We start from the raw sequence: 118,587 nt of genomic DNA, 5'->3' as shown, positions 1-118,587 counted from the left end.
TTTTTAAAGTATTTTACTATGAAGAGGGTGATTCCTGCAACATTGAAAGAGGCTGTAGTAGTCCTTCTCAACTCACCCCACCATGGATACAGCTGTATTGGACAATTATCATTCTCTGTCCAGGCCTTGTTGAGATTGTGTTAGGAAGGCAATAACAGTATTTCAGAGGAAGTGGATTATAAGTTTTTTAAAGTCCCGTGATGCCTGTTAGTGTCAATTCTTATAATGACCTGGAAAATAGATTCAGTATAGCAGATTCCTGATGTATACAAATTAGGAATCTGCTATATTGAAACTGAATTCTAGCTGCTGAGCCTTCGTACTTGGCAAAGTTAACTCTTCGCTTACACACTTGGCATTGTATGTGAACCAATGGATAGCAACCCATGTCTTCCAGGTCATTATAAAAAATGACACTAACAGGCATGGGGCACTTTAAAAAAGTGATTTTGTTCCTGATTATATTTCATTGAACACTTTCCCCAATAAATTATACGGTTCCTGCTTGCCCTTGTAGCTGTTTGAACAAATAACATAATAAACTACTAATACAGTTCTGAGGTCTTGTTTATTCACAGTTTATTGAGTTTGTTTTAGACATAAATACATATTTTGTATGGCTCAGGTTATAACAAATGTACTGTTAGATATTAGAAAACATTTGATGAAACGTAGTGGCTGTCTTCCTCCCAGATATCATTATTCTCACATGGGATCAGACGCAAACATCTTCCTAACAACACACATATTTTTTGTGTGGACTATAAATGTGGCTTTTATCCAATATTAAAGGAGTACTTCGGTTACTGGTTAGCATTTTAATTTATACATATATACAATTTTATTGGAGTTTTAAAAAGTTCTGTAATATAGCACGCATATTTTATAATAGCCTTGTTAGGAAATTTCCTCAGCAGCCCCTCAACGACCAGGATCCAAAGAGCTTAATGGAATTTTCCGCAGGAAGCTCTATCACAAACTGTCCCCAAAGCCCTTTCAGTTTCCAAAGCAAGTTGAATTAGAGTGTAGGAAATATCATCCGAGACAGGCGATAGGATGAAAGAAATCCTGAAATCGGGGAACTAGTTTCACGTTTTATCAACCAATGGCAAATCAGTATTTAACCAAAACCTAAACCACAAGTTTTTGAAGGGTGTAAATTGGAATGGTTAAGTGCTATAAAAGTTAAAAATATGTTTCCAACTTCTGTAGATATTATCAGTTCTTTTTCTTGACCTCTTCCCATTTCTGCAATGGTCTCATTTGGAAGTTGTTGCTTGATAATGCGCTTGCAATTCTGAACACCTTTTCTGTAAAATTATGACTTACAGAACTTACAGTTGTATCTTCACTATGGGAAATTCTCATCCAGAAATGAATTCTGGGAATACCCAAGTCTACACTAAGGAGCCACAAATTCAAATGCTTCATTACTGCTGACCTAAAGATATATGAGAAGGTTTCACATCCAGCCAAGGACACTCACTTATGAGAACTACTGAGTGTATCACTACCATCAGTTGGAACTATATATAAAAGAGCAACTCAAGAGAGAGAAGTGATTACCTTTTATACCCGTTAAGCTATAAATTTGTGACTCCACAAATATGAATCTACATTTGATTAACTAGATAGCAAGGCTGTCTATGGTCTAATTGAAGGAAAAATCTATTGCTCATATTAAAAGTGCTTTCTAATTTATTGCAAACCAATAACATGCTGGTGGATGTTGGTTTTCTGCCTACTCTTTTTTCTGTCTTCAGGAAAAGAGAGGAAGCTTCCCTCCTCTCTAGCTTTCTCAGTCACATATTTATGTCTTCATTATTGTATAACTATATCAAATTTAGTCACAGGTAACAAACATTTAATATCTATTGGTCTGATTGGATCGTCCCTAGGTTCAGTGAATTCAATCTATTACAGTTGAAAGAAATGGCCATAACAGGGCTTGTAATGCAGGTTTCCTACTAGAATTTCCCCCTTCTTCAAGAAGAAAAAAGATGAAATTGGGACTCTCTGTGAACCAACATACTGCTCAGCTATTACTCCCAATAAGCAGACTGTTAATTGGTACAGCAAACCTCTTTTGAAGTTTAAATTCTCATGTTCCAACCCATCCTATCAGAATATAGCACTGTTACATATACAAACTTAAAGAAATCCAAATGGATAAGCTTCCAAGCTTGAGGTAAATGATCTCCTCCTGCAGCTAAGCTCCGGCAAGGCTCAGGTACATCCAGGTTTTAAGACATCGCATAGTTCTACAAACTGTAAAACGATGCTCAATTATCATTATCTAGAGTCATTACAATGGCTCCTGAAGTTGCAGATGTTGGTCACGAGTAATTAAGTTTTTCACAGCAGTGATAACAGCTGTGTTTGTATCCCCGGTAGAAATGTAGTTTTCCATTTTATTAAAAGGAAATATGTTGACTTGCTTTGATTATACAAATTCCCTTCTTTATCGTCTTTCTATAGATGTAGGGCTGGGGTTTTGTTTGCCAATATTCACATGACAAATGCACTTCAGATCAAAGTCTGTGTTAATAATATGCATTGCTAACAATCAGTGATGTATCTGGAGAGCAATGAAGTCACAATAAGTCACTATCTTGCCAGGGCTGTGGGATTTGCATGCTCTGAGGAGGAGAACTATGTCAGAGGTTCAATCATCCTGGGCAAACAGACCAATTAATTTACAGCATGGGTGCAGTTATAATTGCAAATGATGGATGCTGGAATAGATGAAAGACAAGAAGACCAAAGAACACCTGATCATGAAATATCAGCAAACAACAGTTACAGCCAAGAAAATCAGCAGACACGAAGCTCAAATTGCACACTATAGGCAGAATCTTCAATTTCAGTCAAATCAGAAATGTTTCCACCAATCCATCAATGGAGAGACTGCAGTGAGCCAGCCACATCTGGCAAAGAAAAAACAGTGCAGTACTGGGTGGAGCCATGGGACAATCCAAAGAAATACAAGAACACACCTTGGCTAAAAGAGGTGGATAAGAATAAAACAGAACTTGCGATGACAGCAGAAATAGTGGACAAAGGGGCAAGGAAGTTCAAGAACTGGTCAGCACCAAGTGAAGATGAACTGCATGGGTTTGGGTTGAAACATCTGACTGGTCTACACCCACTTGCTGCCAAGCAGTTTACCAACATACTGCAAGGAGGTGAAATTGCATCTAGCAAAAGCTACCTAATAATGAAAGTTCCAGAAAAAGGGACAACACCAGGCAACTACAGGCCAATACCTTCTTACCAACAACTTGCCAGCTGATGTAGTCCAATAGCATCTGACTGAACATAAGCTCTTTCCACCAGAGCAGAAAGAAATCCACTGAAACAGGAGAGGAACGACAATTAACTCCTAATTGATAAGATGATTCTGGAAAACTACAAGGGAAGGAAGACCAAGCTGAACATAGCTTGGATTTATTACAATAAGGCATTTGACTCTCTGCTACATTATTGGATAATCAAGTGTCTAAAAATAACAGGAAGCAGTAGAAACATCAGAAGCTTTGAGCAAAGGTCATGACACAATGAAAGACACAGTTGCTGGTCAACGGTGAAATACAAGGAGAGGTTAATACCAAGAGAGGAATTTTTCAAGAAGATTATCACCACTACAGTTTGTCGCTACATTGATTCCTCTGTCAACAATACTGAATAAGTCATGGCATGGCTACCAAACTTCAAAGAAATCTTCCAAGCTACCCCATCTCTTTTGCATGGACAATAGGAAACTATATGGAAAAGCACCATCTGAAATAGAATTGCTGCTCAACGCTGTCCCAAGATATTACTTTGGAGTTTGGACTAGACAAAGGTGCCACCCTTACCATCAACAAGGCAAAAATAGTGAAATATGACTGGAAATGCCATCAAGAGTTTAAATAAATAAGTTCATTACAAATTCCTGGCATCCTTCAAGCAGGCATCAAGAACAGTGAAGTTACAAAGAAAGTTAGAAGTGAATTTATCATGGCAGTGAAGATCTTAAAGTCCAGAGCCAGTAATGGAAATACCAACAAGGCAATTAAAAAATTGTACAAGTCATTAGATACAGAGCTGGATGAGTAGACTAGACTGAAGCAGAACTAAAAACTCTGGGTAGGATGATCAGAAAAAATAATAACAATGAATTATTCCCTTCATTAATGCAGCGACAGGCTTTATTTACCAAGGAGAAGAGGTGGATGTGGAATGTTGCAAGTATACCAGACAGTTGAAGAAAAAAGAGTATTGGAAGAATATCTGAAGAACGATGAAGAAGATGCAATGAAGCTAGTACACCATAAAGGCTTACTGGATATCAGACAGAGCTAACTGGCCTATGAGAAAGACAAAATGAAACGTAGAATAGAGATATAACAAGGCAAAGTATTGCACAGCCAGAACATTTTAAAACATAACAGGTCAAGCAGATAATAACAAGACCTGCCAATGGCTAAGAGCAGGAAAGTTGAAGAAAGAGACTGGGAAGCTAATTCTGCCTGCACAAGGCCATGCTTGAAGAATAAATGCATATAAAGCCACAATTGAGAAGACAGCAACCCAAAGCAAATATGGTCCCAGCAAAGGAGCTGAAGAAACTGTGGACCATCTAGTTACAATACAATACAATACAATAGTAGAGTTGGAAGGGACCTTGGAGGTCTTCTAGTCCAACTCCCTGCATAGTTAGCTGATGCAAGACTGCATCACAGTCATGCACAGAAATTGAACAGACTGACAACAAAATAGGTGTTCCAATAGTGTATTACCAAGTAAAAACTGGTGGGACCTCAACATAGACAAGGTAATGGGAAAATGAAGAAACTAAAGTACTCTGGGACTTTAGAATTCAAACAAATAGGCACCTGCTACATAATACAGAGGTATCAAATGTTGATAAGAAAAACAAAAAAGTCTGGATAAGAGACTTTGCAGTACTGGAGACAGCAGAATAGAAGAGGAACTGTAGAAAATCACAACATACAAAGGCCTACAAATAGAAACAGAACAACCACAGCAAAAGAAAGCAAAGGTTAATACCAAACAATAGTAGGTGTCCTGGGTGCAATCCTAAAACATCTGGAGCACTTGAACACCATTGGCATTGACGAAATTACTACCATCAATTGCAAAAGGCAACTTTACTTGGAACAGCTTCCTCCTGTGGATGATACCTCTAACACTATCAAACAACATCATCAGTCTATCCTGGGTCCTTGGGAAGGACTCAATAAGTGGATCAAAATGCCAAATCCAGACTGTCCATCTGGCTGACCAACCATAATAATCATATGAAAACAGTATACTTTAATGTTAGGGTCTCTTTATCTTTATATTTGATTTCCTCACTATTATCTAATGCTAACCGAAATATATAAGCAGCCATATAGATAAATGGGGCACATTCCACCGCCAGCGACAGAATGTGCTATAATTAAATGGAGCACCAAAACACAAGCAACTGCCTGAATCTACTAAATTTCACAGTGGTTTCATTTTCCCCTCTACGTACTGGGAGTAACCAAAAGATTTTTTAAAAAAATACGTCACTTAAGTAAGTCAAACATATTTCATTCTGAATGTTTAACATTTCTTTTTATAATATTCATTTTTAAGTATCAATAATTAAAGAAGTCTAGAAGCATGAATAATAATAAAGGTTAGCCCTACCTTTTTTCCTACCAAGTATAAATCTGTAGTATATAACCAAAAAACTTTTTATTGTGTCTGACACTTACTTGAGAAAGTATATTACAGGTTTATTTATAGTCTCTGGAATTAAGCTAGTAGACTATCTTGGAATAATGATTGCTTTAAAAATGTTTGTGGAAATGAAACACATGTGCATGATATTCTTGCCTTCCAGGAAATAATTATTTAAGCAAGGCTGATCAGAGAAATACTATTCGACCCTTTCCCTTCACTGAATATTTTTAGGGCACAATATTTGAATATAAATAGTAGCAAAATGAGGAAAAAAAATGCTTGAAATGGATCGTACTTTTTTTTTTCAACTAAAGAACTTTTGAAGACTCAAATATACGTTTAGATGTAGTTCTGAAATGGGCTTCTTAGAATATATCTAAGATACTTGTTCTAACAAGGTAACCCACGTGAATTCAGGACAAAGAAACCTTATGAAGAGGCCTTTGCAAACATTGATATTTAATTTGCTTTGAGATAAAAACGTAAATTCATCATGATGGTGTTAACACCAAAGCAAACTTTGCCATTGAACAAATCGCATTGTATCCCATTGTCAGATTTTTAACAGTGGAATCTGCCAAACCATTATCGAAGACACCAGTTCATCTGGCCGCTGCTGCTTGCATTTCTTATTCACCCTTCTGTGTCCTTGTCCTCCAGAGATGACTAAGATGGATATTGCTTTCCCCTCTCTGGATCTATGTCTTTTACTCTGGTCAGGGGAGACTTCTTTCAAAAGCTCATAGACAGCACTCTCTTCCGGCCGAGGTTCAGTTGTGTTGGATCCATGTGACAACGTGAGTGACCCGGATGATGAAGACAAGTCACTTTTCTGAGCAATGGATCCGACCGAGCCCCCCAACCAAATGGCATTGTCATTGGGGTTGCTCAGAGAAGAATTGGGCCTCTCAGGTCCAACACCCTTCTGGTCATCCTCTTTCAGCCCTGAATGAGGACAATTCAGCCTGGATTTTGACTTGCTTTTGTTCTGCTTGCTTGTCACAGAGGCCGTAACCAGGAACTTGATAGGGCCATTATGGGCATGATAAGATACCATGCCTCTTCCTGCAGTCAAAAGAAAAATCACACCCTCAGACACACTCATTTTCATGCAGTTTAATTCTGTTCATCAGATGCTGGAGCTATATAGCATTGAATAAAAAGTGTGCAACTTGTAATGTGCCTTTCGTATGTTGTTAGGTCAACATTCACTTCAGACTTCAGTTGTGAAACAAAATTTTCCATGGGGAAAAATTCTCAACAAACAGAAAAACTAGCTCATGATAATAGCCAAAGCTCTAGCCTCCTATGCTCGTTTCTATCTGCAAAGCAAGCAGTATTAGAGCTGCAGAAACAACTTTGCAATTGGAAAATAGTACCTAATTCTACAATGATTTATTTCTATGACCTCACCCTATTACATAAATAGACCAATGACTCTCAAATCACATTCTGACCCTTCCTTCCTGATTCTTGCTCAGGATTTATGCTTGTAAACAGATTTAACATGTACGTGTTCACTTGGCAATGAACATTATGTCTTAGTTCAGTATTATGAGTTAAACAAGAAGATGCCCATCACCTACCCCACACTTATCCTCCCCACCAGGAAGAAGAAAATCAGAACTGTCATTGAACAAATCCCTGGTGTTTTTTTTTTCTTAATGCCTAAATAAGGAACTGTGTTATAAAATAAACACTAATCAGTTATGGGTGAGTTAGGTTCAAGTCTTCATTTGTTTTTGTGGTTTGCTTAGCAATATATTACTGAATTTTATTCTTCCTACAACAGAAGAACAGAGCCAGGAGTGCTTATATCTAGTATTTTGCAAGACAGATGTATGCCAGAACTTACATCATTATGTACTGGCTCATCAGCTTAATATATTGTCTTACAAATTTTAAGGGTGTTATAAATCATATTTTGATATGTTGAATTATTAATTTTGTAACTCTCTTTAATTGGGCATGTTTAACTTTGGGTAAGATTTTTAAAATTGTAATCAGATTCTTTTTTTCTATTTTCCCACAACAATGAAAATGCAGAATGTAAACCTTATAAACATGGCTTATAATATTTAATTATAAAACCCACAGCTTAGTGCTATGTATCATATAATCCAATGGAACATACATCCTCTGGAAGTTACCGTTTGTTTTTCAAAGAGGCAAAGCTGAAATTGGTAATCAGTTCATGCTTTGTTCTCTTGTTTTTATAGCAGCAGGAGTCAAGGAATCAGCTGACTGCTTTTATCTCAATTTTGCTTTTTCCGCCATCCATTGCCGAAGACCTTGTTTTCAATAAAACTTTCTCTACACTTACAACACGTTATCATGTTAGTGCTGGCAACAGTGAAAGAGTGTAGATCTTGCTTTTTTAACTAAGCATATCAGATTAAAGCATGGAAAATTTGGGATCCCAACTGGGGGAAACATTTCTGTCATGATTCACAGTATTAATTGCTATGATATCTGAAATGTGTTCAGTAAGACATTTGGCAAACAATCTCTTTACCTGTTGACCTATGGATTGTTTGTTGAAAATAACTGATCAGTATAATGACATATTTAGCAAATACACACTGGCTTTGTGGAAGCAATATAAAACCATAGCAATACATTTGTTTTATAAAGCATACTGTATGTAAATTTGTAAAAATCCTCAGGAGACTGAGTATTCCTGGTTACCAAATGCCCTCTATGTATCATAGCTAATATATTGACAATGTGTTTTAATTTTATGCCAGACATTTAAACACTCCTTGGCCTTTTTATAAAAGCATCTAGAGCATTAAAGTAGTTTGCATATTTCATATACCTCCCATACACTAAAGAGAATTTTCCCTTTGGTGAAATAGCTATGGGAGGGCCGAAAAGTGTCAATGCAGAGCTGCCCATCAGTAGACCATGTTTGCTACATAGGTAGGTGAACTTTCAGTGGTTTGGTCTTTTAAAAAGAGAATCAAAAAAAGGAAGGTAAGAGTTAAAGTTTGCAAATGTCACTTAAATAAAACAAAAAATAGGAAACAAGATGCTAAGATTACAGCACAGACTCTTTTGCCAACATATTTGATATGAACCTTCCTTTATGTGACCGCAGCACTTTTGATGGTTAAAAGGCTTTTTTTTTTACTTACACTGTGAATATTATACTCACCAGTTACTTTGGGGATTCCCTGCAAGCGAGGAACTGGGAGGGCTACTATAATCCCAACATTCGTTCCAACCAGTAACAGGCCATGGCATACTAAGAGGCTAGTCACTGAAACACGTTGCTGTCCTGCAAGATGCAGAGAATATTACATTACTCCCAAACCAGGTTGTTTTTTGTTTTATGTTGCTGTTTATGGTTGCACTTGTAAAGACATTATTTAATGAAATCATATTCTCCTCCGTATCTAAAAATGTTGCTGTGGTTTTATTAGTTTTCCAAGCATACCATAAATCACTATAATACAAGGGTCACTTAGCCAAGCAATAACCTATCCTATTTTTTCAGTTTCTGAAAACAAACAAACATTGAATTCACTGGGAATTCTTGACACTGTTGACTGGAGACATTAGGGTGGCTTGGGGCTGGAGAAAACTAACACATAACATGAAATATGGACTAGACATTTCATTCTATGCTTAAATGAAATTGCTGATGGCCCTAAGGGCTGATGCTAAAATTAACTATCAAATATTCATAAAAAGGAAAGTCACATGTTTGGGAAGTGGAATTCCAGAGCTTTCCATCAGAACCGGGCAGAGGGGCAGCCTTGAATGAAACATGAATGATGCCAGAAGGTGAATAAATAGCACCAAATGACCACAGCTCCAGAAAATATATCAAAAGATCCAGCCCTATTTTTAGTCATAGAAAAAATGCCTTATGCAGAAAACACCTGAACAGACCTATTGCTTTATTAGCATGTAAATATAAACTAAGGAGGTATGTAAATATAAATTCAAGACCCTCAAAACTGTACTTTGAAATCAAGTGTGTTCCCAACTTATGTATAAACCGGGTGTTGTGCAACTTCCACTGACATCCACTGACGATAATCAAACGCGGCCTACAAAAATGTCTTCATAATGGTCAGCTGCAGCTGTTTCCCCCCCTGCTTTTTCCAATATTTGAAGTGGAGGGCATGAATATCTGCATACAGATAATCCTAAATGGCTAACACACAGCTAGAATGATAACACTGCTGACAGACTGAGGAAATTACCGGTATATGATTCTAGACCAGTGATGGCTAACCAGTGAAAGCACACGCATATGTGCGCCCGCACCCATAATGAAATGCATGTGCAACACACACATCGCACCCCTGTGCATGTGCGTGTGACTCCCCTCAAACTCCCCCCCCATGCACGCCTGACTCCCTACACTCCCCATGCCCCCACACAACCTTCCCATTTTGCGCCTAGTAGATCTCCCTGCTGTCTCCTGGGACCAAAAATGGATCACAGGGGAGGGGGGAACATCATCCCCTGCCCCCCTCCTGTGCATGACACTCCCTCCCAACTCCCATGCATGCGCGCACATCTCCTGCATGTGCCTCGCCCCACGCATGCATGGGAGAGACCCAAAAGTCAGCTGGCTGGTGGGAGGGGCACACACACGTGCGGTGGAGATGACAGCTCACGTGCCTGCAGAGGTTCGCCATCACGGTTCTAGATAGCTTGAATCTGAGGGAGTGGAAGTCTTTTCCTTCCTATCTTAATTTGAAAAATAGCTAAGCAGCTCCAAATGAATAGTCCTATTTGATAGGTAGGTAGGAAGGCAGATAGGGAGAGAGAAAGGCAGACATGGCTGCCAATCAACGCAACCATAGATAGCTAACTATAAATATATTTTAAATTTAAATTAAATTTTAATTTAATTTTAATTTAAAATAAAATTAATGATTAAAGGAAGTAAAAATAAACCCATACAGAGCAGATCCCACCCAAGTGACAGGACAAAACAGATTTACCCAATTCCTTGGCACAATGCTCGGGAACAGCCAGGTCTTAGGAAAGACCAATGAAGTCAGCCATCAAAATCTCATCAAAATCTCAGGAGAAAAATATTGTTCCATAGGATATGCACTGTGAAAGAAGAGATCCACCTCCTAGGTCCGTGATGGTAAAACTATGGCACGCGTGCTTGAAGTGGCATGCAGAGCCATCTCTTCGGGCATGTGAGCTGTCACCCGTTGCTCTTCCAGGTTCCCGGCGTGCTGGCCAGCTGATCCTTCATGCACGTAGGAGTGCCAGAAACTGGAAGAGCAACCACCTGGTGTGCATGCGTACCGTCCAACTGGTCTTCATGCACGCATGCATTCCCTGGCTGTGGTGCATGCACACGCTGGAAACCAGAAGAACAGCCACTAGGCACACACATGCACACTAGGCAGCTGCTCTTCTGCTTCCTGGCACATGTGCATGTGCACGCTTCCATTTCAGCACTCGGTACCGAAAAGGTTCGCCAATACTGTCCTAGGTCCTATTAATGGCACTGATGTATAGAGGGGACCTGGAGAATTTATACTCTGTCCAAATGTGTGAGTTCAGCAGTAACGGCAGACAGGCAGAGAACCACAACTAACTGTGCCCTATACCATGAAGGGCTTTATAGATGAGAGCTGGCACCGTGAAGATGCATCTGGAAGCTCAATCAGAGCCAGTGCAATTCACAAAGTAGAGGTGATCTGAGGCAAACCCATAAATCTCTATGTGGCTGCATCCTGGACTAGCTGCAATTTCTTATGGTCTTAAAGGGCAGCCCTATGTAGGGCACATTGCTAAAGTCCAGATATGAAAGCCTGAGGGACCAAAAGCAGGACCTTTTGATCTAGTAAAATGATTTCTTGAAGATTGCCTCAACAGCCTCAATCTCCTTCCCGATAATTAGGCATGACCCTGCATCGTACTTTATGTCTCCTACTCAAATCGCATTCCAAACCTATACCCAAAATTTGCTATAAGTCATATGGCGTGAATCATACTCTGGTCCTTAATCTCAATGTTTGGATGATTTAATCATCTTTATTTAATTTTAAAAACCATGTATAAAAAGCAAAAATAAAAACCCACAGAAGACAAAATTTTAGCACAATACTATGCCTAAATTGCATAGTATTATAAAAATACTATGTGTTTTACAGAACATTTTTACTTCAAAATGACTCAAAATACCTGTATATCCTGTTGTGTAATTCTGATCTGCAGTAGTTTGGTGACATTAACATCAAGGGGCTAGGAGGGAGAAAAGCTCAAGGCCTGTCCTCACCCCAGGATCTACAAAAATGTCTAACTGGTGGCTCATGCTAGTTAAACAGCATTGTTTCCACATGTGAGAACTGCTAACAATTATCCTCCATTCTCACTTTTGGAAGGCAGAAGACTGACTTTGGAACAAACAATTCAAAGTGCAGTCAAACGGAAATCCCCTGCTTTTAAAGTGATGGAACAGTTGGGAAGCACCTGTTTGAGAACATGAACTTCTGAAACACGTAATTAATATAAGATGGCAAATGCATTAAGTTTATTTGTGCGCACCGTTCCATATTAAGTACAGAAGGGTGGAATGACTGCCGCTTTGTGCTTTTCCAATTGTTTTACTTCTCAAGAATGACTGCAAACCAGTTCAGTTTATCAATACTTCCAATGAATGTTTTTGGAATAAATTAATCCTACTTTGATCTTAGATACTTGGACTAAAACATTTAAGGTATTAAATTGGGTTAAATCTAAATAGTACAACAACTTTGTTTAGTATGTATATACTTCCTGTAATGCAAAGTATCTTCATGGGGCAGTGCTTAGGTACGGTAGTCCTCGACTTATGACCACAATTGAGCCCAAAATGCAGGCTGCTAAGTGAGACATTCATTGAGTTTTGTCCCATTTTATGACTTTTCTTGCCACAGTTGGTAAGAAAATCATTGCAGTTGTTAAGTGAATCTGGTCTCCCCATTGACTTTGCTTGTCAGAAGGTTGCAAATATTGATCATATGACCATGGGAGACTACAACCATCATAAATATAAACCAGTTGCCAAGCATTTGAATTTTCATTGCATGCCCGTGAAAATGTTGCAGCGGTTTTAAGTATAAAAAATGGCCATAAGTCACTTTTTCCGGTGCCGTCGTAACTTTGAATGGTCACTAAACGAATTGTTGTAAGTTAAGTACTATTTATAAAATATTAAAATCTTTTTAATCTAATGTAAAATTCAACAAAAAGTAAAATAGAAACAATTTATAAAATATAATTATTGGCCATAAATAGTGAAATATTCATGACCTTTGATTATAGTTTGAAATCTGTACCATAATGAGATGGTTTTTGACTCCATATGGTAAAGGTTTCCCTTGCACATATGTGCTAGTCATTCTTAACTCTGGGTGTGTGTGTGTGCTCATCTCCGTTTCAAAGCTGAAGAGCCAGCCCTGTCCGAAGATGTCTCCGTGGTCATGTGGCTGGCATGACTAAACGCTGAAGGTGCACGGAATACTGTTATCTTCCCACCAAAGGTGGTCCCTATTTTTCTACTTGCATTTTTACATGCTTTCGAACTGCTAGGTTGGCAGAAGCTGGGACAAATAACGGGCGCTCGCTCTGTTGCATAGCGCTAGGGATTCGAAACGCCGAACTTCTGATCGACAAGCTCAGTGTCTTAGCCACTGAACCACCATGTTTCCATAGGTCTGTTAATATAAAGATGGCTTTAGTCCAAAAAAAAATCCAATTTAATTTTTCACATCTCTGAAAAAAATAAGTAATTATGATATTGAACAACTATTTAAAATGAATTGCAAGCTGACCTTGGCTGCCACACTTTAAACAATATAATTCGAGTACTTTATATATTACAAATACACTGTCTTCTCAATCATTATAACATAAAACAGAAACAAGATTTATGTAAGATGATCCAGTGAAACTGGCAGAACTGAAATTTGAGCAGAAACTTCCTGAATTCATAGTTCCCTAGGCCATATTTATTATAAATACACCAGTGTAGTTGCAGTGAGGAAGATCATTGCTATTTCAAGGGGTTTAATGACATATTTAGTGATATGTTTTAGTTATGTTTTTCCATTTGCCATCAAGAAATAGTGTCATACTACTAGATTAAAAAATGAAACCACACAGTGGAACAAATTAAAAACATCTTTAGATGTTTAGAGCTCCTCAGAGCAAACCTTGTTTTTCATTTCATATAAAAAGAAGAAATGGAATTTAGGATAAAACTCCAGACAGTTTAATTCAAGTTGTAACATCTGTATGTAACATGGACATTAATTGTTTTTTTACAGCTACATCTGAGGAGGGTTACGTCAAACTAATAAGTTTGTCATGGTCTGAGTATACATTGTAATGTACTGCTATGCAAATCTTCAAAGGGGTGTTTCACTTTGATGAAGGTTCAAGTAATGCAGACTCCTGAAGCTGCTCCTTCACATACCATGGCCTCTTTGAGTCCTGGTGACGCAGTGCAGTATTGCAGGCTAACTCTGCCCACTGCCAGGAGTTTGATCGGGACCGGCTCAAAGTTGACTCGGCCTTCCATCCTTCCGAGGTTGGTAAAATGAGAACTTAGATTGTGGGGGCAATATGCCGATATTTGTAAACCACTTAGAGCTGTAAAACACTATGAAGCAGTTTATAAGTCTAAGTGCTATTGAGTCTATGAGCAAAGCAAGGTGTGTTGGGTCTTCAACAAACATTGCAGGAAATGCTAAGTCTTCCATGCCAGATAGTTTCAATGCATTCTGCACCCCAGAGCGTGTATTGATAGCTACCAGCACAGAAACACTTCGGCCAGCCCTAAAGAACAAAGGCTGAGGAGAAGCCTTGCCTTGCAGCACTGGCCAGAAGCGGCACTGGCTTGAAGGCGCTGTGAATTGCTTCATCGCAGGGAATTACACAATCTCTTTGTCTGAAGAAGAGAACCCTCCACAACACGTATCTTTTTATTGAAACAAATCTAGGTTTACTGCAGAGTCACCTCTTTCTCATAGGACAGGACATAGGCTGTTTACAAAATTGAACAGCTCCCATTGTTCTAGTTATTTATTGGGCTTTTAAGGTTTTTTTCCCCAATGGCTATAAATATTTACAAGCTGAACAAGCTGGACCACTTCCTAGAATGTTTCCAGGTTATACTTAAAAAGGCTTAAAATATCCAGTCTACTTCTGGATTCAATTTAAGGTGGTGGTTTTGTCCTTTAAAGACTTTCATGGCATAGGGCTGGGTTACAGGTAGTCCTTGACATACAATCGGTCGGTTAGCCGCCTTTCAAAGTTATGGCAGACTTCTCCCCCCCCCCCTGCCCAAAACAAATTTGCACTCCCATTATGCAATCTAGGCAACTCAACTCCAAATTGAAAAGATATTTATCTAAACATACAGATTATCAAGATAAAAGCATCCTTGCATATGAATCCACATATCGTGAGATTATAGCCATATATTTTGGATGTCTGAAATCATTATTTGTGGAACATGGAGGTATACGGATATTACACTTTCTGTGTTGACAAACCCTTGAAGTACCATCTCAAAGCAATGCATAAGGATTAAAATATCAAACAAATCATTTTACCATTTGAAAAAATTTAAAAGTTAAAACCTCACATTCCAGATACATAAGCACATTTAAAAGATGCCACCGTTGGCACCTGTTGTGAAATTTTCTGGATGGGAAAGCATTTCAGATTTCCCAGTAAGTTGACATATAATTATTTTCAAGATGAGAACGTTGTGGGTGTGATATACAAACTGAATATGTGTTTTAGATGAATGCACAGTATGTTCCCTTCTTTCATGCTTTCCATAAAAAGTAACAGATAGATTGATTTCATCTTAGAAGCAGGAATGATCTGAAGGCATATTTTATTTAAAAGTGCTCAAACTGCATGTTATCATTTAAGGGCGACTTTTCTTAGCATGTCTTGAGACGATGTTTGGCAGATGTTTTACTCTATCCTGCTGTGCCTGGCTAAATTAACGAATCTGGGTTGTATTTATGTATTCCTAGTTTTTAAAACATAAAAGGATAATTAGTAGCAAGGTGGATGGATTCAGTTACAGTGGCAATAAAGGCACCATTGGAAGTCCTGAAAGACCAGTTAGAGGCAGATTGTCATAGATAAAATCTGTGGGGTCACTGAAGGTCAGCAATGACTTAATGGCATATAATCATTCATAATCAATCAATAACCAAAAGTGCCTTTATCAGAGCCTACCACAAAGTAATTTTTCTTTATGGAATAGGATGATGAAAACAAAGCTTAATGATATAGTATAATCATCCTCTTTTGACTATTTCATTTAGTGACCAGTCAGAATTATGATGGTGCTGAATGAAGAGTGGTTATGACCGACCTTTGGAGTTCTGGCCACTCCAGCACCCCAGCAGTCACGTGATCACAATCTGGAGGCTTGGCAACTGGCTTGTACTTACAATCGGTTGCAGCACTAATCACGTGGTTGCTGTTTGTGACCTTCCCTGTGTCAGGCCTGTAGTTATGTTTCTTTTAGGATCTTTGGCCTGCCACACACTCTATTATTTTCCTATGCTGTTTCATTAGTGTAGTAGTTGGGAGGGGGGAATAGAAAGGAGTAGATTTGTGGAATGTGTTGTTGTCATTCTTTCTAGAAGCCCAAGGTCAACTTTTGTCTCCGCACCTCGACACCTGACCGGAAGCAGAGCGGTGTAGATGCCAGCGTGGAAGAAGAAGATTGGACCATGTGATGGATTATGGGTGTGGGGATAAGATCATGAATTTTCAACTGGGTGGAATTCCAGGAAGCAAATCAGAGTTGGAATTCCACAGATGTGCTAAGATGTCTGACTTATTAAATTGGAACTTTAAGGAAAGTTTTGCCTTGGATTCTGATTTAATTCTGCATGATACTTGGAATGCTGACACCCTGCTGCCTTCCCCCAAAAGTCAATAAGGTAGCTGGCTTGGAAGCTCAAGTGTCAGTGGGCTAAGTCTCTCCTACCCATACATCCTCCCTCAGCTTCTCTGTGCTCATGCCATGCTGGCCATTCATGCACCCCATGCACCTGCCCCAAGCCTTGCTGCACCTCTCTCACACACCCATACTCTCACACAGTCTTCTGACTCTCACTGTGCTTCCCTTGCATCCTGTCAAGCTTTGCTGCACTTCCTTTGCACCCCTGCACATCCTCCCAAACCTTGTCATGCCTTCCCTGCACTTCAGCGCCCTCTCACACACCCTCCTCAAGCCTTAACACCTCCATTCCACCCTTGCTGTCCCTTGTAACATCTCTCTTGCATCTCTTACAATCTCAGTGAGCCTTGCTATGCCTCTCTTGCAACCTTGTGCATCCTCACACCCTCCAAAAAATCGTTGTGCTTTTCACACACACTCAAATATCCCCATGCATCCTCCTGCACTATCTCCCACCCTTGCCACATCTCCCTCCCACACTCATACTTGCAGTAGCCAGGTACTATCGGCTGGCCTGTTTGCACGCTACCAGAGGCTTCCTGCTGGCTTCCCCACTGACTTGATTGTGGGAAGCTGGAGGGAAGTCGCCTTGTCTTATGACTGTATGGTTTGGTTAATAATGGCAAGCAGGACTACAGGGATTGCCGTTGCTGTATTCACACTTTACAACTACTACATAAATTCCAGTCCAAATTACCATCGTAAGACAAGGACTACCTTAGTTGGTGAGAATTAGTAAAATTAAGATTTTACTAGAGATTACATCTCTAGTTCCAGATGTTCTGGAAGTGAAAAAGAATTTACCGTGGCTTTTGGAGCCAACTACAGTGATGAGGAATTCATGAAATCTAAACCTTCATGCCTGTCTGTTCATATATAAAAAGGGACTACAGAAGGGTGTCTTCAGACACAACACTTAAATACTAAGCAGTTATTTACAATAGCTTTTATGCCTTCTTCTAGCCCAGTGATTTTTAAATAATGGTCAAGGGAATGTATCTACTTCTAGCAATGCCCACCTAGCAACAGCTTGCCTTCTGCATGTTCAGTATAGTTACAGAATGCAGACTTGCTTTTTAATTTTGGAAACAGATACTTGTGAGTGTATGTTCCATTCTACTCTTTATGAAGGAAACATTTCCATATCAGAATAGTTTGAACCTGAAGAAATGGGCTAATAAAATATACAGCAACACAGCCACGAATGTTAATGCATTAAAAAGCACACTCCTTTTATTCTATTGCTTACTTTCTGCTTTTCAGAAGTCTATTACTCACGGATCAATGCATTTGCTGTTTTGTTTTCAACCTTTTCCAGATTTTACTATGACAAAGGCACATTTAAACAAATCCCCCTTTTTCTTGTTCCACATCAAACGAATTTTAGCTACAACATAATCTTTGCTACCCTGTACAAAAAAAACCTCCAATGTTATATGAATTGTGGGAGGGGCGGGACATTTCAGATAAAGTAGAAGCAGCTGAAGCGTAATTGTAATGGTGTGTGTATGTTTATCTCGAGTTCTTCAGCAGGAAAACAGAGTTTACATTTCTCTTCTTGTCTTTCCGTGGCAGTAATAGCTAAAATTAGATGTTTTCCAAATAGCCTTTTTAAAAAAAATACACACAGGAATACCTATTTGTAAACCACACACAGGCACACTTTACCTCTTACAAGCAAAATACTCAATCCTCTAGCACAGTGACTACAGACTGAAATAAACTCTCCTAAGAATATGGGGGGAAAAGTGGTTGATCTGTGTGTTTATTGGGTAGCCCCAAAGTTAAGGCCTTTTAAAAGTACAGGAAGAGGAGAGGAGAAAATGTACAGTTAATAAAATTACTATTAGAATTACAAAGAACTGACAATTGATAGGTTCTCAAAGAGAGAGCAGTTAACTTGCCCTGCAGTCACAAGTGTTCCTCCGCCTGACTGGGGGTGGGGGACGGGGAGAGACTTTGTAAACATGCAGATTGACTTTGGAGACTGTCTGGAGAAACCCCTGCAGTTTTTCTGGAAAGATTTTCAAAAATGATCTGCCCTTGCCTTTTTCCTAGTGCTGAGAAAGAATGACTGAGCTAAGATCACCCAACTGGCCTCCTGTCTAAATAGCAATAGCACTTAGACTTACCGTATTTTTCAGAGTGTAAGACGCACCTTTTTCCCTCAAAAAAGAGGCTGAAAATCTGGGTGCATCTTATACACTGAATACAGCATTTTTTGCCTCCTGAAAGCCCGCCCCCTTCACCAAAATAGCGTGCATAGCCTTTAGGAGGCTCTCAGAGAGCTCCTGGGGGCTGGGGAGGGCATAAATGAGCAAAAAAATGGACAATTTTTGCTCAAATTTGCCCCCCCGGCCCCCAGGAGCAATCTATAAGCTTCCTAATGCCGCTTTTTTGCCAAAAAAACAGGCCCATTTTTGCAAAAAGCGGCCTGTTTTTTGCTCGTTTTTGCCCTCCCCCAGGAACACTCTATAAGCCTCCTAAGGGCTATTCATGCCCCCCCCTTTTTTTTTAATAAAAAAATGGGCCCGTTTTCACAAAAACGGCCCGTTTTTGGGAGGTTTGCAGAGTGCAAAAACTTTTTTTAATTTAAATTTGCCTCTTCAAAACCTTGGTGCGTCTTATATTCTGATGCATCTTACACTCCAAAAAATAAGATATATGCCGCTTCACAGTGCTTTACAGCCCTCACAAAGTTGGGTTAGAACTCAAAGTCTCTCAGTTTCTAGCCTGATGCCTTAACCATTAAGCCAAACTGGCTCTGATTCTCTATCTTACTATTTTCTTCATCCAGCAGTTTTTGTTGTTGTTGTTAGTTGCGAAGTTGTGTCTGACCCATTGCGACCTCATGGACAACGTTCCTCCAGGACTTCCCATCCTCTACCATCCTCTGGAGTCCATTTAAGCTCACATCTACTGCTTCGGTGACTCCATCCAGCCACCTCATTCTCTGTCATCCCCTTCTTCTTTTGCCCTCAATCTTTCCCAGCATTAGGCTCTTCTCCTGTGAGTCCTTCCTTCTCATTAGGTGGCCAGGTTTTTAGAATTATGTTAACACTTGTCTTCCAGAAATCAGGTCCTTAAGGTTTTTGTTCAGACCAGTGTTATGAGTAAAAGACAGGTCACATTTAGCAAAACTGGGTTATTAGGTGATTTCCATAGGTTATGGATATTAAGTGCCAATGGCAGGGCAGCAGGTTGCACAACCTCAGATTTAAATCTTCAGATTTAACATCATGCACACAGGGCAAGAGTTGTTCAAACAAACAATCTGGTAATGAATAAATAATGGTACCTGATAACATATTGTGAGCAAGAGTGGCCACATTAACATCCTGGAGATGTTTAAGGGTTTCAGTGTGGAAAAGACGGAGAGTAGATCCCGATGTGAAGGCAATCCAGATCCCCACTCCTGCAACAGCCATATGAGAGATCACCATCCCTTCCTCTTGATGAGCTTCAAAATGGCACTGGATAGTGGACAGAGGCCATTAAAAAGCATTCAGTAGGAACAGTAATAACAATAACCCATATTTATTTGTTTTCACACCAATAACTGTGGACCTGTTGTGAAGGGCCAAACAGAACTAAACAGTATCTTGCCTTCTAAAAAGGTTGAATTGAAATAGAGGAAGGGCCACAAATGCATATCATACATTACTTAATACAAAAGAATAATAATGCAGGTATTCCTCAGAGCCAGAACCTCTCTGCAAAATAATGTAATATATAGTAGTAGTCCCCTGCTGAAGAAAGGAAGTGATAACAATTTTCACTAATGGCCTACAGAACATAACAGTATAATTGAGACCCAAGTTCACCCATTTAACACAATTGGAAGGGACCTTGGAATCTTCTAATCTAAGGCCCTGCTCAAGCAGGAGACTCTAAACTATTTCAGACAAATGGTTGTCCAATCTCTTCTTAAAGCCCCCCCCCCCCCCAGTGGTGAAGCCCCCACAACTTAGAAGAAAGCGGTTTCATTGATTAATTGTTCTAACTGTCAGGAAATTTCTCCTTAATTCTAATTGGCTCTTTCCTAGATTAGTTTTCATCCATTGCTTCTTTTCAGGTGCTTTGGAGAATAGGTTGACCTCCTTTCTTCTTTGTGGCAGATCCTTAGTTACTGGAATACTACTATAATATCATTCTTAATCCTTATTTTCATTAGACTAGACCAGTGTTGGTGAAGCTTTTTTGGCTCCTGTGCAAAAAGCGGGGGGAGAGCAGGGGGGTTGTGCACGGGCGTGCCATAACCATAATGCTATAAGCGTGACACACAGCCCCCGTGCGCATGTGCGCCCAACCAGCAACAATCCTCCCAGCTTTTGGCGTGGTTTTTTGCACTCCCCAGGCTCCAGAGGCTGTATAGGAGCCTGGGGAGGGCGAAAACAGCGCCTTGCGTGCCCTAACAAATGGCTCCGTGTGCCACCTGTGGCACGCATGCCATAGGTTTGCCATCACGGGACTAGACATACTAACATACCATGTGTACATATTAACATTGGGTCAAAGCATCTGCCATTTTTAAAATGATGATCCTTCTCCTCCCCCCCCTCCCCCACCATGGAGACTCATGGATCTTTGTATCGCTTTCCCATGGTATTCCAAAAAAAAATATCCCAAGTCTTCTGGAACAGGAAAATAAGAGGGCAGAAAGTGGCAAATGTTCCTTTCCCATTATCTTCTCTTGGCATACTTGAATATCATGTCAAAGCAGTGGAGTAGGATTAGGATGTGGGTTCCTTATAGTTCTCATAAACAATAACCAATGGCTATCAAAGAGGCGGTGGTGAGGCCCCTGCTCAAGAAGCCTTCACTGGACCCAACGGAACTAGCTAATTACCGTCCAGTCTCCAACCTTCCCTTTTTGGCGAAGGTTGTTGAGAATGTGGTGGCGCAGCAATTTCCGCGACACCTCGACGAATCCGCATATCTAGACTCACGCCAGGCCGGTTTCCGACCCGGGCATAGCACAGAGACAGCCTTGGTCGCGTTGGTTGATGATCTCTGGAGGGCCAGAGATAGAGGTTGTTCCTCTATCCTGGTCCTATTAGACCTCTCAGCGGCTTTTGATACCATCGACCATGGTATCCTATTGCGCCGGCTGGGGGGGATGGGAGTCGGAGGCACCGTTCTACGGTGGTTCGGCTCCTACCTCTCTGACCGGACGCAATGTGTGTTGACAGGGGGCAGAGGTCGACCCTGAGGCCACTCTCTTGTGGGGTGCCGCAGGGGTCGGTCCTCTCGCCCCTCCTGTTCAACGCATATGTGAAGCCGCTGGGGGACATCATCCGTGGTTTTGGGGTTGAATACCATCTGTACGCTGATGATACGCAGCTGTACATCTCAACCCCAAACCACCCCAACGAGGCTGTCGAAGTGATGTCCCGGTGTTTGGAAGCCGTCAGGGTCTGGATGGGGGACAACAGACTCAAACTCAACCCCTCCAAGACTGAGTGGCTGTGGCTACCGGCACCCCGGTTCAGCCAGCTAACTCCATTGCTGGCCATAGGGGATGAACAACTCCCCCCTGTGGAGCGGGCGTGCAATTTGGGCATCCTCCTAGATGCCCGGCTGTCTATGGATGACCATGTGGCAGCCGTGGCAAGGGGGGCGTTCCACCAGGTTCGCCTGGTGCGTCAATTGCGCCCCCTACTGGACCGGGATGCCCTACGCACGGTCACTCATGCGCTGGTGACGTCTCGCCTGGACTACTGCAATGCCCTCTACATGGGGCTTCCCTTGGGACGCATCCGAAGACTACAGCTAGTTCAGAACGCAGCCGCGCGGGTGATTATGGGGAGCTCAAGATACTCCCATGTGACACCTCTCCTGCGCGAGCTGCACTGGCTACCTGTGGTTTTTCAGGTGCGTTTCAAGGTATTGATTACCATCTTTAAAGCGCTCCATGGCACAGGACCCAGTTACCTGCGGGATCGTATCCTCCCGCACACATCCCTATGACCAATCCGCTCTCACAGGGAGGGACTACTACTGGTGCCGTCCACTAGGCAGTGCCAGCGGGCGACGCCTAGGGGTAGGACCTTCTCTGTGATGGGCCCAACCCTCTGGAATGACCTCCCCCCGACATTAGAACTACCACTGACTTCCGTTCCTTCCGTCAAAATTAAAGACTCACCTGTTTCGATTAGCTGGCCTGGCACATTCTTAGTTTTTACCTCCCGATGGATATATTTTAATGGGTAATTTTGGGTAATATTTTAACTCTTGGGTTATTAGAGTTTTTAATGTACTATATTTATTATTCTATATACAGTCTTGCAACCTCCTCCACCTACGTATTTAATTATTTAACTGTTTTATGTATGTATTTTATAACGCATTTTAGTGACTGTACACCGCCCCGAGTCCCTTTCGGGAGAGGGGGCGGTCTATAAATACGAATAATAAAATAAATAAATAAAATAATGAGCATCAATGGAAGGTATAATTAAAACATTTGGTGGGTAGCACGTGGCTACAAACATGGGAAGAGAGAGGTGGGGGTAGTTAGTAACTGTATATTATCCATGAAGCAATGTGGGTGGTATGCAAAATCAATTTAAGCTTAATTCCTCCACCATGGGAAAATAAAATAGATTGGGCAGAATAAAATTAGGGCAGAATGAAAGTAATTGGCAAAGAGACAAAATATAGTAAATTAAGTGGCTGACTTTTCCTGATGTATTTAGAATATGGCATTTTCTCAATTACTAACTTGTACTCGGAGTGATCTAACTGCATATGCATTATTAACAGTGGATCATGTAATGTTTTCAAGAGTCAGATCATAACAAAATATAATGTAGTAACTAAAAAGTCTAAAATGCATCCAAAAATGATACTTGTGGGACATTCACAACTCTCATCTTAACTGAACTGCAACCCAGATTTTCCTGTTCCATATTTCCAGCATGATATTCAGATTGCAAATTGGCAAGCAGCGTATATGTTGGCATGCAGATCTTACGAAATTTTTAACATTTTTTTCAGAGTCTTTACTATGAAGGTATGTATTTAAAGCAGTTAAAAGTTTCAGTAATGAGTTGGGATAACTATCCAGCTCCCAAAACTTTTCTGACCTTCAGAGACAGCTATTTGCCTCCAAAATGTTGCAAAAATTCAAGGCATTTTAAGCACCCCCGTTTGCAGTGGTGGTAGGAATACTGAGTAGAAGTCAAGCATAAATACTGTTATTCTAAAGGCAGAAATCTGGATTTTTCCAACTTTTCACAAAAAATGGAGCCAATAAAATCCTCGAGTAACCCCAGAATAAATCTCATAATTTATCTATGTGGCTTATGCTTATCTGAAAAGATAGTGAACTTATTATTAAAGGGAATAATAAAATAGTCCAATGAATGATAAAATACACACCAGTAATTTTCTGAGAAAAAATAAATAAAAACAAAACAGTTGTGATTCCTCTGCTTCAAATCTATGGAAACAGATGGTACCACCCAAGTAACAAGACAAGTTGGGCAACAGCCAAGAAAAGCTACATTAATCTTGTCAAACCATTAACATTAATTACTAAGCCATTTTAAAAACCTAAATGATAAAAGACAATTAATCAACCTGTTTCTTTATTGGAGTCCCTATGTTAAAACTATTTAAGGTAAGTAAAAATAAGGTGCATAGTGGGAAAAGGTTGCTGCTAAGGATACATCCTTAAAATTGAGTTATGTCTAGATTAGTGGTTACTGTGAGACAGACCATGGGATAGTTTGCAACATTACTGTGTTTTTCATGACTGCAATATGACAGGTTAGAGAACATTAAGACATTTCAAAGCTTTTCTTGGCGCCCTCAAAAGATAATGTTTATTCTAAGCTAGAAAAGGATGAAAGCATTAAAGAACTAACTCAAAAGCTTTAGTATTTGTTTTGTGAAAAATCCTCTTTCTGTCTTATAAACCAATTTATGAAGGCAATGATTTTTCACCTACCAATCCTATCGATATTAATAGGCAGCAAACCCCCTTCGGGAAAGCTTCCCAAATCTACCACTTAGGTAAGTAATGAAAATTTTTAAAGGTAATTTAAATATCATTGGAGATAATTTAAATTATCTGAGGATAATTTTATGAGTACCTGCTCATAAAAAGAAGCTCTGTGCCAACCAACGTGATTTCAGCTGGAGTGAAATCGATTTGCAGCAGTTCATTTAGTGACCATTCAAAGTTACAGCAGCACTAAAAAAAAGTGGTTTATGACCATTTTTCACACTTGTGACCATGGCAGCATCCCCATGATCAAAATTCAGATGCTTGGCAAGTGGTTCATATTTATGACGGTTGCAGTGTCCCAGAGTCATGTGACCCCCTTTTGCAACCTTCCGACAAGCAAAGTCAAATGGGGAATCCAGATTCATTTAATAACCAGGTTACCAACTTAACAAATGCAATTATTCACTTAACAACCGTTGGCGAGAAAAGTCATAAAATGGAATAAAACTCCCTTAACAAATGCTTCAATTAGGCTCAATTGTGGTCGTAACCTGTGGACTAAATATAAGTATGTAGTAAGGAAATTGACTCTTAGGTCATAATGTTTACTTAGAGATCAGCTCAGTTCATCGACCAGCTTCATTTTGGTCTTACATCCATTCCGTTGCTTTCCTTTTCCTTTGCTCATAAGCATGGCCTTTTAAAATCAACACTTTTGTCAGTTTCTGTTGCTGCAGGCATGGCCCGTCGGGTATTAGTTGCACAACTAGTGCCCTATCTTGTTCGCTGTCTTCTTATTGCAATTGTGACATTATTTTCGCAAGAAATAATATATGTGGAAGTGCTGAAAGTCTCACAAGGAAAGCTAACTTGAAGTGTCAGCAGTAGTCAAAAAGTGGTTGCAAGCCAAACACGGCAGGGAATAGGAGCCGCTTTACAATAAAAAATGTGGAAAGAAAAACAAGAGTTCCTATCTGCGCAAATAACACCAATAACAATAATGTTTAGTTTAAAAGGCTTGCGATTTACATGTCTGCTTTAAACATGAAGGAGCTTATAACTTTAAATTTAAGACAAATATCTTAAACTCTGTGTCATAAAGCAAAACATTCCCATATTAAGATGATTTTACATATTATGTTCCATGAATTCACTTGTGCACTGAAAAACTTCAACTTGAAAGAGGGCAGATGTGTTCACGCAAATATTCCCTAATCAGTTAGTAAAAAGGCCCCTGTAAATGTATGCCTGATTATCTGTACAAGGCATACATTTTTTCCAACTATAGTAATTGTGCAGACAGAAATTAAATAGAGCCAAGATTATCTTATAAACAGAGATACAGTAAAGTCATCGGAACTTGCCTACAAATTCATGCAATACACAATTTACCTGTTAGGAAAAACATTTACCAGAAAACAGAAATAAAAATACCATTCTAACATCAGTCTCTCCTTACGTGCGCAAAGGTGTGCTTTTTGCAAATTAGCATAGCAGAAGTACAAATGGAAAAAAAATGTTCATATTTCTCCATTATCTTGCCACAATTAGGTTTCTTTCTAATAATCCAATTCAAAAGCTGGACTATTTTTTTCTGTCTCCAGGGAACAACCAACAGTATAATATTCTTCTTAACCAGAGGCTCTGAAGTTATCTTTATCATCAGCTCTACCATGTTTATTGTAGGGTTGATTTTACAGTAGTATGTCATCCACACAAATGCAATTGTATTTTTATGGAGGCTAATACAGTGTTGGCATTACTTCTTCCAGAAATGAGATTATTAGCCAAACACTTTAAATTTTTTGAGATTTCTAAGAGGATAATTTCTCATCTAATATCTGCAAATGGAAGAGCTTGTTTAAAAGATTATGAATCGGTTACTCCAATTTTTCCTTGTTGCTGCAATCCCTAATGTCACTTTTCATGCTCTGCTGAAAGAAGGGTAAATTATTTACCCAAATAGTAAAATCACCATTTTATGTGCATCACTCTTCGGCTGAAAGATTCTTTAGCCTGGCTCTTAGTCGTTCCGGAATACATACATACACATTGGAATGAATGACCTCAGGCAACAGCACATACATCCACAAAAGGAACCTCTCCTAATTCAGAGCATGGGGATCTACTATAATCTAACATAGCTCTTTCTACAGCTCTCTCATACTGTGACTTACACTTACCTCCTGCAAGAATTAGCTCATTAATTGAATTGAAACTGGCAGAAATTACATCACCACATTGAAGAAGCCTAGAGCATTTTTTTAAAATGAGAAGCATTCTGCACAATAATAAATGAATCTCTTTCTCACAAATTAGTATATGACTGTGAAACCTTTTCATTCACCCTCCAATTTATCGTTTTTGTACCATGCAACCGTTCTCATTCTTTATCAGACACAGAACATCTAGAACTGGCGTGTTTCTCATGCATAATCATTTTGATTGCTGATGGTTGGGTGACGGCTTCCTTCTCCTCTTGCACACACAGACCATGATAAACCATTATAGTTGTTACTATGCTCCCAAGGCATTTCTCTGCGAAACGAAGCAGCCCTAACATTAAGCTAGCGTGGTCCATAATTCCATGCTAAAGTTTTCCCCTTCCTTCAGGCCAAAGAGCCTGGTATTTCTCTTTTCCCCAAGCACTATGGCAACCTTAAGAGTGCCAGCACACATTTTCATGGCTACAGCCAACTCTTTCATCCCAGTGGCGCCTGAAAGAGCAAACCACTTTTTTTTTTTATTCAACAAGACATCGCATAGTTTGCATCTTTCGCTTCCCCCCTATTTATACGCAGCACAAAATCCTTTGTGATTCTCAGCCTGAAGAGCTCTGCCAAGGATTGCAGAATGCTTTCTCAAGCATAGCACATTCTGTATAATGGGCCTCATTGTTCACAGAACGTGAAGGGATTTTACTATGGTTGAGAAATGGCCGTGTTTATATATGCTATTAAGGAAAAATGGGGATGTTTTCATTCATCTGGCATATTTCAAGCTTTGTTTTTGGAAATTTTAAATTACAAATTATAATCTTTCATTGTTATAATTATATGTAATTATTGAAGGGGGAATGTATAATTATTGTTAAGAGGGAAAGCTAGCAAGCCCACCATGTAAAGGCTAAAACATGAATGATAGGCAGGAAAGCACAGATAGCGAAACAGGTGCCTTGAATCCAGGACTGATATAAACTCTCATTTTGAACAATGTACTCTGGAAAGAAATATGATAATGACTTGTAAAGATAATGAATAACAACAACAACAACAATAATAAACTGGCAGTTTAAACTTTAAAAAGCATTTAGGAAACTTGTGCATTGACAAAATTTCCATTTGCCAGCCTAGGTTTTTGAGAAGAACTCAATGCAAATGAAAACCGATGGCAATTGTGATTTCACATTATGTATAATAATACATTTTTAATCCATACATCTATTGCCAAATCAAGGTAGCAAATAGACCTAACACTCTTGCCTATTTTCCAAACAACAATCCTGTGGGGTGGGATAGGTTCACAGAAAGAGGCAAGCCCAAAGTCGCCCTTTCATGCCTAAAGGAAAACTAGAATTCACAGACTCCTAGTTTCTAGCCCAGGACATTCACCGACTCCTATGTCCTGCTTTGCTTGCATAGATTCCGTTGGGAATAAGCATTGCAAAGCTGATGCTAATGCATTACCAAGCCTTTTGGATTTGCCCTGGGAGTTCTTATACTAGTTAGAGAGAAGGGAATTTCTTTTGCGAAATAAATAGTGATAGAATAACACAGGACACAGCTTTGACCCTTTCCTCTCTTGCAAGCATATATATTCCCTTGGCATTCTCATGCATGCTGCTTCAGCTCCAGTGGAACTAGAGATTGGCACATGTCTATGCTAGCTCTATTTTGGCAAAGGCTTCAAAAAAAAATTCCCTTCCAGCCAAGGATGGTGTTTATGAAAGCTGTGATATATTTCCATTTTTCCTAAAACGTAACATTATTTCTAGCTAAACACGTACCTAGTAACCACTGAAAGGAGGAGTATCACTATAGTTGGCATGAAGCTCAGAACAAAAATATTTTCAAGCGGAGCTGACCTCAGCTTGAATCTGGGATTCCAGGAAGAGTCCAAGCATCAAAAACATAAACAGCAAGGAAGGAACAGTGGGTAGGAATCAACAGCAATGCAATGCAATGTGCCAAATAATTTGTTCTTATGCCTTGAAAATATTGAATATGTGAAAAAGGCCCAGCTGTGCATAAAGACTTCATTTTGTGCTTGTTAGCAAAGTATCCCCAAATTTAAAGAGCAACATGACTGCAATTATGTTAGAAAGGTGGTGGGAGTGGACAATAATAGGGGGGAGGATGGTGTCAGCAGGGATCTAGAGACAGGACATATTGGTAGCTGCCCCACCAGTATGGAACAGTTTGATTTCAGAGGTCAGGATGGACCTCATATTTTCTTTCTTTTTTTAAACAAAATGGCGGACAGCTTCATTTTGCTGGTCCTATGGGACATAAGTAGGCATTTCCAATATAACCAATTTCATTGTATACATGATGTACAATGACAATAAAGGCTATATATTTGTTGGGCTGCTTTTTCCCTAATTCTTTTCATTTTATATTCAGTGTGTTTTACCTTTTATGAAGTTTACTAGAATGGAAGGGTTTTATGGGACTATTTGTTCTTACTGATTACAAATCACTAGAGTCTGATGATTGAGGGTAGTCTATGAATAAACGGGATCCCTGCTGGCTTCATCACAAATGACACTTTGAACAGGATTTAAGAAGCCGATTCTTTCTTTGCTCCACTTTAAGACTGCATAAATAATGAAACTTGACCAAATCAAAAGCCTAGCTACATGGACCCCATTCATCTATGTCAAATTCCTGATTCTCCTGCTTGCTGGCTAGCAGCATCACAGAACTAAGTCATAGCAAAATTGCTAATTCTCTTTCTTTCTCCCTCCCACTTCCTGGGGGGGGGGGGAGAAAGCACATCTTTGGATGAATATTGTTTTCCTCACTGATTTCCCAGGTTTTCCTCAGAGTTTTTTTCAGAGAAAAGAGAACTAGTTTTCTGGACAATTAACATTTCCTGCAATGAAGGCTTTTATCTAAGGTAAGGATCCCTGGGGATTCAAATTGATCGTGTAATAGGGAACAATGGGCAGCTCACAAGAAAACTATCAGCTGAGGGAACATTCGTCAGTCTGTGTTAGCTTGTGCCTTACCCCATTCTCACCCAAGAAGGCTGAAGTGGTCCTACACGTGCACTCCTATCTTATATATTTTATTTATTTACACACAAATGAAGTCACTGCAGTCATTGAAGGTTATGAACCATCATATGATTTGGTTGATTGATATTTTTTTCACTTCCCAGCCCAGAGATTATAGAGAGTAACTAGCCCAAATCCAAACAGTTTTCATGTCTAGGGGAGGATTGGAACCTGGAACTTCTTCCTCCGGACGATCCCTGAAGCCTTTGGAATGCTTAAAATGACCCTCCGAGCAACCCGGAAGTCACTTCCGGTTTGCTCGGAGGGTGGTTTTAAGCATTCCGAAGGCTTCAGGGAAGCCTCCGGATGGTCCCTGAAGCCTCCGGAGGGCCTCCGGGGGGGCAGGGGAGGCTCTTTTCGCCCTCCCCAGGCTCCTATAAAGCCTCTGGAGCCTGGGGAGGGCGAAAAAAGCATGTAAAAATGGGGGGGTCGCGCGTCGTGCGCGCATGCGCACTGGGGGGGGTCACGCGTTGCATTATGGGTGCGGCACACCTGCACACGACTCCCCTGCGCTCCGCCCACTTGTGGCACGCGAGCCAAAAAAGGTTCGCCATCGCTGATATAGGGAGACATCTCCATAAAGCAAAAGTCACAATGAGTCATAACAGCATATACAAGGAGGAATTTCTATTGAGTTTCTTTGAAAGAAAAGTCTCTCAGGTCCCTGGTACATCCAATTTTGACATCCTGTGACAATCTGATGCAAAAAAAAAAAAAATACAGCCCCCTTCAAAAAAAAAAAGATGGTCTACAGAGTTGGAAAGACAAGAGACATCAAAGACAAATATTCAACAATAAAAAAGTTGTTCATTAAAAGCAAAAGTTTGGGATTTCAAATGATTCATATACAAATATAACCAGTCTACTCCTTTCCACATCTCTAAGCTGATATTCCTGTTTTCTCCAAGTTGATATCATAGGAATTTGCCGTTTGAAAGCATGCAAAAGCAAGTAGGTAAATAGGTACTACATATAAGCATGCGGGAAGGTAACAGCATTTTGTGTTTCGGCATAGGGTCTGTGTTGCGGCACAATGACATACTGGCCTCACTCCAGGCAACATTGGCTCTTTGGCACTGCCCCCTAGAGTCGGTCACAACTAGCGGGGTAAAACCCAAAGAGACACCTTTACCTTAACTTTATTTTCATGTGCAAGTTTGATTCAAGAACACACTTACATCTTACATAGAAAATTACATTAAAAGCTACAAATTGAAGTACTTATGTTTGGAAAGGGAATCATGCTTACCTCTACAGCATGACTTTCTGTATTAATTATAAATATCTGTCCACCAGAAGCAGCCCAGATGGTTTCTTCCATCACAAGAAGACCTCTGACAGGAAGAACTCCCAATTTAACTATTTTCTGTGGTTCTGAGTTCCAGGTCCCATCTTTTGCAAAAAGAAATGAAAGATTTATTTTTTAAAAAAAAATCATTTTATTTATATAATAATTGCCTTGGTATACATTTTATATGATATATATTTTATTAATGATAAAATATTCTTGCCTCAAATTGATTTTTTTCTACCTTTTGTTCTCTTTTTCTTTTACCAAAGTCTATAGCCAGAGGGTAGGTATTTAAAAGTATCATGCTGTATGTTTATTTTGGATGTTTTTTACATTGGTTTTCTTGTTTTAAAATGTTTTACTGTTTTTATTGTGATATAGTTTTGAACTGTAAGCTGCCCAGAGTCATTGACTGAGATGGGCAGCTACAGAAATTGAATGAATGAATGAATGAATGAGTCTTTAAACCCTTAGAGACCCCTTGCATGTTAGGGGGAAAGCTATTCAAAGCTATTCTTCAAATATTACAAGAGGAAGTGAAACTGGATTGTTAAAAACAAAATCTGAGTTGTTATCACGCATTAGCATTTTAACCCAAAATTGGTTAGCAGGCAGGTGGCTGTATAAATGTTTTAAATAAATAAAATTTGTTTGTAATGTTCTTGTAAAACCTTCAATAAAATTTATTTTAAAATGCTACAAAGCGGGAGGCAGCAAACGCTTATCTGGGAAGAAGGGAACATGGAGACCACTGTATATGCTTTGTTTAGACATAAAAAGAGCTACAATCGCAGCAACCCAAAGCACATGCAAACTCTGTTGAACATAGAGCTGCATTAAAAGAGAGTCCATTGCTATGTAATGGATGTGCTTTGATCTCTCTTCTTACATACCCAGTTATTTGTGATATAAAAAAGACGTTTTAAATATATGTTGCTGATAACTGACTGCATTATTTGCAATAATATACCATCCTACTCAATAAGAATATTGAGAGGTTCAACATTCACAATAAAATTAACAGAACTGAAGCAAGTACTTGGGAAATCTATGTCCTAAGATGACAACCTATCAGACAGGGCTTTTAATATTTGTAATCCTGCTGCATAAAGAAACAAGATCTGAATGTGTTTGGTAGATGCAAGGCTGAGGGAGTCAAAATTTCTCCTCTAACCATTTCTCCATAAACAACCAAGATACTGTGTTTTATAATTTTAAACCTCACACTAAACTTAAGATCATTACTGCAGTAGAAGAAAATATATGTAGCTCATGATTGAATTGTGGAGTTCTTGGTGCTCTTTGACGTGGTCGTTTGGCTTTGCAGACATTTAATTAGCCAAACTGAATTCACATTGATGAAGTTAGCTAATTGGGTAATGAAATGCCTGAAAGCAATCAACCACGCTCGGAGGGCACCAAGGAACTCCATTGATCATTATTTCGATTTAAATGTATTAAAAGTTAACAAAGAGTTACTCCTCTTTGTTAAACTTTTAATACTTTTAATAAGGAGCCTCATTTTTAACAAGTACATACTAGGCCAGGAGTGTCAAATTCAATTTCATTGAGGGCCGCGTCAGGGTTGTGTTTGACCTCAGAGGGCTGGGTGGCTGTGGGCAGGGCGGGCATAGCCAGCTTGATATCACTCGGGTCGGGGGCGCCTATGGTAGCCCAAGCATTCTGCCAGCGAAAATGGAGTTCGGGACGGTCGCACACAGCCCTCCTGGGCTCAATTTTTGCTGGCAGAGGTACTGCGAGCCAGTCCTTTGCTGCTTCCAGGGCAGCCCCACAGGCCAGATCTAAGCATCCTCTGGGCTGGATCCGGCCCATAGGCCTTGAGTTTGATACCCCTGTTCTAGACCATTTTGAGGAAATCAACACACGGAATAGAACAAACCACTGGCATAAACATTTAAATGTACATTATTTTTCAATTAAAACTGCAATAGATACTTTAAAGATAAGTGTGCGCATGCAAGCACAAGAAATAATCTTAAAGCCATTTTATGTTACATCTTTATATTCATGCCACCTCTTAGAACAGGGGTGTCCAAACTTGGGAACTTTTAAGACTTGTGGACTTCAACTCCCAGAATTCCCCAGCCAGCCATGTTGGCTGGGGAATTCTGGGAGTTGAAGTCCACAAGTCTTAAAGTTCCCAAAGTCCACAAGTCTTAAAGTTCCCAAGTTTGGACACCCCTGTCTTAGAATGATTAAGAATTAATTATTTATGAAGTAGACATGCAGTATCTACATAGACCGCCCCATCCTATTGCTCTCCAGCTGTGAAAAGGCTTCAGTTCTCCTAATTTTCAGTCCAGATGAGCAAAAGACTTACAAGACAGCCCACCTGAATTCTCTTCAATTAGAAAAGGCAATGTGAACTGTTAAAACTCCTGTGAAAACTGCCATCAGGATTGTCAATAGACATAAGTTTGTGACCCAAGAACCTGTTTCTAATGTAAGAGTTCCTATTCTCAATCTGCATGGAAAAACCCGAGACACGTATTGCTTACAAAATTACAGACTAAGCAGGTTTTTGTAATATATATGCAATTTCTGATGACCGCTGGTGCCGACAGCAATCCATAGTGAAAATGTAAATATGAGTTTAGGGGGGAAAAAACACAGCAATGAAATCTGTGTCTATAAATATTGCAACTGGATATCCCTTTAACATTCCTGTACCTTCCAATTTGGTGTAGATTGCAATGTTTCCATTGACTAGGCCAGCAAATAAATGGTAAGTCTTGTATGCTAAGCTCATCACAGTAGACTTCTCGGGAGCAAAGAAGTGTTGAAGACGGATTTTCTTGGAGCCTTGACTACTTTTGTAAACAGAGATGCTATTTAAGAAGAACAGGAGATACTTTAAAAATCATGATAGAAAAAGGAAAACGGAAAACCAATTCATTACATTCAAAAGACTATAGAGATTCTCAGTCATCCAGGTTATGGTTGTTCCAAAGATGCTTCTGCAAGATGCAACTGAACTTTCTGTTTTTTCTTTGAAGGCATTTTGCTTCTCATCCAAGATCCAGCTTCTACAGCTCCAAAGCTGAAGCAGCTTCTTGGATGAGAAGCGAAATGTCTTCAAAGAAAATCCAGAGTCCATGTTGCCTCTTGAAAACGCACTTTTGGGATTACATTCAAAAAAAAAAAATTTCCTCTCAATGCTTTTATGTTCTTTATGCAGAAATATCAATACCTTATCTTTTGTAGCTCTAGATATCTTTTCAATATCTGGAGCTACAAATCATATATCTGAGGCTTTGGATTATTACTTCTTTTTTTGTTGGCCTATAGAACTACTGGAACCACAGTGCATGGAATTAGTGAAAGAACAAGAATGAAAGACTGAATGATTTACCATCAACATCTAAAACATTTCATTGTTTAAGGCCATATTACTATAAAATACCCAATATGTCTGCCTTAATTTACTTGTGGCAAATTACCAAAAATTACTATTTATTTTATTTCTGAACGCATCCCGCTGCTTGCAAGGAATGGGAAATCATCCTCATTTGTTTAAATGCAACATAGCATTTTTCTATAGGGATGTGCAAAGCTTTAAATAAATTAGATCTTTCAAAATAATAAGATTTAGCTGCTTGCTACAAATAATTGATTTAGTGCAACATTGTATCTCTCTCTCTCTCTCCCTCCCTCTCTCTCTCTCTCTCTCTCTCTCTCTCTCTTATATATAGAGCTAAATAATCTACAGAAATTAGACACAAACATGAAAAATACCTTCCTTCTTCCATGCCTAGACAAATAGTAGGCACATTGAGGGGTTTTGTAGCCATGTCTCCAGATTCAGGAAACATATTATTTGATTCTTTGGATTTCTCATCTTCTGGAATATAGACCATACAGAGAATTCTTGACTCCACATTGAAGCATTCGATAAGCTTTGGACTGGAGTTTTGAAATGATACAATGGCAATTTGGCCCATTTGATTAGTACAACTGCCAATCTGTATTATAGAGAAAGGTTTTAGTTTATTTCATAAGCAATAATTACAGTCTTTAACTAATAACATTCATGATAAAATTAATTACCAAAAATCATTAAGTTTTAAATAGTTAAATTAAGGAGTTTCTGGAAACTGGATATTAAAAGAAAACAATGATATTATGTGCCTATTTTACTGACTGAAAATATGGGAAAATATTTCACTTGCTAATCACAGAGTTTTGTTCTCTAAAAAAATGTTCTTTATTTCTTTAACAGCATTATGTACTACAAATACTAAATGTTTAATGTACAAGAAATAGTGACATTTTCAGCTTTTATTTGTTAATTGTACAATATAGACATAATTCTATATTGGATCATATTGCGAATGAGATTCAGTACAAGTGACTTTTTGCAAGCAATGATGATGGTTTTAGGAAATTATTAGCTTGCATGATTTCTGTTAAATATATTTCATACTTTTGCTAAGGTTAAAAACATCTCAGTCTACCTGTACAAGAGCGTACAAAAGTCACATGCCCACAACTATTTCTGATTTGTCAAATTATTTCCTGAATCCTCCCCAGTCATTCTCAGGACCAAAAGTCTCAACATTTTAAAGTGTTAAGAGGAAATTGAGACCAAGTAATGATTTGCAAAAATCCATATAGGTGAATATTGGGCACAGAAATCAACTTCAGGCCACAACATACACTGTTGCATAATGTCAAAGGATCCACCCATGACTCTACTTTCTAAGTACAGTAAATTTTCTGTACTGTACAATTTCTAAGAAAAGAAGTCTCAAGAAAGGCTTATAATGAGAACTGTCCTGTTGCTTTCATGCATTAAGCATCACCCGTTCTTTACTCTATTCAATAATCCCTTTTTATCAGGGTGGAGTCAGGGCAACTGAATAGACCTGAGCATTTACTAGCTGGATGCCCTTCCTGATACCTATGTGGAGTTCACAGTAGATATTTTCTCTCTTGCCCTGATAAATAAACATCTGTCTCTCTGCCTAGGATTGAACTCTCAATCTTCTAAGAGGGAGGTGAGCATATTCACATCTAGGCCACCGTGCCACATACCTATAGTATATCTCTATTATCTATATCCTATAATATCTATATCTATGATTGTGAAACAGAATTTGCAAAAGTGAATTAATTTCTAGACTATTATTCCATTCTCTACAAATGCTATTATGTGAACTTTGAAAAAAAATCAAATTCTTACCCACAGAAAACCATACTCCGTAGAAAGAGAATCAGGGTCACTTTCTTCACATAAACAAGGTTCAGGATTATAAGCAGCACATTCAACCTTAATACACAAAATAAAAATTGTTAGTAAAAATGTCATATATTTTGCTATGGCGATAAATAAAGAAATGAATAAATAAATAACGCTTTTCTGACCCACTGCCAGTAAAACTGAAGCCAATGAGTAGAAGAAAAATGATTTCTATCTTGCACAAATGTATATTATTAACCACTTTTTCTGTCTAACAGTTTTATGTTCTATGTCAATTTTGGATTTTGACATTAAGTTAGTAAAAGATGCTTCCAGTCCACATAACTGATAAAGAGGAAATAAAATTTAACTTTAGGTAAAGTAACTTAGCCCATGCATGTTTCAATCTGTTCACTAGCTAGTTAGCAAACAAAATCCATGATATTTACCTTAAATTCCTGTTGTTTGGCCATCATCACAGGCATGTGTTTCACAAGGAGTGGGTGTTTCTCTTTTTTAATCTGGTTCCCATCGTCATCTATACAGAACCAACCCAGCAGATTTTCATCAGCTATAATGGCAAAAGGGAAAAAAGAAATGTCTGTGTTTCCAATAAGTTATTGCTATGTTTTTATGTTACCAATTGAATATGAATAGACACATATTTTCTAGCAGCTGTTTCTGTAGAATAACCAAGTAATCAAATGTTTTCTTTTCAGGGTTCACAAAGATGTTTTATAAAGGCATTAAGGTTAATAATGGGAAGTTCTAGAGCAATGGTTCTCAACCTGTGGGTCGGGACCCCTTTGGGGGTCGAACGACCCTTTCACAGGGGTCGCCTAAGATCATCGGAAAACACATATTTTCGAAAAAATACGGAAAACATAAAATAATTTTATGGTTGGGGGTCATCACAACATGAGGAACTTTATTAAAGGGTCGCGGCATTAGGAAGGTTGAGACCCACTGTTCTAGAGAAACTCTGCAGCCTTGTGCTGCTTATTCTAGAAGGCAACGTTTATGCATTCAAAAGTTTCAAAAGATAACATTTTAAAAGATAACAAATATTTATATAATCTCTATAGAGAAAATCCCTCATGCAGATATCTATTTAAAAATGATCTTCCAAAAATATATTAACTTTGAATAGTAGTGTAAAAGAGTGTCCGCATGCATATGGAGAGATATGGTGGTTTTGTCCTTCTTCAGATCTTAACTGCAAAAAGTATTAGGCTATGTCCAAAGTAAAATAAATGCATCAGTATAATGAAAATATATAGTGTTTACTACATATTAGTATTTGGGGAACAGATTTTGCATTAAAAGAATAACAAGAGGGAGAGGGGACGGGGGGGGGGGGGAGTGAGAGATAATTTTGCCAGCAAAAAGAACCCCAGCATAGAATAAACTAGCAAAAGGATACACAAAGCAGCTCAAATCAGTGCATGATATAAATTAGCAAAAGATGCCTGACTACATCTAGCTTCGTATTTTCATTAGAGGACTGATTTCTTCAGTGTTTCTGACCCTTTTCCAGTACTGAAATGGTTGGTCCTTAGCTGCAGAAGCCAGTCATGGAGATTCCCTGCAAATAGAACTGAAATCTCTCTTCTTTCAATTGATTTCTTAGACTTTGAGTTTTCTAAGTTTTGCCAAACTCTGGTCACTATCTAGGATAAATCATTTATTAGCTCATTTTCTGTCAGTATTCCTCACCTTTGCCACAATTATTCAGAAGACACAGAGATTAACCCTCCTTCAGTTTAATTTATGTAACTTTTAAGCACAGCAAAAGAAAATCTTACCTAAAGCAAGCTTAGCCATTTGTAAACTTCTGATCCACGACTGTTTGATGGCAGGTGTAAACGTGTTGAACACAGCCATAAAGAAAGTAGGCCGTCCTGATCTATTAAAATTAAAGAAAATAAGTCATAGTGCCTATTCCTGTTGCACAATAAAAGTATGCCATATGCTCTTTTGGCAGGCAGAAAACAAAGATTCATTAGCACCAAATTAATTATTACACGTTCTATTGAACAGCATTAGTTTTTCTTTCAACACTGAGATGAACACTTTCATAATTTGCAAATAGGTTTTATTTAAGGCCTATCTTAGAAAAGACCTATCAATTCTCTCTGAGTTGGGAACGGTTCCTGTTTGGGAAAAAGAGGCTGACATTCATAGTCACTGTATCCCATTATTCTGACTCCATTCCTAGCATAAATGATCAATGTCCTATATTGATAACCTTGAATAGCCTTTCAGGCAATTGCGGTCTCCTTGCACTGAGAAATACAAGTTGTGTCAGAGTTGTGATACTATCTCTTTTACCCGTGGGTTGCTGCTGGTTTAAAATCAAAGCTGGGAAATTGGTAAAGTATTAGCATACTGAAACAGGACTACATAAATTCACTAGATTAGGATTTCTTATAACTTCTGAAATATGTTAGAGAATAAGAAAATAATAAGCAGTCAGGTTGAGGCCGGCACAACTGTTCATTCTCATGCAAGGAAAGGAAGTTTGGATTCCTTATGAAGTTCTGCTTTTTAAAAACTGTATCAAATATCTAGAGAAGAAGGATTGTTGGCTCAAACCACAGGTAGTCCTCGATTTAGGACCATAATTGAATTCAGAACCTTTGTTGCTGAGACATTTGTTAAGAAAGTTTTGCTCCATTTTAAAACCTTTCTTGCCATTTTTGTTAAGTGGATCACTGCAGCTGTTAAATTAGCAACATGGTTGTTAATGGCTTCCCCATTGACTTTGCTTGTCAGAAGGTCACAAAAGGTGATCACATGACCCAAGGACACTACAACTGTCATACATACAAGTCAGTTGCCAGGCATTTGAATTTTATCAGGGGATGCCGTAACAGTTTTAAGTGTGAAAAATAGTGATAAGTCACTTTTCTCAGTGCTGTTGCAACTTCAAATGGTCATTAAATGAGCTGTTGTAGGTCAAGAACTACCTGCATACACATATATAGAAACTGAACTAAATAAGCACAGCATCAGTTAGCTAGTAGGATTTTATTTCAGTTCCCTAGGACACACCTAAAACGCTTCCTACTTCTGTGGTTATGAGGTGCATACAGTCTACTCACATCTTGAACATGGTATAAATTATGAGGGTACCGTTTGCCTGGAGCTTGTTACACAGCAATGGAGAGCTGGAAAATTGCTGCCAGAAAAATGCCTCACACATAAAGACAGATCCTATCAAGATCTGCTCCCGAGCACATGGCTATCATCATTATTTTGCAACACTAAACATGATCCTGCTTCCTCCTACCCAGAAGCTACATTTTACTGTGTTGGCTTTCATGAAAACTTCCCCTCAAGGGCTTTCCAGAAAATGTATGTCCTCTGCAGTTCAAGGTTGCTACTAACTTGTCCTGTTTTCCTGGAAGCTGAAGTTGAATTCGACAGCGGTCTGCTGCTCTAATTTCATCTTCTTTTTTCAAAATGAGTTTCTGTAAACCTGAGGTCCAGTCATGAGCCACCGACTGATTTAAATTCTGGTGGAACAACAACGACAACAAGAACAAATGTTGAAGTTCACATAACGTTACATTAAGTTCATTTTTTCTGTGGTATCAAAAACCTGTGAAGCTGGACTACAAACCATTTTAAGATACACCGTCAGAATTTAAGCTAAAATTTCTTTTGCAGATGCAATGTGAAAAGGCCTGCCTTTCTATGTAATTTTTGCTTGAAAGGAACACAGGCACAGACATATTGTACAGCATGGATTAAAACAAGAGGGGGGGAAACCATGTCAGTAGGATTAAATAATGCTTAAACAGACCTGATGGCATAATGCTCTATGCTAAAGAAACACTGCTATTAACTCATGATACAAGCATACGACGTTTTCCTTAACATCACTGAATAAAAATACCTTACTGAATATCCTATGCTTAGATTGCACATACGCAAATAGATTTAAGTACAACAAACTCAGCAAGGCATCGCTAATCTACTTACAACTCCACAGTTTACCATTTAACAATAATCGCATTAGCATCGCATAAAATAATATAAGTGTTTGCTTAATCTGAAAACTTAATTCTAGATCCATTACTTGTTACCTGGTAGTTTCCCTTCAGGCTGCATATTAGTTGACTGATTTGGCCAACTACATTCAAGTCATGTAAGAGGTTCTGCAAATCATTATACAGTTGCCCTGGTCCCATATAAAGCTTATCTGAAACACAAAAATATGCCATTAAATGTCTGGATAAAGTTACACAGTCATTTGATATTGCAACCAAAGTTGCAAGAATAGTACGTAAAGTGGATATAAAAAGTCAATACACCCCTGTTAAAACGCCAGGTTTTTGAGATGCAAAACAACAAAAAAAGTCAGACCAAGATAAACCACTTCAAAAAAATTTCCACCTTTTAATACAATTTATAAGCTTTGCAATTCAATTGAAAAGCAAATTGAGATTTTGTAGGGGGGAAAATAACAATAAAATAATGTGGTTGCATAAGTATGCACATTCCTTATACGTAGGGATGTGGCTGTGCTCAGAAATAACCAATCACATTCAAATTGATATTAAATAGTAGTCTGTACACACCAATTACAGTGGCTCTGATCAAGCCCCTATAAAGGTCAGCTGTTGTAGATTTTTTGTGACGTTTACTCAGTTGCCTCTTACAGCAAAAGCCATGGTCTACAAAGATATTATTGGAAAGTATCAGAGAGGAGAAGGATACAAAAAAATTTCTAAGGCATTGGATATATCATAGAACAGGAATTGAAAACAACTTGATGGCATGTAATCAGTCTATGCACTTGCATGTTTAATTATAGACTGATTCAACACAAATGATTAAGCAGCCTATACTGTATATGTTTGTGTATATACATAAACTTAGGAACATTTTGCCATGTGATTTTGTGTACCTGTCTCCTGAAATGATACAAATTGAGAAATCTTATCCCATAAGGCTTTTCTTGGTAGGAAGCCCTATATACTAACAAAACTCTGTTCATGACTTTGTGCCAATTACAACTGTAGAAATAGGGCAAGTTGGGATTTTCTCATTTCCAGCCATATTTCAACCCAGCTGTTTCCACTCTGAAAATAGGCACCACTGGTGTGAGAACCATCTTGAATATATTCAGGTGCATACATGCTCACACAGACAGATCAACAACATGGGATTGACAAAGCAATGCAGCCTGTCCTAATATGAAACTATCTGTGATCTGAATAATGTGAAAATAATTGTGGTTGTTAGTGACCCAACCATTGTGTAGATGTGATCTACCTACAAGAGCAGAGTTACATAACAACGTAAGGTTTATTTTTTTTTCACCTTATCAAACATTCAGAAGCAAGGTTTTTATTACAAAAAAGAAGCCAAACCAAGAATCCTACAGAAACAGAGTTCAAGTAAAGGAAAGCTTTCACTAATGATTTAGATGTTGATCTCCAACAGACTGACATAAAATGTCCCTTATTAATATTAAAGATGGGGATCAAGGAACTATGTCCTTTTAGATTTTCTTGCTCTATAAACTTCCTGCATCTCGTGTGTGTGTGTGTGTGTGTGTGTGTGTGTGTGTGTGTGTGTTACATAAGCTCTTTACACACTTAACAATAGTTGCCATTAGCCCTGTGCTTTTCCTTGGTTACCTCTGAAATTGCCACCCACTCCTGGTTGTCATGCCCAGTAATTGAACAACCTGAATAACAGAGGAGATTCTGATGTTTGCTTGGCATGATAAATCCAATTAAATTTATAGAGCAGAATCACAAAAAACCGCATTCTCAGTTAGAATGAAACATGATTATGTCTTAAACAAGCTCACAAATGAGGATGATGGGAATTAAAGTGACCCTGACATTTGATCAAAGCATGTTTAATTTTATAGAGGTAAATACAGTGATTTGGGGAATTAAACAATGTTCTAATAGATATAAAAAACATAATCTTTAACTAATCTTCTCAATTAATCTATTACGTAAAACTCATGCAATCTCCAAAATTGGCAAAGTGAATCTAAATCAGTTTTCTCAAAAGTAAGTAGATCTAGTGCTGTTAAAACGGTACATAGAACCATGGAGTGGAAAGGCGCCTCAGAGGTCACCTAGCCTGACCCTTTGCTTAATGGAAAATCTATTTAAGCACATCCCATGACTATACAGCCTCTGTTTGAAGATCTACAATGAGGGGGAAGAACCATTTCATAAGGAAACTTGTTCCACTGCTTGAGAGCTTATCCTGTCAGTATTTTTTTTCCCGTAAAACCTAATCTAAATCTGTTTTCTGAAGAGTCAACCTAGGGCAGGGGTGTCCAAACTTGGGAACTTTAAGACTTGTGGACTTGTGGCATGGCTGGCTGGGGAATTCTGGGAGTTGAAGTCCACAAGTCTTAAAGTTCTCAAGTTTGGACACCCCTGACCTAGGGTTTCTAGTCCTACCCTACAGGACAACAGAGAAGAGTTCATTCCCTCCTCTAGATGACTTCCTTTTAGAAACCTGAAGATTATTGTACAAGTAGTCTTCGATTTACAACTATTCGTTCAGTGACCATTTGACGTTACAGTGAAAAAAGAGACTTATGACCTTTCCCACACACTTATGACCATTGCAGCCTCTCCATGGTCACATGATCAAATACAGACACTTGGCAACTGGCTCATATTTATGACGAGTGCAATGTCATGTGATCACCTTTTGCAACCTTCTGACAAGCAAAGTCAAAGGGGGAGCCAGATTCACTTAACAGCTGTCTTACTAACTTAACAAGTGACGTGATTCACTTAACAACTGTGGCAAAAAAAGGTCGCAAAATGGGACAAAATTCACTTAACAGCTGTCTCGCTTACATTTTTCAATTATGATCCTAAGTCAATGACTCCCTGTATACCTCTTCTCCCAAATGGGAACATCAATATGTCTCTTAATACAGTGGCTAGAAAATAAAAGCATAAGGATCTTATTGTATTAAAGTTGTGTTTTTGGTTTCTCATAAGTATCTGGACACTCGTTTAAAATAAAGATAAACGAGACAGGCCTTTGGTTTGAGCTAGATCAGTTCTTTCACATTCTTATGTACTGAAACCAACACGTGCGCAATGAAAAGCCAAGCCAAATTAAAACTTTACCACAACAATCTACAGCATCTCAAAACAAGTACCCTTGGAAGCAGTGAGCTTGAAGACGTGGCAAGCATAACGTTTATATTATTTCCTAAGAAAATCACAGACAGGCAGAAAAATAAATAAATAAGAGGAAATGAAAGCATTAAAATTAAAACCTGATTTTTCACATTAAGAGAAGGAGGATATAGGGATCTAAATCCTGTTCCTATTAGTTAGAGCAGCATGAATTGGGATTATGTCATGTTTCAAAAGAGGTGCTTTGCAACACATGAGAAACATTAAGGCAGCCACATCTTTTGCAAGTCTTCTGCAGCTTTCAACTATCTCCACATGTTTGTACATGCACAGCCATTTTGCTTCCTTGGCAAAGACAAGCGGACTACAAAGCCACCCCATGAGCCAGGATAAAGATGTAGCTGGTTTAATGATTCAAGCAAGCTTGCTTTGCCTGCATTCCTCCACATTGCAAAATACCTACTGTGAAGGGTTGGTACTGGCTTTCAATGTTCTTTTATGGAGATCAGATCAATATTGTCACAATACTATCTTTTGTTTATCAGTAGATTGACATTGTTAGATTTCAATTTAATTCAGCAGGACAGTTTTAAGGTATCCTGGATTTAGAGGGGATTTATTTGCATGTTTGATCCATTTTGAATTTACCTCATTTCTGAAAGGAACGGAAAATTAAAATGGGGTAAATGGGAAAGGTCAGAATTTGGATCAAAAGTGTGTGTGTGTGAGTGTGTGTGTGTGTGTGTGTGTGTGTGTGTGTGTTAAAGCTACTTTTATCTTTGTTATCCTTTAAAAATGCCTGCCTATATTTGCAAGGACCATTACTTTTTCTTAATACTCCCTACTGCTTCCAAAGAAGCAAGGGAACTTTTTTTAAAAGATAACTGGATACAAATGAGTTGTTCTTCTTCTCTCCCCTTCCTCCATATCCTTGCCAAAAGGCGGAAAAGAGTTATGTCTCTTTCAGTGGGCTAAGTGCCCCCAATAAAGGCCAGGTCTCCAGTTCTATTCAGCATTAACCAAGCTATAAACTGAGCCCTTAAGTGAGCTTCCTACAAAGTTACTAAGGAATTGCATAAAACCAATCATAGTTGCGGAAAGGATGATCCAAGCATGCATCTATATTTATTTATATTTATATTGAGTTCCTGATTACTGGATGTGTGAGCCTTTGAGTCAGTCTTGACCCTTGGTGACTACCTAGACGAATTGTGTATTTTTCAGAAGTGCTCGTTTTGCCTTCTTCCTAGGGCTAAGAGAGAGTGACTGGCTCAAAGTCACTCAAATGTGCTGAAGGCAAGATTAGAACTCACAGTCTCCTGGGTTTGAGCTCAATGTTTTAACCACCACAGTATACCAAACTTACTGAAGCTCATCTATTTAAAATCACTCAGTGTGCTAATTTATATCATTTACAAACAAGCTGTATTTGCATTTAACCTATATTTTTTTTAAAAAATGAGATAGCTGGACGCTTTATATATTTCAATCAGTGTAGGGCAGGGGTGACCCTGACTGCTCTTTACAAGGCCAGATCCTGAAGACGAAACTCAAATACTTTGGCCACCTAATGAGAAGGAAGGAGTCACTGGAGAAGAGCCTAATGTTGGGAAAGATCGAGGGCAAAAGAAGAAGAGGACAACAGAGAATGAGGTGGCTGGATGGAGTCACCGAAGCAATAGGCGTGAGCTTACATGGACTCCAGAGGATGGTAGAGGACAGGAAGGCCTGGAGGAATGTTGTCCATGGGGTCACAATGGGTTGGATACAACTTCGCAACTAACAACAAGGGCAGGGGTATCAAACCCATGTCATCATGGTGGCATCCCGTGACATATAGGGACTTTTCCCCCCTTCACTAAACTGGATGTGGTGAGCATGTGATACATCCAGCTTGTGGGGTGGGAGTTTGACAGCTCTGGTGTAGGGCATCTGATCTCAAGAGAAATCTGTCATGTTGAGACTTTTGGGGGGGGGAGGGGAGACCCATGTCAGTGTACTTACCACCACATTATAGATGGTGAGAATAATAATGTGGGACCTTCTGTTGCTCTTAAAGACTCTTTGTCTTTATTAAAGCTCATCCTCCTGCTTCTAAGTGTACACTTATCTATGGGCTCTTTAACAATAACAAAAGCTTGCTAAGTTTTCACAAGTTGCACAGCAACAGCACAAGTCTCAAGGGAGGAAGTAACGATATGAAATACAGGTGGGTGGAAGGATCAGTTAAAGGAAGCATAACCAGCCTTGGAGCTGTGAAGTCACCATGGAATTTAACATATGTTGTGAAATAAAGAGAAGGCACATACCATTGCACATACTTCTTTTTTTTACTTCACAACAATAAATTAAATGCCCAACCCTTCACATTTCTTAGAAAATCTAACCATCTCTTTAAAAGAAGAACAGAGCAGCTAGCTGTCTTTTCTCCAAGAAACTAAACAGTTTGCAAATGGCATCTAAAAAAGCTAAATAGTGGTTTGGTTCATACCTCACAGCAAGCTATTTGCTTAACAATGAGCATAGATCAAAATTGGCTTCAACTCAATGTAATAAGCTAGAACCAGTGGTGAAATTCTTTTTTTTTACTACCAGTTCTGTGGGCGTGGCTTGGTGGGCGTGGCAGGGGAAGGATACTGCAAAATCCCCATTCCCTCCCCACTCCGAGGCCAGTCAAAGGTGATATTTGCCAGTAGTCCAAACAACTCAAAATTTCCGCAACCGGTTCTCCAGAACCTGTCAGAATCTGCTGAATTTCATCCCTGGCTAGAACCCATCATTCACAAACAAGTCATATCTTAGGCTTAGTGCAATGTGTAAACCCAGCTACTGTGTGCACTTAACAACGAAAGCTCACTCAAGTATCAAAGTGCTGATGGGATTTCTTCTGACTGTTATTGTTGCAAGTCAGAATTTCTGAGTCATGTGAGTTCCGTGCCAATTGCTTTCTGTCTGGTTAACTTGCTGTTGTTTCCAGCACCTAGAACTTCCTCTTCTGATTTTTGAAATGAGCTTTTTTTTTTTCCTATACAAGATTTCATTGGTAAGACAGGTCAAGGGAAAGCAATGACCCTGGTTGGGTCATTCTGTGAGTTAAAGTCCACAGATGTTAAAGTTTAAGAAAAATTGCTCCGACCTTTTACCTTGGCAGGTTCTAAAGAAGAATTTAGCATTCCTTTTTTCAAATGGCTTTGCAGAGAAGCATACTTCTAAGGTAGTCCAAACAGCATCATAAAGTGATTAGCAAATTGTTATTGGTGGTAAGGCAGTTTTCGTATCTTTTCCTTCATTGTAATGTCACATAGTATGGTATAAAACTGCAACCCACACAGTTGCATAATTTCAACAATAGCTAAATTGTACAGTGTGCCCCGACCACCATGTTTCATTTAATTTGGATATTGATCAGACAAGATTTTTATTTTTTTTATCTTTAGCTTGTCTTTATTTAACCATTGTGTGCTTTTCTCTTTCTCTTCTCCATGATTCCATTTTGTGTCTGAAAAGCACCTATTCTTGTCACCACTATGAAATAAAACCAAAAAAAGCTACACAAAGAAGAGATAATGAACAAGAATGTGAACAATACGTTTATAGAAAACAGTGCCTTCTAGCTGAATTAGTAGTACAGTTTAACCATTCTTAGCCAATTTGGTTACGATAGCTTGGGAAATTTTCTAATCTTAGCATCCAAAGACCACCAGGATGGAAAATCTGGAATAAACAATGCAGACAGGAGCTGTGCTCAGTTCTAGACCGAATTGGAAAAGACAGACAGGACTATATTGTTTCGGGGGGGGGGGGTGTCTTAAAAAAACTTTGCATGTTTTTTATATTATTTACGCTACTTCAAGAGTACCACTGTATGCAATGCAAAAAGAAAATTCTCCTTCAACTTGAGATCCACTGTTGAAAGACTACAGGCATGTAGTTTTCTTGCCAGCACTACGGAAATGGTTAGCTACTGGCTTCTTCTGAGATGGTTTGTTTCTCAGTGTAATTTACAATCCTGGAAATTTCCCATCTAAATACTAACTGGCAGCAATCCTGATTAGCTTCTGAGTATAAGCTAGGTAAAAAACAAGTGCTGCCACCTGCTGAAACATTAATGTAATTACCAAATTAAGCTTAATAATTCAACGAATAACTTTTTCACTAACCCTTTACCAAAAATCAACCCAGACTAAACAGCTTCTTGCATTGTTGGTTTTTTTTTATTCTGGCAGCTTTCTAACAAGGATCAAGAAGGATCATCCTTCAGCTATACAGTAAAACCAATTTTGTAATAAAAGTAGAATTTTCTTTTTATTGTGGGAAACAGGGTACCAGAAGATCTTCCCCTACCTGTCCTTTATAGATTTAATGTTTTAAAAATAAAAAAATTGGGAAACTGTTACATAGGTTTAGAGCAGTGGTGGATTGCAGGCGGTACGCTCCAGTACGTACCGGAGCCTGCCCGGAGCACCGGATACCGTTCCGGTACGGTGTTCCAGAGGGCCCACCCGCCTGTCTGAGCTCCTTACCACTCTTTTAAATCTTTGGTGCTTCTGCGCATGTGCGCGGCGTGTACAGCGCCTGCGCGATGCTCCGCTGAGCAGCTGGAGCGTTGTGGAGGCTTGCGGAGGCCGTAAGACGCATGCGTGCACTGTGCGTGCACATCCATGTGGATGACGCTGGGCCTGTTCCAAATGTACTTTGTTGGAACGGGATCCAGAACCCACCACTGGTTTGGAGATACAAAGGATGCAGATTAAGTGGATCCATTTCAATATGGGGAATACTCCAAATTCCACTGGATAATCCTGATTAATATGCAACGGCTACTGAAAGCAGAAGCTTAAGGGACACGCTCTAGTTGTAAGCTTCTTGTGTGAACGATGAAACTCAAACACAAAAAGAAAAATCACTAAACCAGATGCCCAGCACAATATGTACTATAGGTAGTCCTCGATTTACAACCATTTGTTTAGTGACCGTTTGAAGTAACAACAGTGCTGAAAAAAACGACTTATGACTGTTTTTCACAACTATGACCATTGCAACATCCCCATGTTCATGTGATCAAAATTCAGATGCTTGGCAACTGGCATGTACTTATGATGGTTGCAGTGTCTCGGGGTAATATGATCACCATATTGCAAGATTTTGACAAGGAAAATGAATGGGGAAGCCAGATTCACTTATCAAACATACTAGCCTAACAACCGTAGTGACTCACTTAACAACTCTGGCAAGAAAGGTCATAAAATGGGACAAAACTCACTTAAGTGTCCCAGAAATTTTCGACTCAATTGTAGTCATAAGTTGAGGACTACCTGTACTGATATAAAATACATGCATGCCAGTCTCATAAATCCTTCAGATGCTTTCTGTATACAAGTAGTCCTCGATGTACGACCAGAATTGAGCCCAAAATTTTTGTTGCTAAGTGAGACATTTGGTAAGTGAATCTTGCCCCATTTTATCGCCTTTCCTGCCAAAGTGGTTAGCTGAATCACTGCAGTTAAGTTAGTAACACTGTTGTTAAGTGAATCTGGCTTCCCCATTGACTTCGCTTGTCAGAAGGTTGCAAAAGGTGGTCACATGACCCCGGGACATTACAAGCGTCATAAATGTGAGTCAGTTGCCTGAGTTTTGATCAGGTGACCATGGGGATGATGCAGTGGTCGTATAAAAAATGGCCATCGGTTACTTTTTTCAGTGCCACTGTTAACTTTGAATGGTCACTAAATGAACTGTTGTAAGTTGAGGACCACCTATATTAACATTTAAAAAAAACCTAATGTAAAAGTCTTTGTAAGCATTTCAAGCCCATGCACAGTAAAGAAGTACCCCGTTTCCCTGAAAATAACACCTCCCTGGATAATAAGCCCAATTGGGCCTTTGAGCGCATGTGTTAAAATAAGCCCTCCCCTGAAAATAAGCCCTCCCTGAAAATATCGCAACACAGCAGCAGCCATGAGGTGGCCACGCTCACCGCCTCCTGCACCTCAAAAATAATAAGACCTCCCCAAAAATAAGGCCAAGGGCTTATTTCAGGGGTCAAAAGAAAATAAGTCTCTGTCTTATTTTCGGGGAAACATGATGCATTCATAAATAATAACCAGCTGGGACTTACTTGGCTTGGCGTTGGTAACCATGATCTCAGAAGATGACTGCAAAGGGAATCTGCAGTTCTCACCTTGGCCATCATTACTTCCATATTCTATGACGTCGACATGCCCAAGTGGCACACTCCATTTCAATAAGTATCTCTGGCCACTTACAACACCACTATTTTCATGGGAAGAGCTGAAAAAGGCCACAAAAATGATGACAAGAGGTTATTTTTTTCCTTATATTTTCAGACTTTTTTTTTAATCTTTTCATATTCAAATCTCCCGGGGGGAATAACTTTTGGCTCTGTTTCTACAAGTACTTCCCAAAGAAAAAGCCCCACTGAGCAAAAATGGATTTAGAGATACTGCTATCTTATTTTGTTTCTTGGCAATAACAAAAACCACAAGGTAAATTGCAGATGTCATGAAGATTTTTCTCATTTTTAAAACCAAAGTAAACTTCCTGCAAATGTTCTACTACATTACTTTTTTTGTTAATGAGCACAAATTTCCAGGGGGAAAAAATTGGGGATTTCTTTCTAAAATGAAGTACAAAATGTTACCATCAAAAAGGAAAAGGCCACATTTAGTTCCCATTGTTCCACAGGACACTGCATTTTGAGGAAACACATTGGTCTTGAACACAGATGGGCTATGCAAAGCCTAAAAACATCAATATATGTGTGTGCAATTTTCCCAGATCACACAAAGCATGCAAGGAAGTGAGAGGAGAGTGTTAATTGAGTGGGTTAAAAACAGAAGCAGAAAAGTCTTCCAAAAATGCAACAGGGCAAACAGCAAAAGGAGAACTGGACTCCTGGTGATAATTAATAATATGACTAATAATGACTCATTATGTTTATTGTAATAGACTTTAAAAAAACATATTTATTTTCATTTAACAACAAGAATAAAATACAAAATAGAAAAACAAACACCCAACACCAACAATGGGGAAAAAAGAAAAATAGCAATAACAATAGCACTTAAGACTTATATACCACTTCACAGTGCTTTAGAGTCCTCTCTAAGCAGTTTACAGAATAGTTCTATTACCCCCAATGATCTGGGCCCTCATTTTACCCACCTCGAAAGGATGGAAGGCTGAGTCAACCTTGAGCCAGTCAGGGTTGAATTCCTGGCTGTGAGAATTCAAAGTTAGCCCGCAAAACTGCATTTTAACCACTGAGCAACATGGCTTTTGTACACAAAAAGTTGTGTGCACAAGAAAACCCCCAAATGTCTAATCTAACATGGGACATAAAGAATCCAATTCTGCAATGGATGCTGAAAAACAGATAAAGAAACTATTCCAGAGAAATTTTACCCTGGCAAGGCCTGTTTACTTGACGACAGTGGAGCCAAAGTACATATTCAGTTGCCATAGGAATGCTGCTGGATAAGAGCTTCCGTGTAGCAAAAGATCTACTCAGCCTGCATTTGCAGATATATCCCACCCACATAATTACATGAGGCTATGAAATGTAGAACAAGGCATTTCACAGGAGGGATGCAACATGCAGCAGATATGTAGGACTGTTATAAGATCCCGTCCGTAGGGAGAGCTCTTTCAAACCTACCACAGTGGATACTGAGGGTTGGTGGTATTAGAGCAGGTGATAATTTTATCAGAGAGATCTTTCACTCAGGCATTGGTTCCCAAAGCAAAATGAGAAACAGCAACCCTGTATTTGCATGCATTATATCTGACAGTTTCAACCAAAACTGTGGATTTTTAAATTTGTGCTTTTCTCATAATTGGCATAGATGAGGGGCCTCCACATTCTTCAGTTCATCCATCCCTTCATAAAGTTTCAGACTGTTCATCAACTCCCAAGCATGTATTATATGAAGTTTAATAAATGCTACTTTAACTAATTGTGTGATGAATAACAATAATAACAACAACAACCCTCTTCTCCTGGTTGCATCTACCCAACCTACCAGAGAGGGGAAGCAAGGAACGTGACGGGTCCTCTCTCCTAAGGAGGTACATCTACTGGGACCAAGAAGAAGGGCCTTCTCTGGGGTGGCTCCCTCCCTGTGGAACATAATCCCCGCAGAAATAAGGCTGCCCCCCCCCCCCAAACACACTTTGACACTCTTTCACAAGGTCCTAAAGACCTGGTTTTGTCCAGGGAACCCAGAGTAGGATGGAGCCCATCAAGTGACTTATTTAACTGTTGTTGACAGGGGAGTGGGGATTATTGCTTTTTATTCTTTTACATTAGGTTTTTATGTTTGTGAGCAACCTGGTGTCACTGACAATATGTTGGACAACCATATCAATTTTCTTCAATAAAATTAAAATAAACATTGACACCTTTTAATCCTTGTGGTTCAATATATGACCTCTTTAGGAGACTGTGGCCTAGACCTTATTTCTTGCTTCTATAAAAGCAATAGCAATAGCAGTTAAGCCTTACATACTGCTCCATAGTGCTTCTTCAGCACTCTCTGAGAGATTTACAGAGCCAGCCTATTGCCCCCAACAATCTGTGTCTTCATTTTACCAACCTCGGAAGGATGGAAGGCTGAGTCAACCTTGAGCTGCTCTGGATTGAACTCCTGGCTGTGGGCAGAGTGAGCCTGTAACACTGCACTCTAACCACTGTGCCACGACAGCTCATTTTTATATTTTAAATAAAGAGGTATTTATATCTGTGAGGATTTTGAGTGCAAAGCAAATAGTTGAAAAGTAAGGGATGTGATCTAACAGGTTTTTGTTTTCGCTCTTTTACTTCCTTCCTTACAAGCATATATTGTGCATTTCCCTTCTTGAAGAAAAATGAAGGGAATGATGTCTGCAAAGATGCACACATATTGCAGCAGTGCAAAAAGTAGCAATCTGACCTGCAAAATATTTGATCGACATTAATCTCACAATTCTAGAGTTGGAGGAGTTCATTGTTTAGAAAAAAAAATACTTTTAAATGAAAAAGGCTTAAAAGACTAGATACAAACACCTTTGCTTTTTGGAGATAAGTTTTTAAGAAGTATAGCGTTCTATCTCCTCAAAATCTGGATATTTCGGATTATTTTCTGAAATACAAAATTTTGCCAGCAATAAGTAGTGGAACACTGTCCTGTGAAATGTTGGATCTTATCTCATCAGGGCCTTCTAATCCTACATGGCTACTGAATTTCATTTGTGTGGACAACTGGGAATTTGGCATTTTTCCTTACTTTTCCTGAGGTTAAGAAATCAATAAAAAGCTTCTAGTTCTTAAATTACCTCTTAACACATCTCACTTCCTCTACACCAGTTTTATTTAATGAGCACCCATCCCATTCTGACCCTTATAGCATCTCCTTTAGCAATGTTATTCCATTTCCTAGTGTGCTGAGCATTTGTTCATTAGGAAATGTAATGATGGGGAGGACAAAAGTGGCTTGCAGTAACAATATAACTTGGGGGGAGAAAGGAAGTCTAATTCAACCTATATTACCTTAATACCACTAGGCAGGAGAAGCAGGGGATCTTAAGGATCCCCTCTCCTAAGGAAGTCTATCTACAAGAAGGGGCTTCTCCGAAGCGGCTCCCTCCATGTGGAACATCATCCCTGCAGAAATAAGGAGGCCCTCACTTTGACACTTTTTCAAAAGGCTTTGTAGACATGGGGTTGCCAGCAGGCCTGGTGACCTCAGGGTCATGTGGACCCCATCAAGTGGTTGGTTTGACTGTTGTCACCGGGAGGGGAGGAGGAGGAGGGTTTATTGGCTTTTCTACTGGGATTCTATTTCTGTAAGTTGCCTGAAGTCACAGTGGGTTGGGCAGCCATATACAATTTCTTAAGAAATAAAATATCTTCATTCCTTCCTTCCAATCCTTGTTTCCAAGAGGTCCATGCAGTGGTGAAATCCTCTGAAGTCTGCAGTGAGTCTGCTACCAAGCATACTGCTCATGCACGCCTGAGACGTGCCCGTGCAGTGCTAAAAAAGGAACATTTTGAAGCCTTCCGAGTCTGCAAAGTTAATTAGAACAGCGGGGGGGGGGGGAATCCACTGTGCCACATAATTTAGATTAGCTAGAAAGCAGGAAATTTGACGATTCTGATCATTGGAAACACCAGTTCGCCTGAACCAGTAGCATTTTTTTCCCCTACCGGTTCAGGCAAACCAATCCGAACGAGTAGCATTTCATCCCTGGGTCCACGTACCCCTTTATATAATATTTTTTGTTCCTTCAATTTAAAAACAACTGACCTCCGCTCCTTCCGTATTAAACTTAAGACCCACCTGTTTCAACTAGCCGGCCTGGCTTAAATTTAGAGCTTCTCCATCTCTTGGGCATTTTTAATTGTTAATTGTTAATTTTAATTTTTAAATTTTAACTGTCATTGGGGTTTTAATTGTCTTAAAGTACTGTAATTTATTTAAGTTCTTTTAATTGCATTTTAACCTCCTCCAATCTGTACATATTTAATTTTTTATTGTATTTTTGTGATATTCTCTATGGACTGTACACCGCCCCGAGTCCCTTCTGGGAGAGGGGGCGGTCTAGAAGCACAAATAAATTGTAAAAAAAAAATTTATTTTCCACCTCCTCCATATTATATTGTTGTGTCTGTTGCTATTGTACGTCGCCCCGAGTCCCTGGGGGGAGAGGGGGCGACTAAGAAGTCAAATTAAATAAATAAATAAATAAATAAATAAATAAATAAATAAATAAATAAATAAATAAATAAATAAATAAAAAATTCCTTATTTGGGGAAGGAGTGGAGAGAGTTAAGTTGCAACTTCTCAACCTTTGATCTCAATGTTTATTAGATTTGTGTGCCACCCATCTCATCTAGATAGCCTACATATATTGCGCATATATCCTATAACTTTGGGCATCTTTGCCCAAAGCCGCAGAGATGAACATGGGATTTTTTTTTTGTGTACAGTATAATGAAATGTGATCTGCCACTAAGTAAGAACCCTGAATTATAACCCATTGTATACATGCAACTGAAAACCACTTAAAATGGACTCTGAGCACACACACAAAAACACACTTTCCTAGTTCATGTATCTTATCTCTTACGCTTTAGCAATTGTTTTATAGCGTGTGACTAGAATCTTACCGAATATGCACAGTAGCACACATGAGAACATCGTTTAACATAAACAGACGCCGTTCTTTGGTTTTCATGATCTCCCCTTTGTCTGTATAAACAGTTTCTAGCATATCATCACTTCGGATCAGGTACCGGCTGCCACTGCTGAGTAACTGAATGATACGAAAAGATTTCATAACATAGTATTTTTACACCTGAACATATTCTGCTTTCAAAATATATGAACCAGCTTATATGAGTCCACATAATTTTGTTAATTTTGTTATGAAATAAAATTCTTCCTTTACAATTTTGTATCTATAGCATCATGATAATCAGGTATCAATCAATCAATCCTTCGTTTCAGTCAGGGGTTAACATAAAATACAATCAAGGGGGAAAAAAAAAATATCCACCCATTTCAATAATAACTCTGGCACTTATAAGAGATTAAAGTTAAGTAAAAGCCTGATTGTTATTATCACCCTATAATATTAAAACTCTGAAATCTGTCTAGATAAATTCTTAATGTTAAGAGTAGGACTACAGACTAAAAGTGGGGGAGGGGGCTCCCCTGAAGGCCCACAAAAAAGATGTAAAAACAGATGAATATTTTTAAAAAAGATGAATTCTCAGTAGGTTTACCTATACCCTGTACCATTAATTATTTGTATGTAAATTTTAATTGCCACCAGGCAAAATCGTATGTAATCAATGGTTCCTTACTTGAGAAGATAAAATCAAGAAGAAAACTTTCATTATGACCTATAGCAATAAAGAATGAATTAAAGTTTCTCAACTACATATATAACACGCATTATAAAAGCACTTTGGGCTACATGGGCAAGGTCATATAAATATGGGGGCGCTGATTAATAGCAATAGCACTTATACAATACACTGCAATAGTAGAGTTGGAAGGGACCTCGGAGGCCTTCTAGTCCAACCCCCTGCCTAGGCAGGAAACCCTATACCGTTCCAGACAAATGGCTATCCAACATCTTCTTAAAGACTTCCAGTGTTGGGGCTTTCACAACTTCTGGAGGCAAGCTGTTCCACTGATTAATTGTTCTAACTGTCAGGAAGTTTCTCCTCAGTTCTAAGTTGCTTCTCTCCTTGATTAGTTTCCACCCATTGCTTCTTGTTCTACCCTCAGGTGCCTTGGAGAATAGTTTGACTCCCTCTTCTTTGTGGCAACCCCTGAGATATTGGAACACTGCTATCATGTCTCCCCTAGTCCTTCTTTCTCTTAAGCTAAACATACCCAGTTCCTGCAACCGTTCTTTATATGTTTTAGTCTCCAGTCCCCTAATCCTCTTTGTTGCTCTTCTCTGCACTCTTTCTAGAGTCTCCGCATCTTTTCTACATCATGGTGACCAAAACTGAATGTAGCATTCCAAGTGTGGCCTTACCAAGGCATTATAAAGTGGCATTAACACTTCACGTGATCTTGATTCTATCCCTCTGTTTATGTAGCCTCATAATTCTTTACAGCACTCTAAGCAGTTTATAGAGCCAGCATTATTGACCTTGGAAGGATAGACAGATGAGTCAACCTTGAGCAGGTCAGGATCAAACTCCTGGCAGTAGGCAGAGTTTGCTGCAATACTGCACTTTAACCACTGATCCACCATGATTCTTAAACCTCCCATTAAGAAATGAGGAGGGTCAAACAACAAACAGACTAAAACTGCCTAGAATTGTTTGTTGCCCCCCCAAAATTGTAATTGGTCAATCAGGAATAATGGGATAACTTCTGATTGGAAAAAACTGGCATACAGATTACTCTCTTCATTCAATAAATTGGTTATGATTCAAGAAAACATGAGTTAATAAATGGTTAGTCTTCAGAATGTCAATGGAGAAGGTGTAAGGAGGATGCTCAGAGCCTTGCACACTTGTCAACTGAGTAAAGCCACTCTTGCACCTTCATCGCATGTTCCTATTTTGGCTCCCTCCTCCCAACTTGGGATAGAAAACCAAATTCAGTACTATCAACATGGCAGCAATTAATGCCCATGAAACAAATGTGACATATTTGTATAAAATACATATTGGGAATTTTTATTTAAGAAAGCCTAAACATTTTAGAAGGGATGTGGTGGCTCAGTGGCGAAGACGCTGAGCTTGTCGATCAGAAAGGTCGGCAGTTTGGCGATTCAAATCCCTAGTGCCGCGTAATGGAGTGAGCGCCCGTTACTTGTCCCAGCTTCTGCAACCCAGCAGTTCGAAAGCATGTAAAAATGCAAGTAGAAAAATAGGGACCACCTTGGTGGAAAGATAACAGCATTCTGTGCATCTTTGGCATTTAGCCATGCCGGCCACATGACCATGGAGACGTCTTTGGACATTGCTGGCTCTTCGGCAACGACTAGCACATATATGCGAGGGGAAACTTTACCTTTCCTTTAAACATTTTAGAATCCATCGGAACTGACAGAGTTGCCTTGCTCCAGGTGTTTCAATTATACACAGTCATTCAGTGGGACCTAGGAATAACACCTCCTCTGTCACCATATCTGCACCAGAGAAAAGGATTCCCTCAGAGAGCTGGTTGGCTTTGATCCTATTGGCCTTTCAGAAGACGTTAAAGACCAGGATGCTTACACAGACATTTGGGCCCAAAGGTGGGCTTGGCCCCTTTCTCTGATTGTTTCGTTTACTGACTGGAAGGGAATGGATTTTCAACCCCAGCATGTGTTACAAACCTTGTTCAGATAACGCTCATTCATGGCTTTGGCTATTTGTTTTATTTCACAGCGCTGATCTGCATCCCTTTTCCTTTCATTTAATTTCTCTGCCAGTGTTTCAAGTTCTGTGAGGGCCATCTGTAGAGGCAGCCTGTCTGGGTGGCCTTTAGTCGTATTCTTCAACATATCCTGGACAGAACAAAAGGAGGGGGGAAAGTTTTGCCATGCTCTGACCCAGCTAATTCAGATTATTTCTTCTTGACTAGTAAAATGAAGTCATTTAAACATATCTGTCCCACAGCTACCATTTCCAAAACTTCAGATGCAATCTTTTTTAGGGTTTGTCTGCTATGTCAAGTGAGAAACACTTACCTAATTTTAGAAAGCATCCTACTATCCAGTTACAAACTCTCTGGGCAATTGTTTCCAACATCAAACTGCTCAAAAGAAATTTAAAAAGGTTTTCCAATGCTGACATGAAATTTGCCCTCTTGTCATTATTTCAAAGCAATGAGAAAGAAGACGTCTTCATCTTCTTTTGCATAGTGACTATTCAAAGTTACAACAGCACTAGAATAGTGATTCATGACCATTTTTCACCCTTATGACTGTTGCAGCATCCCCAGAATCATATGATCAAAATTTGGAAGCTTGGCAGCTGGCATGTATTTCTGACAATTGCAGTATCACATCTGGAGTCATGTGATTTTCTTTATGACCTTCTGACACGCAAAGTCAATGGGGAAGCCAGATTCACTTAACAACTGTCTTGCTTAGCAACAGAAATTTGTGGTCATAGGTTGAGGACTACCTGTGTGACATTCTTTCAAGTCATTTGAAGAATATGATCTCTTTCCCCACAAGCTTAAAGACATCTGGCTAATAAAGGAGAATATTTGTGTTGTGACCAGTCGGCTGCCGGAGTCTGGGTCAGCATCAAGGCAACCTGAGAGCTCCGAGGGGAAAGAGAGAGTGGAACTGGCAGAAAGACACAGAGGGGGACGGGGAGCCTGGGCCACCAGACAGCCCTCGGATGGAGCGTCAACAGCCCCCATATCTGGTGGTGGCTGATGAGGAAGAGGGGGAACAGCTGGGTCCAGGGCCTGATGCACTGACGCTCAGAAGGCAGAGGAGTGGAAATCCGTGGGGCGATCCTTGGGAAGGAAGTGCCACCGGTGCTAGTGAAGCCCCATCTAGGGGGAGAGGGGTTATCATTGTGGGGATAAAAGGCAGGGGGCGCAGATGAATAGATGTGGCAGCAAACTATTCATCTTCCGGGCTTCTTAGCCTGCAGTGAGAGGGAAACTTTTTGCTGGAGCTGCTGGCACTCCTAATACAGGAATCTTTGCATTAACGTCAGAGGGTTTGTTGTGTTTGGGGAGCTGGGTCAGAACAATTTGTAGCTCAGAGTTGAAATGAGGGGTCTTTGGAGCTCTCTGGTTTGGTTGTTTTCTTGCAGATGCTTCATTACCCAAACTAGGTAACAACACAGCACTAATGATGTTACCTAGTTTGAGTAATGAAATATCTGCAAGAAAACAAACAACTAAGAACATCTGCAAGAAAACAACCAAGCTCAGGGAGCACTAAGGATCCCTCAGATATATCGTTCTTTCAATCATTCTTTGAAAGATTTAGTTTCCCAATGTTCCCCATTACTTTTTTCCGACCAAACAAGAATAAATGTTTCCTATAATTTGAAATTAACTAAGGCTGATGCAGCCTAATGCTTCGTTTGCCTTTTTTGCAGCCACATTACACTGCTGGCTTACATATATTCACTTAATTATCATGCCAACCATGCCTAATTAGCTTGATGATCAACATGTTAAGGAATACTTTGTAAAATGATTCACTGCAATCAAGGTACATTATGTTCACAACAGTCCATTAAGGAATTGCCCAGTCAAATCACAAGAAAAGAATAGTCTGACAAGCTTTAATCTTGGCAAATCCATTTCTTATTCCATATTCATTTCAAGGAGCTGAAAATACATCTGTTTATTATCTGTCTAAGGATTTTCCCAGGTACTAACATCAGAACCTTCCCCCTCCCCAAATTTTCGAATGGCATGAACAAAATTTGTCCTTGTCCCGTATTTATTTATTTATTTATTTATTTATTTATTTATTTATTTATTTATTTCTTAGCGCTTATAGACCGCCCCCTCTCCCAAAAGGGACTCGGGGCGGTGTACAGTCCATATCAAAAACATCATAACTATAAAATTTAAACAATTAAAATTATTAAGTGGATAAATACATAAATAAGAGGAGGATAAAAGATATACAGAACTGTATTGCTAAGTAAATAATTTAAAATATACAGAATTTAAAACCCCAATGTCCTATAAAATTAAGCCCCCTAAAAAACCAGTAAGAAATATATATGCCAGGAGGTAGACGTTAAAAATTATGCCAGGCCAGCCAGTCGGAACAGGTGTGTCTTCAGTTTCTGCCGGAAGGAGCGGAAGTCAGTGGTGGTTCTAATGTCGGGGGGGAGGTCATTCCAGAGGGTTGGGCCCATCACAGAGAAGGCCCTACTCCTTGGTGTCGCCCGTTGGCATTGCCTAGTGGACGGCACCAGGAGAAGCCCCTCCCTGTGAGAGCGAATTGGCCGCAGGGATGTGTGTGGGAGGATGCGATCCCGCAGGTAGCTAGGCCCTATGCCATGGAGCACTTTAAAGATGGTGGTCAAAACCTTGAAACGCACCCGAAAGACCACAGGTAGCCAGTGCAGCTCGCGCAGGAGCGGTGTTACATGGGAATACCTGGTACTCCCCATGACTGCCCGCGCGGCTGCGTTCTGGACTAGCTGCAGTCTTCGGGCGCGTCCCAAGGGAAGCCCCATGTAGAGAGCATTACAGTAGTCCAGGCGAGACGTCACCAGTGCATGAGTGACCTTGTGTAGGGCATCCCGGTCCAGAAGGGGGCGCAATTGGCGCACCAGGCGAACCTGGTGGAACGCCCCCCTTGCCACGGCTGCCACATGGTCGTCCATTGACAGCCGGGCATCTAGGAGGACGCCCAAATTGCACGCCCGTTCCACAGGGGGCAGTTGTTCGCCCCCTATGGCCAGCGTTGGAATCAGCTGACTGAACCGAGGTGCCGGTAGCCACAGCCACTCAGTCTTGGAGGGGTTGAGTTTGAGTCTGTTGTCCCCCATCCAGACCCCGACGGCTTCCAAACACCGGGACATCACTTCGACAGCCTCGCTGGGGTGATTTGGGGTTGAAACATACAGCTGAGTATCATCAGCGTACAGATGGTATTCAACCCCAAAACCACGGATGATCTCCCCCAGTGGCTTCACATATGCGTTGAACAGGAGGGGCGAGAGGACCGACCCCTGCGGCACCCCACAAGTGAGTGACCTCAGGGTCGACCTCTGCCCCCCTGTCAACACACATTGCGACCAGTCGGAGAGGTAGGAGCCGAACCACCGTAAAACGGTGCCTCCGACTCCCATCCCCTCCAGCCGGCGCAATAGGATACCATGGTCGATGGTATCAAAAGCCGCTGAGAGGTCTAATAGGACCAGGATAGAGGAACAACCTCTATCTCTGGCCCTCCAGAGATCATCAACCAGCACGACCAAGGCTGTCTCTGTGCTGTGCCCGAGTCGGAAGCCGGACTGGCGTGGGTCTAGATATTCGGATTCGTCAAGGTGTCGTGGAAATTGCTGTGCCACCACATTCTCAACAACCTTCGCTAAAAAGGGGAGGTTGGAGACTGGACGATAATTAGCCAGCTCCATTGGGTCCAGTGAAGGCCTCTTGAGTAAGGGCCTCACCACCGCCTCTTTCAAGGCAGTTGGTAAGGATCCCTCACCCAATGAGGCGTTCACCAGGCCCAGAAGCCAGCCTCGTGTCACCTCCCAGGATGCCAGTACCAGCCAGGAGGGACACGGGTCCATTGAACATGTGGTGGGTCGCAGCCGTCCACGCAACCTGTCCAAATCCTCGGGGGCAACAGAGTCAAACTCCTCCCAGAATGGTCTCACAAGACTCACTGTTGACGGCTCGTCTGGCTCGTAGTTTGCCATTTCATCAGTTATATATTTTCAAAGATAATATCTAGGGGTTTGGCCAGACCAATGGTGGGTTGCAGACGGTATGCCCCGGTACAGGCATACCGGAGCCTGCCCGGAGCATTGGATACTGTTCTGGTACGGTGCTCCCGAGGGCCCACCCGCCCGTCCGAGCTCCTTATCTGTCGTTTAAAGCCTTCGGTGCTTTCACACATGGCGTGTACAGCGCCTGCGCGATGCTCCGAGCAGCTGGAGCATCGCGGAGGCTTGCGGAGGCGTCACTGGCAGGTACGACGCATGCGCGCGCTGCACACATTCATGTGGAGGACCGGTTGCAAAGGGATCCAGAACCCACCACTGGACTAGACTAACCAACTAGTTCACTCACTCATTCAAGATCTTCATTACCAAAGAATGCACTCTAGCTAGTTCTGCAGTTTTAAACTCGTTTGTAACATATTCCTTGATCACGTTTCTATTATTCTAAGGATTCAACTCTGCATCTTCAATCTGCCCTTCGCAATTTCCTGATGAGACATATAGAAGAGACTGAAATAAAACAATTCAGCTTTTGTTTCTCTTTTGAACATGCTTAAGAAGCCTTATAATATATTTTGCATCCTTTGCTAACCTTAGCCCACTCTTCCCTCATACCAGCTCCAAACTATATGTCCATGTTCTCTTTCTGTGACCCAACCTTATTTCCATTCCTTGTGTTCGTTTGTTTTCAGGTCTTCATTAAGCTATTGCTGTTCTTGAGGATTTGTCCTTCTCATTAGAAATGACTGTAATTATGCTTCTAGTGGCTCATTTTTTTAAAAAAGAAATGCCCATCCTTATTGAGTTTAATTTTTTTGGACTTCTCTTTCCATAGCATCCTACTCTTCTCTTTTCTGACAACATAAAAATCTGCTTTCAGGCAACTTCCATTTCTACAACTGAATTTTTCATCAGCAGCGAAGCTGGCACTTTGGTGTAACTGCCAAGAAATGAAAGATTTTAGGGCTCCTTTAATAATAACACTAATCAAAAGTACTAGCAATCTTCATAGTTACACTAGATATATGCTTCATCAATAGGATGTCATTCCAAGGGCCAGAAAAAGTAGAAGACAAAAGGACTGAGATTTTATATTCTTTGTTCAACAGAGTCTGACATTGGTCTAATCTGGCAAGTACACATTACATTACTGCAATTTAATGTGACCGGTATAAATATGTAACTATCTGTATTACCACTGCTTTAATTGTAGCTACTGGACCAGGAGTGTTCTTGCATCCCACTCTTCTTTTCTTACAATTTACAAAAATAACCATAATTTTCATGCAGGTGGCAACAGGGCATAGCATCATTTCTTGACATAGGATTTGGCAGGATATTTTTTTTTTACATGCATAGCATTAAATTGGATCGATATCATCTAACTAGAATAATAAAACAGGTGAATATAATCATTATAGATTATTGGGGTCCCCGGGGAGACGACCACTACTGGAAGTAGCTGATGAGGTAAGAAGACCTCATCCCCGTCTCATTCCTCTCTTATTTCTGGTTTTAAAATCTTAACCTGTGTAGTTTTAATGTTTTAATTATTTTTATACTTGACTTGTAAGGTGCCAGAGTCACCTTAAAGGGGATATGGGCAGTATAAAAATTTAATAAATGAATGAATAAATAAATAGATGTATGAATGAATGAATATGCCTAACATTAAAAAGTAAAACAATTCTTTTTAAAGCTTTCCAACGCTGTTTAAAATAATTTACATTTAAAGCCGCCTACCTGCCAAGAAAATAATTCTACTGCTTAGGACTTAATATTAGAAAGCTCTAGTTCATGCCCATTCCAGCCAACCTCCAAAACAATTGGAGGTTGCCTTGAATCATAAAAACTTTTATATACAGTTAACAGAACTCTGAAGTTAATTTTTGAACAATTGTGCACAATGGGGCAATAGAAAAGAAACAGCAATCAACCTGTTGTATTCTTTACTGTCTGAAGTTACTAAAAACGAACTGGAAACTTAACATAAATTGAGGTAGTTTAATATAATGTCTGCCACATACATGACATAATGAGATTAGTGTGTGGAAAAGCAGAGTAGAACTAATAGATTTGCTTCAAATGAGTGAAGCAACTCTGGATCACAACTCTTATCTAGGTTGACATGGTAAGGGTCTAAGGTAAAACTCAAGCTCTCAAGCTTTAGACAGAATCCTAGTCCTGCTTCCTAAGAAATGGCAAATTACTTGTGTCCATTTTCTCAGATATTTCCCCCTATTTAACACCAGAGGTATCAGTGCTGAGCTTCAGGTAACCCATGATCTTCTAAGTGAAAATGTCAGTTGGTGGACTCTGGTGGAGTACCACAAAGGGGACCTAGGAGCTAAAAATATGATGCACATCACTATTTACAGATTCCGGTCTTCCAAAAAAGGGTTGGAAATGTATAAAAGCTTGGCCAACTAGCCAATCTAGAATCCAAACTAGCCTCCTCAGAAATAGCCCTTGAGGAACAGAATCAAAACTGGTCAATAGATCTGACAATAACAGAATGGTCCATCATTGACAACAGAGAGAACTGTCTCCACACTGTATCCCTATCCTACACTCAAAGTGATATTCATTTTAAAGGAATCCTAAAGTTCCTTTCAATGTTTTATAAGAACACTAGCAAATACATAATATCCAGGAAATTAATGGCTAAGAAGTTGTGACTGTCATATAGAAAGAACAACATGGGTGACTCTAAACAAGAATCCTATGAGCTAACGCAGGGCTGTCAAACTCATGGCCCGTGGGCCAGATGCATCACACACTGGTTATGCCCACAGCCGGTTTAGCGAAGGGAAAAAAGTCCCAATACGTGATGGCACTGTGATGACGTGAGTTTGACATCCCTAAACTAGAAGATACACTTTCAGGTACAACCTAGAAATTAGCCACAGAACTAATTTTCCATGACAAAACAACTAACAATCAGATCCTATTGCCATGCTAGTGATTTAGTCATTATTATTTAGCAAGCAACCAAGGAAGATGGCAAACTCAAGCAATTTTAAGAATTGATACATGACTTGCCTGTAATAGAAGGATGAACTGAGGAAAACGTTGTATGGGCTTCATCATTAAGCCATAAAGAGTGATTCTATCAGGACTAGATTCTTGACATTGCTGTAATAAAAAAGTGGTTTTTATATTAGCCACTGAAATGTTCTCAAGAGAAGCACAGATAAAATGTATGTCTCATATTTTGCCCACTTAATGAGGAGGACTCATTGGAAAAGACCTTGAAGCTAGGAAAGATTGAAGGCAAAAGGATAAGGGGACAGCAGAGGATGAGAAAGTTTGACAGTGTCAGTGACACATTAATTTGGGCAAACTCCAGCAGACAGTGGAGGACTGATGGTCTAGTGTGCAATGGACCATGGGATTGCGAAGAGTCTGATGCAACTTAGTGACTGAACAACAACAACTATATAAACATAAACACATATTCATGAATAGTCTTAAGGCCGAGTTAAACACTGGATGTTCAATATTTGTCAAACGATCAATCTCCCAGATAGTCATGTTTACTCTGATGGTCTACAAACAATCACAAAGCAACCAAAATCCAAAATGCTCACCTTTAAAAATTCAAGGAAGGCAGGTTTTGTAGCACATGTTTTCTTGAGAATCCCCACAGCTGTGCTAAAATTGATTACATACTCACTGTAGGCATCTAGTACCATGGATTTAGAAAACTAAATGACACAATAAAATAAATGCATGTTATCAGTTACTTGCAATATAGAACACATATTTCTAAAAGAGTATTCAAGGTACTCAGCATAAAGTCAAAACCTGTAACTTTTATTTAAAAACATTTGAATAAATGTTTTTGCCACTTTTTAAGGAGCTCTACAAAAGGCTGAGGTTTTACCAAGAAATCTCAGACATGCCAGTTCCATAAAATAATATTGTTTCGGCATTTGCTTTTAAGATTATACCTCATAATTTCAGTGTCAATGATACTATGCCGCTGTGTTGTTAAGAGGACAGCCTGGATAGCCTACAACAGCAATAAATCAAGAAATGTCTGATTAAATCCTGTATCATTTAAGCGAGCCCATCCATCTGATGAAGTGAGCTGCAGTTCATAAAGCCTATAATACAATATGTTAGCCTTAAAACATGATACAATAGGTCTGAGAAATCTAATTCTGATACTTGTTTTATACCTTTGTCACTTTTCACTACAATACTGTAGTGGAAATGAAAGGGAAGAAGAAATCAACTAGATTGGGAAGTTCAAAACAATGGTTCAGAATGCAGCAGAGGTGAATCACTTCCATATCCTTGCCAAGAAAACAAGATGGATGTGGAGGGTTTCGTTTTAAGATTCACAATTAAGTTTTTTCCAACTTGAAAGATATGCAGTGAAGATTAAAATAAAAACGAGAAGCCTAACTTTCTGAACCAATTAGCAATGGAAATATATTTTCAAAAGTATGCAAATATCTCTCATATTAAGAGTTGAGGTGGCTTCTGAGTTTATTTGCCTTTAATTTGAAATTGTTATCTACATTATCAAAGATTTAATAACCAGAAAGCTTTAAGAAATGGAACTTCTGTTAAGATCTTAAAATCGAATGCTTCTTGTTGCTAGGAAACTATTAGCACAAACTCCAAACCGAGTCCATTTAAAAATAGGTTCAGTAAATGCATTATTTCACTGTAGGGATTTTATGGCGTCCTAAATACTGCAAGTGCACACTTAAAACACTTCACTAAGTTTAAACTCTCCCAAACCAAGTGATAGTGATAGCAACTGGGGATGACATTGTTAACATATTTAAATTTAGTAGCCAGAGCAGTGGGCTTGGGCAGTGAGCCAGAACACACAGTTGTGATTGTTAGTTAAAAGACTGCTGATTCCTGCATGAGGCAATTTGAGCTGTGATTGGCTGCTATGGGTGTGGAGGGGGAGTCTTCCTTTTCCCCGCCTTTTTCTTCTTTCTTCGCTATGCGCTCTGTGATTTATCACATCAAGTTCCTGTTTGCCTGACTATCTTGTTTGGTGCATATACCGATATAAAATATATTTATTTATATAAAACTACAAGTTCATGTCAAGCGTCTCTGGCTCCATTTGGACCCCTGCTGCACAATTCCCCGACAAGCATTTTATTAACTTTGTTTTCTTCGCAGTATTTATCATTCATCCCAGTGCCAAAGGAAGATAAAATTAAAACCAAAATAGGAACACAATAAGCAACATGTTGCCACCGTTTGTCTTTAGGAGTGCAAAGGAATCCGACTTGACCTCGGGAAGAGGTTTTTGTTCTTCTTTGGAAATTCACTTGTATGAGTTAAACAGACTTAAGGGACCCCAAAGCTATGGTCATTCACGTACTGAGGCAACAAAGACATCCCCAATCATTTCGACAGAATCCCACTCCGAGACACGGCTTGCCAGGGCCATCTGAAACATTGAATGGCACTGAATAATTTCTTTAATTCGGTAGAAGACCATCTTCAATTTCCTCTCACTCAGTAATTTGGGCTCCATCTCTGAAAGAGGCTTTTCATATTGCTAAAATTTAAAAAAGAAAGAACAGCGAGTAATTTTCAAAAGCTACAATCGAACAAATTATCTTCACAACTATACACAAAAACATCAGCAATAATGAATTACACAAACGAGATTCAAACCTCCTCGTATTTATTCGGCTTCAAAATGACAATCACTTACCTCTAATATTCTTTTCAGAGCATCCACGTAGTTTTTCTCACTGTCAACCACAGCCCCCAAAATGTATCTTCTCACAACCTGTTAAAATATAATATTAAACATGGCACAACCATACACTTAATTTGCCATTTGAGGATATCTCCGCACAGACACTTATCCCCCTCAAATAGGATTTATCACTTCTGTCTAGTAAATCAGAGAATCTGGTCAGTTATAACTCAGTGAAACCAGAAAGACAATTTCGTGAATAAAAAGGCGTATCCACTATTTCGGAGACTTATTCCTTATCTTTCAACTTCTTGCATAGGTAGGCCTCGACTTACAATTACAATTTGAGCCAGAATTTCCATTGCTAAGGCAGGCAGTTACTCCCAATTTTATGATCTTTTTTGCCATAGTTGTTAAGCGAACCACTGCGGTTGTTAAGTGACTCATGCGGTCGTTAAGCAAACCTGGCTTTCCCCATTGGCTTTGCTTGTCCAAAGCTGGCTGGGAAATTCGTAAATGATGATGATCACATGACCCGCGATGCTACAAGCATTGTAAAGGTATGCTGGTTGCTAAGCACCTGAATTTTGATCAAGTAACCATGGGGATACTATGACGATTGTAAGTTCAAGGATCGATCATCAGTCACTTTTTTAATGCCACTATAACTATGAATGGTTGTAAATCAAGGACTACCTGTATACCATTCCTGCTATAAGTATCTATATAGGACATCTAATTTATGAAAAAATGCCCTATTTAAAAAGAAAACTTCCAGGGGGAAAAAAAAGAAAGAAACAAGAAGAAACAAAATGGTAAGCTCAATTAAGAGAAAACATCGGGTCAGAAGATAAAATCATACTTATCTAGCAAACAGACATCTTAAAAAGTATACCATGTAAAGCAACTCATGTTAAATGTAGTAGGGAGTAAGGTTTATCTCCCTTTAAATATAGAATTGCTTGCAATTTAACAATTTAAAGATGAACTGTCATTTAAAATGATTTAATGTATGCCTGTCTCACAGTGAAGTGCAAATTTTTTCAAACCTGTTTCCACTGTTAAATATACTTTAGTTATTCTAATATGATGCTGACATCCAGTCTTTTTTTAAAGTTGCAGTGGTAATAGCAAAAAGAGGTAAGCCATATTATTTAACTTCCCTCCAGTCACTCATACCCAGAATTACCTTTTCGTTTGCACTGCACTGAATAAAAATCTTCTTCCTGCAGTCTCACGTTCACAGACAGCTAAACCTGCTGCTTGGCTTAATTACACACCATTCTCTCCACAAAGATAAAAACAGATGGAGAAATTGCAACTCCAGAACAAGTGCCAGTACCTATTTTAATCCTATCTGCAAGAAGATGGAGGGCCCCCGTAGGTTTTAAAGTAATCTCAGTTAAAGCCGCAACATGGCAACATAACATGTTTGGAGTTTTTATACTTTTAAATAAAAGAAATATATATTGCATACCAGAAACAAAAATAATCATCAGGGAAAGTCTTTATTCATTGTTTCCACAACTGTAAATACCAGCAAGTCATGTTTGCTCACTATTTTGATCAAGCGACTGCATACAATTTAAGTAAGCAATATAATATGAGATCTATCAAGAAGAGTTAAAAATAGTTTTAATAGCGGTTAACAAAAAGAAAACTTTCTGAACTAAAAAAAAGAGTGCAGTAAAATCCAGTAATGTATATAGAAATGTGGCTGATTTTGCAACGCTGAAGGTACAGCAGATTCTGAGAACACAACTTGAACAAAATCAGGATTATAGGAGAGGAAGCATAGCTATATGCATCTGTCAGGATGTTTCTAAACAATAACTAGGTTTATATACCGGTAGTCCTCGATTTACAATTGACCCCAGAATTTATGTTGTTAAGTGAGAAATTTGTTAAGTGAGTTTTGCCTCATTTTGCAACTTTGTTAATTGAATCACTGCAGTTGTTAAGTGAATAACACAGCTATTAAGTGAATCTGGCTTCCCTATTGACTTAATCTGTCGGAAAGTCACGAAAGGTGATCATATGACCATGTCATAAGTATGAACCAGTTGTCAAGTATCCAAATATAAATCACATGATCACGGGGATGCTGTAATGGTTATAAGTGTGAAAAACAATGCACTGTAACTTTGGACGGTCCCTAAATGCACTGTTGTAAATTGAGAACTGTTTAATCTCTATCACAGGAAATTCAGAATGATCCACAATAATGGTCAGCATTATTTGTACAGCAGGTTTCTATGGCCTGTAATAACAGCTGCATATAGCTCAGTTCCATAGCAAAAAAAGGTAGGACGAGAAGTCTACAAAGAATGATAGACTGACATATCTACTTTCTAGTCTCTGGGATTATTTATCATAATTCTCCAATCACACATTGTTTTGGGGCAGTCCTTTGCAACACATACACTCTATTCTCTTTAAGTCAGTATTTCATGTTCTCTGTGAAACTGAATTAATTCCCTCTGTATGGAGGGCCTGCAGGTTTATTCCTATTCTGTTAAAAAACAGTGAGGTCTTCATGAATTCTCAAACCAGCTAAAGAAGGTAGAAATCTCATTTTGAAATTATCCCCCAATAAAAGTCAAGCTATTTTCTAACGTGCTAAATTGAGCCCAGACCTTCAATCAATTCATACTTGGACTAAATTGTTTAATCCAGCATTTCTTATCTAGGGAAGGAGCAAAAGACACACACAAGTGATTAACTATGCCACCTGGTGGCAAACAGCAGCATGTTCAGAATTAAATCTTTTTCATTCCCATAACATACTGACTTGTCTGTTACTAATTGCAAGATTTGAAGAAAGTCACCATCAGGAAAGAACATGTCAAAATATAAGTCATAGAGGTTCATGCAATTAAGTTGTATTTTAGTTTCTCTTCAAAGACTCTACTTAAGGGATTTATCACATGTCAGGATTTGCCTCAACCATCAAGACAATTAATTTCATTTGAATTGTAATTTTGTGAGAGACAAATGTACATAAATTAGACATAAGATGTAGCTAGGTGAAGTTACTGTTAGAAATTAAGGTAAGTACAAAAAGTCTGAGGATTAGATTTCAATAGTGTCCAACGAGCAAACCTGTTGTTGGGATAATCCATCTGGCATCGGAGTCATGATTGCTTCTGTGTGCATGCAATCTACATCAATAAATAGCTCCTCTTCCTCAAGACAGGTAGCTCTGTGTTCTAGAAATAAATCATATTAGAATTTCATATATAAAGATAATCAGTCCTAAAATTATTTATTGCTCAGATAAGATTAGCATCTGTTCCACCACTATTGAGTAAAAATGTTGAATTCATTGTTCTAAGAAAAACTCAATATACATTTACCAATAATTTTTATATAGCAATATTTCTTTTGAATAATTAATTCTCTAAAGTAGGAAACCTTTATACTCTGTCCATGAATCTACAATGCACAGAATGCCGTCATGCGTCAGGGGAGCTCTACGTAGGGTGGGGCTTTGTAAACCACGTATTTGTTTACAACTGTTACAACAGCAACTGTTTTAACATTAAGGATGAGTTAGATGGATCTAAGATGTATGTTCAATGTATTTGGAATTTCCATATGCGTTTTTTTTTTTTTATGTAGATACATTCAGATTGTTAACTGAGAAGCATGGCAATGAAGTAGTGGTTTGACAGGGAAATGGAGTGAAGAACTGCCAGTTATAAAATAAAGGGCAAAAACTTAAGAGGAAAGAATAGGATTTGTGTCTCTTAAAATGTTTACTAAAGATGCAGAAATGGAAACATACATTTTTAGACTTGCAAATTACTACTATAAATGTAACAGTTAGTAGCATGCAGTTCATTGTGAGGAATGTTTCACAAAAGAAGCAAAAAATAAGCTCATTTAAGATATCCTTCTGTTCACCATATAATATGGAAGGCAGCTTTGGATATATCAAGAAAAAGGTAAAAATAAGTTAAGTGCAGAGATAACAGGTTATTTAAATACCATGTATCAAGAATGTATTACTTTTCTTCTATCCAATCATATCTGATTCTCAGAGACAGCTTGGAGAAGTCTCTGCAGTTTTCTTGGCAAAGTTTTTCAAAAGTAACTTGTCTTCCATGTTCTAAACTGGTGCATTAACAATTATACCAAACTGGTTCTTTTCAAGAATATACAGATGCTAAATAAATGTAGACACAATAAAAAAAAATGAATGATCAGTATGGAAAAAGTACACCAAGCTAGTTTGGTTATAGATGGGGACCAAAGCAAATATGTGAAAAGATGAGGAAAGGGAAATCCAAAAGAAGTTGTACATGAGATCCTTAAAAGAGAAACTTTAAAAAGTTTTCTTTAAAAGAGAATTTTGTTTAAAAAAAGCAGTGAGGGAAGTGGCAGCAAACATGGTAAGAACAAGTAAGGAAGAACGGTTTGTAAGGACAGAACATTTTGTGGGGTGGAGTCAGTGGTGGGATTCAAATAATTTAACAACCGGTTCTCTGCCCTAATGGTTTCTTCCAACAATCAGTTCACCAAACTGCTCAGAAACTTAACAACTGGTTCTCCCAAAGTGGTGCGAACTGCCTAAATCCCACCACTGGGTGGAGTACATGGTGTTTCTATTATCTACAATATCACAGGTTTTTTCCCTCTGTGCCATGTCTTTCATTTCTCTGCCTTACAATCTCACTCCTTTTGATACTCTGTATAATATTGCTTGCCATGTGTGGCAAACTGGTGTGCATGGTGTTTGTGGGTTTCAAGCCCAAAGTGTTTTTCCTCCAAGACATCCATTAATGAAAATTAAGTAGTCAATTGTATCTTTAGACCATTTGATTTAATTTCAGAGACTGCCTCAACTGAATTGCAGAGTTGACCTATCATTGTGTTCACGTTTTCAGTCAAAAGCCATCGCATGTTCATCCAGAGCAATATTATTTTAACAGCAGAAGTGTAACAGAAGTAACATTATAATCCCAGTCAAGATCGTCAATGACTTTTCCGTTTCTGAGAGTGAAACTTCAATTTCAGTTAACTTCAATTATTCAGTTAACAAACTCAATTTAATTGCGCGCGCGCACACACACACACACACGCTTTAAATCTTAAGATCAATTCTATTCCCCCCCCAAAAAAATAAGTTCAGTTAATATTTCCTTCCCTGAAAATCTAACTATGAGCTAAGGCCATTTTCTGAAGCGATGATTTGAAAGATAAATAGTTAAACATTTCAATGCTATTTTGCTTTAAATAGTTAATTAATACATTGGTCTTAAAAAAAAAGTGGATGATCAGTGCATACCTTGACTAATGAAGGACTTCGTTCTGATGAACGACCGGCCTTTTTTCACAGCCGCTTTCGTTTTTTCAAGCCCGTCTTTGGTGCCCTCCCTTGCTGCTCTCATGAGCTTCTGCATCTGCAAGGCAGGGATAAACTGATCCTGCATGTTCAGTGAGTAATCAGAGTGGAATTCAAAGTGTTACAAATGTTATAGCAGACACTACATGACAAGCACTGCTTGTAAAAAGAACAATGTCAGGTTGTGGAGACCAAAGTCAGCAACCTATGCAAATGATTAATGCCTGCTCATTAATATGCCAACTTTTATTTATTTTATTAGGGCATATCTTCCATATTTATACATACAGGGAGACAATGAAAACACACACACAGTATTTTCCAGTATTTAACCTCCTTAAAAGAATTTAAATAAGCTATTCCTCCTTGCAATTTTTATACTAGCCTCTTCTACCTCTCTCTAAGGTAAAGGTAAAGGTTCTCCTTGCACATATGTGCTAGTCGTTCCTGACTCTAGGGGGCAGTGCTCACCTCCATTTCAAAGCCGAAGAGCCAGCGCTGTCCGAAAACATCTCCGTGTTCATGTGGCTGGCATGACTAAATGCTGAATGCGCACGGAACGCTGTTACCTTCCCACCAAAGGGGGTTCCTATTTTTCTACCTGCATTTTTTACATGCTTTCAAACTGCTAGCTTGGCAGAAGCTGGGACAAGTAACGGGAGCTCACTCCGTTACGCGGCGCTAAGGATTCGAACCACCGAACTGCCAACCTTTCTGATCAACAAGCTCAGCATCTTAGCCACTGAGCCTCTGCGTCCCTCTCTCTCTCTAGACGTATCTTAACATCAAGATACCATATCTCCAAGTTAAGTTTAATATGCATAAAGAGATCAGAAACGTTGGACTACAAGGTTCTTGAAACACTGCTGCAACTTTTAATGCTTATTTTTATGGGACATATATCTCACTTGAAGTAGGATGAGCAGAACAAATTAACATTTATAGAAACCATCCTACTCCTCCTTTGATCGTACGAATCTTCATATCCAGAAACTGGGGAAGGGGCCAACCAGTATGAGAATTTCCTTGCATAGCTCACCAGGCATGTCCAAATTTGGAGAGAAAGGACACTCTCAAATTTTCACTTGCATTTGCAGTTTCACTCTCTCTGCTCCTTCATGGAAAGTGTTTTCCCCTGATTCCATAACAAGATAAAGTAATGCTGGTATCTCCAATTAGACATTAACTATTTAATGCTAAAGGGTACTTATACTGAAAAAGAAAAACGACAACCACATTTATTTAAGCTCAAACTCCCCCAAAAGCTGAAATCTACATGATCTTCTAGAGAGATATCCACTGAAGCAGACTAACAATGACTTATCTAGGTGAATTAAACTGCAACAGCATAGCCAAAAAAATCCAGAAAGAAAATTAATTGTATGTTTCATTCCCTAAATGTTAAAACAGCAGTCCAAAAAGTTGGCATAAAACCCCTGATAAAGTTCTTTTAAAGTGAGAGCAATGCAAACAGCACAGGGTGAACACAAGCTAATTTTTTTTCATCAGCTTCCTTTACTAAAACACACATTCATTGTGTCTGCAGGACAATCATTTTAACATTTAGCTGGTTAGAAAATCAAGGATGTTACCTTCAATTCATGTTTTTGCTTTAGTTGCTGAATCTCTACTCCTCCCACTGTGTTGGTCATCAGATCTTTCATCTTTTTCTCATAGTGCTCCTTCAAACGGGTTAGGTCATGAGAGAACTGCAGCACACAAAAAAAGATACAATCTTAAAATGTAAAGTGACTGGGCTGTATGTGCACAAACTGCTGGGGGCCAGATGAGGGGGAAAAAAAGAACGGCAATGTAAAAAAAAAAAAGGATATATTTTGCTCCTTGGTAGTCCTTGACTTACGACCAAGAGTGAGCCCAAACTTTTTGTCGCTAAGTGAGTTTTTTCCCTAGTTCACAACATTTCTTGCCACAGTTGATAAGCGAATGACTGTAGTTGTTATGTGAGTAATATGGCTGTTAAGTGAATCTGGCTTCCTCAGTGACTGCTTGTCAAAAGGTCACAAAAGGTGATCACGTGACACCAGGACACTGCAGCCGTCATAAATATGAGTTGCCAAGTGTCCACATTTTGATCATGTGACCATGGGGATGCTGTAAGAAACAGCAGTTTGAAGTAATAGGAATGGGATATTTAAGAAATGTATACGGCATATGGTAGAGAGCCAATTTGATCTAGTGGTTAAAGCAACAGGCTAGAAACCGGGTGACCGGGAGTTCAAGTCCCACCCTCAGCCATGACAACCAGCTGGGTGACCTTAGATCAGTCACTCACTCTCTCAGACCAACCCATTTCACAGGGTTGTGGTGGGGAAAATAGGATGAGGAAGAAATTATTAATAGTCTGTGTTAGCTGCTTAGAGTCATTTATAAAAATAATAAAGTTGGGATGCCAATAAATAAATAAAAATAAACAGTCTTTACTTATAGCCTTAGACCAGTGATGGCGAACCTTTTTTGGCTCGCGTGCCATAAGTGGGGGAGCGCAGGGGGGTCGAGTGCGGGCGTGCCGCACCCATAATGCAACGCGTGACCCCCCCAGTGCGCATTCGTGCACAACGCGCAACCCCCCCATTTTTACATTTTTTTTTTGCCCTCCCCAGGCTCCAGGGGCTTTATAGGAGCCTGGGGAGGGCGAAAAGAGCCTCCCCCGCCCCCCCCCCGGAGGCCCTCCGGAGGCTTCAGGGACTGTCCGGAGGCTTCCCTGAAGCCTTTGGAGCGCTTAAAACGACCCTCCGAGCAAACCGGAAGTGACTTCCGGGTTGCTCGGAGGGTGGTTTTAAGCGCTCCGAAGGCATCAGGGAAGCATCGGACTGTCCCTGAAGCCTTCGGAACACTTAAAACGACCCTCCAAGCAACCCGGAGGCAGCGCCTCGCGTGCCCTGACAAATGGCTCCGCGTGCCACTTGTGGCACGCATGACATAGGTTCGCCATCACGGCCTTAGACCAATTATTAGAGGGACATTACAGCAATGTATATATTATCTCTGTTACTTCAATCTGCTCCAATCTGGGCTAATTTGTTCTATAATGGGTATATGGCTATGGTTCTCTTTTATAAAAAAGAAAACATTCAATTTAACTAAGAAGCAAGCTCTGTAACGTGATGTTGGCACAGCCAACATTAATTATACAGTTAGCAGGTATAGAAATCCCAGTTAACCTTTTATCGTGAAAGATAAGGGATGGGGCTATAGGAAAGGAAATTGTGAATAAGATCCACTTTAGACACGGCTTTCACTACAGAGTTAATGAATGAAAATCACTGAAACAAAAATACACCTAGCTTGACCCTTTTTTTCATAAAGCTCCGAGACAGGTGGATTTTCATCCTGGGATCATCCTAATGTATTTTATTTTGGGATTAATTATCACCAGTCCCTGGAATAATGTTTTAATCTCTACTGAATTCTTTCTTTATGATAAAGTTGAACACTTAAGAATGCAGAGGACAGCTGGTTACTTCTTTACCAGGCAGCATAACAGGAGACATTAATATCTCTTCTGTAAAACTCACTTGCTTCTCAAGCAGAATGCGGCATCATTCCAACGTGTGTGTGTGTGTGTGTGTGTGTGTGTGTGTGTGTGTGTGTAGAGCACATTGAGTCAGCCTTGACTCCTGGATACTGCTTAGAGAAGTCCCTGCAATTTTCTTAGCAAGCTTTTCCTTTTCCTGGGGCTGAAAGTGACTGGCCATAGTCACCAATGGGACTTCATGAGCACAATAGGATTAGAACTCCTAGTCGCCTGGTTTTGAGAAAAGTACCTTTTCTAAAATCATTCAAGGAACTTTTATAGTTTCTTTTCTATTGTTTTTAACTTCAATGAATTAATTTAGGATTTTCAAAGCCATAGAATTAGAGTACTGAAATAATTTTTGTGTGTGATATAATTATACTTTCTTCTTCTTCTTAGAGTTTTATTCAGTTTATTAGAGTTTCCAGAAGGTATCACAGGAAGAAGTCAAATACTGCCCTTACATGTCTTGAACACTGCAATCAATTTGCAGTCAATCTGGCTTTAGTCCTGAAATAATCCTAGTCAAATTGTGGTTAGAGTTTTACTATGGCACTGTTTTAAAATTATGGGGCACTAACTATTCTAACTATTTAAAATTAGTTCTTGATATAGCATTCAATTTAAAAACTATTTTTCATATCTACATTCATCATCTTAAATATGATTCTCGTTTACGTCACTGTTAAATTGTTAAACTATTTACACCCCAAGCCTCTGATCTCACATTTCCCCTAATATTATTTCTTTCTTCATTTTATTTTCAGTTCTTTCAAGCCAGACCTGAAATGTACTGAGTTTTGAAAACATAAAATGAAGTCCACTTTTGTTACAGGGTTGTAGAACATTACTTACAACTGAAGGTTCATCTGATTATTACAGCGTTATAAAGGAATGAATTAAACACTATATTAAATATTAGGATTCATAAGATAACAGCGTCAAGCTCAGCCCAAGAATGACATAGAACAATCCAGCCAAAGTTCAGCTCTTTATTTCCTCACACCAATGGACAGAATCTTACCAGATGTAATCTTTACTAACCTATGAACCCCGAGGGGTTCTAAGGCAGAGGTCAGCAATCTGCGGTTCTGGAGCCACATGTGTCTCTTTCATCCCTTTGCTGCAGCTCCGGCGCCTGTTGGCACCACAATTTTGAGGAGCTTCTGGTGGGGGCGGGGCGAGCGCTGAGCACCAGAAGGAGACTCTATGGCAAGGGATGTGTTTGCCAGTGGGCTCCACAATTGATAAGGCTTTTGGTTAGGACAGGTAGAGGAAAAAGTATGTCGCGCTAGGAGGAGACTCTATGGTGGGGGGGGGGGGGGACCAGACTTCTGGTTGGCTCCAGAATTGAATGTGGGAGGGGGGGCTTTCAGTTATGACCTTTGTGGCTATTTGAGTATTTAAGGTTGCCGCCCCGTTCTAGGGTGTGACTATCCTTAAGCTGTTCCTCTGTCTGCTATCCACCTATGGACTGTGTTGACTGTTGACATACACGCTCCCCTTTGATTGTGCTCCCTCCTTGCTGAGAAACAGCCACTTCAACTAATCCATCACACCATCTCTCCCTTTGTAGATACCATCCATCACACTGAATAACTTCTACTATACACTGTATATAACTACACTGTGGGATATCAGGAAATAAGAGCATCTGTATTAGGGTGGAATCTAATACTTCCTGAGTACAAATCCATTTATGCAGTGCCATGGGATATTCTACCTCTTGCTTCAAAACTGCTTAATGTTTTATGTACTTGTTTTGGCTTGGAATTATGCAATGCAACTGGATGATATAAACATTGACCTACTAAAACTTTGGGAAGTACAAATATGCTAGAAAAAGCCATCAGAATTACATACTTGTCTTCTGTGGTTGCCACGTAGAAAAGAACCGGGTATTCCATTTTTACTCTCTGAGTCGCTCTGTTCTTCATAGCTTTCAAACTCACTGGAACTCCACCCATATTCTAGAGAGCTGTTTCCACCTTCATCTCCATTCTCAACGTCATCATAAATCATCTCCTCTGAATCCATTAAAAATATAAATATAATTAAGTTCTACTCATGGAAAAATTCTACCTCAAATATCTATGACTGTAAATGGAAATCTTTCTTTGCTGTTTTCAGTCCAAGGAATGAAAAATAAAGGAAAGGTCTATTATCAATGCACCAATTTTAAAATTTGGACTTCAGGCTTAGAATTTCTTACAAAATATAATCTCTAGGAAATGCAACTTAAATTTAAAAAGTCATAATTTTAATTTTTAAAAAATCTGGGCATAAACAAAAATATATTTTAGAGTGTGTATGTTTAAGAATGACTATTTCCTTCCATTACTTCATGTCTTACAAATTCCATTTTCATTTATCTATCCATTTCCTTTCACAATTCAAAGGTTATTAACGATTTATATTATTGAAACAAAAATAAATATACATTCTCAATTTAAAAAAATAAATCTTTAATATTATACAATCATAAAACTCCAAAACATGACATCCTAGGCACTGGTCCACCAGGACAGTTTTTCTGGAAAAAAAATATATTGTAAAACACAATTTTCCAAAACAAGTAGAAGGCTATTCCGAAATACAGATGCTACCATAGAATAGCACAAACCTATGCACCTCCATGAAATGCCAATTTGGTATAATAGATAAGGCATCAGAAACTGAGACCAGCTGCGTGACTTTGGGGCCAGTCACTTTTTCTCAACCCTAGGAAGGAGGCAATGACAAACTACTTTTGAACAACCTTGCCAACTGCAGGGATGTATCCAGGCTGCTTCTGAGAATTGGATATGATTGAATGAAATAAAAAAAAAGGGGGGGGGGATATGCTTTCACACTATGTAACTCATGGAAAGTGAGATTATCAGATGTTTCTCCCTGAGAAAATAAGTGTCCTTGGTCAAGTTTAATTGGACAAGATGGCCCTAAGGACAGTCTGAAGCCAAATCATACTAGCATTCGGAACTGCACGTGGAAAGCTAACTGGCAATTAGTTCAGGTCTCCTGTGCCTGCCCTGAGATAGAACCCCCTGGGCTGCTGCACCTGCAGAAAGGCAGGCATGCTGCACTGGCGCCTGGGCCCGCCCAGTCCTCTATCTCCTGGGTCTGTCTTGAGATTGTGGGCCACTGCACCTGCAGGAAGGCAGGCACACCAGCAGGGGGAGCCCTGGTATAGAGGCCTCAGCAGTGTCTCTGATTCTCTCTGATGCCTCTGTCATCATCTGCTACTCCTCCCTCCTCAGCTCCCTCATCAACTGGCACTTTATTTACCTCACTGCACAATCCCCGCCCATGGTTGACAAACGCTCCAGTGGATCAACTCAATGTTGGAGTTTAGAGGGTTTTTGTGTGTTTTAAATAAACCATGATCTCCCAGGGAACCCTTAGTGACCTCTCATGGAAGCCCAGGCTTCTGCAGAATCTTGGTTAAGAACCATCCAGAGTCATCCTTGGGCCGTGATGGTGAACCTATGGCACACGTGCCAGAGGTGGCACGCAGGGGCCTCTCTGTGGGCATGTACGCCATCGCCAGCTGCTCTGTAGGACTGAGCTCGCCAGAATAATAATAATAATAATAATTTGAATTTATTAGCCGCTCCCTTTCCAGACAGGACTCGGGGCGGCGTACAATGGAGCATATAGAACATAAAACATGTGTACAAACACATAAACATACATATATACAAAGACACACATGCACGGAGGAGGTAACAAATTACAACATTTAGACAGTTAAAAATCACCATTAAAATACCCCAATTGTAAGAAACCCAATGTACAATTAAAATTTAAAATTTAAAAAGACAGTCAGGAGGAGTAAGAAAAATTACGGTTGAGCCAGGCCAGATAATTGAAAGAGGTGGGTCTTCAGCTGTACATGGAAGGAGCGGAGATCGGAAGTAATCCTGATGTCACGGGGGAGGTCATTCCACAGGGCTGGGCCCATCACAGAGAAGGCTCTGCTCCTGGGTGTCGCCCCCCGACACTGTTTGGCGGACGGCACCCGGAGAAGTCCCTCTCTGTGTGAGCGAATTGGTCGTAGGGATGTGTGGGGCAGGATGCGATCCTGCATGTAACTAGGTCCTGTGCCATGAAGCGCTTTAAAGATCATAATCAAAACCTTGAAACGCACTCGGTAGACCACAGGAAGCCAGTGCAGCTCGCGCAGGAGAGGTGTTACAGGGGAGTATCTAGTCCTCCCCATAATCACCCGCGCGGCCGCGTTCTGGACCAACTGTAGTCTCCGAGTGCATCTCAAGGGAAGCCCCATGTAGAGAGCATTGCAGTAGTCCAGGCGAGACGTCACTAGCGAATGGGTGACTGTGCGTAGGGCATCCCGGTCCAATAAGGGGCGCAATTGGCGCATCAGGCGAACCTGATGGAACGCCCCCCTTGCCACGGCTGTTACATGGTCATCCATGGACAGCCGGGCATCTAGGAGGACGCCCAAATTGCGCACCTGTTCCATGGGGGCTAGTTGCACGCCCCCGATGGCCAGAGATGGAAGCCACTGGTTGAACCGGGAGGCCGGAAGCCACAGCCACTCCCTCTTGGAAGGGTTGAGTTTTAGTCGGTTGCCATCCATCCAGACCCGTACGGCCTCCAAACACCGGGACATCATTTTGACGGCCTCATTGGGGTGGTTCGGGGTGGAAATGTATAGCTGAGTATCATCAGCATACAGATGATATCCCACCCCAAAACCACGGATGATCTCGCCCAGCGGTTTCATGTATGTGTTGAACAGGAGAGGCGAGAGCACCGATCCCTGTGGCACTCCACATGTGAGTGGCCTCCGGGTCGATCTCTGCTCCCCTGCCAACACACGTTGCGTCCGGTCAGAGAGGTAGGAGCCAAAACACCGTAAAACGTTGCCCCTGACTCCCAGCCCCTCTAGCCGGTGCAACAGGATACCATGGTCGATGGTATCGAACGCCGCCGAGAGATCTAATAGGACCAGGATAGAGGAACAACCCCTATCTCTGGCCCTCCAGAGATCATCAACCAATGCGACCAAGGCCGTCTCCGTGCTGTGCCCGGGTCGGAAGCCGGACTGGCACGGGTCTAGATAATCATTTTCCTCCAGGTGACGTGGGAACTGCTGTGCCACCACACTCTCTACAACCTTCGCTAAAAAAGGAAGGTTGGAGACTGGACGATAATTGACTAGGTCCGTTGGGTCCAGGGAAGGCTTCTTGAGCAGGGGCCTCACCACCGCCTCTTTCAAGGCGGCCGGTAGAAACCCCTCACCCAACGAGGCGTTCACTAGGCCCAGGAGCCAGTCGCGCGTAACCTCCCAGGATGCCAGTACAAGCCAGGAGGGACACGGGTCCAATAAACATGTGGTGGGTCGCAGACGTCCACGCAACCTGTCCAAATCCTCGATGGCAACCGAGTCAAACTCCTCCCAAAGCGGTCCCTCAAGACTCGCCACGGGCGTCTCTACTGGACCACTGAAAGGGGCCCATCCCATCCGGATTTGAGCGACTTTGTCCTGTAGATATTTCCCAAACTCCTCTGCTCTGCCCTGTAAAGGGGCTTCCCACGGTCTCTCAAACAAGAGGGAGCGAGTCACCCAAAACAGGGCAGCAGGGCGGTTATCTGCGGACGCAATAAGAGCGGCGCAATGTTGACGTTTGGCCGCTCTTAATGCCACTAGGTACGTCCTCAAATAGGCTCGTGCCTGTGCTCGGTCAAATTCGGAACGGGAGGATCTCCAACGACTCTCTAGGCGTCTCTTGTGGCGTTTCATCACCCTTAGCTCCTCGGTAAACCAAGGGGCCAGGGTGGTTCGTCACCGCAGGAGAGGCCGCAAAGGCGCCACCCGGTCTAGGGCCCCGGTAGTCGCACTATTCCATGCGTCTACCAGGTCCTCCACTCGGGGGCGGGTCAGGTCCACAGGAGGTGGCCCAAGCTCCGTCTGGAACCTATCTGGTTCCATCAGGCGCTTGGGGCGGAACCATCTAATACCTTCCAGTTCCAAAACCAGAAAAGCAGCTGGACGCCGCGCACATGCGCACCAGCCAGCCACCATCCTCTGGGTTCTGGTGCTCCAGTGAGTGCAAACTCCAGTTTCGGCACTCGGGGCCAAAAAGGTTAACCATGACTGCCCTAGGGTGAGGAGGCTTTATATAAAAGGGGTTGGGTGAATTAAGATAAGTAATGCTACAAAAAAACTACCTGGCAAAATAGAAACAGCTGATTTCAGTAAAACTGTGTATTTATATAATATTTATATTGTGTATTTTCCCTCAGTTAGTATGCACTAGTGGCATAAAATATCACCATATATAGAATTTCAGAAAAAAATACGTCTATGTTTAAATGTAAAATCAAGGAATCTTTTTCTTGGCAATGATTTTTATCATGGGTGGCACAAAGTATGAATAGGTTGAGAAGGATCTAAACATTCTAAAAGAACTATGGCAGGGAACAACGGTATGAAATATAACTGAGATCAAAACATTCTATATAGAGATGAAGGACCAGAAGAAAGATCTGGACAAACACATCACGTCAAAACATCAGATAAGTATTATTCCCTGAAAAAAAATTATGGGTCACAGCAGACATAAACTGTGTCTGTCAATATACAAAAGCACAAAACAACAGGTTTGAGATAACATTGACTTATGGCAAATCCGTCACTTGTTTAGAAAAACATTACCCCATATGTCCTAGGGCAAGAAGGGACGGGATATGTCATAAAATGAATAATAAAAAGAGAAGAACATTTTCTTATAACATTCTGTTATACTGGTACATATTCAATATATGATTTATGATAACGATAAAGAGAGGGGAAGAATCCTTTAGAGTGAAGAGTCTGCATGTAAGATTGTCTACTGTAGTGTCACAACAACATCACACATCACAGACATAAACATTCGGTGGTCTTCTAATTGTCGTGGTGGCTCAGCTTGGAAGCTGGAATTGTATTTGCATAACTTTGATAGAGTTTCCTCGACCTTGAAAAAATATGATACTTAATTTGACGGAAAATGTGCAGGATGGAACAACATCAAGTAAAAAGGAAAACCATGTGTCTAATAAATTACCAAATTGAACAAACCCAATCTGGGTGATGCAACATCAACATCAAAGACACCATGTCATAAAAATAATTAGATCCAGAATAGTATTGAAAAACAAAACCACACGCCCTAAATAAAGCCCAACATAGCTGTCTACACTCAATCAGCTGAGACCAAAAGGATGTTGAAATGAAACAGCTTTTATATGGAATTGAAGCAGAAGTTCAACAGACCCGCCCTCAGTAATCAGACAAGACTTGGCTAGGTTGGCGAGATTCTTGGTGCTGTGAGGTTTTCAGTGTTATGACCATCTCTTCCAATTGAGTAATGATTACTCCTTTTGAGATATCACTTCTAGGGAAATCCATAGTGTGTGTGTGTGTGTGTGTGTGTGTGTGTGTGTGTGTGTGTGTGTGTACATTTTAACATTCCATATTTCTTCTGGACCACAAACTATTGCCTGGAAACTACCAACTGTAGCAACTACTTCTGAAATGGATGAGTTTATGTGTAAGTTGGGAAGAAAAACACAACATTCCAGTGTTCTTCAGAACACAGCTGCTGCCCAAAATCAATGTTATGGGATGGGCAGCCATATTAATTATTTAAACCACCCAATCAATCAACCAATAAAAGCATTCCAACCTTAACACAGTAGGTTTTGTACATTCCTATTTATTTCCCTGATCTAAATCAACCTCAAACTAACTTTTTCACCTCGGTAAGGTTTGATTGTCATGCCTTTAAACCCAGAATTGAAAAAATAGATACACAATCCAGAATCATTGATGAGCCTTGAAAAATCTCCACAATTATTGAATTATTAAATGCCTGGAGAGTAACCATTTTTATTAATTTTAATTATATGAAAATGAAATATATTTTCATTTCCATATAAGTTTTATTAGGCCCACGTCATCATTTTGGGTGCATAGTCCCAGCATGCTATTTTAAAGCCAAAGACTTCGATCTGGATCCCCATTTTATATGACAATGGTCTAAAATATAGGAAATATTGTAGAAGGACAGCTAGGGAAAATTAAACATTTCTTCCACTTGGAACATCTATTGGTATTTCTCCCCCTTTAATACTGCTAATTAAAATTGAATTTAAACTTATACCTGGTTCAGAGTCTGAATTTTCTCTGGGTACATCATCATATATTACTTCGTCAGGATCTAAAATCAAAGAGGGAAAAAACCCTCAATGAATTGTTATTGGAAAGATTTCTTTTAAAAAATAGAGTAAAAATGTGCAACACAAACATCTATAGGGTACAATAAAATAATGATAAAATAAATGATAAATGACACATACATATCATATTCTGTTTTTGTCTAGTCAGAAGCATATTATTCATTTGATACTGCTTCACAACTTCAGGTGAGTTAACGAGATACAAATAAAAATGTTTAAAATCAGCCTCTTGATTTCCTCCTGCACTACCCAAATTTCTGCTTTGCATTACGAGAAATCTGCAGAAAGCCTGAAGTTTTGAAATGCTTATTTTTAGAAATAAATCTACAAAGACTTGTTTAATTCTTAAAAGTGTGCTTATTTAAATGCATTCATTGGAATAGATGTTGATGGTTATGTATCTAAATAAGCATTTTAGATACATAAGGTACCTAAGCTTCTAATGAACGCATTTGCATAATTGAAGTTTGTAAGTAGTAAACAACTGAATAGGTGTTTTAGATTTGAAAATGCATCCTCTATATTGTGATTCCTCACATTATACAATTGCTCATGTGACAATTTACATTCTCAGCACTGATTCTTTAATATCTAGCCTAAGTATAACTACTACAGGCAGCAGTTCCTTTTTATTTTACATCCAAGGAACATTGTTCAAACTGAAGCACATGTGCTCAGTTCGTGTCTGTTTCTAGTACACTTTCAGATGTATATGAATTCATATCTGTTCTTTCTCATTTCCGTCACAGTATCAAGTTTTTTTAAGTGAACAAATATTTACAAAAAGCTGGCAAGATTTTGAGCCAAGAAGTGAATGCAATTAAAACAAGAAGAGAAATTAATATCCAATGCATATATTATTTCAGAAAGGCAATTTAAATTAGTATTTCCAAAGTTTAATTTCCTAGGATTTCCTTACAATGAAGAGGTTTTCTTCCAGATTCACTGGAGAAAGGAAACACACATCAAATGCAACAATTTGTTTTTCAGGTTTTGTTTATATCTTTGAACTTGTACAACATAATCTTTCAAACTGTTACAAGCTTGAAATGATACGAAATTTCCCACCCAGGCAGCAAACAGACTATTCAAACAGTTTAGAAGCCTTTCAATCTTGGAACAGGATGGTTCTCAGATTAAAAGTGTGCCAAGTTGCTTGAAACAGTTCATTATATACTCAAACGGACATGTTTTGCAGACAATTTTGCACTGCGTACTTGGAATTTATAAATATCATCTGGATTAAAAAAACAGTTCAAGCAATCCAGAAGATGATGGTCCAGAGTGTAATTAATCTGATAAATGCAGCAATCTGAGTTATTGATCCAAGACTGTTAAATTCCTGCAGAGGAATTGTTGGTCATCCATACTCACTCTCCATCCACTCTGTATTTGCAGGATCAGCCACCCATTTGGCCAAGGCATTCTCATCTGTGCTCCCCTGATTATCTTCACTATAAATTAAGCACACACAGAGAAAATAAAGATGAGTTCCACGTATTCAAATGACTTGAGGCACAATCTTTGCATCTTGACTTGGAAACTCCATTAAGTTTAATGAGAGTAGGAGAATATGCAATTCCATTAATTACTACAATGTTAATTACTGAATTCAAAGAGGTCTTCCATGAAATGTTGTCCTCAAGAATATATTGTAACTTTAAAATGTGCTTTAAAAAATAAATCTAAAGTCGCAAAGAAGCCTGAGAATCCATAGGACTTAAAATTGTGCAGGGCAAAAGTGAGCACACAAAAGAATCTTCTTTGGCGGGACATAAGTAGTGCTCCGTGGGCTTCAATGCAATCTTTTCAGACAAGACCTCTGACCCAGATCTCCCACGTTACCTAAAGTAATGCTAAACACAGCTTCACTCCTCCTATTCAGAAAACAGTGGTACATTTGCATTAACACTCCCTCCCAGTCCCTCATTAGACTGCCCCTCTCTCTTTAAGGCATCTCTATAACCCTACAGAGTGAGAGAGTCTTTGTAACTCCTTCCCTTTGTCTAGGGGTCATCCAGATTTTTGCAGAACAAATAAGGTGTGCTTCTTTTCCCTTTCCTCATTCATCTGGGAGGAGGAGAAAGAGAATGAGAAAATGAAGAAAGCTGCTACTCTGTTTCCCTGAAAATAAGACCTCCCCTGAAAATAAGCCCTCCCCCCCCAAAATATTACAACACAGCAGCAGCCATGAGGTGACCATGCTCGCTGCCTCCTGCACCTCAAAATCATAAGACCTCCCCCAAAATAAGGCCAAGTGCTTATTTTTGGGGGGGGAGTCTTATTTTCGGGAAAACACGGTAGCAGCAATTCCTAAAGTCTTTTCCTTCCTCTCCGTTCTGCTGAGGCCCTGCATTTTGCAATAGGCAGGGCAACAAATTGCAGAAGAATTTGTTTGCCGCCATCTCAGGTTTTATATTTCAGATATCAGTTCTGCCTCACATGATCAGGTATGCTGAAGTACAGGGCAATGACTGGGTGAAAAGGGGAGTCCAGCAAGGCTTAAAGTGCCTTTCCTATATTTATACCACTATTCTTTCCAAAATGATTACCCTGTTTCCCCCAAAATAAGACCTCCCCGGATAATAAGTCCAATTGGGCTTTTGAGTGCATGCGCTAAAATAAGCCCCCCCCCCAAAAAAATAAGCCCTCCCTGAAAATATTGCAACACAGCAGCAGCCAGGAGGTAAACACGGTTGCCTCTTCCTGCACCTCAAAAATAATAAGACCTTCCCGAAAATAAGGCCAAGTGCTTATTTCGGGGGTCAAAAGAAAATAAGACCCTGACCTATTTTCAGGGAAACATGGTATTCATCTAAAATATAAAGAATGTTGTCAACTCATCTTAAGGCTTTGCCTGTACAAAATAGAATAGAATATTCTTTATTGGCCAAGTATGACTGGGCACACAAGGAATTTGTCTTCATTGCAAAAGCTCTCTTAATGATTTATAAATCATAAATCATGAGATATAGGTAGTCCTCAATTTACAACCACAACTGAGCCCCAAATTTCTGTTGCTAAGTGAAACATTTATGTGGGTTTTGCCCATTTTACAATCTTTCTTGCCACAGTTGTTAAGTAAATCACTGCAGTCGTTAAGTTGTTAAGTGAATCTGACACCCCCATTGACTTTGCTTGTCAGAAGGTCACAAAAGGTGATCACATGAACTCAGAACACTGCAACTATCACAAACATGAATCAGTTGCCAAGAATCTGAATTTTGATCATGTCACCACCAGGATACTGCAACAGTCATTAGTGCGAAAAACGGTCATAAGTCATTTTTTTCAATGCCGTTGTAACTCTGAGCGGTCACTAAATGAACTGCTGTAAGCTGAGGACTATCTGTACAGTCATAAATAGTATGATACAACCCACAGACAGGTGATGGTCATAGGATACCAAAATGAGTAGGCAATGAGCTTTGCATGCTTCCTATTTCATCTCCAAATTAGAAAAATATGCAGCTCCTGTAAAGGTTTGTACATCAGTTCCATGTTTGCAGACCTGGGCACTCAGAAACACTGCTTGGGAGACCAAATCCAAAACACCCTAGAGCCCTGGCAAAAAGCAGCCTGTTTAATAATGGTCAGGGCTACATTTCTGCTTTATCTTTACTATCCACTAGATTAACAGGTGTGAAAAATCACACTCCAGTTGCCTTGACTGCCCAAAAGCTATTGAACAAGCAATCGCCTTAACGGTTTCCACTCTCTGATACAGTCTGACAGAGTGGCTGCTTTTAACATGATCTCCTTCATATAAAAAACAAGTGCCAAAGATGAACTAATATGCCACTCTGCATCATAGCAATTTTATTTTCAGTGTCATCGGGAAGAGACAGGGTAGGAACAAACAAAATCTCTAGGTGTTACAGGATGACCCTCTCCCAGAAATGTTTGGGGGGGGGGGGGGGGAATGGCCTTGCTTTCATCGACTCAAGAGACTTGGTGGCTTTTGTTCAAATAAGGAGACGTGGATTATTGCCAATATGTTCCCACTGGCTCTAAATTTAGGAATCTGATTTGGTCCATGTTGCCTAGCAAATGTTTACCTTTCATTCCCCACTCGCCCGTCCAAAACCCCGATTTGAAAAACATTGCCTGAAGCTCTAAACGGGTAATGTCCCTCTGAACTGCTTACAAAAGACATTGAATGAGTCACAGTAATAATTAGGTTTTAGGCACAGGGGCAGGTAGTCAGACTAAAGTATGAAGAAACAAAACAGATATTGAAAAGAAAACGCATTTGCTATAGGAACTAGAAGGGGAAAAAAAGGTTTTAAAAATCTATATAAAGCAAGAAAGTTCATTTAGTGCAGCATCTTGCTTTGTTCAATAGAGGGGCAAATAGATGGTTTTGGAAACATGGCAGGTATGACATTGCTACAGCTTGACTACCCGCAAAGAAGTAATAAGGCATTTGTAGCACTAGATGTACCAGCCTACATCCAATAATAACATAATCAGAGACATATTCTGGAACAGATTTTGGGCAAGCTTGATGAGGACCATTTATTTCATTGGTTGGTCATTCCACCAACAGACAGGCATCATTAACCATGGTCTGTACTGTCCCAAAGGTGTTATTTTCAAGAGGCAACTGGACTTTCTTGTATTTCTTTGAAGATGTTTTGCTTCTCATCCAAGAAGCTTCTTCATCAGAGTTCTGAAGCAAAACGTCTTCAAAAATAAAGAAAGTTCCGTTGCCTCTTGAAAAAAACACGATGATCTGGATGATTGAGAATCTCCATAAACATGATCTGTATTGTTAAAGAAGTTGAATATGACTATGAAAAGATGGACTGGTGGAAGGATCTTATCACTTTTTCCTGAACATGTACTAATCCTATTGTCCTCAGTTTAAAACACTACTTTTCTACTCAACTCCAGATGTACTGACACTAGAGTTATGTTGTACTTTCACAATAAATGTCATTAAATATTTGACATACCTGTTTGGGGGCTCTTCTGAACTCTGGGAATTTGAATGACCATCTTCAGCTATTATATGAACACTTGCTAAAGAAATGATACAATCTTTCAGTCACAGTGACTTAAAGGGAAAGCATCTTAAATTAACATTTATTATAGTGATTTGTTAAGTAAAATTTCCTGCTCTTAAATATTGTTCGGTGGGCTTCTAAAGGCCTTCATTAATAATGCATTTCATGAGCTCCTCTGAATATGGGATTATAAATATTTAAGTAAGTAAAAAGGGCATGCTATATCCTTCCGTGCATATATGTAAAACCCCTTTCATTTTATAACCTATGGATAGAATATAATTCTTCATTGGCCAAGTGTGATTAGACACAGAAAGAATTTGTATTCAGTGGATAAGCTCTCAGTGTACATGCAAAGTGATAGATTATATTTTATTTTATTTTATTTTATTTATAGACCGCCCCCTCTCCCCAAAGGGACTCGGGGCGGTGTACAGACCACAATAAAACAATATACAAACTTAAATAATTATAAATACCCATTAAAACAAATGATATGATAGGCTGTACAATATAGTTAAAAATTAAAACAACCTATAAAATCTATCCCTAAACATTTAAAATTTAAAATACAGGCTAGAGGGACACATGATCTATCATAGATCATAGTTACAACCATTAATCATAACATACAACAAGTGATAAATAATAGATACCATTAGGAGAAGGCAGGAGAAAAGATGAAAAGGATAATATTAATAAAGGTAAAGGTTTCCCTCGCATATATGTCAAGTCGTTCCCGACTCTAGGGGGCACTGCTCATCTCCGTTTCAAAGCTGAAGAGCCAGTGCTGTCCGAATATGTCTCCGTGGTCATGTGGCCGGCATAACTAAATGCCGAAGTTGCATGGAACGCTGTTACCTTCCTTCCGAAGTGGTTCCTATTTTTCTACTTGCATTTTTTACGTGCTTTCGAACTGCTAGGTTGGCAGAACTGGGACAAGTAATGGGAGCTCACTCTGTTATGTGGCACTAGGGATTAAATCGCTGAACTGCCAACCTTCTGATCAACAAGCTCAGCATCTTAGCCACTGACCCACCGTGTTCCTTATAGTTATAAAAGGGGAGTTAACATTCTAATAAATAAAAATAAAGAGCACTGTCATCTTTTTGCCCACTGCATAAATAGGGTCCTTTAGCCACTGAGCCACTGCGTCCCATTGTATAATATCAATACATTGGGTAAATATCTTTTATAATTTAGAAATAGAGACATTTCAAAGAACTGAGAAATTCAGATAAGAGTTTCTATAATCAAATGTAGAATAATCAGATTTCTGCTTCTGCAAGAAGACTTTTTCTGCTTTCCAAATATCCCTTTGGGCTCTCTCCAAGTTTTACCAAAAGCCTAACAAACCAGGCAGAGAGAATTTGAGGGAAAGAGAAGAGGGGAGAAGAATTAATTTCATTCATTAAAAACACAATCCTAATAAAATTGACACTTTATAGCACAAAAAAATGTTAGCTCCACAAAACTATCATTAACAGTCTACATAAATGTTATTGATATGAACAAAGATATTTAAGCTATGAGGCAGGTTGCAAAACTCAATGCCCAACCCACTGAACAATGTGCATAGCTTTGGATTGCACAGAGGGTTCAAAATATCCAAGAAATTAAAGGACATTGACAATAAAATAATTCTATTTTTAAAAATATATAATTATGCATAGCTCTACACTACCTTCTTCATCCACAGAAGGATTACGGATTATAACAGGACTGGAATACGCCGGAAGTATCAATGGCAAATTGGATGGTACGGCATAGCCACAAGGCACTGGAACCGAATAGCCACTTGAGAGGGTGGGACTTATAGTTCCATCTTGTGTGCTTGGCTCTGATGACAGCAACAGCTCCTTTTCCTGCATTGGCGAAATGGTTATGACAGAGTATGGGTTTACTCGTGGTAGGACGCCCTCTGCATTGGCTTTGGAGCTCTGCATTTTCTCAGTTTCTTCTAGGTTTTCTAGATTTTCATTCCCTTGAATACAAAAAATACATATTGCTGTCAAAGCAACTCTTCTCATATGAGGAAAAAAATCAAACTTCCTCCCTCTGCAAAATGGCTTCCCCTCCCCTTCAAAACCAAGCTACTTTCTATGTACTGCATTTCAGATCTAAGGGCAAAAAGGTGCTTGGTGCACACATGAAATAGTTATATAGGACTGGTCTTCGACTCCTTAAAGCGGGGTATCACTCTCAAGGCCCATGGACCAGATCCGGCCCAAGGGGTGCTTAGATCTGGCTCGCCCTGGAAACAGCAAAGGACCGGTCTGCAGGGCCTCTGCCAGCGCATCTCCCCCCAAACTTTGCTGGCAGAGAGCCACAGGAGGCCATCACGCCCAAAAGTGGAGTTTGGGAGCCCATTTTCACTGACAAAGTGCTTGGGCCACCAGATGTCCCCAGTGGCAAGCTGGCCATGCCCACCGTGGCCATGCCCATCCCGGCCACTGATGTCAAACACAACTCTGATGTGGCCCTCAATGAAATCGAGTTTGACAGCCCTGCCTTAAAGCAACTGTCTTTCCCAGAATAATGCAGCTGACTTGGAGAAAGAAAGCCTTGCAATGGCCAACAAGAGCTCTTTTTTCCCTTTGTTCTCTCCCCCCCCCCCCAAGATTTTAAGGCAATCTGGAGAGCACTGGACCACACCTGGTTTCCAATTATAAAAGGAAAATGCTGACGGCAGGGGTATGCCTGAAGGAAAATTTGTTTCAGGCAGAAGAACAGAAAGGAAGAATTTGCAGTTGTCAACTCGACAGGTAGGTGATGGGGAAGGAAGAGTGGTTTGGACTTCAGCAAACCAACAAGGGGCAAACTGAAAGGGGAAGCAGAGCTCTGCAGGTTCACCACTCCGGCAGAAATGGTGAGAAATTACAGCCAGTCAACAGGTGGTAAACACCTTCTTTTTCCACCTCAGCACAGAGCATCTGCAAAGCAGCAGAAAGAAATTCTGTTTTCCTCCTGTACCATTACAACCCCAACCCCCTCGCCCCCCACCTCCCAAGAGGCCTTTGGGGACTGAAAAGAAAGGTGGAGACTGGCTACAAATATTTCTATAGGTGTTATGGGGGAGGCCCAATAATACTGAGAAGGAGTGCTGTGTTATTTTAAATTAGCTTGCATACAAATAGAATCCACAACTTGAGTGTTTAATCTGTTAGGCAAACTGTTCGGCCTTGAGATTTAGAACAGAGTGGAGGTGTTGAGTGCTTCAGATTAGAAGGGAGAAAGGCTGCACAAGGGCACTTATCTGCAAATCCTTAAACCTAATGGGCTTTTTCTCCCTGGGATTGATAACTGTTGAAGTAAAAGGGGTGGGGGTGTTTGTGTCTATTGAGAAATAGTACAAATCACCAACAAACAGACCTTTTTATCTTTCCTGTGTTTTAAAGAAAAGGCTTTTGTTATCAATTTAACACTTGCTTATTTTCCTAACTTGTACCTTAACGTATTATACTATATATGCTAACATAATACATTATACTAAGTATAGTACAATATAGCACAGGCGTATTAATAACACTATGTCTACACCTATGTATATATTTTAATGCAAAATAGTCGTATAACAATTCCATTCTCCTTTGTTGCCTGAGCTTATACCAAGGTATTAGGAGCTGCTGTTCTGTAGAGCCCAAGTCTTGCAAACCTCTCTCCACTGAGGACCAGGTTGGCATAGATAGAAAAGATTTAGCAACTCAAGCAGTGACTTCTCCTCAATTATACAACTCTCACTATTCAATATAGGAACATTAGAAAATACTGACAATTTTATACAGTAGTCATGTTGGCCTGCTCTTCAAATGCTTATGGCAGGCAGGACAGAGAATTCCAGAAAGCTGCATCTCTTGGCATTAGAGTAATCTCTGAATCTATACATTGAGTATCATCTCACAGTGGCTTAATTGTGTGGGTCCCTAAGAGTAATTTCCATACAGCTTGTTCTGGAACAAATCTCATTTAGGTTTTCATGCAATGAACAGTTGTAATTTTTGAGAGCCCGAATTAGTTCAATCCATGATTCCCAGGAGTGATGATCTGCAAGGACTATAGAGTTACTCTCAAAGGCAATTCATATTTGCAAAAAGTAACCTTCCCATTATTTATTTTGCCTGGAATCATGTACCTATACAATTTGCCTCTTCTTGAGTTGGCAAAATAGTTTGTCTGTCCGCTTCTGGTATCTCATCTCCGCTATCAAAGTCAAACTGTTCTCCTTCTTCGTCCTCTTCTTCATTAGCAGCAGTGATTGGTATGTCATTTCCTAAAACTAAAAAGCGGACATCTTGAAAAGACAAACCAAACCCTTGACAAACAATGGGTATGAAAGGAGTTACAATCACATTTTTAATACTTAGCATTAGGACTTAAGACATTAGGACTTCAGTATGCTTCATATATGAATATCCTATGAATATCTATTTTCAAAATTATAGTGTATATTGATTACTGCAAAACTAGAGTTGGAAATATATAGGAAGCATATGGTAAAATTCATATGGTAAAAATTCAAAGATACATGAGAAGAAATGACAGTACTTAGTTGGCAACTGTTATGTTGCTCAAAAGTAATGATTGCAATATATTATTTTGATATACATGCAATCAAATTATCCATCATTCTTAGAAGCAAATTAAAAATATGGCACCCCCAAATAATCAATGCTGATACAGAAGAATACAGCAATCTGCTATTAGTAATCAGCATCCTTACACATCCATCAAAAGGTGTATAAAGCCAGTAAGAATCTCCAATACACTTTTCAACATTTAAATCGTTTCATACCAAGTTTATTTTTTATATAGCCAATATCATGTATGAGTACTCCTAAAACCAAAATAAGCAAGTTCAACAAATTTATGTCAGGAAACATTCGCAAGCTTGCCCTTTTATAATCATATATAGATAATCCTCGACTTATGACAGGTTGCTTAGTAACCACTCAAAGTTACAGTAGACCCCACCCCGCAAAAAGCTACTTATGACCTAGTTTTAAGTTCATTGCTGCAGTGCCCATACTGTCATTTGTCCTTACAATCAACTGCAGGGAGAGAAAGGAGAATACAGGTTACCTCAGGGGAGAGGGGGGCTTGGAAGGACATGAGGCAATCATGTGAGCACTTAATAGCTGTCACGATTTCTGATCATAATGGACAATCTCCATTAGTCCGTCTTGAGTTGAGGACTATCTGTATTCCTATTATATAGAACAAGTCTCCAGTATGAACAGGGGTGTCAAACTCACATCATCACAGCGGTGTCACGTGACGTATTGGGACTTTTCCCCCCTTCACTAAGCCAGGCGTGGCCAGCGCGTGATGCATTTGGCCCACAGACCGGGAGTTTGACAGCCCTGAGTATGAACATGCAATGCTTTAATATTAAGTTACATGTTAGTTCAGAGTAAACTCTGTTAAAATATTTAGTACCTCACATTACAACACTAATTTGATAGCATGCTCACTTATATATTCACAGATATTAGGCAGCAGACATTAGATAAGCTCTTTTTTAATTAAAAAGGATATCAGGCATATTTCAAAGGACCAGTGATGTCAGACCTGGGAGTTGACTAGAAAAGATTGGTCTAATAATAATACCCAAATATTTTATATTGCTAGAGAAACTTTTATCCAAATGTGAACCTATGGGGAGTAGTATTGGAATGTATTAAATAAATTAAGATGGATTCCAAAACAGATGAGGTCTGTAGTCTGCCAAGGATGACTATGTTATTTAATAGTTTCCCTGAGGAAGGTCTCAAAGCTTTTGCCTGCTGGTGAATGAAGCAATATTAGAAGCTGTGTGAAACACTCAGTTTCTCTGATCCTTCTAGCTCAGGGGTGTCAAATTTATGGCCCGTGGGTCAGATACATCATGAACTGACCATGTCCACCCCCGATTTAGCAAAGGGGAAAAAATGACAATGTAATGCCATGACACCTTTGTTCTAGCTAAATATTTTGTCTATTTTGACTCACTTTACAAGAAGATCAAACTTTACCCTATCCCAGTCAACACCATTCTTATTTATTTTGTCCAGTGATGAAAATTAACAAAATAAATAAAATATGTTTTATATTTATAACTTACTCTGGATTCTTACCACTCAATCGGAATTAACTGTTAATGTTATCAGATGCTAGCCTTTTCTCTCTTGGAGTTCCTGAAATACCACTTTCAGAGCAATAAAACAAAACAAAATTAAAATAAATATTTAACAAAGACAAAACTCAGAACTTTGGCCACACATGCGTTTTAATGTTATCTGAATCACTGCCCTGCTTAATTTCTGCTTTTATAGCCATGGCAAGGTAATGGCTGGGGTAATTAAATGGGTACTAAACACTTTTCATCTCATTTTAAATTCAATTAACACCTTAAAAACAAACCTATTAATAATGGAAAGTCTTGTCTTTTGAAGAACATATAAGAGAGTTCCAAATTTATGGAAGAGTAAATGCCTAGGTTACATTTTTGTGCATACATCTCCTTAGTATGTGGGAATGCTCTTATTGCGTCCGCGGATAACCGCCCTGCCGCCCTGTTTAGGGTGACTCGCTCCCTCTTATCGCAGGGGGCGCGGGAGACACCCTTACAGGGTAGAGCAGAGGAGTTTGGAGAATATCTTCAGGACAAAATCGATCAGATCTGGAGCGGGTGGACCTCCGTCAGTGGACCAGACGAGCCGCCAACAGCGAGTCTTGAGAGACCATTCTGGGAGGAGTTCGACTCTGTTGCCCCCGAGGATTTGGACAGGCTGCGTGGACGGCTGCGACCCACCACCTGTTTATCGGACCCGTGCCCCTCCTGGCTGGTACTGGCAGCCTGGGAGGTGACACGAGGCTGGCTCCTGGGCCTGGTGAGCGCCTCACTGAGTGAGGGATACTTACCAACCGCCTTGAAAGAGGCGGTGGTGAGACCCTTGCTCAAGAGGCCTGCGCTTGACCCAATGGAGCTAGCTAACTATCGCCCAGTCTCCAACCTCCCCTTCCTGGCGAAGGTTGTCGAGAATGTGGTGGCGCAGCAGCTCCCACGACACCTAGACGAATCCGATTATCTAGACCCACGCCAGTCCGGCTTCCGACCCGGGCACAGCACTGAGACAGCCTTGGTCGCGTTGGTTGATGATCTCTGGAGGGCCAGAGATAGGGGCTGCTCCTCTATCCTGGTCCTATTAGACCTCTCGGCGGCTTTTGATACCATCGACCATGGTATCCTATTGCGCCGGCTGGAGGGGATGGGAGTCGGAGGCACCGTTTTGCGGTGGTTCGGCTCCTACCTCTCCGACCGGAAGCAATGTGTGTTGACAGGGGGGCAGAGATCGTCCCTGAGGCCACTCACTTGTGGGGTGCCACAGGGGTCGGTCCTCTCGCCTCTCCTGTTCAACGCATATGTGAAGCCGCTGGGTGAGATCATCCGTGGTTTTGGGGTTGAGTACCATCTTTACGCTGATGATACTCAGCTGTATATTTCAACCCCAAACCACCCCAACGAGGCTGTCGAAGTGATGTCCCGGTGTTTGGAAGCCGTCGGGGTCTGGATGGGGGACAACAGACTCAAACTCAACCCCTCCAAGACCGAGTGGCTGTGGTTACCGGCACCTCGGTTCAGCCAGCTGACTCCATCGCTGGCCATAGGGGGCGAACAATTGTCCCCTGTGGAGCGGGCGCGCAATTTGGGCGTCCTCCTTGATGCCCGGCTGTCAATGGAGGACCATGTGGCAGCCGTGGCAAGGGGGGCGTTCCACCAGGTTCGCCTGGTGCGCCAATTGCGCCCCCTACTGGACCGGAGTGCCCTGCGCACGGTCACTCATGCGCTGGTGACGTCTCGCCTGGACTACTGCAATGCTCTCTACATGGGGCTTCCCTTGGGACGCATTCGGAGACTGCAGCTAGTTCAGAACGCAGCCGCGCGGGTTATTATGGGAAGTACACGTTACTCCCACGTAACACCTCTCCTGCGCGAGCTGCACTGGCTACCTGTGGCCTTTCGGGTGCGTTTCAAGGTATTGATCACCATCTTTAAAGCGCTCCATGGCAGTGGACCTAGTTACCTGCAGGATCGCATCCTACCACACACGTCCCTGCGACCTATCCGCTCACACAGAGAGGGGCTCCTCCTGGTGCCGTCTGCTAGTCAATGCCAGCGGGCGACACCTAGGAGTAGATCCTTCTCTGTGATGGGCCCAACCCTCTGGAATGACCTCCCCCCAGACATTCGAACTACCACCGACCTCCGTTCCTTCCGGCAAAAGTTAAAAACTCACCTGTTTCAATCAGCTGGCCTGGCACTTTCTTAATTGCACCTCCCAGGGATTTATTTTATTTTAGGGTTTGGGGTTTTAATTGTGATGTTTTAAGATTAGAATTATTTATTTCTTAGTACAGCCTATTTCCCCCTCCAAATGTATCTTAAATGTAGTTTAAATGTATTTAATTATTATGAATGTTTTTATTATTGACTGTACACCGCCCCGAGTCCCTTTTTGGGAGAGGGGCGGTCTAAAAATCTAAGAAATAAATAAATAAATAAATAAATAAATGACTTGGGAAGAGAGATGCTGCCTAGGGAACAATAACATAGAACAGATCATAGCCTACAGCTGTGTAATGGATGTAGAAAGAAGCTCAAAAGGAACTCCTTCCAAAAAAGTGCTCAGGTTGCAAAGGAGACAGTGGGATACTTGTACTTTCAGACTTGTAAGAATCTCTTAATGTAGCCTTACTTTAAACCAGAAGTAGATAATCTGGTCTTGTTTCCAATCTGGTCTTCCCAGAAAGGCAGACACTTTCCCACAACAATCAAAAAGCTTTCTTGGGTCTGGAGAAATGCAAAAATGCCTTAATGCAAGAGCAGACAGACTTCTAAACATACAATACCTATTTAGAAATAAGAATAGTTAGGACTATTTTCATTTTATCCTTATATTTACCATTTTAAAAAGTGTGTTGCCAAGGAAATTACCTGCACTAACATTTTTAAGTTGCTGCATGGATTCCTTTGGTAGCCTTCTTGCGTTTTCACACCGCTTTTCCTTTCTTTATTTATTTTTCATTTGTGAAGAATAATTTATTCAAGAGGGAAAAGAATAGCTGCACAATGTGCTTGGCTGAACACTAAAATCCATTCCTCTGACAGCAGTCTTTGATTTTAAAATAGGGAGCGAAACAGTGCCTTTCTTACATGGCCTTGACACAACACTAGATAGGAATCATCAAAGTGATGTGATTTTAGAATCAAATTGGATGCTTTAAGACTAACAACATCTAGAGCTGTGATGCCCCACAGCCTTAGAAAATGTTTGATTAATATTCACATAAAAGTAATTGTGACTTATGACTCATCCTTAACAGAAACAAGCCACTCTTTGTCACACCCCCTGAAATTCCATCTTGTAACCTCGGGGGCTATGGGCACTCCAGGTTGGGAACTCCTTAAAGGAATATCAGAACTATGAACTACACACAGGAGTAAAAAAAGAAAGAAAGACATCCCAGTATGGCACACCCACTTCTGTATTCTTGCCAAGGAAACTGACTAGGCATGTCCATAAAGTCACCAGGAGCCCAGCATGACTTGGGAGAGTTATCTTTAATTGGAAATATGTTCTTTCGTGTAGAAGTTAACAATGCACAATGCCCTGCTTACATTAGTGGGAAAAATATTTCTATTCTATCTCTCTGTTGTGAAGCATGGCTGTTATATAAAAGTAAATAATTAAAGCTGGTTTACTTAATTTTATTTTTCTCTTATTTTTTTTTAAGTGAAACACTTTGGCATTTCCTTTTCTTTTTAAAAACTTTTCCCTTTTAAAACAGAAATTCAGACACCAAATAATCTACCAGCAGCTTCCACAAAAAGGACTATTGAGGACTACAATTCAGAAGCTGTTCTCGTTCGACTTCAATCTTGGCTCCATTTGTACCATCTTTTGTAACTGTCTTGTATGCATAAATGGGCATTTCTCACAAACAAATTCCATATAGTACAAAGTTCAATTTAAGCAATATTCTTACAATCCTCAAAGAAGGCTCTGTCAGGCAGGCTTCCTATTAAATTCTTTGTTAAATTCCTCACCCCTAAATTCATGAAATGTAATAATCCATAATTTATAAATATGGCCAACAACCAGTACACAAATTATTTTAATTATTTCTTTGCTATCATATTTAGAATTTACTTCTGAAAGGTCATAAATAGGATTGCAGTCTGTCAGGTGTTTTTTCTTAATTTATAAAAAGGCTGCCATATTTTCTTGTATTTCAGGGTAATATTCTACTTTTTCTAAATATATCTTCATTAAATAATTACCCAAAGTTGAATATTCTTCACCAAAGTTTCTGAGCCACATTTCTATGCACAGATAAAGTTTTAGAAGATAAATAAAGCTGTATGAGTCATTCAGGAGGGTTTTTTTAAACTTTTGATGCCTCTCCATTCAATGTAGTCCCAGCCTTCCCAAATCTCCAGAAAATAAAACATTTGTCTTTGGGTAGTGTGGTATTTCCAGATTGTGGAACATAAAAATGATTTTCTTTATAGGAAAGTATAACACAATTGAATTATTAAATCTCTGAGACTCATCCTAAGCATAACTCAGAAGATCTGGATATACTATCTCACATTAGAAAAGAAAGAAAGGGTTTTTGCACTGCAAGGATACTGGCCCAATGATATGGAACTCCCAAGAAGTTGTATAATGGAGATAGTACAGTGGAAATCAGTGGTGGCAATGTCAGAAGAGACAGTTATTTTATTTTACATTTGGGGTTAAACTATCCTTAATACATACTGGAAGGAAGTAACGTTTGCTGCTGGGCAGCATTTTCACATTTTTTCAGCCAAATAATATATCATTTATGACTGAATTAAAAGGCAGTGTTCCCTTTCAAAAACTTAGGCAAATGGAATTCTATGAGCCTACAGAACTTGATTTAAGTGTTGCATAAAAGACAACAGCCTGCAAAAGCAAATTTTCAGTGAGTATCAGGTATCCTTCAGGGAGTATCAGGGTATTTTATGGACTCCATCATTCATGAATTCAGAGTCAGCTCAGCACTACCTGCATTGAGTATACTACATGAAACACTATCTTTACATATGTTTCATTTTTACGCTGCTCAGAGTCCTTCTATGAGGGATATGGGTCATTTCTAAACGAGAGAGAGACAGAGACAGACAGACAGACAGAGACAGGTAGGTGAGAGATACAGATCGTCAGAGACAGACAGAAGACACCAAAGGCCCTATGCACTCAGTTGAGGTTTATTAATATATAAAAATACAATATTAGTTTAGAAAATCCTGAAACAAACCCTTCTTCTGAGATTGGAAGTTAGGAAATGTTTTTTTTTAATCAAAGCCAGAAAGTCTCATGGTTAAGGATCAAAATTGTGAGCAAACTCTATTTTATTCATTAAATTACATTTTGAGGCTGCCCAACTCCTCCATAACTCTTGGGGGATTTATAATTAAAAGAAAACAACATATATTCAAAAGAGAGTACAGCTGAAGAGAAAACTTTGATACAACTAAAACCAAGAAGTCAAAGGGGCATGACCACCATCTTTTCCCAAAGCCCAAGAAAACAACCACGCTTTTTATAGTTTGTGGAAATTCAAGCACTTTCTGAGCATAACACTGCAGAGGACAAGGTCCACCATCAAAAAGGCAGGCTTTCTGGGTCATCTGCAAGATGACACTGTTTGCTTAATAAGATTCAGAATATGTCCACTTTATCAGCCCTCATTGGACTGGTAGAAACATATGGAGAGAAGCAGTCTCTCAAATAGGCAGGCTGATGCCAGGAAGGGTTTTATATGGTAGTTAATAACCAGTATACTGAATTGCACCCAGAAGCCAGCCAATAACATTGCAAATTTTGAAGCAGTGGGGACACATACCGTGACACAACCATCACTGCCTGCACTACTACACTCTATACCAGATATAACTACTGGGCAATCAAGGGAGCCCCATGTAGAAGGCATTACAGTAATCCAATTGTGAGAGTGCCAGGTGTAATTGACCTCCTTGGTCCTGAAGGGCCTCCTAGTACAAGAAGGGGGTATAACAAGCACACCAGATGAACTTGTACAAAATTTCTTTCTCTTTCAGCAGCTGTCAGTCCAAGAGGATTCCCAGACTCACACATTAACCAATCACACAAGGGGGGCATTAACCTCATTGAATATTAGACTATCCCCAGAAACAGATAATGAATCCTTATCACAATCAGGCTTCCCATCCACATCTGCACAGGCTCCAGGTACTGAGCCAGGTACTTGGCCTGGGGGCTATTGATAATTCCTAACACACACAAACACAGCAAATAGATGGCTTCACCCAGTGATTCCATGAAGAATCTGTTAAAACCCTAGCCAGAACACAAACAGATGTAGCTAATGCAGAAAAGAGTTTGCAAACTTAGCTTAGTCAACATTTTACAGAAAATTATGCACTCACATATGTTTTCCCTGGCTCTGTCCCATCACATATATTGACTTAGCCACCGTAAATAAAAACTGCATTATAAACAACCTTGCATTAGCATAACCAACCTATTACATCCCACAATAACAGAGATCCAGTTCCAGATAGGAGATAACATATACCGTAACAAATGAAAAAAAAATTACTAGAAGCAACTTCTCATCTTTAATAACCAGTGCCAACTAATGAAGTCATTCAATGGAATCTTAAGGAAATCCAAAACACATGCTAGGCACAGAATCTTCTCCCTATCAGTTTATGGAAACAAAGAACACAGTAAAAAAACAACAAAGACGATATAATTCAGAATAGTAAAACATTTATTTTAAAAACTGCCATCCTGATGGAATGGTGAAGGCACCAGGCTAAAACCTAGGAGACTCTGAATTCTAATCCCACCTGAGGCATGAATCCAGCTGAGTGGGCCAGTCCCTCTCTCTGAGCTCCAGGAAGAAGGCAGTGGCAAGCCACTCCCAAAAATCTTGCTAAAGAAATTGCAGTGAATAGGACAAACAGTATCCAGGTGTCAACGTCTTAAAAGGCACAAAATAAATTAATTCAAATATTTTAAAATGCAGGCACTTTCAATTCAGCATGAACAGCTCCTACTTTTTATATTTGTATTACCTTCAGGGGGTGGTGGTGGAGGGAGTCCTTCCATTTCCATTCTATTCTTCTTTCCCTAATGTGTTTTCTTTTCAATGTACAATAAATGATTCTGTAATAAAAGAAAAAACAGGTGAAGATCTTTTCATATTTTTAAAACATACCGTATTACCATATTGACTACACGATAGAAAACATACCTAAATGTTTAAGAACGAGAGTTTCTTGAAGTCAGAGGATGGTGCTCTATTATTTATGTATTTATTTATTTGCAGAGTTTGGGCCTATTGAGAGCCAATTTGGTATAGTGGTTAAGGTGCTGGCCTAGAAACCAGGAGACTGGGAGTCCTTGTCCTGCTGTAGGCATGATAGCCACTGGGTGACTTTGGGCCAGTCATTCTCAGCCCACCCCACCTCACCGGGTTATTGTAGGGAAAACAGTATTAGAAAGAGGTAATGGTATGTTTGCTGCCTCCAGTTACTTATAAAATAATAAAGATGGGGGGAAACCTAATAAATAAAGTAGCAGAAGCCATTATAGTACAACAGTTCCTTATGCCAACCTACAATGACAGTGTGTCCCTTATTATAGGTAGTGCTTTATTTCAGAAATAATTTAGATTTACATTTATTTATTTTTCAAAAATCACTTCTGTCCTTTATTTTGGCCATTTAACTTTTACCGTAGAAAAAGCACCACAAAAATGCAGCCTCTTTCATATCCTTGTGAAAAATCATGCAAATGGAATTGCCTTTTTAAAATTAATTTAAATATGCTGTTTGATTTCAGATATTTTTATTAGGTTATACATTTTGGTAAATTTTTTCTTGGTTTTGTTCTTGTGTTTTCCTTTGTAACCAGTTTGAAAATTTTATCCTTGTGAATTTCTTTCAGATTTCCCTCTTTTTCAGGCGTGTCCTTTATTTTTTTTCCAAGAAAATATGATCACCACAGCCATACCATAACATGAATCCACTCAATACCATTTTGCTTGTGTTTAATAGCAGAAACTTTCATTAAGGTTACTGGTGCCAGACACTTAGTAAGTGGTTCTCAAACAAATACTGTGCCAGAAAATCTATCTTTATTACACCAACCTAAACTGTCCTTCATTTGTCCTAACATCTTCCATTTTTACGCTGATACAGAAATGACTGCCTGCAGTATAACTGTGCTTGTGTTATCATGCTAGAGTCCAACTCAGCGATTAACTCGGGCACTCAGCCAGCAGCCCTTACCAATATCAAAAGTGTAAACTCTTGTCAAAGATACTCCTAAACCTTCTCTAAGCCTATAATATGGACTGGAGCTACTCTGTAATAAAATAAATCTTTCTACACATAATTTGACAGATTTATGATTAAATAGCATGAGGCTTAAATCCAGATAAGCCTAACTTCAAATTAATTCATAATCCTGAACAACAAGGCATTAAGGACAGAGTTTGTAAGTTTAGCAACAAGAAACGCTTAAAAAGGACATCAATAAGCTTTAAACCCAGAAACAAACCTAAAATAACAGACCTAAAGTACAGATAGTGCTCAACTTATAACAGTTCATTTAGTAACCATTCGAAGTGACAACATCAAAAACACCATTTTTCACACTTATGACTGTTGCAGCATCCCCATGGTCACATAGTCAAAATTTGGACAGTTGGCAACTGGCTCATATTTATGATGGCTGCAGTATCCCAAGGTCATTATATGATCACATTTTGCAACCTTCTAATAAGCAAAATCACTGGGGAAGCCAGATTCACTTAACAATTTAACAGATGCAGTGATTCACCTAACAACTTTGGCAAGAAAGGTCGTAAAATGGGACAAAGTTCACTTAACAGCTGTCTCATTTAGCAACAGAAATTTTGGGCTCCATTGTGGTCATAAGATGTGAGGACTGTGCATATAGCTTGCTTGTTCTGTATTTCCATGCTTTTTCGCAGCACATTAGCCCTGCCAGTAGTTTATAAGGAAAGAGGCATACTGCCAGTACTTCTCTCCAATTTGCTTATGATATTAGCAACTTTTTGCTAGGACTGTGCCAAAATTTCTTGCTGGCTTCAGATTTTTTGCTTTACTAAAATCCTATTGAGAAACTGACACATCCTCATGTTAAAATGCAAAGGAAAGGAACCACGTTGCATGACACAGCCTTAGAACAGGCCACAACATGTACAAGTGATACTTTTTCATCAGTTTTCGTGTCTCTCTCACAGGTTGGGAAGCCTACTGAATTCATGACACTGATATGGGCGGTGAATAAACATAATAGTAAAATGGGTTGAAATCATAAATTCAAGCATTTCATTATGTGAGGGAAATACCCTAAATTTAATATACCAAAACTTTGATTTATATGTCATGGGTCTGTTTTTGTTTGTTTGGGGTGTTTGTCTCAGTTACCTGCGAATCAAAGCAAAACAGGACACAGTTTGTTGGATAATTACCATATGAACTTCATTCTTTACTAAGGGATTGCAGAACTGACACCCACAGTGGAAATTTTAATTAAATATTCCTGAGCTTGGGGAAAAAAAGGAACTTGTTTTGAATCTCACAAGAATATTCTGAGCAAGCAAAATATGTTTCGGTGGTTTTCAATGTTGTGATATCCATCTTACAAATACTGGACTGTCTATAATAACATGGATGCAATCAAGTAATCTCAAAGACATGACTATTGCAATTTCCAATGTGTGTAATTTAGCAATTAATTTCCTATATCATAGATTGTGATTCCATTATTTATGTTCCACTTTTCTATTCCTTATCTTATTATTTTACGAAAGAAAAGCCAGCATCAATAACTTCCTGTGTTTTTATTATCACAAAGAGCTTGGTGTCATTTGAGACAAACCTATGAATAATTTGTTTCTTTTAATATATTAGTTTCCTCTTAAGCACATTTTGATTGTGGAATATTATTACAAACTGAACTAAGTAAGCTTGAAGGATAATTTTTATTATTTTTTCCATTAACACGAAAAACAGATTTTAACTAACAGTTAATTAGTTATGTTTCTGCAAATGTGTAAACTTAAATACCACTCTTACAAACTGATATGTACTGTTGTGGTAATAAAGTAGAGAATTTTAATTCAATTATTTTATAGATACTAGTTAGCAAATTATCTCTACATAATTAGAATAAAATGAGGTACTTTATGTCAAATGATCCTCAATATGCTAATTGCCATGAATATTCCTAAAGTAATATTGCAGACTATAAAAACTTTCCTTGTGTTTTATGCATATTATAACCATTCAAACAAGGGGGGAAAACATTTTAAACTTCTGGAGAACAATTCTAAGCTATTTTTTATATTATAATTCAATTATTCCCATTCACAATATGGAAGAGTAAGCAGGACAAATTCTTAACCTTGAAAGTTACCATAGTATATGCAAAGGTTTGTCAGATAAAATACAAGCTTTGTAACAACTAAAACAGATTTTTCTAAACATAGAACTTCTGTGCTGCTTGTGTGGGTTAGCTGCTTATCCACCCATGGACTAAAGAATTAGTTGTTCATTAGAATTACTATTCCCTAAATTTGAATTAGGACTATCAGGTGAATCATAATGTATTAATTTAATGTCCTTGCATATCTGAAGTTGCACTTTCCAGTTTATTCGCTTTTTGTTAGTTCTAACAAGACAGGCGGGTTATTTTAACAGATCTTCCAAACCACCACAAACAATGGTTTAATATGTGTTTTTATGTATGTTTTGTTTCTCCTTTCATTACATTTCATACATCTTCCAGCATAGTCTTTCTTACCAATTAAAAACACAGATTGTTTGAATGATGTGATATTCAATTTAGGACAGATTGTAAATTGATACCAGATTACATTTAATGCAACCCCAAATTCAAGGGTAAAGCAAGGTAGCGTGTACACAATTGAGGCATTTGCAATTGTGGTTTTAAGAGCTGCTAATCTTTGTGTGTGCAAAATAGAGAAAACAGAATGTCAGTACAAGTTTTAAAAAAGAAAAGGCTCAGCATTACATTAACACCACAATTCAATGTTGATTGAATGACATGAACAAGATCAAGGTTACTAATACAAGATGTTGGAATATCTGAATCTATGTATATATTATTTATTTTGCTTTCTATAACTAATCTGATACATTGTAAACCATGATTTTAAATTGTGAGGGTATTTTTAGAGCCTTTATATTTGATTAATATGCATATGTAATTTGTCTAAAATTTTCATTTCCTGTTTCTGAATAAACCTGTTTCTGAGTTGGAACCAGTTACCATATTTATTTTATTTATTTATTTTTATTTCTTAGATTTTTAGACCGCCCCCTCTCCCAACAAGGGACTCAGGGCGGTGTACAGTCAATGCAAATAAAATACAGTCATAACAATGAAATACATTTAAAATACATTTGGAGGGGGAGATAGACTGTACAAGAAATAAATTATTCTAAAACCCTAAAAACATCCCAATTAAAACCCCAAATCCAATTAAAATAAATCCCCGGGAGGTAAAACTAAGAAAGTGCCAGGCCAGCTGATTGAAATAGGTGAGTCTTTAACTTTTGACGGAAGGAGCGGAGGTCGGTGGTAGTTCGAATGTCAGGGGGGAGGTCATTCCAGAGGGTTGGGCCCATCACAGAGAAGGACCTACTCCTAGGTGTCGCCCGTTGGCATTGCCTAGCGGACGGCACCAGGAGGAGCCCCTCCCTGTGTGAGCGGATATTTTCCATAGGAATATCACTTCGAATATTATGAATTCAAATAATGTGACTATCTCATGAGATTTATTAACTGCACTAATTGAGAACTACACATGACATTGGCTTATTGTCCAAAACCTCAAGAGTGTATGGCACTCTTGGGCTGCTGATGGTGTCTGATGGTGTCACCTCCCATGATTTGCATTTTTAGAAAGATTTAGAAGAAGCGGCGGGTGGGAGGGTGTTAGTGCCCTCTAAGTTTTGGCAGCTTGGACCACTGACTACTTGGCTTCAGCCTATAGAGGCCCCATCTGAACTACAAGCAATATTAATTGTACTTAAATGCTGAAACTATGATAAGTGGTAGTTATTTATAAGTCACCCTAACTGGAACTGCAGTATGGACCAACATGTTAAGCTTTTCCTTATAACAATAAGGGTTCTGATTCAAATCAAATTGTCTGCACTTTTTCCTAGCAAGGAAAAAAAAAAGTTTAGCCTATTCATGATATTAGCTCTTACATAATTTTCTGCCTATTTAAGCTGTGAAATCTGGTCCCAGTATAACTCATCATACAGTACTGCTCTAATCCTGCAAGCCATTTTTGTACAATATGACAGTTCCATTATAAATATACATCATTCTTTTAAAAAAAGAAGCTATGTTACAAGATTGGTGTAAGTAGTTTGATTGCCTGTTTGCAATTTTCTTTGCCATTTTCTTTGCAAAAGGTTTGATATTTCATCTCTGAAAAGTTTCAACCAATAGGGAAAGTAGTCATCAGGAGTTATAAGAGCTGTAATCCTAAATGTTTAGAAGATGCCGTCCCTTAACAGATTTTAATAGTTAATAGATTTTAATTTGTTAATCCCTTAACAAATTATAACAATATAATATAATAATTTTAAAACCTGTCCCGCTCATTTATTCTATCCAAAGGATTTACAGCAAAGGCAAACCTAACCTACATCAGTGGCCCAAAAACCTTTGGGCACTTTTGGGTTCCTTGGAGAGAGGTTTTTCCACGGACCAGAGGGAGCGTTGTTTCATGTGCTGCTTCCATCCCATGGATGGGGCTTCATGTGTTTGCGCAGACCAGTTTCTAGCATGCTGCAGACTGGTGCTGGATCATGGACCCCTGACCTACATGACACATTTTTCATTTGGTGATGTGATCAACGCATGAGATTGTTGGACTATAAGACCTAGAATTCCCTACCCTTTGGGGTTGGTGAGTTAAAAATATCCAAATCACTTACCCACCCAAGACCCACGTTGTTCAGAATCTTCACTTTATATAAACTCTCACAAACCGGTTTTATTTAGTAAAGCTTCTCTACTTTACAGCCTCCTTATATACAAAAATCCACATCAGCCAGTTACAAATTGCAACAACTTTAGAATTCAATCTCAAGAATTTGTTACAAATGCCAAATCTTAGTTCTCTATTTGCACCTGCCTAATTTTGGATTCATCCTCCACATTAAGCCTTAATGTGGCTAGCTTCCTTTTTGGTTTAATGTGTTGTTGTTCAGTCACTAAGTTGTGTCCAACCCTAACCCTAACCCTCCCGTCTCCCGGAGTTTGCTCAAATTCATTTTCATTGTGTCAATGACCTTCCCCTTCTCCTTTTGCTTTAATTTCCCAACATCAGGGTCTTTTCCAATGAGTTCTCTCTTCTCATTTGGTGGCCAAGACATTTGAAATGTGGTGAGTGAAGTCAGCTAATTGTATACATTCAACAAATGAGAGTTAAAACAATTTGAGTTAATGCAGTATGCAAATCTCATCTTTATCTTTCTCTTACAATCTACAATCATCCTTTCTGTAGCTTCACAATGGAGCCTATAGTTATTCAGGGGCCTTAAGGCCATTTTTATTCTTTAAAATCCTCCAAAACAATCGTCCTGTCTTTCTAATACTAATCCTTGTGACAGCCTCCAAACTCTTATCTTCCACCAATACATTATACTAGACCATAAATTTTAGTGCACCGAGTCACTTATTCATTTAAAGTTGAATCTTTTTGAATGATCAGCCAATTTTCTTGCTCTAATCTGCAATATAAAATGGAAATCTGGCTCACTTAATGAGCCATGTGTGACTAAAGCGGTTTTCCTTCATTGCTGGTACCAAATGCAATTCTGCTCAGATGGGTTTAGAAAGAAAAGAAAACGTAGGATTCTGCATGAATGAAAAAAATGTATCTCTCCATTGATAGTTTCTCTACAAAGGCTGCTTTTCTTTTTCTCAAGTGTTCATTATATAAATATTCTGGGAATTTCCTAATTCATTTGAATGTTGAAATACACACTGAATTGCCAGATACAGTATCTTAACAAATATTCCAGTTCCTAAAATTCTGTGAAGTGGATATACATACAAAGATGATCTGATCTGAATACAATACTTCTAAATATTTTATCCAAAATATTTAAAGTTCACCTTTCTGCACCTGTGGCATTCAAGAGGAGCTTTCATAAAGTCATATAATATTGGAAATAAGATTTTTTAAAAGTTATTAAATATACATAGGCTGGTTCTCTGTTCATCTGTAAAATAATTTTTGTGTTCTGTGAATTATGAAATATTGGAATAGCATAGTGAGCATACCACATTTTACTCTATGCAGTATCTTACAACAGTTATTTTTTAGATTACATTACACTTTTCTCAGCTTCAAACAACCTATTTCAAAAATAATGTTCACTTATCTTTAATATTTCAAATAAAATATAAACATTATCTTCTCTAATTCAGCATGTTGAGCTTTCTTCAAAGTGATGCATCTTTATACTTTCAAGGTCAATAATCAATTATTCCTGAGTAAAGTGTCTACAGTCTAAAGCAGTGCTTCTCAAATAGTGGGGCGGGCCCCCCAGGGGGGGCGCGAGGTTCCGTAAAGGGGGGCTCAGCTCAAATTATTTTATATATTTTTGTTTTGCAGGTTAAAGTTTTTTTTAATATTGTGTTCCTTTAAATCCTGTGCTCCTTTAAATCTTTTCTGCTACAGTTAATAAAGCTATTCTTTGTTGTAAATTGATCCACATTTCTTTCTTTTTTTATTCTCTTATACGTTAATAAGGATACAGTGTTATGCAGAGGTGTACTTATAACAATTTTATAGACAAATGATACTATTTACAGTAGCGCGGGGGGCGCGAAATGTTTTCTTCTTCCTAGGGGGGGGGCATGACAGAAAATAATTGAGAAGCACTGGTCTAAAGTAGCATTTGTTCCTCTGAACATTCTTTCTCACATTTTCAGAATCTTTTCATGTTAGCCAAAGGTGATAACTACTGTAGTTATGGCAGAATGCAATTAATCATAAATAATCATTACATTACTAGAAAGCTGTTGAGGATGAGGCGAATGGTTTTTCCAAGTTTTGAACACATGGGAAAAGCTAGGACTGAGCCACAAAACACAAAACCCTTCTGCATTCCACCTAACTGCTCCAATTGTTCTCTGAAAGACTTAAGAATATTAACTACAGCTGCAGGAAGGCCAGCTACAGCAGTTGTAGAGTCTTCCAGTGGAGATTTATGGAAATACCTTGGCACAATTCTTTACCCACTGATAGCTGTTTGGCAATTTATTAGCAATTTCATGTTTACCAGCCCTCCTTCGTCCCAGCCTCCTGCAAGACATCAACAGCAGCACTCAAATCCTTCAGCACCTAGCACTGCAGAGCCAAACAGACAAGCACTTAGGAAACGAGTATTGGAAAAGTGGAATGAAGAATTTAAGAAAGAAGGCAAGATCTATCGATTGAGAACTCAGGATGATGGAGAGGATGATAATATTACTTGGAATGGAAATTAAACCCAACAAATGTAACCTGACTAAACTGTACATAGAAATCACTGATTATTATTTTTCCTATTTGATTTAGCGTCAGTTAAAACATTCTGCTGCATAGTGGGCTTGGATGGGTATTCTGCCTGGAATAAATGCTAACCCACTTGTGCAGCTAGATTCTGCAAATCTACTGCCAAAAACAATATAAAAATCCTCCATGTCTCATCAGCATTTAGAATTTCATATTTACTACTTATACAGTCCTCTAAAGACACTTTTTATCTATATAAATCTTTGAACAAATAAGCATCTCCAAATACTAAACAAGTCACTCGACCTAGAACAGTGTAATCCTAATAAATTGGATAAGGGGTTTTTCCCCCCTGTAATGCTTCTGTAACAGCCCAATATTCATAGTTTTTATCTCACGGCATTCAATAAAGTTTTTTTCCCCCACCAAAAAAAAAAGAATATTAACTACAGCTTTTTTAGGTCCCTCTTTCAAATAATTCTCCAGCAACTCCCATTTTTGTGCCATAATCCTCAACATCGCTTCTCATACGTACCTTATAGATGGGGAAAACGTAAAGGAAAACAGTGACCTTCGCTCACCCATTCTTTTGATTCTCAAAGTCTCCAGAAGATAAATCTGGCAGGTGCATACATTTATTTATTAAGCAATTTATTAGCCAGCCCCTTGATGACATATTTATTTTCACTTTCTAGCATTAGTGGAATCACACAGAAACTGCTTCCAAAATAAATCACAGACATTAAGGGACATTCCATGGGTAGACAGATAGACACTAATGGGTCCAACCACAAGAAATGACTTCAAGTTGGCATGGGTAAAGTCTCAAGTTGTTAGTAACTTATTTTCTTCAATATAATTTTTTTAAAGAAATCCCAACTTTAAAATAGCAGGAATGGTCTAGATTTGCTGATAATTCAATAATGGCAGCAAAGTGGTTTTTTCTGTAATCCTGAGGTAGGCAGGGGTCATCTTAAATGAATTTTCTGTATAAAATGTTACTGATTGGTAAGATCTCTTTCACATCTCTTCTTCCAGAGCTCAAGATGAGTTATCTGGAAATTTCCCTTTATTTCCACAACTACTCTGTGAAGCACCGGCTCAGATATCCACATCAGAACACACCTGTCAATCAGTCATCTAACTACTGCATGCCCAATCATTTCTATGTAAGGTGATTATTTGCTGGGAGAGGGGGGGACCCACCTCTCGCTACAGAAGTCAAGAAAGCATCTCTATAGCCCCACACAGCATCTACTAGTAAGTCCACAATTGGGCAAGTGAATAAAAGTGGTCAGAGAACAGGCCCTTTTCTGCATGTAATCAACTACGTTTTCTTGTGCAGATTCCATCACTTTTGCCGCACCCTTAGTGAGCCTCCCTCTTTTGCAATAGACACTTGGTAGGATTAAGGAGGAATCAGGATGTACACTTGGCATCACCACCATATTTCCAAAGAAACTTTTACACATTGAAAAGCTGCACTGCTGACCCCAATCAGTGTAAAGCAGGCAGCCGCAGACATCAACATTATAAATAAAGAAATGCCTACAGACTGTTCTCCTGCACAGCTGGTTCAGAACTCAATTCCATGCAGTTACATTATTTTATTCTTAAAACATGCCCAACCCTGAAGCAACACCAGCCCCTGCACAGGCAGAGAGAGAAATGCTGAGCAGAAATAACTCAAATCCAATCCCACAGATTTAATTAGATACATTTATTAAAAGACAACACATTAAGCATTTATGTTGGGGAAATGAAAAACACCTCCCCTCTCCGTGCATATTTACTTTTTTTTAAAGGAGATCCTCCCGACTCTCTTTTCCAAAAAGTCTTGCTGAGCAAAACCATTCCACAGAAAACTCCTCTTAACAGTTTTGGCATCCATAGCTTATGCCTATATATACGAATTTTTTCACCGTGACACCATCCGTTTGCTGGATCCAAGAGGCTGCAACATATACACACACCCCGCTGTGGGTGAATCACGGCTCCATCGGGGGAGGGACACGAGAAGAACATACTCGGTGGGGCTCTCCATAGGGAACAACAAGTAAAACTTCTCTTCTCCCCCCCCCCCCCGTCCCACTCCCTACGCCCCTGAGCCCAAGCAGCCGCAGAAGCTTCTTTGGGCATCTGCCTGCAAAGGGTGAACGGAGGGAAAATGCACGGGGTGTGTGGGGCAGTTCAAGCTCCCCCACTCGGGAGCCCCATCCCCACGCGCGCCTCAACTTTCTCCTCCGCAAAAGCCCCATCTCTGTCCCGGTGGCGCCGAATCCTCCGCCTTTTGAGGATGCACTCAACCCTTCGGGCGAAAGCCAAGCCTGTCCGGCATCGCTTTGGTCACCTTTTGCAGCCTGTAGGCGCTGTCACCACCACCCCTCCACTCCTCCGGCTTCACCGATGCTGAGGTCCTCTCCGAAACACGCAGGCGGCCAGCATTTCTCCCGCACACGCACGCAGGGTACCCTGCCGAGCCGAGGATGTCGCTGAGACCTCGAGCCTGATTGGAGGAACCCGGGGAGGAATCGCCCCCTCCGGTTGGCTCTCCCGACTGCCACTCCAGCGGCTGCTCCCGCTTTTGCAGAGGCGTAGGGCGCTGTGAGGAGCGGAGCTGCGCCGCCGCCGCTGCAGCTCCAGATCTTTCCCTTCCACTCCCCACCCCCCGTACACGCATGCATCGCATTCCTCGAAGCCCACGTGACCCGGCTAATTGCTCTCTATTGTACAGCTGGGCTGCGCGGAGTAAAGCGGTTGCTGCAGCTATCGTATCGGCTTTTGAGTCCGGTCCCGGTTGTCCTGGCTGGTTTCTCTTTCTCTCAGCAAAGGAGGCTGCTTCCCCCCCACCCCACCCCCCCGAAAAAAAAACCTGTGCAAATCCCTCCATTGGCACTAAAAACAACAACTTTGGCATTTTCACCTCGTTTTCCACAACTTTCTGTGGCCCTCTGAGGAAAACTATTAATTTCAACGAAAGCCTTCTGGGGCATCCCCACTCTGAACCGCCGCTCAGCCCGCCTTCTTACACAGGCGGTGCAGTACATTTGAGTGTTTAAGCAGTTATGTTGGCTTAGACCACAACCCGGCCGTGTTATTTATAGAGCTTAAGTTTTCTTGACAGGCTCTTTTTCCAGTGATGCTTCCAGTTCTAGATGGGAAGGGCAGTCTCCACAGATACTTAAGGGATGGGATTTTCCTAAGACAAATAGAAGCAATCAAGAGTTTTGTGCCTTAAAAATTGGATTCCCCCCCCCCTCCTTACAAGAGTTGCTAGTTGGTAAATGGCCCAACAATAATCAAGATAATTTACTGTTAAATTCTAGAGTACTGCCAACAGGTAGCTGGGCAGTATATACATTTAATAAATGACATCTGGACAATGGAAATAAACCAACATTAGGTCCAGGCCACAAGCCAGTTGGTCATTTTTTTTTGTCCCAGTCCATGGGTCTACAGCCAAAATGCAGTCATGATTTGGATGCTGTATTTGATTGTGCAAAATAGTATTCACTGACCCTGCACCTGTGGGAATTATGCTAAGATGATGATGATAAAAATGATAATTTGATAGTTTGGTGTACTGATTTAAAGCAGCAGGTTAAAAACTAGGATACTGAGAATTCTAATCCCATCCCAGGTATGAGAGCCCAACTCACTCTCTGCCCAATTCACCTCATAGCAGGGGTGGGTTTCAAATTTTTTTACTACTGGTTCGGTGGACATGGCTAGATGGGCATGTAACTTGAGTGGGTGTGGCCAACTTGATGTCACTCACACTCAGTCACATGCCCCCCCCTCACTAAGCCATGCACACCAAAACGGTAGCTAGTTTTGACCAGGGGGTGTGTGTCAGGCCGGGGGGTCTTTGCTGTCCTTTTTTTTTGGATCCCCAGGCTGTGTGATCAGGGTGCCATACTGCTCTGAGAAGCCACGCTCAGCCAGCTCCTGCTGAAGTTTGCAGTGCGCTTCTGAGGGCTGGGGGGCAGGCCTCTTCCACTTGGAGCTCCAAGTTGCGGGGAGGGGGGCAGCTGCAATGCTGGCAGCTTCGGGGGACTCCTTCCCACAGTGGTTCATTTTTTTACTCTAGGTGGTTACGCCAGCTTTGTCCTTAAAAGCTGCTGCTCTGCGCCTTTTGATCTTTTTCGGGCACAGAGAAAAGTGACCCTGTGAGGGGACCAAGCCTGCTGCTGAATTTGGAAGCCGAGAGGATTCTTTTCTAATCAGTCGCTGGCGCAAGGCATCAAAAAGACCTCCGGTTGCTGCCACCATCTTCGCGAATGTGCAGCTTTTTTCTCACCAGCTGGAGGGTTTTTTTGGCGCCCTGCGACCAGCGACTGGGTGAAAAAGAAGCCTCCGATCCTCTGGCACTCAAAGAGGTGGCTGAGCGGCTTCTTTGCCAGCCAGCCACTTCCCAGCTCCGGTCAGCTTGCCATCCGACAGACACGAGCAGCAACCAGGGGACCAGTTCGGGGGCGTGGCCAGCCTGCCAGTACTACCAGTTCAGAGAGCCAGACCCGATTTTTACTACTGGTTCTACCAAATCAGTCTGAACCAGTAGAAACCCACAGGATTGTTGTTCTGGGGAAAATAGGAAGAAATACTAGGTATGTTTGCCACCTTAAGTTATTTATAAAGTAATACGGTGAAGGTTCCCCTCGCACATATGTACTAGTTTCTGACTCTAGGTGGCAGTGCTCATCTCCATTTCAAAGCCGAACATCCAGCACTGTCTGAAGACATCTCCGTGGTCATGTGGCCAGCATGACTAAACGCCAAAGGTGCACAGAGCACTGTTACCTTCCCACCAAAGGTAGTTCCTATTTTACTACTTGGGTTGGCAGAAGCTGGAACAAGTAACAGGAGCTCACTCCATTACGCAGCACTAGGGATTCAAACTGCTGAACTGCCAACCTCGGCAAGCTCAGCATCTTAGTCACTGACACACCATGTTTCTTATAAAATAATAAAGGGTGGGTTAACATTCTAATAAATAAAAATAAAGAGCACTGTCATCTTTTTGCCCACTTCATAAATAGGGTCCTTTAAAGATTGATAATATGAAGTTTATGGTTCCACATTGTTGCATCTAGAAGCTAAGTAAGCTGCATCATTTGAATTTCCTTATACCACAGATGTCAATTCTACAGGGCCCTCATAAAACTGGGTTTTACTAAAAAAAGAAGCAGCTTGTTTTGTTCCGAAGAAAGTATACATTTCTTCCCTTTTGCCATGTCTTTTTTTTTCCTTGGCAATAAAATTAAAATACACAATGAGGTACCATCAGTAATTCAGACACAAATCCTTTTTATTGTTATTTACATATTAATTTACATTAGCACTGAAGGGAGAAAACCATACTGCATCAGCAATAAGCAGCATTGCCACTTATCATATGTCTAATCTGCCTGTCCCAGCAAGGCAGCCTGCAAATTTAGCAAGAGTGATCAAAAATATTAACAGAATTCCAGAAACATGGCTTTTATTTTTAAATCAAAATGCAACCTAAATCTCTAAACTACAATGCTTTGAAACACAAGGAAATATAGCTTCAAACATAATACTGTAGAAGCAAGACTAAAGCAAATGATAAGAATGATTGAATATAGAAATGGGGCTTTAGCAGGAAAGGGGGCAGTCAGAACTGGAAACAGCTGGTGGCAGCATGGAGAAGTCTTCACCTTTTGTATCTGCAATAAACTCTTTAAAGACAATCACAATTCTCAGCTTATGAAAGTAGAAGCATATTCATATACAGACAGGTTCCAAGCTGTTTAGGAATATATATAGAATTTAACTTGAAGCTTTTTCAAACAGGAATCATATGCTCCCGTCAGGACACACCCAACAGAAACCTAGCTGCCACATTCTTCTGAGTGGTGGCCCCTTCTATACAGAACATCATTCACCATGAGGCACAGCTGACCCCCACCCTGTTGCTCTTATAAGCTGTGCAGCGTCATCTATGTGTGACCTGGGTGGCTATATACATTTATTTAATTAATTAATAATTCTAGACCATAATCATTTTTTAACTTCCTTCAGTTGTCCAATTGGGAAAGAACTAGAAAATGAGTAATACCGTAGTAGCCTGATTATTCTTTTTCAGAGAAGGGATGCAATTGATAGATCATCTGTAGATGGGGAAAAAAAGTTTTCCTTGATACTATAACCAGCCTGAGGATCAAGAGCAGAGGATCAAGGGGATTCCAAGGCTGTGTTCCTGTTTTTTCAAGTGGGGCAGGCTGGGGGCAAAACTTAGAAGTCATTCAGATGATACCTTAGGCTGGGACAGAAGATCATTTCAATCAGTCATCAAGATTTTGACTGACAAGTTTAGCATGAAAGCAAATTTCCTTGCTAGGAATGAACGAAATAAAAGAATGCTGTCTTCTTTCCTATTTTGTTTTTATTGGGACGAGAACTGTTTGCAAAGAAGATATGACAGGAAGCAAATTAGCAAGTCATTAATATAAATGAAAATTATATGCCAATGATATAGTAACATATACTCATCCAAACCACTCTAAAACTGTTAATGGAATATATAGAGCAGTATGGCTTGGAATCAGTGACGTGCGGTGAGGTTTATGGCTGGTGAGGCTGGTGATGTCATCAGGAAGGCGGGGAATGGGACCACGTGTGCAGGAGGCTGAGGCTCCGCGGTCCCGCAGCTCGCGCTCCGCAGTCCCCTTCATGATGACTCAGGAAGGCGGGGAATGGGACCACGTTTCAGGAGGCTGAGGCTGCCTCAGCCTCCTGCACATGTGGTCCCATTCCCCACCTTCCTGAGTCAACATGAAGGGGACCACGGAGCGCGAGCCGGCGAAGCACGCTCCATGGTCCTCTTCATGTTGACTCAGGAAGGCAGGGAATCGGACCACGTGTGCCTTTTCCCTTTTCTTTTCTTTTCATGATGAGAGCGGTGAGGCTCTGCCTCCCCTGCCTCCTCTGACTGCACGTCCCTGCTTGGAATATAGAATTAGATTAGTTTTTTTAAATCCAGCCTTTATTATTTTCATAAATAGCTGGAGGCAACAAACATACTTAATACTCCTTCTATTTTATCCCCAACAACAACAACCCTGTGAGATAAGTTGGGTGGAGAGAGAATGACTGGCCCAAAGTCACCCAGCTGGCTTTTCGTGCCTAAGGCTGGATTAGAACTCAGAGTTTACTGGTTTCTAGCCTGGTGCCTTAATCACTAGACCAAAATGGTGATATAAAAAAGCAGTATCTGCAACAATAGGGTTTAATATTATTGCTAAAAATCAGATACCAGGGAATTTACTTAATAACAAAAATAGAGATTTCTTTATGAATAACTATTTTCAGACTTAGAAATGTATAAAGGGAAATATATTAAGATGGAAAAAATGAAATGAAAGGAAAAATGTTACACTTAGTTAATATCACACTAAAAGAAACTAGTATGTTTTACTAGTATATCAGCCTAATACTGATTGCAAAAATAAACCATTTATTCTCTAAACATTGGGAAATACAGTAATAGGGTTGGATCACATTTTTAACGTCTTGTGGCAGTGCTGTAAAGCCCCCAAATTTTGGAAAATGATTTATTATAAAATGAAACAGATTTTAAAAATTAAATTTATTTTCCAACCTTCTATTTTTTAGTTAAACATTACTAAATGTTACCACAAGAAGCTGTTTTTCTTGA

At 39.7% G+C, this 118,587-nt stretch overlaps 1 protein-coding gene across 3 annotated transcripts; it reads right to left on the bottom strand.

The window, feature by feature from the left end:
* Window positions 1–5,672: 5,672 nt before the first annotated feature.
* ARHGEF10 (Rho guanine nucleotide exchange factor 10) lies at window positions 5,673–113,953 on the bottom strand. 3 transcript variants are annotated; one of them, XM_081944670.1, is made up of 29 exons: window positions 113,830–113,953; window positions 102,397–102,487; window positions 93,400–93,543; window positions 90,952–91,251; window positions 89,217–89,283; window positions 85,633–85,712; window positions 84,183–84,239; window positions 77,875–78,038; window positions 74,069–74,185; window positions 72,420–72,558; window positions 70,232–70,338; window positions 67,142–67,219; window positions 66,803–66,982; window positions 65,034–65,150; window positions 64,486–64,578; window positions 57,393–57,563; window positions 54,712–54,857; window positions 49,662–49,834; window positions 40,496–40,611; window positions 39,795–39,922; window positions 38,210–38,310; window positions 36,854–36,975; window positions 36,408–36,494; window positions 34,961–35,187; window positions 33,896–34,053; window positions 31,163–31,305; window positions 19,980–20,154; window positions 8,876–8,998; window positions 5,673–6,783 (listed from the first exon to the last, which is right to left on the bottom strand). In XM_081944670.1, exons 2-29 carry the CDS (start codon window positions 102,434–102,436, stop codon window positions 6,272–6,274), a joined length of 4,065 nt encoding a protein of 1,354 aa, XP_081800796.1. In that variant the 5' UTR covers window positions 102,437–102,487; window positions 113,830–113,953; the 3' UTR covers window positions 5,673–6,271. The 3 variants fall into 3 exon arrangements, with proteins under 3 accessions (XP_081800796.1, XP_081800795.1, XP_081800797.1); XM_081944669.1 differs by lacking the exon at window positions 113,830–113,953 and adding an exon at window positions 113,257–113,465; XM_081944671.1 differs by lacking the exon at window positions 113,830–113,953 and adding an exon at window positions 113,257–113,465 and having other exon boundaries at window positions 72,420–72,534.
* Window positions 113,954–118,587: the final 4,634 nt, after the last annotated feature.

The sequence above is a fragment of the Natrix helvetica genome, assembly GCF_964273705.1.
Source record: "Natrix helvetica genome assembly, chromosome: 2".
Classification (NCBI taxonomy): domain Eukaryota; kingdom Metazoa; phylum Chordata; class Lepidosauria; order Squamata; family Natricidae; genus Natrix; species Natrix helvetica.
Note: the sequence above shows the minus strand (reverse complement) of the source record. Positions and strands in the feature narration are given on the sequence as shown.

What these genes read in the sequence shown, in the direction of transcription:
- ARHGEF10 (XM_081944670.1), bottom strand. Translation starts at nt 102,436, where the DNA reads ATGGAAATGGAAGGACTCCCTCCACCACCACCCCCTGAAG. An exon ending in TGTGCTACTGTGCATATTCG is followed by an intron (nt 49,835 to 54,711) that starts GTAAGATTCTAG and finishes GGCCTTTTTCAG; the next exon opens with CTCTTCCCATGAAAATAGTG. An exon ending in TGCTCACAATATGTTATCAG is followed by an intron (nt 8,999 to 19,979) that starts GTACCATTATTT and finishes TGCATCTTGCAG; the next exon opens with GACAGCAACGTGTTTCAGTG.